This window comes from Esox lucius, chromosome 7 (assembly GCF_011004845.1).
Source record: "Esox lucius isolate fEsoLuc1 chromosome 7, fEsoLuc1.pri, whole genome shotgun sequence".
Lineage (NCBI taxonomy): Eukaryota > Metazoa > Chordata > Actinopteri > Esociformes > Esocidae > Esox > Esox lucius.
Window position 1 is genome coordinate 13071928 of NC_047575.1, and position 141692 is coordinate 13213619.

General features: G+C 41.1%; 11 protein-coding genes across 36 annotated transcripts; 5 read left to right on the plus strand and 6 right to left on the minus strand.

Moving 5' to 3' along the window:
* Positions 1-5586: 5586 nt before the first annotated feature.
* On the plus strand, positions 5587-8948 carry LOC105010961 (potassium channel subfamily K member 4). The gene is made up of 6 exons (XM_034293428.1): positions 5587-5775; positions 5974-6091; positions 6183-6343; positions 6452-6638; positions 7990-8132; positions 8325-8948. The coding sequence occupies exons 1-6, from the start codon at positions 5587-5589 to the stop codon at positions 8946-8948; spliced, it is 1422 nt and encodes a 473-aa protein (XP_034149319.1).
* A 9597-nt stretch (positions 8949-18545) lies between these two features.
* esrra (estrogen-related receptor alpha) lies at positions 18546-30034 on the plus strand. Of its 7 annotated transcripts, none has more exons than XM_010870637.5 (8): positions 18546-19019; positions 21386-21493; positions 24324-24728; positions 24865-24981; positions 25088-25201; positions 25375-25542; positions 25767-26036; positions 26442-30034. In XM_010870637.5, the coding sequence occupies exons 3-8, from the start codon at positions 24350-24352 to the stop codon at positions 26693-26695; spliced, it is 1302 nt and encodes a 433-aa protein (XP_010868939.1). In that variant the 5' UTR covers positions 18546-19019; positions 21386-21493; positions 24324-24349; the 3' UTR covers positions 26696-30034. The 7 variants fall into 7 exon arrangements, with proteins under 7 accessions (XP_010868939.1, XP_034149180.1, XP_010868938.1 ...); XM_034293289.1 differs by having other exon boundaries at positions 21386-21455; positions 24345-24728; XM_010870636.5 differs by having other exon boundaries at positions 18548-19019; positions 24345-24728.
* A 2293-nt stretch (positions 30035-32327) lies between these two features.
* Positions 32328-35866, plus strand: prdx5 (peroxiredoxin 5). The gene is made up of 6 exons (XM_010870643.5): positions 32328-32620; positions 33664-33798; positions 33909-34040; positions 34413-34451; positions 34549-34613; positions 35139-35866. Exons 1-6 carry the CDS (start codon positions 32528-32530, stop codon positions 35245-35247), a joined length of 573 nt encoding a protein of 190 aa, XP_010868945.1. The 5' UTR covers positions 32328-32527; the 3' UTR covers positions 35248-35866.
* A 61-nt stretch (positions 35867-35927) lies between these two features.
* Positions 35928-49853, minus strand: nxf1 (nuclear RNA export factor 1). Its single transcript, XM_010870644.5, has 21 exons — positions 49655-49853; positions 48757-48979; positions 48535-48661; positions 48357-48440; positions 48141-48245; positions 47247-47327; positions 42996-43065; positions 42022-42110; positions 41368-41475; positions 41058-41167; positions 38173-38209; positions 37934-38005; positions 37797-37852; positions 37495-37602; positions 37325-37383; positions 37046-37161; positions 36903-36945; positions 36712-36784; positions 36417-36599; positions 36228-36288; positions 35928-36095 (listed from the first exon to the last, which is right to left on the minus strand). Exons 1-21 carry the CDS (start codon positions 49686-49688, stop codon positions 36057-36059), a joined length of 1878 nt encoding a protein of 625 aa, XP_010868946.2. The 5' UTR covers positions 49689-49853; the 3' UTR covers positions 35928-36056.
* Positions 49854-54196: 4343 nt separating this feature from the next.
* On the minus strand, positions 54197-60306 carry bscl2 (BSCL2 lipid droplet biogenesis associated, seipin). 2 transcript variants are annotated; one of them, XM_010870645.3, is made up of 11 exons: positions 60148-60306; positions 59049-59632; positions 58822-58903; positions 58539-58682; positions 58168-58302; positions 57704-57801; positions 57343-57484; positions 57148-57220; positions 56989-57069; positions 56643-56711; positions 54197-55481 (listed from the first exon to the last, which is right to left on the minus strand). In XM_010870645.3, the coding sequence occupies exons 2-11, from the start codon at positions 59255-59257 to the stop codon at positions 55291-55293; spliced, it is 1224 nt and encodes a 407-aa protein (XP_010868947.1). In that variant the 5' UTR covers positions 59258-59632; positions 60148-60306; the 3' UTR covers positions 54197-55290. The 2 variants fall into 2 exon arrangements, with proteins under 2 accessions (XP_010868947.1, XP_010868948.1); XM_010870646.3 differs by lacking the exon at positions 56989-57069.
* An 835-nt stretch (positions 60307-61141) lies between these two features.
* On the plus strand, positions 61142-63442 carry gng3 (guanine nucleotide binding protein (G protein), gamma 3). Its single transcript, XM_010870647.4, has 3 exons — positions 61142-61367; positions 62556-62655; positions 62755-63442. Exons 2-3 carry the CDS (start codon positions 62557-62559, stop codon positions 62881-62883), a joined length of 228 nt encoding a protein of 75 aa, XP_010868949.1. The 5' UTR covers positions 61142-61367; position 62556; the 3' UTR covers positions 62884-63442.
* Positions 63443-64151: 709 nt separating this feature from the next.
* Positions 64152-66414, minus strand: banf1 (BAF nuclear assembly factor 1). 2 transcript variants are annotated; one of them, XM_010870649.4, is made up of 3 exons: positions 66214-66300; positions 65449-65604; positions 64152-65315 (listed from the first exon to the last, which is right to left on the minus strand). In XM_010870649.4, the coding sequence occupies exons 2-3, from the start codon at positions 65572-65574 to the stop codon at positions 65169-65171; spliced, it is 273 nt and encodes a 90-aa protein (XP_010868951.2). In that variant the 5' UTR covers positions 65575-65604; positions 66214-66300; the 3' UTR covers positions 64152-65168.
* A 3341-nt stretch (positions 66415-69755) lies between these two features.
* On the minus strand, positions 69756-82746 carry sart1 (spliceosome associated factor 1, recruiter of U4/U6.U5 tri-snRNP). The gene is given in 20 exon segments (XM_010870650.4): positions 69756-70039; positions 70248-70369; positions 70650-70739; positions 70880-71015; positions 71141-71231; positions 71339-71426; positions 71541-71651; positions 72061-72225; positions 76177-76301; positions 76394-76530; positions 76616-76725; positions 76901-77107; positions 77214-77356; positions 77472-77571; positions 77752-77829; positions 81366-81468; positions 81562-81688; positions 81805-81860; positions 81953-82007; positions 82143-82746. Coding segments are annotated over 20 exon segments (2346 nt in total). The 5' UTR covers positions 82426-82746; the 3' UTR covers positions 69756-70020.
* A 5582-nt stretch (positions 82747-88328) lies between these two features.
* On the minus strand, positions 88329-89474 carry LOC105010962 (N-acetyllactosaminide beta-1,3-N-acetylglucosaminyltransferase 2). The gene is given in 3 exon segments (XM_034293474.1): positions 88329-88813; positions 88815-89041; positions 89043-89474. Coding segments are annotated over 3 exon segments (924 nt in total). The 5' UTR covers positions 89436-89474; the 3' UTR covers positions 88329-88509.
* A 2996-nt stretch (positions 89475-92470) lies between these two features.
* On the minus strand, positions 92471-106101 carry si:dkey-175m17.7. Of its 4 annotated transcripts, XM_010870653.4 has the most exons (6): positions 105812-106101; positions 104891-104933; positions 104127-104183; positions 100571-102753; positions 97888-98193; positions 92471-97587 (listed from the first exon to the last, which is right to left on the minus strand). In XM_010870653.4, the coding sequence occupies exons 4-6, from the start codon at positions 102735-102737 to the stop codon at positions 97322-97324; spliced, it is 2739 nt and encodes a 912-aa protein (XP_010868955.1). In that variant the 5' UTR covers positions 102738-102753; positions 104127-104183; positions 104891-104933; positions 105812-106101; the 3' UTR covers positions 92471-97321. The 4 variants fall into 4 exon arrangements, with proteins under 4 accessions (XP_010868955.1, XP_019903276.1, XP_010868954.1 ...); XM_020047717.3 differs by lacking the exon at positions 104127-104183; XM_010870652.4 differs by lacking the exons at positions 104127-104183; positions 104891-104933.
* A 2896-nt stretch (positions 106102-108997) lies between these two features.
* mark2a (MAP/microtubule affinity-regulating kinase 2a) lies at positions 108998-140106 on the plus strand. Of its 15 annotated transcripts, none has more exons than XM_020048356.3 (19): positions 108998-109172; positions 123162-123335; positions 127658-127711; positions 128194-128242; positions 129958-130023; positions 130228-130298; positions 130409-130465; positions 130553-130789; positions 131678-131797; positions 131900-132038; positions 132647-132759; positions 132845-132980; positions 133149-133300; positions 133385-133473; positions 134730-134867; positions 135842-136102; positions 136835-136861; positions 138210-138248; positions 138617-140106. In XM_020048356.3, the coding sequence occupies exons 2-19, from the start codon at positions 123198-123200 to the stop codon at positions 139050-139052; spliced, it is 2322 nt and encodes a 773-aa protein (XP_019903915.2). In that variant the 5' UTR covers positions 108998-109172; positions 123162-123197; the 3' UTR covers positions 139053-140106. The 15 variants fall into 15 exon arrangements, with proteins under 15 accessions (XP_019903915.2, XP_019903905.2, XP_019903907.2 ...); XM_020048346.2 differs by lacking the exon at positions 108998-109172 and adding an exon at positions 109179-110492; XM_020048348.2 differs by lacking the exon at positions 108998-109172 and adding an exon at positions 109179-110492 and having other exon boundaries at positions 138213-138248.
* The last annotated feature ends 1586 nt before the right edge of the window (positions 140107-141692 follow it).

Genomic DNA, 141692 nt, shown 5'->3' on the forward strand with positions numbered 1-141692 from the left:
ATATTTAAATATGCTTAAAATAATCCCACATGTTACCACAACAAAACCATTTAATGTATTCAATGTCAACTGTAAACAAATATGTTATTATTAAATACATTTAAAATGAACAGTACAAAAAAGTGCAAAGTAGGTAGCTGCAAAGAAGTGTCTCAAGATAGATCGGTTAAATATAGTTAATGTACCTTTATGCATATTTAACACTAATATAGCAGATATTAAATACAATGCATAATTAAAACAGGCTTCTTTGTGTAATATTTTAATATTATAATTGTCGTGTAATAGTGGTAAACGCAGTGAGAAGAAAAAACCTTCCACTCTGGTACTGAAACCCGGTCATGAACATGTTTACTTGGCATATCCACACAAGCCGCCGTTACAAGTCTACTGCCTCCTCCTGCTGCCCCCCCTCCTCCTCCTCCTCCTCCTCCTCCTCCTCCTCTGTTCATGTTGCCTGGAAGAAACGGGGCAGTGAGAAAAAACGGAAATAAAAGAGCAACAAGCTCATTCTAGCTCAGAGTATCTGCATTGACCCCTCCCTACATCGTTCTCACTCTCTCGCTCATTCCCCCTCTCTACATCTCCCTCATCCTGGAGTCATTTTGATGGAGTGTCTATTCATTTCTTGGACACTCAGCAACAGCCTCTCCTACACACACATGCACCTCGTGCACATTTACTCTCTCAGTGTCTGGTGTGAGTGCACGAAAGAAACCCTGCCTATGGCTGCTGATAGCCTGGATGTTTTTTAATCGTTCATTGTGAGGTAAGTGGTCACCACAGACTTCATCCATTTGTGTTAGAGACCACAGAAGCCTGTATTATTTGGAGGAGATAATGAATATTTTATTGTTTGACTGATGTTATTGGCCGAGGGGGACTTGCTGTGTATGGATATTAAATATTATAATTACTATCAGCTTTTGCAATTGTTTAATTGAACATAGCCCATTTTAACTTCAGTCTGTGTGATTTTAAGCATGTTTTCTCTGGCATTTCCACTGTGTCATGTGCTAAGTCTCTCTACATTATAATGGCCGTGGGTTGATTGACCACAATGAGCAGAAAAGTTACTTCAAATTTGCAAGGCATTTATGAACAGGATTAGTAACATATCATAGAGTTGCACACAAAACTTTTTTGCAGTTCGTAACATAGACGTGACATTGTGCAGAACTTGATGACAAAGTACACAACAAATAGGGACCCATTTTGCCTCGTGTGCACCACTTTTACAGCTAGTGGCATCTTTAACTTGACTTCAGCATGTCATATTTGACACTATATCACCCGATATGTCCATGGCTAACTAGAGTAGTACATTTGTGCAAAGAGATTAATATAAAGAATAGTAATATTTAATAGTAAAGTTTATTTTAAAAAAGTAAGAATACATCTGGTGGCACTAAAAGGGCCTTTCAAACATATTTATATGTTAATCATATGAACTGATGTTCACTAAAAGGGCCTTTCAAACACATTTATATGTTAATCATATGAACTGATGTTCACTGTCATGATTGAGATTACAGATCATGTGGTGCAGCAATAAAGTATTTGCAGTTGAATTGTGTTACTAAATCCTAATTGCGGTATTCTGACAGTGACTGAAGGTCCCGCAGTGGAAAATATAATTGGGCTCAGCACTGTCCAGGTAAGTAGGCGGAATGACTGGGTTGCCTTGTTGTGTCACACCCTAGCAACTACTTGTGGTGGGCCAGGTGCCTGCAAGCTTAGGTGTTAAGAAAGAAACCTTAAGAAACCACATCCTCCGGGTGTTTAGATTCTAGAGGCCTGGTTTTGGGAGCTGTGCAAAAAGAGCACAATGACTTGGACAAAGAGGACACTTCTCAATCCTCAACTGTTCTGTGCCCCACTGGGTGTAGTTGCAATGGAACAAGGCCTTAATCACAAATTTGGGGCAGGGAAAAAACAGGGTTAAAAATAAATTTTAAGATTTTGGTTAATGCACATGGAGAACAATTATTTTGACCAGTGAACACGGCAAACAGGGCTGCCCCGCCAACACTCCTCTCTGAGAATTATGACTATTACGTTTTCAGGGAGTGGAGCCATCAGAGATACTCCATGGTCAATTTGAAATTGCTGTTGGGCATGAAGTGTTGTTTTTCTTGGTCTCTCAATCACTGACAGTCACCCAATTAGTAATGTCAGCTAAGCCAGCTATCTAAACATGTGGTAATCTTGACCACGTATATACATTGCCACGTATATACATGCTCAGGGCCTCTGACCTCGAAGGGGGCCCTCATTGATTTTATAAGACAGTTCATTCATTCTCACTCAGATGCTTAACATGATATGCTGAAGCAGAATGTGCTGAGTGTCAGAAAATGCACTCTAAATCTGCAACATTTGTCTTTACACCATTATGTACATCATATGAATATATCATATTTTGACCTTTTTTTTCTCCGCCCCAGTTATAACGGTTTCTCCGCCCAATTTTCTTCTCCAACCCAATGACATTTTTTTTTATGTTACATTCTCACAGCCTTCAAAGAAGGGACCACTAAAATGCTTTTAGGGGGTCTGGCAAATAGATCGCACCTACGACATCCTAAAAGTGCTAGGGCTGGAGCGTTGTTCACGTTTGGCCGTGGGCTTGTCTGTCTACAAGGGGCTATGGTTCCTGAACGGCTGCTGAGCTTTGGCTGGGCTGGGAAGTGAACATTAAACAGTGTGATTGACAGGTTATTGGTCTCCAGGCTGAATCAATGTCTGAGAAGCTGCTGACTGCAACAGCAATGTTATATCTAGATGAGAGAGCACATATATTGTAACATATTACACTCACACAATACTGAACACAGAACCGACTGTATGTCCCACAGCACAAAAACTGAGAATCCGACAGAAGAGAATGTGCGCGTAATCCAATGAAACCAACATCTAGCCGCACAGTGTCCCTGGGGTCGTTAAGCTGGACTGACTAGAAATCCATATCAATTCACCAGTCACCCTGAGAGGTGTCTTGGGAGTGACTCCCTGAATGTGATTCAGCTCTGTCACGTCAAAGTCCCGAGGTCTTTCAGGCATCAGCTCTTCACACAGACTCCTCACAGGAGTATGTGTTTTGTCAGGCTGACGACACACATACAGACACCGACCTTCTTCATGCTCTGCTTCATTCTGCTGAGGCACACCTCTGTCGGCCTGGGTGTTGACTGGGTTCTGTGGTTGTGTCTTCCTACACCCACCTCCATGTCAGCTCGTTGGTCCTTTCTCTCCCCGTTGTGATCCGTTAGAGATGGAGCATACGACAGATGCCTATATTTTACACAGGGTTTTGGTTGATGGGACAGACATCAGCATCTTGTCGGCAACACTAAAATATAACAGTTTCAAAATAAAAGTATCTGTATTTATTCATGATTTGATTTTGTTTAAATTGCGAAGACATTAATAATGATTCATATTTGTATATTTTGAAGGAAAACATCCATGATCCATGGTAAAAGAAATTCTCCTCCAGTGCTCCAATACAGTGCACTCATGAAACAGATATTGATACTGTAGAGAACCACGTTAACACACTGTCTCAGCTAGAGTGGGGTTGGGAGTATTCAGTAGGATCTCCACAAACAAAATATGCTTGCATTATAAGGGGGATTGTGTTATACAGAGTGATGCTGGCTTCTAATCTGCCTCATTCATCAATAAAATACACTGCAGTCCCATAAATTAAATATTGTAGTAAATGAGAAAATGTGTGGTTGTGATTACTGAGTAGGTTCATAAAATCTATTTGCGGTCTTATTTTATGCATAACTGAATAACACAGGGTGGGGCTGGGTTTTGCTCCACCCATACTACTGCCCTGCATCTTTTGCAATCAGCAATTACGGCCTTATTTGGGAGAGCATTATACCAAATGTTCTAAAAAGTAGGTTTGTTTTGCTTGTTCTCTAAAGCCGTCTTATTAGAGAGCAGTAGGCTTTTTCAAAGTTATGTACAACACCATGTTTTACAGAACTTACTGGTGAGGAGATTACTTAGTTGAAAGAAGATTTGGTTTTAAGCTTGAAGAATACATCATCAAATCTGATAAAATTAAGTAATATTTTAACCATGTAATGATATTTCATTAGAAATATGAAATTAATAAATATAGAAGATATAAATGATGGATATAAATGTTTCTTTATTTAGAATTTTATGAATTTTCTAGGTTAGTTAGTAACTAAATTCGACAAACATACTGATAATTTCAAACCCTACTAGCTTATAAACATTTTCCTATATAATCAAATATCTTTCTCATACGAAATGTTTTAAATTGAGGATGTTGAAAGGTGTGGATGAATAGCTAGAAACAGTCTGTATGACACATTCCTGCTTACAATGTAAATATATATTTTGTTAGTTTTTGTAGATAGGACAATAGTTTTATGGACACACATTCAACATTTTCCTAAACATTACAGATCAAAATTGCATAATTGAAAAGTAAATTAAGAAACAATTATAAAATGTAAATAATAATGTATTGTTTCTCAATATTTTCACCAGCATAATATTATGTTTGCAACACTTAAGCTACAACTATTTCTCTACGTGCTCCTCATAATATTCTCACATAATGTAGCATTTATCTTTAGTTGTTGTTTTCCTCAAATGTTTTTATCCTCTTTTTACATACATCCATACATTTAACACAATTCATTATGCTAAGCTGCAAAATACCTTCATACCTTGTAACCGCTGACTCTTATTTTGAAGGCAAGATCTTAGACCCTTAATTCTTAGGATGCTACCATGATGCTAATAGAAAGCATCATGGTAGCATCAATGTGGGTGTCTTGTTGGAGCTTATTGTGTGTCGTTGGTGATGTTACGCTCAGAATCAAGAGCACAATGTGTCAGTGGAACTCCATGTTTTCATTGGCAGTGATGTAGGCAATCTCTCATCACAGAGCACACAATGAATAATTCTGAACAACAGCAAGTTGTTGTATATGGGCTTTACAGTGTTGTCATAAATGAATTAATAACCTCTTTAGTGGCTGTTGATCCAGTTATTTTGAAACATATTTTGTTGAACGTCACCAACACCATCACCAATGCCACCGTCGAACACCAACCTCTTGGTAATCTCCATTACCAGTGTCCCCCCCATCAGACTGTGAGGACGGCCACACCTTCAGCTACGGGTCTAAACACTCCATCCTCAGCCACAGAGGGAAGAGCAGCTGGAAGAAGAGGAAGAGGGAGGAAGAGAAACAGAGAGAAAGGTAACCAGGTGGTGGGTGGGTTGAAAGGCAGGGGACATGCCTTATCTCCGGTGAAGTTCACATCCATTCCTGGCTTGAATTTATACTGCATTCATGATGTTCTTAATGGAACAACAACACTCAAGCATCACTGCCCCAGTGAGAAGTGAATCCTTTATCTGGGATAACCTCACATCAAGCAGGGAAAAAGATCAGTTAAACTAATGTGGTCAGTGTGACAGCTGTCTGCATGGCGTTATGGTCTCTTCTGTTCTGCAGCTGGGCCCCATCCAGCCCTGGCAGTGGGGCGAAGAGGCGTGCTTCGTTGGGGCTGAACGAAGGAGCGAGCATGCGCTGCTCCACCCTCCTGTGTATCCTGACGGGGGTTCTGCTGTACCTGGTGCTGGGGGCCGTGGTATTCCAGGCCCTGGAGGCTCCCCGCGAGGAGGGCCAGCATCTACGGCTACAGGACAGCCGCCGAGCCTTCTTGGAGAACTACACCTGCGTGAGCCCAGACAACCTACAGGCCCTCATAAAGGTAGACCACACACAGCTACCAAACACCAGATATCAGGTTAACATGACGGGATCCTTGTTGCCAAAAATGTGTAATGTTCATACACCAGTACTTTTGTGAAACAGGGACAAATAAACAGACTATATTATTTATTTGGATTTGAGGTAGTCGTTCCACCTCACTTTAACTCACATCCTGACTTGACTGTCACCATCCCAGGAGGTAGCAGATGCTGTGGGCGCCGGCGTTGATCCAAACAGCAACACGTCCACCTTCAACAGCCAGTGGGACCTGGCCAGTGCCTTCTTCTTCTCTGGGACCATCGTCACCACCATTGGTATGTCAGCAGTCTTTCCTCCATTGTGACAAACTGACTCTACCCTCACAGTCTACTAACAGTGCTATCACTGTACAACATATCACCTCAGGTTTTGGGAACATCTCCCCAAAGACTGAAGGGGGGCAGCTGTTCTGTATCTTCTATGCCCTGGTGGGGATCCCTCTGTTTGGTATCCTGCTGGCTGGAGTTGGAGACCACTTGGGAACCGGTCTGAGGAAAGCCATCCTCAAAATAGAGTTCCTCTTATCGGTAAGACACTCAGCAACAATTGTTGGGCTACACGTGTTCTTTCTGTCTTTCTGTCAGTATTTCAATCCCTCAATTTATTTTCTTTTTTTATGTGTTCCTCACCCTCAGAAATGGAAGGTGAGTCCTACTATCGTTCGAGTCATCTCAGCCGTCCTCTCCATCCTGTTGGGGGTAGCACTCTTTGTTGCCGTGCCAACTCTGGTGTTTCAGGAGGTGGAGAAGTGGAGTCTCCTGGAGGCATCCTACTTCGTCGTCATCACCCTCACCACCGTGGGTTTTGGGGACTATGTTGCAGGTATTTTCACCATCGTGGGTTTTGGGGACTATGTTGCAGGTATTTTCACCACTGTGGGTTTTAGGGACTATGTTTCAGGTACTTTCACCATCGTGGGTTTTGGGGACTATGTTGCAGGTACTTTCACCACTGTGGGTTTTGGGGACTATGTTGCAGGTACTTTCACCACTGTGGGTTTTGGGGACTATGTTTCAGGTACGTTCACCACCATGGGTTTTGGGGACTATGTTGCAGGTACTTTCACCACTGTGGGTTTTGGGGACTATGTTACAAGTACTTTCACCACTGTGGGTTTTGGGGACTATGTTTCAGGTACTTTTTTATGAAAGAATCTCCGAAGGTCAAAATGATCGTCTCATTGTCAGGATCAATGATATACATGAACCTTGGATCAGGGATTCACAAAATGTTTCCCTATGGCCCTTTCTTTTACATTTGAATGACCAGTACACAGTATCAGCAATCCAGGGTTTACATACACCATTGGTTGAGACTCATTAAAGATGCACACAAGGTTTTTGTTTATCATGGTATGATACATTAAGATCTACAAAAAAGGTAATGCGATTTGTATGATTGCGAATTCCAAATCGTATGTTACACATGATTAGGAGCTTAAGATCCTGTTGGATCTCTACGCTTGCTACTCTAAATGGTTTCCCCCACAGTTTAAGAAGAAATCCCTCATCACACTGAACAATTACTTTACTTGCTAAATTATTCACAATCTAACTTGGTATTATTAATTGTCTTATCTATGGGGTTTCATTGCTTGGGTTTTCTGGCAGCAGAGTCAGTAATGTTAATTTCTGTCATATTAGCATGGCATCTTTAACGTGTAGCTTGTAGAGCAGGGTTTACCCACTCGGGTAAATACCTCAGACACAACACAAATATCTCAGATTTTGAGAGTCCCAATTTCCATCTGTAGATGTTCTATAGTAATACTATCAACACATGTTCAGTCTGTTGAATAGCAACTGCTTGCTAAGGTTAAGGTTAGGTTTGGAAGGTTTATGGTGAGTGTTAAGATTAGGGTTAGGATAAAGGTTAAGGTTAGTGTAAGTGTTAGGGTTAGTAGACAGTTATTTAAAATGTTACTGACAGTCAGTAGATAATTAGTAGAGCATCTACGCTTTTGGGACTGCTACCCATAATTCATGTACATGGATAAAGCATTTTGTCAACAAATGAATAATTAAGCACTCAGTGAGTGAAATTGCCCATGGCTAGAACCAAAATGTGATGTTAAGGGTAGTTGGATTGGAAACAGCTGTAGACCCAACAGCTGCTCCATTGTCTAAACCTGCAAACCACTTTATATCCCCGCCCTCTTGCATCTGTCCGTCAGGTGATAGTGGAGATGGTGGCAAAGACCACTGGTACAAGCCATTGGTGTGGTTCTGGATCCTGTTAGGCCTGGCATACTTTGCTTCCATCTTGTCCATGATCGCAAACTGGCTTCGGGTCCTGTCCAAAAAGACCAGGGCTGAGGTGGGTGCTAGAAATGTTCATGTCCAGAATAGGAGAAAACCACCTTAAAGCATACAGACACTAAACAGTCCACTGAGTAAATACTAAACAGTCCATTCACTTCCTCTCCTCTCAACTGTAAAGTGGGTTGTGACTTTGTTAAAGGCACTTTAAATGATTGCTGATTTTGATCTCTTCCTTCACTCATTCAAGATGGAGGAGCTCAGAGCCCGCACCACTGACTGGGGTCAAAACATTCAGAACATGTCTGTGGACTTCCGCATACCAGACGACCCTTTCAAACGGCGCCGGCGGAAGCATCGCCATGGCCCACGCAGCCATGGGGCGAGCCGGGCGTCTGGGACCAGGGCTCCAGGAGAGGTGGGCCGGGGGACGGAGAATGGCCAGAGAAACAGCCAGTCCGAGACCGGGTCCTCCTCGTACTCTTACTCTTCTAACGAGTCCGGGTCCGGGTCTGAGACGGAGTCAGAGGTCACGCAGTCCGAGCAGGTAGCGGAGGGGAAAGAGAGAGATGTGGATAAGGAGAAGGCCTTTCCAGGCGGCCCGTATTCCCAGCCTCTGGACTACTTTGGGGAGAACCTGGCATATATCGATGAGTCTTCAGATGCAGTGAGTGGAAAATTACATCTGGATCCGCTGCTGGATCCCACACAGCCCATCTCTGGAGGCTCACGGAGGCCCAAGAGGAGGCGTCCCAGGAGACAACCCCCAGAGAAGAGCAACAAAATCAGCCCTACCAAGCCCCAGAAAAAGGAGCCCAACGGAGACATCCAGCCCCCTGAAAATCCCCCGCCCCCTCCTCCGACAGATGGATGAAGCGAATGATCCAGTGTCAATTTGTAGGTCAACGATAAGAACAGAATACTGGCAGCAGCACAATTCTCCCCTTAGGAGAGCTAAAAGATCTGACTAACCAGTTGATTTTGTTTTTTCGCGCATGTTAATAATGTGTAAACATTGTGAAAAGTATAAGTCTCTCAAACTAGACACTGACTGTTCATTTTACGGGTGACACAAAATTTAAGCGAGAAGAACTTAATCGGATTTTAGCTAGCGTAAGCTAAAGTTCATAATGGCTGACAATTCATCCATGGATTAGAGTTACTCTTGACACAGACTACTTTCAGGTGACGAACCATCTAATATCATGTGGTTAAAAAGCGAAGTTTTAATTTAATAAGAAAGGGACTTTGTAAATCAAACTAAACCATATCCACACATTAACCTGAGGTTGCCTTAGGAGGGTTTTAATGGGACCCTCTCATCTATGTTTGTTTAAGGAGTGAGCGCTCCTTGCTGGGCAGTCTTGGAATTGCACAGCCTTGTTTTCTGTCCATAGACTCAGCTGGGAATCACACCAACATGAAGGACTTCTTACACTGAATCAATCTCTTGTTCACATACATCAATAATTATGAATTTTCCCAATTTTCTGGAGCCCACACTTTAGAAAGCAAAGCGTTGGCAAGCAGTAAGAAAGTTCTGATTCAAGGCACAAGTGAACCCTTCTGTCTGTCAATAACATGACCCAGCGTAGGTATTATGATGGTGACTTCCTCACTGTGAGCACTCTGTACAGCATATGCTATTATACACATTGTTTTGAGTATTATTCATTAAATGCATTGCACAGAACTGTCAAGGTATAATAAACATTTGTTTTTAATGAAATCAGAATTCTATTTTGTATGTGTACTCTCCAAGCGAGATTTACCAGCATTTACATTTTTTCAGAGGAATGAAAAGATGGAAAAACCACCATCATGGTTATTTGTTTTAATAGATTTAATTAATTGAAATATAATTAATACCATTATACTGCAATGTTTTGTCTTTCCTCTGTTCTTTAAATTTAGTTAAGCAATTCACGTAATATGTAGAAAAAAATACATATTACGTGAATTACATATAAAATACGATCCTCTATAAAACTCAGCAGTGTTGAGGACGGCAGGTCTTACCAGGGGAGAAGGGACGTGGGTGACGCTCAGCAGCAGCACAGTCAAGATGGCCTAGATGACGTTTAGGTCCATATTCCTTTAGAGGGTAAGAGAAGGTGGAAATAGTTGTATGAGATAAAGGATATATTTCACATAGACCCACAGGGAGGGACGAGGAACACTGGGATTAGGATTACTGTCAACGTCTTGCACCTAACTCAATCCTTTTGGATATTACTGCTGCAACCTCACCTATCCATCCAATCAGTCATTCAGGATAGCCTATTTTAGGATGCATAGTCCCAAACGGAAAGGTTGTGACAGTTGAAAGATATTACATGAAATGAAACCAATGACAACAGTGTATAGGAATATAACAGATATTTAAAACTCAAATATCATGGCAAGTCTATGATGATGATGTATATACAGTGGGGAGAACAAGTATTTGATACACTGCCGATTTTGCAGGTTTTCCCACTTACAAAGCATGTAGAGGTCTGTAATTTTTATCATAGGTACACTTCAACTGTGAGTGATGGAATCTAAAACAAAAATCCAGAAAATCACATTGTATGATTCTTACGTAATGAATTTGCATTTTATTGCATGACATAAGTATTTGATACATCAGAAAAGAAGAACTTCATATTTGGAACAGAAACCTTTGTTTGCAATTACAGATATCATATGTTTCCTGTAGTTCTTGACCAGGTTTGCACACACTGCAGCAGGGATTTTGGCCCACTCCTCCATACAGACCTTCTCCAGAGTTTCGGGGCTGTCGCTGGGCAATACAGACTTTCAGCTCCCTCCAAAGACTTTCTATTGGGTTCAGGTCTGGCTGTGTGTTTTGGGTCGTTATCATGCTGGAAGACCCAGCCATGACCCCTCTTCAATGCTCTTAATGAGGGAAGGAGGTTGTTGGCCAAGATCTCGCGATACATGGCCCCATCCATCCTCCCCTCAATACAGTGCAGTTGTCCTGTCCCTTTTGCAGAAAAGCATCCCCAAAGAATGATGTTTCCACCTCCCTGCTTCACAGTTGGGATGGTGATCGAGGGAGATTGACCATCATCTTGAACTTCTTCCATTTTCTAACAATTGCGCCAACAGTTGTTGCCTTCTCACCAAGCTACTTGCCTATTGTCCTGTAGCCCATCCCAGCCAGGTGCAGGTCTACAATTTTATCCCTGATGTCCTTACACAGCTCTCTGGTCTTGGCCATTGTGGAGCGGTTGGAGTCTGTTTGAGTGTGTGGACAGGTGTCTTTTATACAGGTAACGAGTTCAAACAGGTGCAGTTAATACAGGTAATGAGTGGAGAACAGAAGGGCTTCTTAAAGAAAAACGAACAGGTCTGTGAGAGCCGGAATTCTTACTGGTTGGTAGGTGATCAAATACTTATGTCATGCAATAAAATGCAAATAAATTATTTAAAAATCATACAATGTGATTTTCTGGATTTCTTTTGTAGATTCCATCTTTCACAGTTGAAATGTACCTATGATAACAGATATAGACCTCTACATGCTTTGTAAGTAGGAAAACCTGCAAAATCGGCAGTGTATCAAATACTTGTTCTCCCCACTGTATGTATACACTCACCTAAAGGATTATTAGGAACACCATACTAATACTCTGTTTGACCCCCTTTCGCCTTCACAACTGCCTTAATTCTACGTGGCATTGATTCAACAAGGTGCTGAAAGCATTCTTTAGAAATGTTGGCCCATATTGATAGGATAGCATCTTGCAGTTGATGGAGATTTGTGGGATGCACATCCAGGGCACGAAGCTCCCGTTCCACCACATCCCAAAGATGCTCTATTGGGTTGAGATCTGGTGACTGTGGGGGCCATTTCAGTACAGTGAACTCATTGTCATGTTCAAGAAACCAATTTCAAATGATTCGAGCTTTGTGACATGGTGCATTATCCTGCTGGAAGTAGCCATCAGAGGATGGGTACATGGTGGTCAAAAAGGGATGGACATGGTCAGAAACAATGCTCAGGTAGGCCGTGGCATTTAAACGATGCCCAATTGGCACTAAGGGGCCTAAAGTGTGCCAAGAAAACATTCCCCACACCATTACACCACCACCACCACCAGCCTGCACAGTGGTAACAAGGCATGATGGATCCATGTTCTCATTCTGTTTACGCCAAATTCTGACTCTACCATCTGAATGTCTCAACAGAAATCAAGACTCCAGTCTTCAACTGTCCAATTTTGGTGAGCTCGTGTAAATTGTAGCCTCTTTTTCCTATTTGTAGTGGAGATGAGTGGTACCCGGTGGGGTCTTCTGCTGTTGTAGCCCATCCGCCTCAAGGTTGTGCGTGTTGTGGCTTCACAAATGCTTTGCTGCATACCTCGGTTGTAACAAGTGGTTATTTCAGTCAAAGTTGCTCTTCTATCAGCTTGAATCAGTCGGCCCATTCTCCTCTGACCTCTAGCATCAACAAGGCATTTTCACCCACAGGATTGCTGCATACTGGATGTTTTTCCCTTTTCACACCATTCTTTGTAAACCCTAGAAATGGTTGTGCGTGAAAATCCCAGTAACTGAGCAGATTGTGAAATACTCAGACCGGCCTGTCTGGCACCAACAACCATGCCATGCTCAAAATTGCTTAAATCACCTTTCTTTCCCATTCTGACATTCAGTTTGGAGTTCAGGAGATTGTCTTGACCAGGACCACACCCATAAATGCATTGAAGCAACTGCCATGTGATTGGTTGATTAGATAATTGCATTAATGAGAAATTGAACAGGTGTTCCTCATAATCCTTTAGGTGAGTGTATATATATATATATATATATATATATATATATATATATATATATATATATATATATATATATATATATATATATATATGCTGCATAAAATAGAAATAAAATAGAAATAAAAAGAGAATGCAATAATGTGCAAATAATTTCATCCCTATATTTAATTGAAAATAGTACAAAGACAACATATCAAAAGTAGATTTTAATTGTTTTTTGAAAAATAAATGCCCATTTTGAATTTGATTCCAACAACATGTTTCAAAAAAGTTGAGACGTGGCATGTTTACCATCATGTTGCATCATCTCTTCTTTTAACAATACTCAGTAAGTATTGTTAAAAGAAGACCAATTGCTCTAGCTTTGAAAGTGAAATGTTTTCCCATTTTTGCTTGATATAGGATTTCAGCTGCTCAACAGTTCAGGGTCTCCTTTGTTGTACTTTTCGTTTCATAATGTGCCAAATGTTTTCAATGGGTGATAGGTCTGGACTGCAGGCACCCGGACTCTTTTACTACGGAGGCATGCTGTTGTTAAAAAAATAGATCTAGGTTATAAAAAGGCATATGTCGCTCCAAAACCTGTATATATTGTTCAGCATTAATGGTATCATCACAGATGTGCAAGTCACCCATGCCATGTGTCCTAATGCACCCCCATACCATCATGGATGCTGGCTTTTGAACAGTACACTGATAAGAAGCCGGATGGTCCCTCTGCTCTTTAGCCCAGAGGATGCAGCATCCATGATCCCAAAAAGATTTTCCCCCAAAAAATTGGCAGACCACAGGACAGTTTTCCACTTTGCCTCAGTCCATCTTAAATTAGCTCGGCCCCAGAGAAGTGCCCTATTTGCCCACGCAGACTTTAATGGAGTAGTGAACCCCTCTTTACTTCTGAAAGACTCATCCTCTCTGGGATGCTCTTTTTAAACCAAATCATGTTACTGACATATTGCCAATCAACCTAATTAGCTGTGAGATGTTCCACCAGGTTTTTTTTTTATTTGTTGCCCCTGTCCCAGCTTTTTTAAAGAAGTTCTGGCATCAAATTCAAAGTGGGCATTTATTTTTCAAGAATCAATAATATTTCTCAGGTGAGAAATCAAAATCAGTCAATAGGAAATATTATTATACTCCAAAGTAAAGTTTTTATTTTTAGATATCAGAGGAAAAGTTACAAATAAATAGGTTTAAAGAATTTTAAGGCAAATGGAGAGATACAAAAGGAAATTATACATTAAAACTATATGGACAAAGTTTTATTAGCCTGTGTAAAGCAGAGAGCTGGAGGTAGGTTTGGTTTCTTATAGAGGAAGTTGTACGTACACTACCATTGAAAAGTTTTGGGTTACTTAGAAATGTCCTTGTCTTAGAAAGAAAAACTAACTTTTTGTCCATAAAAATAACAGAACAATGTATTAAAAATACAGCATAGACACTGTTAATGTTGGAAATAACTATTGTAGCTAGAAATTGATAATTTTTTATGTAATATCTACATAGGAGTACAGAGGCCCATTATCAGCAACCAGCAGTTCTGTGTTCCAATGGCTCGTTGTGTTTGCTAATCCAAGTTTATAATTTTTTTATTATTTTACAATTATGTTAGCACTGAATACTGAATACTGTTGCTGATTAAAGAAGCAATAAAAATGGCTTTTTTTTTACTAGTTCTGTATCTTCAGCATCAGTGTTTGTGGGTTTAATTACAGGCTCAAAACGGCCAGAAACAAATAAATGTCTTCTGAAACTCATCAGTCTATTCTTGTTCTGAGAAATTAAGGCTATTCTATGTGAGAAATTGCCAAGAAACAGAAGATCTTGTACAGCTCTGTTTACTACTCCCTTCACAGAACAGTGAAAACTGGCTCTAGCCAGAATAGAAATTGATTATTTGACGAAAGGTTTGAAGGACACAATTATTATTTCAATAAAAAATCCTTATTTCTAACCTTGTCTATTACTATATTTCCTATTCATCTTGCTATATTTCCTATTCAAATTAATTCAATGTACTGTATGTTTTCATGGAAAACAAGGACATTTCTGAGTGAACCCACATTTACATATTAACATTCTGAAGAAATGACACTTAAATTATTATTATTGAGTAAATTGTTTTCCTTATTCGTTTTTTTTTTATCAAGACTTGCATGTGTATAGGCACTGGATTTAGGACCAGGGACAGCACTGGTGTGTTAGAAAGTACTGATAGATAATCTGTACTGCCGCATGAAAGGATGATAAGGATTCTACACAATCTACTTATTATTTCTCGAATGCCATGTCTCACTTCACAGTAAAAAAAATTATTGAAAGCAATATAGTTAACAAACTGGTCTGTATTTTGTATGTTTTAATATTGTTCTTAAAAACAATCATATCATTTCATTTTATTTTAATCATATCTTTTTTTCCAATTGACTACTCATTGCATTTGTTTTTATACACCATAAAAAATGTATTTGGCTACAAGCACTATTTTTATAAATGGATTATACCCATGTTATGATTAACAATTGGTCTTTTATTTTGAAATCACTGTTAGTGCAGCCAGCATAACATCCTGCTGCTTGTAGAACACTAATCTTAAAGGTGCCAGCGAGTGAACGCGATTTGAAGTTCTTCTAGTCCTGCGTCGTCATGTATACCCATTAAATCACCTGCTTAAAAAGTCAACAGACATGAAAGGGTAAAAAGTCAAAATAGCTCCTGTCTTTCCAGCGTTGGGAAGTCATATTATATTATTTGAGTAAATCTTGTAATTTGAGAGATACAATAAAAAATACAAAAAACGTCATTAGGCCTAGGCTTATATTATTTTGCAGTTATGGAGCCTGGCTTTGAGTGAACTTTAAAATATATTTAACTCGGGTTCTGATTAAGATATCTCAGTGATTCAAATAGATTTGTATTCGGGATAATGTGGTTTCCAAAAAATATAAACCATACCAAAATAAAATATTTCATCATGTGAAGACTTTCCCCTGGCCATACCACAAATACGTAACAATATCATAGTTCGTGTATCTGGGGTTGGATTAACCTTTTAATAATATTAAAATGTTTTTGTGTAGAAAAGCCTCTGTTCATCATATTAAAAGTGCCATTAGAATTGCTAACCGAACCTTATTTTATGGGCTATACTGAACAGCAACTTTGCACTGCTTTGCACTGTCAGACGCTAGAAAGAAATTAGATGCTATTACAATCTATTAGGTATTTAGGTCTAAAGGTTGCACTCATTTAGAATATTAGGCTACAGCGACTGATGAACTCTGACATCATGATATCTCTGATTAACCTTCGAGTCTGCATGCGCAATAGGAGTGAGTATGACATTGCGCTCCAGGACAAGAACGCAGACGTCACTTTAGACAGGCTGGCACAAATAAATTGTAGCTATATTGAAAATAATCGAGATACCACTAGAGCGCGCTACAATACTACAGCTAATAAAATGCGACAATACAGACATCCATGATATATATATATATATATATATATAAAAAAAAGAAAATGTATATTGACTAAATAATGTCGCTCTTCTTTTTAAATTACCTATGTTAATCACTGGTATTCAAAATCAATGCTGAAGTTGTAAGATAATGACAGCTGGCAGTAGGTTTCCCACTTCACAATGAGCCAATAAAACATGGAATGTGACATGACAGAGCAGTTATGCGTCTACTGGAAGTGTAAGATTAAGATGACGCTTTCTTCATTAATTCATTCAGACAGGACATTAGACAACCTCTTGCATCTTCAGGTACACAATGAATGGCAAGGAAGAATGAGTGTCCTAGGAATGTAATGCTCTGTCAAACATTCACTCACACAAGGTCTATTTTTAAAACAATTTTATCACTTTGAAGGTCAATTTCTTTCACCCCTTCCCCCATCTAAACCATGCCCCCTCTTTCCCCATTTGTTCAGTTCACTCTTGGCCATTTAACCTTTAGATGGACAAGAACAGGCTGAGGACACCCTGCCATTTAAAACTGAAACTAAGGAAACCGTGTGTATCTATCCCTATATCTACATTGGCCTAAAACCATTTGGCAGCTGAATCCCAACACTGTCCCATAAACATCTCATCTCTCTTGACTTCAGAATTCAAAGCATTCTGTATTGCTTGAGTGCATATGTCTGTTGTTCACACCTGTCTCGGGTCGTGGCCTGTCCCAATGCGTCCACCGCAGGCCGTGGTTTCCTTTGTTCTTCCATATATATTCTGAAGACGTCCAAGCCACCACATGAAACCAATCGTATATAGGATAGGCAAGACAACGTCAGAATAACATATATATTAAAGAGAATAAACACGTTCACCTCAATCTTTTACAAATATAAAAATACTAAGATGTCGCCTAATCTATGTGAAAAAAAACATTTTGCAGTATGAGGATATGCGTGTGGAGAATGCAACATCAAGCAGCCCATTGGCTGCCTATGCGGAGTCGGTGTATGACCTTCAATTCAAGGTCGGTGGTTTTTCAATGACATCAGCAACACTGCTGCCGTTATCCTATATGCCTATATTTCGACGAATTTAAACAAAAAAAAATCTAAATCCTAAGTATAGGCTTGTATGGTGTTTCTAAGACCCGCAAATTATTATGTTATGATTGATGTATTTGATTGAAGTACAGGCTATTTAATAGCAAATATTAGCATATATGGTATATGTTGTGATAATCTATTTAAAAAGTACACTATTTAGAAAAAAATATTAAATAACTGTTCTAGGTCTTAAAAGGCATTTTCCTGTACATGGGATGTGGGTTGTCCGCTCTTTTCCGTGACAGCATTGCACGAGGACAGGGAGACTGCGCACCGTCTCCCTTCCTCTCAACGCCAGCTGTTATGGTCAAGTTACCGAACGTATTCCAGACTTCGTTCTTCCTCCTCTCATCTAGTTGCAGCCATCCATTGACCCCCACTTCCTTGGCCCCGAGCCAAAAACTGCGTACCAGCTGACGAGTGTGGCCTGTAGCAGAATGAGTCGGGTCAGTGTCACAAGACCGAGTTGACTGAGCGCAGCTGCAAACATTTTCCATGCCATCTAAAGCGATGTGTGATTTACTATGACGAATTGTGATCTATAGGGAAACATTCTTTTCAATGCATTACAGAAAAGTACATATATAATGTATTTTGTATGACAACAAGTTTGCATATTCGTAGGAACCTACGCAGGCCTATGAACGTAGACCAATAGTAACAGTGCAAAATATGGGCTACTGCAGGTGTCTCAGCGTAATGGAAATCTAGAAAGCAGCCTTTACGTTATGAATATAAATTATTAAATCTATCTGTCATAAACTCTAGGGTCCATCTGTAAAAATGTGTCAATATTATTTGTACGTCCATGTCAATATATTTTTCAAATGTAGCCTACTACTAGCTAAAAAAACGTATGTTTACAGTAGTGTACGTTATTTAAATCCGTATAAACCTGTCAAACCAATTATAAATTGGCACGTTTGCAACGCTTTACGTTGCCATTACAAGTGAAAGGACAATTTAACAAAATACGCTACAGTTACGTATCTCATCTCGATCTGTCTTCGTATCGTAGCGAACTCGTTCTCTTTCAGTTTTCTCTGAGAAGCTTTAACTAGCCCACTGGGTCATTTTTTTCATTGTTGCAACGCGGATGACGCTCATGGAAGGAGGTTGGATTGCAGACGCAAGTAGAGGGAGGAGAATAGACAAGGGATATACGTAACAAGAACCTCAGTTGTAGCACCAAGGATAATCTACAAACCCCTGTAGGCTACAGTAACATCAATATGATGGGCCAGGCTGTTTAAACGAAGAATAGCATATGGATTAAATACCAACATCAGTCTTTCGACGGTGTGTCCCTTGATACATTGTTTTTATTTTTTAAAGAATCATATTGGAAACATTTAGCGCCACGACGGCTGATCGCATCTCAGATCCTGCATTTTTTATGTTCATAAATGTTATAGGCTATCGTTTTTTGGTCACGAGCTTCATCCACTCATGTGGCAATGTCGAAAAACCGGCGATCTTAACCGTGGCTAAACTGGTCGACAGACATTGTAGGGGGAGTTAAACTGTGGCTACCGTAGCTACGGTACTGCCTGGTTTGAGACCTCCTTCCGGCGATGTTCTCAAAAATACAAGTAAGTGTTTAATAGTGGTCAATATTGTACGTCTGTCCGAGTATAGCCTATCGTGGACAATTATTTCGGAATTATTTGCACGAACCGTTCCACTATTCCGCAGCTGATTAACTTTGCGTGAGCACGTTTAGCAAAGGGGAAAGCGCAAACGACATTGTAACGGTGCGTTGCTGTAAGCTACCAAATGATCTGGCATGTGTGTTGTGTCTCTGAGACATCGTGACTGTCCCAACGAGTAAGGTCCACCCCCTCAATAACCTACTGTAAGATATAGTCTACATTTATTGTCAATCTTAAACACAGTTTGGTCACCAGCAGATTCCTGTGTAGGCCCGTATTTATCAATCCAAACAGATTGATTTGAAATGGAAAAACAGTTAGGCTATAGCCTTACTTTGGTAGATAGGGCATTGGATCTGCAATAGCCTAGTTTAGGTTTCTGGACTTTGCCTATTACAACAAAGTCATCTCTAGGTAAAGGTTAGTCCTGACCTATAGCCTTTAAGTGACAACAGTGATTTGAAGTCTTTGATGCTTTACTGACTAACTTTAAACACACACACACAATCCAGTTTCTTAACTGCTGTTCAATTAGTAGCCTACATTTAATCTTTGTGTTCGGAATGCAAGTGAAAAGGGAATGACCTGTGCAAAGTATGATCCTTCAGGACCAGGATTGAGATTCCTGATCTTAAGAAGACATAATCCAGTTTTTCAATTAACCTTTCACCAGACTGAGATCAGTGGGCAAGGTCACCTCTGCTGCTCGCACAGTCCACAATGTGGCGCATGCCAAGGTTTCAGATGAACTTTGGAAAACTCATTCTCAGACTTTCGAGTCTAGAAAGTCTCTTGAAGTTGTTGGGCACATTGTATTGATATTGAAGGGGATTTGATTTTACTAGTTGGTTCTCTTCCTTATCTTTCCCACAAAGAACACCCACAGGCACAGACCCACACATCCTATGAATGCCACCCTGTTCCATTACAACTGTTGGATTTGAAATTCCAAACAGCATGGGCAACCCACCAGAAAACCCCAAATATAAATCCACCCAATTTCTGAGTTAATATTGCTTGAAGTCTCCTGTCCAGACCAGTGAGTCACAGCACTTCCTTGCTCTGTACAATGTGGGTCACATCAGCCAGGCTAGTTAGAATGAGTTGTGTGTGACAGGATCAAAACCATGATGTATCATGGCTAAATGTGATTGACTGATCTACACAGAATAATGAGTAGATCTTTCTGATGTAAGTTTTGTTATATGTGTCCATCAGCAGTCTCTGCAATGTGGAACAAGCTTACTATGGTTGAAGTGTTAAGTTTACTTTGCTCAGGGTACACAATGGTCACTTTTTTACCTTTTCATTTTGTGCTAGATGTAGACGATTGTTCCTTTCATCTTGTAGAACTTGAGTTGGTAAAATGAAAGACAACTATTTGAAGTTTTTTAGTAGTTGTCTTTCAGGGAAACTGTTTTAAGTTTTAGTTTAGATGAACAATTATGATGCATGTGATAGTTATGGCAATGTGTCATTTCCTAAACACAAGTATCAATACCTAAAATATTAGTTGTATACATAGACTTGTAATCAGAGGGAATTTCTTACACCCATATTTTTACCAGGTAATAAAAATGTTAATCTTATTTCCCTAACATTTCTTCCAATATATTTTTTCTCTCACAACTTTGTAAATGATCTTTCAAAGTAAACCTTCTGTATGTGCATGTGAGAGAGGTAGAATTGCAGTTACTCTATCTGTCCTTCAAGCTTTCCAGTGACTTTGACCTTTGGAATGTGTCATAGGGAGAACGTAGGGGGGAGGGGTGGTTGTGTGTAGTGTGCAGAAACATGCATGTATGCTTGTATGGGAATGAGAATAGTGACTGCAATGAGCTAAATTGTACCAGTGAGAAAGGTAAATAGTTTTCCCCTCTGTCAGCAACTTATACCAAATTGTGTTGATGAAGACAACAGGACGCAGTGAATGAACAGTCCGTTACACGATTCCATTTGATTAAGAGATCTGGCGTAGCTTACTAGTTTTACAAAGCTTTGACAATGGTCTGACTTTCACTTTCAAACACACTCTTGGCTATATGCCTTCCCAAGCCTGAAACACCTAGACAGAGTGGTTGAGGCCTCTGACAGGGTTGAATAGCATCTCCAGGCATATATTTGATACAGCAACCTTTATAGCGTACATTACTGTGTGTTTATATTAAGATTTGTTAAGAAACTCTCAGTGGACCAACATGTAATGTTATTATGTACTGTTATATAATTTTTAGAACATGTTTTTTTTAACATGCACACAAGAAGATATGGCTTAAAATAAGTAAATGTTTTGTCATTTCTCATAGGTTTCCTGATAATTGGACTGTTCTACCCAGACTATACCCACAAACAAATAAACTGTGGGGTTACCAAAAGGCAAGTAAAATAAGGCTTTCCTGCAGCACATCACACAGGTAAATGCTATGGTTTTTCTATGCCTTTTTATGAAATAATCTATATGGATGTTGAATTATCTTATTTAATGAATTTGTTGATGAAACTGAAGATATGATGAAACTGAAGATGGGCATACTCAGTGATTTTTAAATATAAGTAAAAAGTGTAGGGTCTTAGCTCGTACAGTAAGATTGATTAAAGTTGAATGACTTATTTCACAGAAGGTTGTACAGTTTGTCAAAGTTATTCATGAATGATCCATTTGCTTCCACGTTGACTTTTGTCCTATGCAGTCAACCCTAAGTATACATAGTAGCCATAGTAGCCAGTAGTACATTGGCTGGGTAGTAGGTCAATCTTGCCTGTCAGTGAAAGATTATTATAGTACAGTTAGCTACTTCCTATCGTGCACCAGACCTTTTGATGCCTGGAAACCGACGGACACGTCAGATGACACGTTGTAGAAGAACGTTATTTCGCGTTAGCTTACCCAAAGGCATAAACAACACAACCAGCGCGGTAATATCGCAAACGGCAGACATATACTTTGGGAAATCAAGCTATCTGACGTGAGCTAGCTAGATGGTTCTTTTTGCTAACCGGCTACAGGTGAGTTAATGTCAACAGATAAGGAAAACCAACCCACATGGACTATTTTAGCCATAAGCTCAGTCTGCTAGTTAGCTAGCTAGAGTACTGTGTTGGCTATATGAGGACTCAATTAGATACACATACCGCCGATGTCAGGTAAGCAAATTAGGTTTTAAATAAATGTAGTTTCCTTGCAACTACATAACGGAACATCCACACATTGATAGTACTCGCTCGATAGTTAGCTTGTAGTTGTGCAAATGCTACACAGAACGTCAGTAATAATAGCAGTAATGTAACTAACTAGCTAAAGAATTGCTACATTCCTTATAACATATACAGGCTTTAATATTAACGAAGATGTTGAATTTTCCTATTGAACTGTAATTCTTTCATTGCTTGCCCAAAGTGCCCTTTACATATGCTCAAGAAATGGCTTTGCTCGCAACATTAAAACTGCCACCAAATTCTAGCTACCTACATTAGCTTCCTACCTATTCGTTAGCCTAAATCGCATTGCACACTTGTTGAATTTTGCGTAGTTTTCTTCCGGTCTCAAGTGTGTGTGTGTGGTTGGGAAGAATGATTATGTGTTGGCGTCAATACATATAACCCTTCTCCCTACCGGAGACCGGGGTTTATTTACCCGCTCCAGCCCTTGAATCTCTCAAGCACCCACCTGTATACTCCCTGACTTACCTATTTCATAACAGTTAATACTTATACACTGTATTTGTATACCACAAAAATAGAACATAAAACAAACGAATTGCTTAAAAAACAAATAATAGATATGTCCAAAAAATTTTCGCTAAAACAGTGTATACATTTTTTGCATTAATGTGGTATTTTAACACAGCAGGGGTAAAGATACAGAGATAGTAGAGGAAGTGAGACAACTAGGTTTATTTATTTATGAACTGTACCACTGTCTACTTTGTACTCCCTTCCTGCAGAGGGGATGCCCCAGAGAGAGACATCCCACAGGCAATTTGTTTTTAGTTTCAGAGCTGGTGGGGCGAGCAGGAGCACTCCTTTGGCAGAGCAGGGGCAATGAGCAGACCTGGCCAGATAAAAAAAGAATTGGGGAATGTATTTGAGTCGGATGTCTCTTTTCCGCAATGTCTCTGTGAACACCTAAGTGCCATTTCCACATTTGGTTTTCAGAAGAAAAATGTATTGGGTTCTAGATACTTTACAGCTGAAAACATTTGCTAAATTGTACCTTTTACATGTGTCTGTCTCTTACTCTTTGCAGCTGAGCTGTTGTATTTTTGCTATTAGTGGGGGAATGACAAAGCTGACTTGTTATGTAAAGGCATAATGATTACAGGCCAGAGGGTACACCATTTGAGAAGCTCACTGGCCCACATTGCAACACCTCCTGCTGAACTGTTGAAAGGAGGGAGAGACAGGGTAGAACCAGTGGCTTCCAGGCTAGAGTTCAGACAGAGGTTCTCTGTTTTACACAATCCTTGTCTGTGTTGTCGTAAACCCCAAATCTCTGTTTGAAGAAAAATTGTTACATTGCATATGTTCTCTTCAGTTGTTCAGAGTGATTTGAACAATTGCAAAAGTGTCAGGACTCAGTCGAACACAGAACTGTGCGTAAGGCTGTCTGAAGGTTCTGGTGGGTAACACTAGAGTGTTATCCAGCTCCTAACTGGGATTCCTTATCGGGTTTAGTTAAGGGATTGCTGCTCTTCTGCTCTGGATTATTGACCCTAATCTGGAGAGGGCAGAGTAGGGTTGAGCTGGGATTATGGTCTCTCGCAGCCCTTAGCAGAAAAACACAATCGCTCCCCCTTTGTATTCATCTCAGTTTCACTCCACCTATGGCCTAACGTTACCTCTCTCGCTCTGAAAATCAGATGCATAAATGTACTTTCTCTGTGTTCAGTACCTGGCTGTATTCACCAGGTGAGGGAAGTTCCTAATTAAAACCTAAATGACCTCCCTGAATCCTGTAAATCAGGTCTTAATTAGGGACTTCCTTCACTTAGTGAACACAGACATGTACTTTTACTTTGTGCTTTTACCCCTCTGCTGATAATTTAAAATATCCCATTATTGGTACCGTCATGTCAGAATAATGTTTGCTGGAATGCAGCAGCCATTAGCTTTATTGGCTTCTGGTTTTTGCTGTTCAATTTAGTTGTTAGGCAACAAGCACTCAGCTTTGAATATATTAATGTATTGACAGTTGTATTGATACTAAAATTTAATGGAAGTCTGACAGAAGTGGATGTGTGACAGTCTGTCCCCCCCCATCCGCAGTGATCATGTCTTCCAGGGAGCGTCGGTCGGACCTGTACATCAAGGCAGAGCCCAGCAGCCCAGAGGGAGGGGGTGGCGGCCGGGCCAGTCCAGGCGGCGCCTCCTCAGACTCCTCCCAGAGTGGCGGAGGTGGTGCGAGGGGAGATGGGGTTGGGCGCTACTCACCCCCCCTGTACACGCCAGCCCTGCGCTGCCACTTCAAGGAGGAGGGGGGCGACGGGGCGGAGGAGGGATCCACTGGCAGCGGAGGAGGACGGTGCAAGTATGCCCTGAGCACGCTACCCAAGAGACTGTGTCTGGTGTGTGGCGATGTGGCGTCTGGCTACCACTACGGTGTGGCCTCATGTGAGGCCTGCAAGGCCTTCTTCAAAAGGACCATCCAGGGTGAGGACGCGGGCGGTGACGCTGTGTGTGAATGACATCCGCTAGAATCGAATTGCTTATTGCTTTGACAAAAAAAGCCTCATACTTCTACTGTTTGTTTTCTCCTCCTCCTTTCCACCTGCTTGCCTCTCCTAAGGTAACATTGAGTATAGCTGTCCGGCCTCAAATGAATGCGAGATCACCAAGCGCCGCAGAAAGGCCTGCCAGGCGTGCCGCTTCACCAAGTGCCTCAAAGTGGGCATGCTGAAAGAGGGTGAGTGTTTGATCCGGGCCCGTTACATGACGGGCTGCTCCGGTCTGGAGGCATCTGGTTACAGGTCGTCACATACTCCTCACGGTCGTGGTGTTGTGTGATGCAGGAGTCCGTCTGGACCGAGTCAGAGGAGGGAGACAGAAGTATAAAAGACGCCCGGAGGTGGAGAACGCGACCTACCAGAGCGCCCCCCTGGCGCTTAGGAAGGAAGGTGAGAAAGGTGAGTCTGCGTTTTTGGTGTTCTGCAGGCGTTTTTGTTTTTCCAGAGAGCCTGTTTTCTCAACATAAGCGTTATGTAACTTCACGGAACGATTTCCACACCAGGACCAGTTGGATTCTCCCGTGGCTGTCGTGCCATGACCTTTGATATGTGTGTTTGTGCGCGCCTCCCAGGCTCCTCCAACATCATCGTTTCCCACCTCCTGGTGGCAGAGCCTGAGAAACTGTTTGCCATGCCCGACCCACTGCAGCCTGACACGGCTCAGCGGACCCTCACCACCCTCTGTGACCTCGCCGACCGGGAGCTGGTCGTCATCATCGGCTGGGCCAAGCACATACCTGGTAAGCGGGGCATTGGGCAGGGAGGGGGGCGTGGTAGGAGAACGCAGGGCAGCGAGGACGTAGTACTGAGGTGAAACAAGTTTAGCGATAGCTAGCTGTGCGCCCCCGTCCGTTGTCCTGCGGTGATACACTGTGACTCTATCGGGGACTAGAATGCTGTGTTCTAGTACCAGCCGTCCGCCCAGCGGCTGACCGGTCAGTCTGCCCGAACTCCATCTCCGCAGGCTTCCTGTCACTGTCCCTGGCAGACCAGATGTCCGTGCTGCAGTCGGTGTGGCTGGAGGTGCTGGTGCTGGGTGTGGCCTTCCGTTCCCTGAACTGTGAGGACGAGGTGGTGTTCGCCGAGGACTTTGTCCTTGACGAGGAGATGTCCCGCGTGGCCGGGCTGACAGAGCTCAACGCGGCCATCAGCCAGCTGGCCCGACGCTTTCGCTCCTTGCAGCTCGACCGAGAGGAGTTTGTCATGCTCAAAGCCATCGCTCTCACCAACTCAGGTGAACTAGCTCTGCCCGTCAGACATCCCGTCATTGTTCTGTGCATTGTTCTGCTTTCGGTTTCATTTAGCAGATCAGTCCAAATTGTTTATTTAAATTAAGATGTGTCATAGTCTATAGTGATCTTTGAGGAGATGGTTATTCAAGGCTGGAGAAATGTACTAAAACAGACAGACGATTACTGTAAACAACAGATTTGTCCTCACGGTCTGCTTAACCCACAAAAGCAATATTTGTAATGCAAATACAACCATGTTCATTTATCTGGACCAGTGAGTCCTATTCCATAATCATGTTTGCTGGCCGATACAATTTACAAGACTCTCTGTCCAAAAGAGTGTTTAGAAAATACACGCCCCCCCACTGATATACAGGCTGACCATGCTGTCCATCTCCCCTGCCCAGACTCTGTGTACATTGAGGACATGGAGGCGGTGCAGAAGCTGAGGGACCTCCTTCACCAAACCCTGTTGGAGTTGGAGTGCCAGCGGCGCCCAGATGACCCCCAGCGGGCGGGGCGCCTCCTCCTCACCCTGCCCCTCCTCCGACAGACTGCTGGTCGCGCCCTCACCACTTTCTACAGCATCAAGACCCGAGGCGGTGTGCCCATGCACAAACTCTTCCTGGAGATGTTGGAAGCCATGATGGACTCGCCCTAAAGAGAATGGAGGGATGAGAGGAACGCAAGGAAAGAGGATTCAAGGGCACAACGAATGAAAGTGAATGGCTGGCAGGTGTGAATGGAGTGGTTTTATTCAGTTTTCCTAATGAAGATTGTGGAGATTATCTCAGATTTTATTTTATTTTTTAAATCAAAGCCTCTTCAGAGAATCAACACGTGGTTAAATCAGAACCTTTTGCATGTAATAGATGGCCTCTGAGGAAGTTGGTGGAATTTCCTTCCTTAATACATGACTGCCAAATTTCATTGATAGACTCCAAGGCTCAGTCAGTTGAAATATGGGACGGAACTCAGTGAGTTGTATCCAAACAATCTGAATGTCTGAATCATATTTGATTTCCACTGTCCCATGGTATTTCATTGTAGCACACATCTTCAAATGATGAACTACAGTGACATGTATCTAAGAACAGACTGTAACCTTGTGGATTAGACCTAATTGTGAACAATGCAGTATCAGCCTCTCCACACAAAAGCCATACTAAAATACCAGGCAAACGAATGGCCATTGACAAACACTAAAGCATAGGGTCAGATAGCCCTGCACCCATAGGAGTATTTGTAGGTTAGTCTTAGTGCTTGACTTGGTCAGGAGTTTACTAGAGTAGCGGCACCTCACATTTTGTAATTGAGTTTCTGCAACTCTATATAGAGTATTGCACCTTAAATGAAAAGCAGTATTGGCACTCAAAATTAGTCAAGTCAAGCACTGGTTAGTCTACATACAGACATGGGCTTTCAATTCATTCATAGGAATTACTTGCAATATGTTTTCAAGCAATACTTTACATACAGTTAATTGCAAGAAAAAATAACTGTAACTAGTAATGGCAATGACTGGCTGTATGTATTGGCCTGGGTGGCCTAGACGGGTCGGCAGAACGGCGAAATAAAGGACTACGGTTTGACTATTAGTCCAATAAAAGGGAATACCGGTATTACGATTGTCAACAAGATGTTCGTGTCTCTGTACTTTTAAGATATTAGATTTTATTTATACTGTTAGTTGACCCAATGGGTACACAGGCTTAATTCTGTATGAAAGAGAAAGGTGTACTGTAATTTTGCTGTGCTGGCACTACACGAGGAATGAAGATGCAGCTAGATCATGGGAAAAAGTGACTGTTCTTTTTTGGCCACTATAGAGTGATTTAAGAAGAGGCGAACTTCAATAGCTCCTGAGAATGTTTTTGATTGGATACATGACTCCGAGCCAGATCTTTTCGCTTGTCACCTCCAACCACTCTGATTTTGGATGGAATGTTCAGTTTTAAAACCATTCGACTGAATTTGCCGTTTATTCACGATCAAATCAATTTGAGGCTGAAATTAGGAATTGGAATGCATATTTGACATGTCGTGCCAGCGGAACATTTTGCTGCTCTTCTTGCAGCCGTTGAAAGACTGAAGAAAGGGACCTCTGTTTTGACGTGGAGGTCCTTATACTGTGTATGACCTTTTGAACTGCAAGCCTACTGGTGCCGAATTGGGGCTTATAGCAACAATTAAATGCAAAACATTCAGCCTCGTGGGAATATACAGCCCAGTCTGACTGGGAACACTTTTAATAATTTTTGTCTGTTTACTTGTTTCTCTGTTCAATAGGCTTGATTGGTGATTTACATTGATCTGATGATATGCAATCATTTCAATTTTAGTCTTTCATATAGCGTAAGTTCCTCTGTTGTTTTCAAACATACGGTATATTGCAAAATGTAAAGGGTCTATACTTTCTGTCCTTTGGCCATTTGCTGATGAATAATTAATTAGTAAAACAATCAGAGCTGTTAAATGCTTATTGTCTACCTAAGCGGTTGTTCATCTTCAGTCCTGTAGGGCTGAATCTTCTGATTTTCATCCTCTCCTAATCAGGGACTAACTGAGACCTGGGACACCAGGTGAGTGCAATTAACTACCAGGCTGAAACAACAAACAGAAGTATTTCAGCCATCTTGGAGCAGAGTTAAATAGCTGTAGTCTACACCATTCATGTTGTGTTCTGTATTACATAATGAGCAGTTGAAAATGGTTATGATTGTGTTATCTTCACTGTTTCACCGAAATTCAGAACATGGCAAACATGCCAATAAGAGCTGAAGCCAGTAAATGATTAGATTGGAATCTGTTTGCCACTGTTAATTCCTTCTCGAGTATCTTTTACACAGTACTTTTTTATTTCTTGGTTAAGGCTATCTTCAGCTAGATTGTTACACTTGGCCTCAGGTTTGGTACTGAAATAAAGCAATCCATTGAGAATGTTGTGAGTTATGTTTTTCAAATAGGTTTTTTAAGTGGATTTATGTAGGGATTTTTTTTTTATAATGAGTTGAATCTGCAAAGAAAACAGTGTTCTTTATGACTTGTTACACTGTTACTGAATTACCATACCCTCCTCTCAAGGACCTTCACCTAGCTCCCACACTTATGTTCTAGTTTTATAATGTACTCCTACAGTAATGTTCTTTGCAGATGTGGATGTTTGTGTTTCATTATCATTTGTGGCTCTGTCAATTTAATTATTTTTTCATTGAAAAATAACACTAGGTGACAAATGGTTAAACCCTGGCCTATATGTTGCTCTATGATTTGTTTGGTTCATTAATCATTTAAAAAAAAAAAAAATCCTCAAAGATGACTTGGAATCTTTGAAAATGTGGACACATACAGGATGCCTGGGTCCAGTTTAGAAAGTTGTAAAAATGTTAATGTTTGTGTCAATAATAACTCTAATATAATAATACAAAAGTAGTGTTTTCATATGGATACACATTGTCGTTTTGTCTGTCATGTTGGTACGGTTTGGGGAGGGGTGTTCCATTTAGAGTATCACAATGTAAAAGGATGTAAAATCATTGGTAGTTAGTATGTGTAAATTGATGTAAATTAGCAATACAAGAAATCACCAAAACTCTTTCACATTTCCTTGTATAGTCAGTGTAAATTAAACATCAACCGTAATAATAATGATACTTAATAGTAGTACTAAAGCTTATAACATGGAAAAGTTCAAATCAATATTTGTATTTTAAAAATACTGTATTTAAAAGATTAAATTCTATTTTTTACTCAATTTGCTGATGTTTGTTGATACTCGTTTTATTTTTGTGTGGGTTCAAGTCTAATGGCTGTTCATGTCTGTGTACTGTTTTTCAGTAAGCTACAATGGTTATTTGGATGTTACTGTCTAAACAAAATGTTTATAATTAAATCACTGTGAAGAAAATACAAATGCTACACTGCAGGAAACAAGGGGTACATTAAAATATTGTAGGTGCTTTGTGTTTTGTAATAAATTAACACACACCGTCACATATTATCGGTCTTGTACGTCTTCTGTCATTTGTATGTTAAAGCATGTTTGTTTTCTGCTGTCCTGTTTGCCAGTCATGATAAACATTGTTTTCTGTCCTGCTCACCAAATCTCATGTATTATGACAAATGTTCTTAACATAGTTATAATACTGTTAGTACTTACATGGATTTAACACCATAATACAAATTGTTGGCCCACATTTACACCTAAGATTATACCAGAGTTCTGGAAGAACCTGAATTTAAAAGACTTCACTCAATACAACACCAAAAGACCATCTCTGAAACCAGTTATAAAGACCCAGGCATGCATCCTACATATAATTGCATAAAATACAGTGGCTTTGGAAAGTATTCAGTCCACTTTACATTTTGTGTTATAATTTTTTTTTATAATTGATCAATTTTTTTTTTTTTACAGTTCCTCATATGCTGGTAAACTGTGATCTTCAGGTCTCCCTACAGGTCTATGCTACTCTAGGACGTTCACAGCCTTGTCCCGAAGCCACTCTAGCATTGTCTATGTTTCAGGTCATAGTAATACTGAATAATAAATCTTTGCCCCAGTCTGAGGTACTGTATGCTCTGGATCCAGTTTTCTTCAAGGACCTCTTTGCATTTTGCTCTGTTGATCCATCCCTCAGTCTGGATCAGTTTCCTAGTATGTGCTGCTGAGGAGCATCCCCATTTAATGATGTTCCTTCACCATAGACCTGGTGTTGGCAGGGTGGTGAGTGGTACCTTTTTTGTCAGTCACAGCACTTAGCATTCAGGCCTAAAAGTTGGATTTTGGTCTCATCAGACCCAAAAAAAATTCCTCAAGCTTTTGAAGTCTTTTACTTGGCGTTTGGTTACTCGAGATGGCTTGTCATATACCTAAGAATGCCAAGTGTGCTAATTGTAGCCACTCAAAATAATTTCAAATATAAATGTAATTTGATTTGTTTAACACTTTTTTGGTTACTACACAATTCAATATGTGTTATTTCATAGTTTTAATGTCTTCACCATTATTCCACAATGTGAAAATAAAAATTGGGCAACTTGGACGTTGAAGACCACGGTCAGCCTTCACTTACTGTTGAGCTGTAGAGCAGTCGTACATTTCAAAATATAGTAGCGCATTTAGTTGTAGCCGTCCTTAAAGCTACAGACGATAGGAGGCGTTGTTTTTCTGTTTACGGGCGCCGAGTGAGGAATTCTGTGTGTTTAGGACACCAATCTCCTCTCGATCTCTCGGTTTTGATTGATTGGATAAAATAAGTATTTTTAGTGTCCTCTCAATGGTCACAGGAAAATGTGCAACAGATAATTCTTCCCCTTTGCGATGCTTAAAAACGTAACTCTGAATTTAATTACTTTTGATGTCTTCACCATTATTCTACAATATGAAAAGAAATATAGTAAAATAAAAGAAATACCCTTGAATGAGTAGGTGTGTCCAAACGTTTGACTGGTACTGTATGTATTGTTAATTGGGAATCATCCTAACATGACCTCTGCAGCTGTGTTAGTAATTGAGATTTTGTTACTTCAGTGTAAGTCCTTGTACATTTGATGTTTCCGTACGTGTATCCTGTATCCACCGCCAGTAAAATAACACTTGATAATTTAGACTCCCCATGTTTTTAATAATTCATAGACAACCTACATATTAGTTGTCAAATTCCAATTTTTATTTAGCTGAACGGTGAAACGGACAGTGGTTAAAAGCTCAAAATCGTAAACTTGATATTGCTGGGTACAATTCTTGTTCACATTTTGCGTCCGGGATGGTCAACTGGGACGTTTTTTTAATAACCTTAATTATTATTGAAGAACTTACTGGTGAGCGGTAGAGAAGTCGAACACTTCAAAATAGAGTTGCGCATTTAGTTAGACATCAGCCGCCCTTAAAGTTAGTCTAGGAGGCGCTGTTTTCGGGCGCCTAGTGAGGAAATCAGAGGGTGTTCTGTTCACCACCCTCCCACGCTCTCGATCTCTCCGTTTTGATTGGTTGAATAAAATAAGTATTTGCTTGGAAGATGTGCAACAGCTAATTCTTCCCCTTTGCGATGCTTAAAGACGTAGCTCCGAATTATAAAAACAAATTCATTTTAATGTATAATTTTAAGAATCATGTAACTCATACGTCCTTAATGTGTTACAAAATGTATTGTGGTGCTGACAATTTCCACAATCATATATTTATTTTAAAAATGATTTTGCATGAACCCAAACTAGCTTAATGTGTTAAATTAGTTCACACACCTTGTGGGCTGGTAAGGTAGTGGTAGAAGGTGCCAGATGTAAGCAGAGACGGAAGAACAAGCAAGACATCCCTCACCTCAATGTCCTAAACAGATCTGTTGATCAAACCGGAACTGACAATCTATTTCGATAGTTAAAGGCCTAAGTGAAGTATCTTCATTTACCCACCATCTTTGGTAACAGCTTCGCGTCGGTTGACTGCTTCTATTCGAAGGGCGTTTTTAGGGTGTTGACTCAAACCAGACTGATGATTTCCAGCTCAGCGATTGTAAAAGGGACCCGTTCCGTCAAGTGCATCAGAACATTACACACTACGCTCAGTGTCAACATGCCTATCAAGGTAAGAAATGCGTCAGCAAAACAGTTAAAGATCTGAAAATGTCGTTCCTTTTTGACCTTGACTGTACTTTTATAATTGTATTTGTTAAACCATGATACTGTTATTATTCTCGAGTTGTTATCCATGAGTCAAGGCACAAAGCCGCCATGTTCAACAAAAATTATCTACTAAATGGCAGCCTTGGTAATCTTGATAATAGTTATTAACATTAAATTTGCATTAAATCAGTGTATCGACTTTATTGGCACAAAACTACAGTACTAGAATACCTGGATTGGGCACATTTTGGGCATCAGTTTTGATGCATATAGGAATGTCATAAAACTACCTTCGACTGCAACTGAAGTAGCTAGTGTTAGCTCATCTTTAGTTGGAGAATACGTAGGATTACAGAAAGGTTAATTACATCGATAAATTCATTATGGCTTGGTAAAAACAAGAGAGAGACAAGTTTAAGAGATGATACGATTTTTATTTGTTTCCAGTGTTGTGTATCTAAGAACTAAGTCGTCAATTTTCTTAGTTTAGTGCAGTAAGAAACTTGACGGCCAAAAAAACTGAACGAGTCGTTTTTCTTAGTTTCATTACCTGTGTAAAAAAGACTGATGGCGAGGTAGACATTCAACCCACCATATGGTAAGTAGAGTATCTAGAGATTATACAGATGCTTTAATTGACGATAAACGTGTGTTTGTTACACTATCACCAAAACTGAGCAGGTTTAGGAATCATGAAACACACGTTTTTCAATTCGATGTCAAAATAAGTGTTCACTTCAATAACTATATAGAAAATGTACAACAACAACATTCATTATATTTTTTCAACGATAAAACCAACGTTCTTGTGGGCCCTACTGATTGGCTCCCATGGGTGCCGTGCTCCCATCGCACTCATTAAAGCTTCACCTCTGTTGTCGCTGAAACAGAATGTTGCCAAGTGTTGAAGTCGCATGGGTTTTGTGTCCCACACGGGGTGGTCGGACAGTGGAGGAGAAACTGTGCAGCAGCAGCACGTTTACGCCGGTTTCTCCCCACACACAGGTTGGAGAAAAGCTTCCGGCTGTTGAGGTTCAGGAGAATGAACCTGGCTGTAAGGTGTCTATGGACCAGCTGTTCAAGGGAAAGAAAGGAGTTCTTTTTGCTGTGCCAGGGGCCTTTACTCCTGGGTGTTCCAAGGTAACATCCTTTTAATTTGTATTTCTCTTTTCTTTTTTTAAACTGAGTGTTTACCATTCATGTTCTTTATGCACTGTCTAAAATTACTGTTCTTCTGTTGAATCTCTTAGACCCACCTTCCCGGGTTTGTGGAGCAGGCAGCGCAGCTGAAGAGCAAGGGTGTGCAGGAGGTGGCCTGCATCTCTGTGAATGACGCATTTGTCATGGCTGCTTGGGGAAAGGAGCATGGAGCAGAGGGCAAGGTGCAGAATTCTGTTTATAAATAACATTTTAATGTTTTGACTTTAAACATTTTGAATAGTTGGTTAATGGTGACTAACATATTATTCAGTCTTCCTCTGAAAACCTCTTCTGTTATTATTGCTCATATCTTTATCGATACCAAAATAAACCTTTTTTGATTATTTGTAAATAATGTAATGTGTGTGTTAATTTCACCTGTTCAAAAATTTTTTGTGCTAAATGATATGTTTGCCCATAAAGATAAATAGACCTTCTAGAATTGAATTTCAACAACACCTCAAACATTTTCTTAGTTACTGAGATGTCAAAAGAAGTACACAGAATTCATACTTAATGTATTATGTATCAATGTATTATCTTGTCTCTTGCAGGTGCGAATGCTGGCGGATTCTACTGGAGCATTCACCAAGGTCAGGTAGATCTTTGAAGCCTTGATTTTTGGTTTTCTTTAAGTTTACTTTTAATATACATTCTGTGAATGTTAACTCAATTTAATATTATTTTCAGGCAGTGGACTTGATGCTGGATAGCGATCAAATTGTGGCTGCGCTTGGAAACAAGCGCTCTCAGAGGTGAGGACTTTAGTCCTGTCAGCATTCAGGTCACTCTGCTGGTTTTTGGGTTACATTGGGTCCCACTGAAAATTTGTCATCTCAACATTTATTTTAAACTTTGCAGATTGTGTTATAAACCCATTAAAGGGGAAATTCGCCTATCTTTCATTGCTACCTTTTTTATTTGGTAGTTGATCCACCAAACAGTTGTATGTTTTGTTACATTAGTCAATTTGTTTGAGTCATCACTAACCATTGAGAATGCATTATAAAAAGTATAAGCTTGTTGTACTATGCTCCAGACCAACCCACGTTAACCCCATTCGGTATATCTCTGCACTGGTTTATTTTAATCTATTTGCATATTGTTGATGTAGTAAACCACATCATTCAGACAAGGATTTATGGCACACCATGCAGGATGTCATCACCATTGCAGAGGCCATGCTACTCTGACAACCAAGCACCAAATCAAATATCGAATAAGTGTTTCTGTAGGATCACTAAAGCTCATGTGATTATGCTGCTTTCCCCATGTCTCAGGTACGCTATGGTGGTGGAGGATGGAGTCGTGAAGAAGCTCAATGTGGAACCCGATGGTACTGGGCTCACCTGCAGCCTGGCCTCCAACATGCTCTCTGAGCTATTGTAGGCCTGTTGGGACAAGGTCCCACCTAGCAGGCTTCAAAATTAAGCTAAAACGCACAACCATACTACTTTACCTGACCTCTCTTTCCACTTGCGTGTGCAGCAGAAGGACGTAGATGTGGCTTAAAGCAGTGGTTCTCAAATCTTTCCTGGGGACTCCAGACCTAGCATTCCCAAATGAACTAATCAAGCCCTTGACTACTTCTGATGAACTAGTTCAGGATGACAAATTCAGTGTGATGTCTCCGGGCCTCAAGAGAAGTGAACCACTGGTTTATGCATAGTTGTTTCCTGCTTCATATGCTGTAGTTCAAAACTGTGATTTAGAAAGTATAGATGTGCCCAACATGTAATGACTGCAAGTAAATATGAGTTCTTGTGTGCTATTTCCAATGGGCTTGGAGACCTTCTGGAAGGTTGTGGGACAGTCCCACATGAAGCCATTTCTGGCTGCTCAGGGAGATTTGTTTTGGCATTTTAAAACCAGGTGTCATGTGTTTTGATTTTGATGTTAGCCCGGTCACTAGAAAAAACTATATGTTAAATGAACGGAATGGCACATGTCCTACCTTTCTATACACTTTCAAGTCTGTTACTTAATAAAGTTTACACTGTCAGCAATATCCTAATGTCTGAAGTATTTTGTTATTTACATAAAACTCATGAAATGACTGCAGACTTCAATACCATAAATCACTTTTAATTACTAGAAGTACACAAATAATGAAATATCCTTGTTAACCTGTAATCCAGGAATTACATAAAAATCAAAAGGAAATAAGTGACAATTAAAACACTCCCCACCATTCCTATTCACTTTATAAAAGCGACATCAGGAATCTTTCCATGAGCCTGAAAAGAAAACAAGTTTTGTTTTTAGTTTTTAAGGCCTAAATAGGTATATTTGATGAAGGAAAAAAAAAACATTACCTCCTTAGTTTACTAGGATAAAGATCTGCATCTAGAACGATTAGAGTAATCTACCTTGAGGTCTGTGAAGACCCGCCCAGCTCGGATGTAATCCCACTCATTGTCCTGAAGGCATCTAAAATTACATTGACAACAAAAGAACCAGTTTGAATTCAACTGCCGTTGTTCCCCCCCACCCATAAAACCCCATGTAAAATATAAATGAATGCAACAATAGGAGTCATCGAACGGCGAGCCACTTACTTCTGGGACCATTCCAGGTTCATGCCGGACTTGAGAGAGAAGTTAGTCAGCATCTCCTGCTGGGGGGCTGACAGGGTGGGGACCGGACTGCTTGATGGGGTGGGGGCCGGCGCCACAAAGGCCCGGCGGATCTCCTCAGTCGTAGCGTTTCGAACAAACAGCTCATCGTTCACTATGCAAAGACTTGAAAAAAAAACCAACGTATTTACTGTTGAGACTAAACACCCATCAGTTTTGTCAATATACAGCGGAGCCAGCTTAGAGCTTTTGGCCAGGTACTAATGTGGTAGCCTACCTTGTCCCGCCTGCTGGCACTGTGATAAACACCCGAGAGAAAGCTCTGACAGAGTCTCGGGATTTACCTTCAACTGTGGCAAAAAAATTCAAATAAATAAAGACTGACTTTTCTTTTTAAACTGATGAACAGAAACATAAGACAACAACAGACTTGAGTTTTGAACTAGGTGTATTTAAATTGAAACGTACCCTCTTTGAACACTCCAGAGACAGTGAACGACAGCAGTGTGTTCTGCCACAGTACAGGGACAGAGGGAGCCAATTAAAGTTGACATTATGGGTGGCAATTCGCTTTTGACGTGAGTAAGTGATCAGAACTGAATTCCACTCACGGTGAAGGTGTTGACGTCCACATTTAGCGATGCAATGTCATGCTGTGTTTTGGGCAGTTCGTTCAGGAAAGCCACCACATTCAGACGAGTGTGCTTCAGTAAGCGGAACCTCGAGGCTGAGAGAACAGAGAACAACACTTTCAACGGGTCTACGTTGTCCATCCTGAGCACGAGTGAACAGACCACAAGGGACTTTCGCCACCGATGGGTTCTACTGTTCTACCGCATGGCAACCATCACTTCTCCAGACTCAACTAGAAAACTAGGAGAGAGACTCACTTGGATCTTTGATCTTTTTCAAGTTGCGAGTGTCTTTATGGTAATCTCCCAGACTACACCTGGAGGAGAAGAGGAGACAATGACTGACCATGCTAGAAAACAGGTCACCAGTAGGGATTTTAAGTGACTGCTTCTAGCATGCAGCTGGAGAATGACTGGCCGAGGGGTACCTGGACGGGTTGTGCATGGTGAAGGGTACGCTCAGGGAGAAGGCTGCTCCATCGTGGTAGGCATCTAACAGAGGCTGTCTGTCCCCAGAGTCATACACACTGTAGTATCTAACAACAACAATTCCATCATACAATCAGTACAGACCCATGACATTCTAACTGTAGTAGACCAATGCATCTGAAAAGACATTTCTCATTTGTTAAGTATGTGTATTGGAGTCTGTGTGTGTGTCTGAATGTGACAGTTTTGTTGATTGAATGGTCATTCCCTATTACACTTAAAGAGCTCAGTGTGAACTCACTGTTGTAGGAATCCAAGGATGGCACTCTTGATCTCTTCAGAGCAGAAGTAGCTGGGCTGTAAAACAGTTAAAAATGAGAAAATGGTCCAGTTTTGACCGATGAAGACCTGCCTATACTATAGGGTGTCTGCATTTACCTTGCAGGGGGGGAGGGCAGCAGGGGTATCCTCCACGTCAAACACTATGGGTGGGGGGAGGTCCTGACCATCCTAGTGGGACACATTAAGGAGATTGCTCTTTTCTTTTTTTTGTACTTCCGTTGTTTTAAAGGACCAATTAAAGAGAGGTACCGTATATGATTCATAAATGCAATCAAATCCAAATAATGCAAAATAAACCGTTTTGTGGAAAAGTAGCAAGAACCTAGAGTGTTTACCAGTTTCAGAAGCCTGGGGAACCTCTCCCTCACAGCACTGTCCCAGATTTACAAAAAAACAACAACACAGAAGATACAAAAGAAACAAGTTAGTGCTGCGACTAAATACAGTCTATCTGCGAGCCATCCCCTTAAACACTATTCACACACACACGCACGCACACACACACACACACACACACACACACGCACACACATGTATAATGATCTAAAGAAGCTGCCCACATGTTGAAATAATCCCCTGTCTAGGTAGTTAATTGAGGAACTTGGCCCAAAACCAACATGGCCCTGGTTTCGTCATAACAACCACATACATTGTGGTTCCAACTGTAAACTGACTGTCCAGGATAAACCCCAGCCCCGAGAAATCATGAACATGACAAGGTCAACATACCAGGGGGGGGGGACTTAACACTACACATCCTCATGGACTAACATGAACAGCACAATACAGGTAAATCGATGGCGAATCGACAACGACAGGCCAGATTTCGCCCCCCTCCCCGGACCCTTTTCCTGTGGCAGTGTACTCACCCCGTGGTCATACTCACCGTCCCCCCTACACGCCGAAACACACTGACACACGCTGTCTTGGAAGGGGTGGTGGGGGTGGGAACGTTGGTTGTGAGCGCTCACACCAACAAGAGACAAATCAGTGCTTTCACACGCATAAGGGGGTGGACTGGTGGGTCATACGTGTGTTGGTGTGCATGTGTGTGTGTGTGTGTGTGTGTGTGTGTGTGTGTGTGTCCGTGTGCCCGTGTTAGGGAACTCGGTTGACAATATGGTAAGACCAGGTGAGGCATGTTTGAGCTGGCTGATACACACTTGAGGACCAAGACACAGTGAAATGGAATCTAAAAAGACAGTGCAGAGATGACACATGGAGAGAGTGTGGAGACTGTTGAAACAATGATCTACATGAAGCATGGGTAAACAGCTGGTTAGTAATCCATCACTTCAACACTGGTTAGGTTACCCTGTGGTGATTCACCAAGACCAACCACCATCCACGCCGAGTCCACATATTTGAGCAAAGCCATATGCTGTGAAAAACCCAGAGGGTCGGAGGGAAACGCTGGACAGAACAGACACACCGTGTCACAGCAAAAGAGCTGAAGGGAGTTGACGCAAAGTATCAATAGACAATGCAAACCAACTAGGAGCAGAAATGTGTTAGTTGAGGAGACCCTGAGTGGCATCCCCTTCAGTTGATGAAATGACAGGAAAAGAAAGGAAAGAGAGAGAGAATGGAAGTTGGACCCTGAGCCCCACTACAGAAACCTCTGTTGCTGTACAGTGACTTATGAATGGAAACAATACAGCACTACAGTATGGACCCCGCCAACTTTAACATTCTGGGGGTGGTTAAATAACTCATTGAAGTATAGGGCTTTTTTCAAAGAAACCCACTGGGAAGAATGCCTATCTGAGGACTGGACCATTCTGAGGTGACTTCATGAATTAACTTGAATTGTTGCATTCTTAAAAGGAAGTTAAGTTCATATGGAAAACCCCACTGACTGACGTCCTGTCGATACACCCATCTGTAATTCCCTCATAGTCAAAGCCCCTCCTCTCCAGCCGTTACATTCTGACAATGCGCCCAGCAACTTGGGACACAAACAAGCCATAACAAGTACAGGCATGTCAGATTAATAGGGATTATCCCAGAGCTTGTATATGGACACTCTGCTTGGCATTTTGGAAACCTCAAACCCTCTCCAACCCCGGGCCTTGTTGAGCAAGTCTTTGACTTCTTTGTGTTCTTCTTCATTTCGATGTCATCCTCGTTCAGCATGTACTGTTGGTACGTGTGCACGTACAATGTGGCCAGATGCACGGCTGTGCCTGTCTTAGGTTGTCCCGGTATCAAAGTTGGGATCTTACCCGTCATTGGCTAACCAGCCCTCTTCACTGGCCACATTTTAAGACCCATTCAGGGGAGGAGGGGAGGAGGTACCTTTAGCCCAATCAGCATGTCGCTCAAGCAGATAGTAAAGTGTTTCCATTAAGGATCTTTATGGATTCCTTTTCCACAACGCCATGTTAATATGACAAGCTCTTATGAAAGTAAGGTTCTCTGGGACTACAAATCACAAAGTTGTGGTCAGTCTTGTCCTTTATATGTGTATGTATGCTTAATTAAACCTAGCTGGGCATTTACATTGTACGGATTTCCTTTCATTTAATGGAATCAGTGTGTGCATGGAGGTGTCTGTAGGGCGGCCACAGTGCCTTACTGCCGAGAACAGACGGAGGGGAGAGAAGCGGCAGAGCGACACGGAGGTAGATCATTTGAAAGAAGAAGAGCGCTGCGACAGACTGTTAGTTAGCTGAACGTGCATCTAGAAGGGGGCAGCGGTGGACTTTACACACAAGTAAAATATAGTCAATACTCTTAACAGAGCCATGTGCCTCCTGGTTGACGTTCAACTACATGGCGTGAAGAGGTTCATGGGTTGATCATATCATCTGGCACCTTTAACGGCCTTACGCTTTCATTTTTGGTACCGACCCACCTTTCACAGACTTTGTGAAATTCAACATGAAACGATCCATTCTTGTTGTGGAACAGGTAAACTGAGGTCCCATCAACAACTTGCCATGTTGTTCAAGTAAAGTAGTAGTAGCGATCATTAACCACTCTGGTTCCTTATACCTGGAGTTGTGTTACTATTCAGTAGACCCACACCAAACATTCCTGAATTAAAATCAATAAGCAAATCCATAAATAACACATGGTTTCTTGCAGGACAGGGTCTTTCGGAATACCAGAAATACGGGGAACAGAACGCTGCACTTCCCTCTACCTCCGCCCTCCCCTCAACACACTGACATCATACTATTTCTTACCCTACTACCCATTGGGAGCACACACTGACCTGATGTATACAGTCTGGTCCTTGAAATAATCACACAGTGGGTTCCTCTCCAGCCACAGCTCCACCAGCTTAAGACCTTTAATCTTATCCAGCTCCCGCTCTGTCTTTAACTGAAATGGTGGAGACAAGAACAGAAAACCCCCAGGTAAAAAGATTGTTCCTGAAGAACTGACAGAAAACTCCCAGACCTCAAGGATATCCCGTCAATTTAGTAAAGCATGTTAATTGGTGAGAAGTAACAAAATGAATTGTTCAGTCGCAGTGAAGATCAGTGTTGAAGTAATAACACAACTGGACTCTGTGTTTTCACCTCATTATGAGAAAGGTTGAGTATCTTCAGGTTTGGAACCTTGCTGACCAGCTCTGACAGGTATTCCAACCTAAACAACTTGTTGTTGCTGAGATTCAGACAAACGAGCTGTGGAAAAAAAAAGAGACCCATTACAAGGAAGACATTCATACCCAGCTACAGGAAAATACCCCATCCAAATATATCATTACCCAGCTACAGGAAAATACCCCATCCAAATATATCATTACCCAGCTACAGGGGGAAAGAAAACATCCAAATATATCATTACTCAGCTACAGAAAAATACCCCATACAAATATAACATTACCCAGCTACAGGAAAATACCCCATCCAAACATATGATTACCCAGCTACAGGAAAATACCCCACCCATATACATCATGAAAAGGAACATTTTGAGTGAGGAACAGGAGGGTTAAAATTAAGAGACCACTGCAAATTGAACGCTTCTGTTCCTCACTCAAAACTTTCCTTTTCAACTTTTATGGAAAGGAAAGAAAAAGGTGCAATGGTCCAAAAAATTCCAGAACTATATATAATTTCCCAGCTACAGGAAAACACCCCATCCATAAATATAATTTCCCAGCTACAGAAATATACTCTGTCTATATTGTATCATTACTCAGCTACAGGAAAATACCCCATCCATACCTCTGGAATGTTCTCCTCAATGATCTTGGTAACAGCACGCATGGAGTTCTTTGTGTTCAATGTCACGTCAATATTGTGGGACACCAGGTCTATCAAATTCAAAGAAGCATATGAGGCATTTAGACAGTCCTACAAAAACATGAGAGCCACTGTCAATTACCCTGGCAAAGGCTGGATATGCTGTTAGGGGCTAATAGCGACAGGTACATTATATACTGAAGAGCTGAAAACAGTCATAGCAACTACAGTGCATGATGCTGAAACAGCGAGCTGTGTGAGGACAACGGGATCCTTGCCTGGTATAACAATAAAGAGGGGGGAAAACTAAAAATATAATCAATAACTATGATGAACCACATGTGTAAAATACATCGCAATTCCACTGTTTCTTTTTTAAGTTGCCATGTCACAATATGGATGGTGGTTAGATATGAAAAGCAGGCGATGGGCATTGATGAGGCATTCATTTAAAGTTCAACTGAACATTAGAATGACCTAAGCACATATTTCACAAACCAAGGTCCTCAGAATGCCACCGGTCCATTGAGGAAGGCCTGTTGTTCTGTGGCCGTTCCCTAATGAGGAAGTTTGATTTTCCACAGATTTTCTTCCTTCAAATAACCTGTTATACAAGGAACTAACCAATTCCTCTATTCAACAGTTCACACTTGCTTTAAATTCCACTCTCAGGAATTTGACTCTAGCGTTCAACTGGTTTAAACTACTAGCTATTATCACCCCTTAAATGTATGACCCTCAGAAATATGTGTGGGTTTTCTGTTTCAGTCAATGAAGCGGCAAAGCTATCTAGGACATGTTAAAAATGACTTTGTTTGATCCATTTCAACATATTTAGGCTTCGACCTGGTAGTACATGGGTGTATCTAATTAGCTGGCTACTAGGTAGATGTTCTAATGCAAATGTAATATTCTAAAACATTTTATGTGATGCACTGCTCTTTCCTTGTACTTACCTGGGTCAATCCGGATGTTGTTCAAGTCCAGAGCTTGTTGTGAGCCATCAAAACGTTTAGCCATGCATTGCTGAAGGGGGAAAGAGAGTAAATACACATTAAGGTTATATACAGGTTAATTTTTTTCAGCCAGGGTACCTTACCCAGGGTTTGTTTGACTGATCTGATAACATAATGAAATATTTAAAAATCAGACAGAAGCAAATACTTTCTCACAATATTGTTTACTACACAAAACCATTCTGTACATTATTTTAAATGTTAATGAGACATCTGGATTTTTTCATTATTTAAATTTCCAACAAAACTAATTGTCAGGCCGACAGTACCTGGACGTTATATTCAAATTTTTGCAATTGATTTGGAGAAAACATTTGTGAAAGCTACCTCCTCCTTCCATGACTTTTCCTACATAGGGGGATGTTACATTGTTCCGTTTGGAATTCTAAACTCACAAACTGACCACTATTTGCAGACAATTGACTTTACATCGCATTCCTACTTAACATGCCAAAAAATCATTGGTGCCTCCACATGAGTTTTCGGAAAAACAATGTTTTCACCAAGTGAATAGGCTACAAGAATGGCACGTCTTTGGGGGTCTGCCCCAGGAGTCCTTGCATTAAAATGGGTTCATTTCAGTGCCAGTCCATAGGACCAGACTCGTAATTTAAGCAATTGTATTTTACCAAAACTCCTCTCAGTTTGGACCTATGCACTGGCACTGAAATCAACTCGTTATCCCAATCAAAACCCCCGTAATGTCAAACAGCAGCAGCCTACCAAGTTTACTAACCATTTTCGAGGTCGGCAATGTAAGATAAATGTTACGGTTTACGCGCGCTTCTTCCCTACGACCCGGTACACTGCCTTGTGTACAGTACTCGAGTCAGCCCGCGTGGAAATTATAGCCAGCAGTTAATAATGCAATTATTTATACCTTTTAGTCGGGATAGAGGAGTTATATAGGCTGTTTTAAATGTGTTGGTGTTGAGTTGTTAAGTGTATAAACTTAAATCTTACAAAACACTGCACAGTTATGTAATCTTTTATACTGCAGGGCGATAATTCTATTCTTATAGTTTTTCAAACAGGTATGTGACCATGTTATCCAGATTGTTTACTTTTGATCCGCCACTTTTTTTTTTTGATTTTTCTATTTACTGCAGAGTTTACATTAGCCGGGCAAATGCAGGCTTTTCGAGCAGATGAAAAGATCAACGACCAAAATGTCCGGTGGGAAATATGCCAAATGAATAAATAAGTAGATTAATAGCATATTAAAGTCTAATATTGTGTGACCTATATGATCTGTTGCCAAGAAAACAGCAAGCCTCTGCTCGCTCTTACAGTAAGACTTTACTGAGTGTTTGGTCATGTGACTAAGCGTGGCGCCAGATTCAAATCCGTACTCTCGCAGTTGCTCCAGCATACGACTCTAAAACGTTGAAGGGGGAGGAGACATCCCCGGGCTGAATACAGCCGAGTTATTTGAAATAGTCTTCCTTACAAAACAAAAAATTTAACAACATTTCCATTCAATTTAATCTGTATGATATAATTAGGAAATATGGTTGGAAATTACAAGATTCGACTATTAGTCAAAATACAGCTTTTTTTTTACCACTGCACCTTTTTCTTTCCTTTCCAAAAAAGTAAAAAAGGAAGGTTTTGAGTGAGGAAATGAAGGGTTAAAATTAAGAGACCACTGCAAATTGAACGCATCTGTTCCTCACTCAAAACATTATTTTTTGGAAAGGAAAGAAAAAGTTGCAGTGGAGCTGTATATGTTACACACGCTTGACTGTTGTTTCCTTTGGTCAATCAGATGTGACAAATAAGTGACTGAAATGCGTTGGTCCATGAAATAATTTAGTAAATTTAGGCAAATTTTGGTGCATTGCAAAACAATACTAAACTAGATTTAAACACACTGAAATTTAATGAACAGAAGGGGTCAGAGAATTGATCCCTGGGGAACACCACATGTCATAGCCACCCTATCAGATACATGATTGCCAATGGTTACAAAGTAACTCCGGCCACCTAAATAAGATCTGAACCAAACTGTCCCGGAGAGCCCTACCCAATTTTCCAGCCTTTCCAGAGGTTTTCTATGTTATTCAGTGTCAAATGTGAGACGGATATCTAATAGAACCAGAACTGTTATTTTATATGAATCAGTATTCAGCTGTATTTCATTTAAAAAACTTATATCAGAGCCATGTCAGTACTGTGGTGAGGTCGGAAGCCTGACTGAAATTTGTCTATGAGACCGCTTGAGTTCACAAAATTGCTGAGTTGATTGAAAAGAATCTTCTCAAAGATCTTGGATATAAAACGGAGAGTTGGGATTCACATTCAACTGCAGGTCATAACAGAATGGGACAATCATAAAACAAAACATGGCAACAAAGGAAAAAAATGAACAGACCCCTGTTCAAAAGTCTGCATACCCTTGGTTCTTAATTATGTGTATTGCCCCCTTTAGCAATGAGGACCCGAATTCTTGCCCATTCATCTTGGCAAAATGCCTCCAGGTCATGCAAAGTCTTTGGTCGTCTTGCATGAACCGCACTTTTGAGATCTCCCCAGAGTTAATGATATTAAGGTTAGAAGACTGTGATGGCCACTCCAGAACCTTTTACTGCTGTAACCAATGGAGGGTCAACGTGTGGTCATTGTCGTACTGGAAAGACCAAGAGTGTCCCATGCACAGCTTTCGTGCAGAAGAATGCAAATTGTCTGCCAGTATTTTCTGATAACATGCTGCATTCATCTTGCCATCAATTTTCACAACATTCCCCATGCCCTTAGAGCTCACACCCCCCCAAAACATCAGTGAGCCAACACCATGCTTCACAGGGGGGATGGTATTCTGTTCACTATAGGCCTTCTTGACCCCTCTCCAAACATGGCACTTATGGTTGTGTATATAAAGCTCTATTTTGGCCCTGTCACTCCAAATTAGTGTTCCAGAAGGTGTGAGGCGTGTCAAGGTGTTGTCGGGCATATTGTAACCAAACTTTTTTGTGGCATTGGTGAAGTAAAGGCTTCTTTCTGGCAACTTGACCATGCAGCAAATTTTTCTTTATGTTCATCTCATTGTGCTCCTAGAAACAACCACACCATCTTTTTCCAGAGCAGCATGTATTTCTCCTGAGGTTCCCTGTGGGTTTTGCTTTGTATCCCAAACAATTCTTCTGGCAGTTTTGGCTGAAATCTTTCTTGGTCTACCTGACCCTGGCTTGGCTTGGTATCAAGAGATCCCCGAAATGTCCACTTCTTAATATGTGATTGAACAGTACTGACTGGCATTTGCAAGGCTTTGGATATCTTTTTATATCATTTTAAATCTCTTTATATCATTTTACATCTTCAAGTTCCATTACTTTGTTACGCAGGTTTTTTGATAGTTCTTTTCTGCTCCCCATGGCTCAGTATCTAGCCTGCTCAATGCATCCATGTGAGAGCTAACAAACTCACTGACTATTTATACACAGACACTAATTGTAATTTAAAAAGTCACAGGTGAGGGAAATTCACCTTTAACTGCCATTTTCACCTGTGTGTGTCACCTTGTGTGTCTGTAACAAGGCCAAACATTCAAGGCTATGTGAACTTTTGATCAGGGTCATTTGGGTGATTTCTGTTATCATTACGATATAAAAAGGAAAAAAAAAAACTGTGTGATAATAAATATGAAATACATATGATCAATATCCTTAAATAATATTTTCAAAATCAATGTCAAAATGTCAATTTCGGCCAGGATATGCAAACTTATGAGCACAACTGTATATGAAACCGGTTATGTTATGAGCTGTAACGTTAGGAACATTGAAAACATTGTGTGCTACTATTGTTTAGAAAACGATATGAGAACAAATAGCATTTTCAGCATTCTGGCTCCCCCAGGTGTTTGGAATAGTGCAATCACATCTCTACGCAGTCTACTGCATGTTGACGCAACCTCTGATCTTACACCTGACGTCCACGAGATACATCAACATTTAGAGTACGTCTTTTTTCATACTTGACGCACACAACTCAAAATTATATCTGAAAATTGGGCCAAATTGCCAGAAGAAAGGTGCTGCAATTTAATATTTGGCTACAAGGATTTTGTCATTTGTCTATATATTATATATTGAAATTAAGATAAAAAGATAGTCGTTTCTGAAATGTTGAAGAACAACTACATGGTTCCCACAACACCAAAATGTTTTTTTTCATTCACAGTTGGCCTACCTTCAGATGCTCCAGATCAGCTGGTTTTAGTTCTGACTGAAGAAATGAGGGTGGAGGGCAGGGATTCATCAGTACGGTCACCTGGAAAAGATGTCAGAGGAGTTTTTCTAATAAATATCCCCTGGTGGAAATGGTTATATCCTTGAAGTTTTAATCATTAACCACATGCTAATTAATTTACCCCTAGTCAACCATTTACACTGGCCCAGCTGTGACGAGGTACACTTCTAAGCTTCCCACAACTGGTAACACATTTCCAGAATATGTACTGAATGCTCTCAAAAACTATAAACACACGTATCAAAATTCACATAACTGATTAAAACTCAGGCTTCTCACACAAAGACAAAGATGATACTCAAAACAATATAATCTCTCATTTGTCAACAGGCCTCCAATTATCTACATGACCTACCAGTTAATTTTAAAAGACCAAAGTGCTTGGCTACCATGTAAATAATGATCTCTTTGCTGTTATCCATTGTTCCAAAACACAGATGAGCTTCCTTGTGGCCTTTTTTTATTCATGCTAACATCCTTGTTGCTTGTTGTCTAATTACACTTGTTAGTGGTTATACCATGACAGCTGTGTTGAGTGTTATAATGGCAATGATTTGAGTTTAGTATATTAAATGCCAGTGTCTTCTACATGACAACATGGCGACAACTGTGCTTTACAAAGATAATTTTGCAAAAGTAAGGTTTGGCAAAAAAGGTTGAATAAAAAGGTTTGTGAAAACAAGGTGAAGATAAATGGGTCTTATTTCTGGAATCTAGCAAAACGGTTTTCGGTATATTGTTCAAAGAACCAGTTTTAGGATGTTAGTGACTGCGAAACATTTTCACGACTTGATAAAACCACCAGAGGACAAAATAAACCAGTGTTTAAAGTACCTTGTAACCGTCTTTGTCTGTGATCTTCCGTGATACTCTACTTAAGGCACTGGCTGTGGTGGAATCGTCAACATAGAACTGGGCTCGGTTGCCCTCTGTGTGAAACTGAAAAACAGAGTCATTCAAATAAATCGATAAATAAAGTTCTGGTTAAACTGAAGATAAAATATTTTGAGCTTAACTATCCTAAAGAGACATTAGGCAATGGTCACTTACATGCACGGGGGTAAAAGGAACAGAGCAGATATTCTGCAGTCCTGTTATCAGCCAGTCTTTGTCATATTTCTTTCCGTGGGGAATCTGTATAAAATGTTGCACTGGTTCATTAAAATCCAATCAGTGACAGTTTAGCAGATCAGTAACGACGCTTAACATATTAACAATATGGACTCACAGACATCTTGAACCAGGTGTTGTGGTCCCCTCCATCCCCTCTGCTATTACCACGACCTCTGTTGCCACCTCTGCGACCCCGCTCAAAGCGGTCGTCCCCACGGCGATTCTGTCGTCCATACGGGTTGCTGGTAGCACAAAAACCATGAGAGGGTTAACTGATCATTTCTAAGATGAAAGCTATAATAAATATTCTGTTGAATAGTATGCATGACAAACGCACAATCTGTGTTGAGAGGACCCATCTTGGGAGCTGCTGTCTGTCATTGCCACATCTCCATCCTCATCATCAAACCTAGCTCTGGGCCCTGGGCCTCCGCTGCCTCTTTGGCCACCACGAAGTCTTGGTCTTGGCCCTCCTGGTCCCTGGTCACTATACATAGGGGCCCTGAAAGGCCCTCTGCCTTTACGGCGAAACTTCTGTCCTCCAACTCTGTCATCATGATCTAATAGAGAAGGAAACGGTGAGTTTCCACAGGACACTCGCTTGAACAAAGTTGCAAGAATTAATACTGGGCCCTGGCCCGATTTCCATAAGCATCTTATAACTAAGTTAACCATTAGAACAACATAGGATCCTACGGTTTTACCTATAAACTTTGTTTTAAGATGCTTTTTGGAAACTCGGTCCTGATCTTTTCCGTCATGTTATATTTGCCAGCATGCCTGTTTGTCAGAAGGGCTAGCTAATGCTTTCTCTGTAGTATTACGCTAACACGTGACATTTACAGACCTTCGGTTCAGCCACGTTATGATCACTAAGTAACTGTTGACTAGCAACCTAACGTCATTTAATTGGTTTAAGCACAATATTTGAGTTAAGTAGCCAGATTAATATGATGTTATCGCAATATCAGTACGCGCGCTTGCGTTTCGGAGTAAAATAAATAGCTAGATAATGATAGCTAGCGAACTTCGCAGCTAAACTACAAACTAGTTATCTAATTCTAGTTTGCTTGTTTATATAGCTAGCTAGCTGGCTTCAGTAACGTAAATAATATAAAATAGTTACGTTAAATACCATCAAGCTAATTAGGAACCAATTTCTTACTAAAATAAATTAACCCAGCAAAAAGAACATTGTTGTTTACAGGTTTGTTAGCTAGGTAAGCTCAACGCACCGTTGTAGTAACGAGAATCTTCAGCTGTTGACATAATCAGGATCCGAACACACACTTAACACGAATTTGTATCTCCAATATTAGTGTATATTGATAGTTCTATATTTTGAAAGCAAATTCGAGTTTATCTTCCGTAGCTAGCAAGATCATTCGCTTTGTTCGTAGCATGCACAAATCTATGTGGAACTAGCCACAATAATACATTGCTTCGCTTTCAAAGTAAAAGTGTGTCTGATGAATGGTGGAATAATACATTTGAAATACATTTTAACTTGATAATGGAAAAACAATAGTGCAGTGTTGTTATAAAACCTGAACAAAATACAATCATTACATTTAAGAATTGAATGTGGGCATGTTTTACAGAGAAATCACCTATCATGCATGTTGTACTGTGTGTTGACATTCATATTGCTCTGCCCTGGCTTACCTATGGATCACTGATTCGTGAAATGGGGTATCATTGTTCATTATTCCAAATAGTATTTTATCCTCATATTTTGCTGGCTTTGGACTAAGACAGGACGTGTAAGAAAAAAAGTATGAATCACTTATATTTACATACAAATGAGGAAATAGACATAAATCAATTCAAAACCCATGTCCAAGAGGCAAAGACTTTGATTGATTGCAATAAAGGTGGGCTTAAGAAAATTGGTAGACAATGCATATTTGGGGTGATATAAAACAATGGCAACAGTATTATATAAGGATACATCTTCAATAATATTTTATATTTCTGGTGCATTTCTTTGAAAATGTATTTTTACCTTTAACAGGATCTCATAACCAACAACATTAAAGTGAAAATCAAATGTTGATCTAAAAAAATTCATACCACCACTAATATGTTGTGAGAGCACACCTGGAGTCTTCTTTGCAGAAGAGTTGAAGTGAAATTGGGTGTATTTGTGAGGGGATTTTCTGTGCATAGCCCTGTTTAGTTCAGTCTACTGATTTTCTTATAGAATTGAGGTCCATGCTCTGACTGTTGTGTCATCGCTAAAGGAAAGTACCTCCATAGTATGCTGCCACCACCTTGCTTGACAGTAGGTACTGTGCAATTTGGGTGATGAGTTGTGTTGGCTTGGCACCAAGTATAACTTTTGGAATCAAGATTGAATGTATCTTCTTGCTAAATTGATACAGGCTTGGTTGTTTATCTTGGTGAGAAATGGTTTCCATCTTGCCACTCTATCGCACCACTCAGATATTTGGAGAAAACACACAATGGTTGTAATATACAGTGTCCAGTTTCTGCCTGAAATTTCTGCAGCTTATTTAAGGTTGCCTTGGGCCTCTTGGTGACCTGTATGATGAGCTTTCTCCTTGCCCTGTCATCAGGTTTGGGCAGGGGGTGTTCTGATTTTTGCAATGTCTTGGTCGTGCCATCTTTCCTACATTTATTAATGATGGTCTTCAGTGTTCTATAATGCATGTACTGCCTTTTTAATTGTTTGATATCCTTTCCAGATCTGTACTTTTCTACAGCAAGATCCACTAGATCATGTGGACCATGGCTATCTCTAGTATGCCAACAAGAAACATTCTAGCAAGTCCTACAGGAACAGCTGATTTTATTTAGGACATCCTTAAATTAATCTAGGTAGTCAATAGATATGCCAGTCCAACAGAGCATTCAAAACAGTTGGCTTTTCAAATAATCACATTCTAATAATTGTATTTGGAACATGCATTAGGGCAGGGTAAGATTGCATAAAAGTATACTATGGAATAGGTTTTATTTCAAACTAGAAGCAAGTACTTTCTTTCAAGAGTGACAATGAGTTATCATTTTTCAGGGAAAGCAGATATTTAAGACATCATTACAGTGAAAATGTTATATATTTGTCTTTTTGTTGTTGTTGAGAATCCAGTTCTTAGTACACTCCTAACCACTAAGCTGCTATTATTATTTGTGATGTAGAGGTCCCAAAAGGATAATTGATTGAATCCCTGACCAGGCAAGGTGACCAATTTCTCATTCTGTCTCTGAGCAGGGCAGTTAAACAGGGAACCAATAGTAATATATAAAGGAGGTGAATTGTCATTGCGGCCAGGTGTTCAAATCCTGGTTGCGTCATACTGGCAATACCCTGGGGTCCAACACAGGGCAGGGCAAAATTGGATTAGAGCAGCCAGGGGTGGATGGTGAATGTTGGACAGTTCTGCCTTGTTTCATTGCACTCTACCTAGTCAATGTTGTAGTATCGGGATGAAAATTTGCTGCTTTTTAATCTTAGACTCTCCCATATCTGCTGTGGAGTCTTTGTGACAAGGTAAGCAATAATTGTGAACTGGACATTACAGAATTATGTAAAATTAAATAATAAAAAGAAGTAGAATATTTTGCCAAACTTTTTTACCAATTTACATATCCAAAGGGGTCTGAAAATTAGCCTAAAGCTAGTGACAAAGCTTCCTAATTGGCAGCACTGAATGTAGTGTACGCCGAGTACCGCAGAACACACAGTAAACCAGTGACATCAAACAAATGGCAATAGCTGGGAGAATATATGCATGGTGCAAGCTGCTTTTCTTTTGTCACCAAAAAATGTCTGCCACAGAAATGGAATGTAACCATCTAGACCCCAAAGTATTTGATCCACTCCCAAAATTAATATTTATGAACAATTCATCCCGCATACAACTTTTAACTTGAAGTCCATAACATCCCATTTCAAGAGAGGTTTTTTGTATTTTTGGTCAACAAATTGTAATTCTGTAGAATTCATAACTATATAACAAAATGTTTAAGCATTATTTTTGTCCAAACGTCATAATTCTACCATATTTTTATTTTGCTAAACATTCAATTGGTGACATTTAATTTGAAATGTAACCGCAAGTCCTCTTTTGTGTCTAATCCTTACTGTGGACACATTTCCGTGAATTCGTGTAAATTGTTCCAATGCCAATGGCGTAATTGCATACGAGAATGCGTTTCCAGGCGCAGTAATGCTCCGAAAGACATCAATCAATCAATTTTATTTTATAAGAAACTATTTACATAAAACATTTTCACGAAGTGCTTTTATAGATACCCAGCCTGAAACAGATACCTTGCCTGAAACCCCAAAGAGCAAACAACAGCAGAGTTGAAGCACAGTGGCAAGGAAAAACTCCCTATATATAGGGTCAAAAGTTAGGAAAAAACCTAGAGAGGAATTAAAATTATGGGTGGCCAGTCCTCTTTGGATATGTAACATTAACACAGATTGGGTCAACAAGAAGCATATTATTACAAACATTTTCCGAGATCTGGGATATATAAAAATGTTCTTTGTTATTAAGTATGATTCATTTCTCCTAAATTGACAAAGCTAAATGTAAAGAAAGATTTATGACGCAGTATAACATTCTGAACGCGATTGGTTGACCTTCTGCTGGGCGGGGGTGTTATGATCCTCGATCGATGAGATTCGCCATCTTTTCATTGTAATTTGTCTGATGTCACTGGTTTACTACAGGCTCGGTTGTACTCGGGCGTAAACAGAGGGTTTACGCAAGTATGGGATTATCATTAAAAAAAAAATGTCGATTTGCAAATCAGTCAGTCATCAGTAGTTTAGACTACATTTTTTTGACCCTCTCTAATATAGTCCCAGATAATAATAAAAAAAAGAAGTCACCGCCTTCGTCAGCGAAATTACAGCGCTGGATTGCCTGCTCAAAATTCAGTTGCAAAGGGTGGAGCGCTGTTTCTCACTTTTCACATTTTAATGAACATTGGAAGTTTGTCAACCTGACTTTGAAAATGTAATGTCAAATGGCTTTTCATTAACATATTAATATTGACAGTGAACGTGCATACCAGTACATAACAATTAAAATCCAAATCACATGATCAAATTGACTGAAATAATGCAGGCAAAAGTGGAAATGCAGTGTAGATTAACATTTTAATTAGGTTTAACTATACGCTTCCATACCTGAGATCCCCGTTTTTCAACATTCAAAATCCTACAATAGCCGTAGAAATATGTACTGAATCTTCTACATTAAGCACACTTTGTTAATAAAATTAAAGATGCAGTCTTTTGCAATTAACATGTAATTTTACATGTCTCCGATTTTGGGCTGGATGTCTATTTGGTTAATGTAGAATATCCATAGTAGTAGGTGATGCGCTGTTGACTAATTCTATATAATATATTGTTTTTCCAGAATGTGAAGTAGACTAGGTAATTAACTGGTACTTTACAAGAAAATAACCTTAAATATGTTTTCCATTGGTAACATATAAAGTTACACATCATCATAATTTTAACTGAAAGATTGAATGTATTAACATTTTGTTCACAGCATTTATTAACTTCAGGGTTTTAAAGCTTGACTAACATATAGCAGTCATTGATTGACAGTCAATGTATGTATACAACATTTTGCAGTAAAGAAAAACATTATGTACATTCACTGTAATGAGAAAAAAAATTGAAATGTACACGCTGTAAATTTTTTGTCAAATATGTTCTTTGGCAATGCGTTTGTATAATTTGACAGAAATAATTACTGACCAGTTATGTACTGATGAAATTCACATTATGTTTCAAATAACTTTTATTCACATGGTATTTCTACTCAGTTCAAAACACATTCCATATATTGTATTATTGCCTATTTGAATGAACATCCCCAATACATTTTGACAATATCACAGACCAAATCTTATTTATTACATATTTTCCTCCTTCATTGTTCCTTGAAACATTTAGCTATGAACAGAAGAAAAAACACATTTAAAAATGGTGTAACATTGAGAACCACTTTGGTTAAATACTAAGTGTTTTAATAAATACTTTTAAGTGCTGTCCTATGGGAATACAATGTAAAACCTCTTGTAAATGTTTTGAACCAAATAACTTACATTCAATTGATTTCAATATGTGGTGGTCCCTGTAACAGATCTAAAAGGTCTACAAAGTTGAAGTAAAATCATAAAACATACTGCATCTATTGCAAAGGAGTAAACATGATGCATGTTCTTTGTGTTTAAAATTAACAACCATAAAAAAAAATGAAAAAAAGAAAAGAAATTAAACTTTACAAGTGTACCAGTGTAATCTGCAGGGTCAATATTCTGCATCTCAGGGTGCTCTGCTTCCTACAGTAAGCATAGGCCTCAATCCCAGGCACTAAAGATCAGCTATGCTGGTATACTTGCTCAATAATATTTATAAAAAGGATTAACAACTGTCTTTGCTCAAATGGTGCAAGCTAGCGAATTACTAGGAAGTACTTAAAGACTGCATAGCTTATTTTTATTACTCTGAAAGACATGCAAGAGTTGGGATTTAGCAAATCCAAGTCTAATAGCATAGCCTTCTTTCCACATTCCTGTCCTTAAAGACTGACGGAACAAAACCCTGTAGTTACACGCTGTAATGAAAAGTGAGGTAAAGCTGAGGTAAAGATAGGTGAAGTACACTTGACAAAATTAATAAAAACCCATTTTTAAAGTAAAATGATAGGATATTTTAACATGTGTCTGTGTACGAGTGTGCGTTTCTGTAATACAGTCTGTCAATCATCCAGCTTTAGTCTATAAATCTTTGTCAATCTCTCTCTTTGCCTGTCAATGAAAGGCACATTGAGGGACCATTCTGCATGTAAATGTACCAGCTATCATCCATGGTTCAGAGACTCATCCAGGGTCCCTGTCTCTGACGCAATGTAGATTCCCCTGGCTGAGGCACCTGGGATCCCTCCAACAGGGCCGCTCCTGGACCTCTATCCTGCAGATCAGCAGGCTCCTCACTCACATTGGTCACGCTCATTTGAAGACCCTCCAAGAGCACTGGCGGCTCATCGGACAACAGCTGAAGGGCTTATGCAAGGAGGCAGAAGGAGAGGCAGGTTAAGATACATTAGGCTAAATGAAGTGAGGCTTCATAATCTACTTTTTAGTCCATAAATAACTGTCACAGGGTACTGAATAAATTATATATAAAAAGGATGATCCACTGTTGTCTCTATTTTGTATTTGTCCATAAATAGACAGTCAGACTGTACATGCTAAGTATTGGTCAATTGTCTATTTCTATGGATCTCTGCAGATTTTTCATTTGGTCAGATCTTTTTGTGGTTTGTAGTAACATAGGGAGTCTGAGAGAGAAATTGACACCAACATTAGGTCCACATTTGTATGGTGTGCTATGTTTTTGAAAATGCAATCATAACATGTGAAAACGTGATCTCCCCAGTAAATTCAACCCAATGAACGGGATTGGGGTCAGTTGTTAGAATACCTTAGTGAACAATTAGGCCTGATTTGGGCCAACCATGCCCAATATAAATCTGACTAACTTTCCCCTTTGCCATCAGATTAAAGTAGTCAGAACAGTTTCCAAAGCATTTGCAAACGATCAAAATAAATTCTAGAACCCCTCTGGAAAATGCAGCATTAGTGTCTAGAAAAGCCGTTTCTAAGGCTCTATAAATCTTCCAGGAAGTCAGAAAGAACCCTATAACATCCAGGGATCTGCAGTCATTTCTTGCCTGAGCTAAGGTCAGTGTCAATGACTCTACTATCAAAAAGACACAGGGCTAAAATGGGATTCATGGCAGAGAAGAAAGAGGAAACTGTGGTTTAGGCAAACCAATGCTCGTCTTGGGTTTCGCATCTTTTTGCCCAATACACACATCTTTCCCACACTGCAGCAGAAAGGCAGAGAAAGTTTGTGGTTTGGAGGATGAATGACACATTACAAATTATCACAGAGAGTCTATGTACATTTAAACAAATTCTATCACCTGGGTTTTTAAAATGAAACAACACGTTCTCCAGCACAAAATGGATTAGTCCACTGAGAAGTGGGAATTAGACAGGTGCTGCATAAACATTTTTCTTTATTTTTGACAGCCTAACAAAACCTCTGCCTTAGAAGATAGCATATTAACCAAACTGACTAAATGGGGGCAGCCATGGTTAGAAAAAAATATAAAAAATGTAATTTGTCAGCAATCTCTGTCTGAAAGAGTCTCTTACCTGTTTCAGGTTCTGGTAAACAAGGGGCCTCTTTCAGAGAACCAATAACATCTGGGGTTTCCAGCTCTCCTACAACAATAACCCAACAGCAGTTACAGCACTAGTACAACAATACAATGCAAACAGCAACTATACGTAACATAAAACAGAAAGTTAACCTATATAGCATGAATATCAATAAGGTTTCTCAAAAAAATACAAAACTACCCTGCCAAGTTCAAACCCACAACACTCAACCTAGGAATCAAACCTATTGTAAGACGAGTTAATAAATCAAAATCAGTTAATTTAACATACTGTTGCGTGTGTCTTGTATATTCTAATTTACACATTCTATTACCCTCACCTTTCTTTATTACAGATTCTTCTTGTCTAGGTTCTTCCAACTGCTCAACCAGACCGTCATTGTCTTTCTGAGGCATTTTAGCTAAAACACATTCAGATACACCATGTTATGTTTGTTTCACACAGGGCGTGTAAATGCCTATTGTAGAGTAGAACTCACTCTGCGTGAAGGACATGCGCTTTCGAGCCTCGTCTCTTCTCCTTTGCAGGCGGGTCGTGTCTCCCATCATAACCTAATCAAATTAGTAGAATTGAGGCTCAGCAGTTTTAATGTAATATGTCTATAATATGTCTAGATGTACTGTATGGGTGGAGAACATCCTAATACAGAGGAGAAGATGAGACAACATCCTACCTTCACTCTGAACTGCTCAGGAGGCCAAAGGCCCCCCCATATGAACTGTAGGTATCCAAAGAGGACGATGACACTGAGGAAGGCAAAGTTGCTGGCCACACCAATCACAGCAGACGTCACTGGAAAGTTGTATAGGACATATCTATAAAAATAAAGGTTTGGAAATAGAGGAGGAGAGACGATGAATAGGAGGAAGCAGACGATAGATGACAAACAGGAAAAAGAGGAGGGACGATATATATGGTGATATATGGTAAAAAGAAGATACAATAGTACAACAATAGATTTATTTTATTGGTCTCATGCAAATAATCTGAATTTGACACAGAAAGAACTGATGGGATTTCAAAAATGTCTATACCTGATGCCAGTGAAGAAAGCATGGATCCTGAGCTGAGCGGAGTAGATCTGCACCCGCCGAGACTGGATCTCAATAACAGCACCAACAGTGGGTTGATACTATAGTCAGAGAGAAATTTACAATAAGAGGTAGAGATCAAGAATAAAACAAATAAATTGCCCTTTATTGCCTAATATTTTTAGTTTTAAAGCACTGAGGAAATTTATTTTATTTAGATTTGAACTGTTTAATTGAAAGCACATGAACATCAAACATTGTTTAAAGGGAAGTATGCTAGATCAGAGTAAATCGTTTTAAGTCAAAAAAGAAATGATGGTGATAATTGCAAATGAAAATCACAAGATCATGATGATGTAATTCAGTAAAAAGCCACAACGCAGAGAGCATGACAAGAAACAATGTGCAAGCACTGTGGGAGGGGATAATGAATCTGATAAGTACAAGCAACCACAAACAAGACTTACAGAATTGGCCTTGTAGTCTGAGAAGAGCTCAACCTCAACGAGCTGCTTCTGCTCTGTCATCCCGGTCAGCAGGAGAGGAGAGAACAGTAGAGTATTCAGGGTCTGCAGAAGACCAGAGCGGTAGTGCAGCATAGCCTGGTGGAGAAATCAGTCCCTGTCAGAGGGCCACGCAGTAACCAAATAACTCCCATCTCCCACTTCCATTCTAACATTAAGTGTAAGAGCAAACTTCACATTGGAGAACAGGGATGGACAAGTCATGTGAAACCAAGAACTAGCTGAAATTGAAACCAGTTGGAATGGCTCCAAAGAGACAATGGCGGGGTGTGGCAGTAGAACAAACAAAAACAACAAAGCACTTTAGCACTCACAGAGCGTGCCACCGTTGCAACTGTCTGGCCGCCCTTGGTGTAGCAAGTCATCTTAATCATGAACATTCCAAGCTGTTCATTGACTGGCGACTCAGGCATTTCCAGCTCTAAAGAGATTCGGTATGGCTGACCATAGATCATAACCTATAAAAGACAATGACGAACACTGTAGGACAGACATTGAGCGTACCGAACTACAGCAATATTTTCATTGCATGCAGTAACTATATGATTTAACAAGTGCTATCTGAGAAAAAGGCTGGTTCGAATCAGAAACGAGTACCTGGTCTTTGCCATTCTTCAGCAGTGAGATGTTAGCCACAGGGAAAGAGCAGAGTACTGACTCTGACACGTCACAGTCGGAACTAGAGCAGTGGTCAGAAACAGCATAGCACAAGAAATCAGGTGAAACAGCATAGACAATAGGATTATTTCATAGGACTATGTTGTCACTAAATACTTATACGAAGGTTTCAGAAGGCCCAAACGTCCAATGATGCTTTTCAGTACCTGTAGTGATAGTGTACCGGTGTAGAGAAGCTGACGGTGGGCATGTAGGAGTAGTAGAAGCTGCCATAAAGGAAGATGGCCACCCACACCAGCAGCACTAGAACGCAGAAGAGGATTGCAGCCTGCAGCAGAGTCCGACGGGCTCTAAGGAGAGTTACCCCTAACACATCCTGCAGCCACAGGAGAACTGGTCCTGATACACCACCCATGGTGACCGACCCAGTGCGGACTCCTCTTGACTCCTCTGGTCCGATGTTCACATAGACCTCACTGCCTTTTATTCTCCTGTCTTCTGCCAAGTCCCTTGCTCCCTTTCCCCTCCTGTGGCTCTCTCTCTTTCTGTGTGCTTACTTGGAAAAATGTGGTTTTCTTTTCAGGGCAATGTTTCCCGGTTAATTGGAGGACGCCCACTTAACATTTCCAACTTTGGCCAACAAATACTTAAGGGAACCCCTCTACAGAATAATATCTTGTGTTTTTGTCACATTACTATGACATTCATTACTTAGCTAATTAACTTCCTGTCTACTGTGACTTTTTATCTGATAATGAGCTGTTGATTCATTTGACATTTCTGTAGTGAGCTGTGAAACAGAAGAGAATGGTAGTGAGACTTTAATGCAGATGGATATAGGATACAAAGGAATCATTGAAATCTACATCCCTCACAAGATCTAAACCATTCTGCCTGCAAGGGAGATTTCTAGTGCTTCCAACAACAGCTTTCACTTTACTGCCAATAGACGTGAGAGAACAATTAGACATACACACACAGGACAGAGATGAAACTGTAAAAGCGTCAAGGTCCATGGATTCATTCTATGAATCCAACCAACATGTTTTTTGTGGCCAAAACCAATATGACTCATCTGATGCTGGAACACTATAGTGAGGATAACACATTTCAGAATGAGAACCCATGTATTTAGATAGAATGTAACTTTGAAATGATCTACGATTCAGTTGACATACTTCAACCTTTATAGCAAAACACCTGTAAAGGCAGCAACATAACGTTGGCTAGCCTACATGCTAACAACCGGCTACCGAACCATAACATTGCAAGTGTTTGGTAAGAATGCAACACCCTTATACTCACATTTTCGTCTTTAGTAAAGCCCTATACATCAAAAACCTAACTGTCACCACTAAAAGTTAAATATCTAACAATATACATGGATACAAATGTATATGCGTGCTAGCTAGCAAGCTACTGTATTTACTGACATGCAAAATCTACAACTACAACAACCACACGGACAAGAGGACAAACTTCAACGGCAAACCGACGCGTTCATTAGCAAATAGTCCGCAGAAGTTGACGTTGAGATCATGTCATACCTTCTGTAATTTAACCCAAGTGATAGTTTTGTGTTGTGATCATTGGTGTACACGTTGTATTAGTTAGATAGCATATATTATACCAGGGAAAATAATGTGTAATGTATAATAAAGCAATACAAAACACAATTTCAGTGCTGTAAATATGGGTAATAAATTACTATTAATCTGTTCATTACAAAAAAAATATTTGACGGAATTCTACATTTTCATAGATGATCCCATTATTATTATGTAACTGTCTCTTTTTACGGCTTCTATTCTTCTAGTAAATGAAGATGTCTGGGGAGGGAGAAAATGGCTTGGATTGTAATATGAGAGACTGTGATGGGGGAGGGGGAAAATGGCGGAGACAAGAAGGGGCAAGTGATGGGCAGCATTGGTAAGGGGGGACTACAAAGATTCTCGCCAAGGTGGGAGAGACCATTGAGGGCAGGATGATGACAGAATGTTAAAGCCAGAGAGCCCAAGACTGCAGCAGTTCCCATGGCAACAGAGGAGAGAATGAGGGAGGTAACTGTTACAAAATACAATCACAATATAGTGTACAAGTGTGTATCAATGGAGGTGGCTATTGTATTTGGCCAGTGCACAAGACAGAAAACAGCATGTTCATCTTTTCTTATTTCAGTTTCTTCTGAGATACCATATCTGCCTCATTTCCCTCTATTTTCCTAAAGAGATGGTATGATCCAGCTCACAGAATAAAATCGGTACCAATGGAGACCTCCCTCCTCCCTTGCTTAGGAAGGACCCATTCACTGCAGAGGGGGTTCTTATCCATGTACCAGGAGTCAGATGTTCATTGTAGCAGAATTGCAGTGCACTGGACTGTATAGAACTGTGTAGCACACACTGTCTTTGAGGGGTGGGGTTCAGCTACACTAAAATCACTAACACAGGCAGATAGAGGGTGAGAGAGCGAGGGAGAGAGCCAAGAGGAGGGAGAGGAAGCACCTGAAGAGGAAGACAACAAGGGTAAGGAGAGGATGAGATGAAGGAAAGAAGAGGAGGGAGAGGCCCAGAACGGTAGAAACAGACTAATACTGTAGATGGACTGGTCTTTATGCCGCTCTCTCTCCCCCTCTTTTTCGCTAGTTATGCATTTCTCCTCACACTTCTGGTCTATTGATTATTCATTTTCTGTTGATCCTTCTCTGCTACTGTCACTTTAGTTTGATATTTAATAATCAGGCAGTGGTTTGCTCATACCCATTGCATATTTAATGTTATTTGATGATTTTCACACACATATTATCTGTGTGCTATAGCATGTCTGTCCATTTTGCCCTTTCCTTTTTTTTTTTCAGCTTGAGCAATTTGAATGGTGTGCTGCCTTCAAACCCGTTCCCATAAATATCTGTCCATACCTAAATATACTGTCATCATCCTATCAACCTGGCATACAACCATGTTTTCAGCTAGAATGGTTTTTACCATAATTTCAACATGCTCTAGGGATGTAGTAGAGGTGTTGTAGATCGGAATGCTTGAACGAGTAATTACAGACATGCTCATTTAATAATTTAAATACAACCTATTTTATGCTGCTGTGAGATTATAGCCAGAGTGGTAATGTTGAAGAAAATCCATGGCTTCTCGAAATTATGAATGTGGTACTTACTGTGGTCTACTAACCTAAACCTGTGAAGTCACTCAAGCTATCTTTAAGAAAGCCATTGTATACTAACAAAACTGCATACAAAAAACGAATAATAATCAATGTTTACACTATGAATTGTCCTAGAGCTTATGAAGATGTCAAAAATCATAAAATGATTTTTTTATAGTGAAGTATTTGAGGTATTGCATTTCTTGGGCAGAAGGCTTTTAGCAGGGAAGTAGTAAATGACACACCATTGGTCCTTGGAGATAGAGGGAGACAGAGGGAGGGAAGAAGGGCAGAGGAACATTGAAGTGAATGAGCGAGAGAAAAAGTGTGTCAAATTTAGGACACAGTGGAATTGCATGCAGTCAGTGATTCATAAAAATGTACATCATGTAAGCCATCTACAATTAATTCAGTGCTACAATTTTGGTGTTATGGAATGCACCACACAGTACATCTGTCTTTTCAGCAGTCAGTGTTACGTCTCTTTTTCTGAAAGAAATATTGGTGTGTGTTGGTGTGAATTGCGTGGCATGTGTATCCATGGCTCTCGACAGGATGAAAGGAGACACCCCAGTGAACAGCACCATGAGTGTCGGCCAAGCCAGGAAACTGGTAGAGCAATTGAAGATTGAAGCCAGTTTTTGCAGGATCAAGGTAAATCTTGCCAGAGGCGTTGTGCCACTGAAACTGACAGTGCCTTGACGCCTTTGGTGGTTGTACACACCCTTATACCCAGTCTCTCTTGGCACTCAGGTATCAAAGGCGGCAGCAGACCTGATGGCATACTGTGATGCCCACGCCATTGAGGATCCCCTCATCACCCCTGTTCCCACCTCAGAGAACCCATTCAGAGAGAAGAAATTCTTCTGTGCCCTCCTTTGAGACAGACCACAGGATAGTTGTGAAAACCAGTGTCCAGATAGAACATAATGTATGTACATTTATCACCACATATACACATACAGAACCATGCTAAATATAACATTTCAATGGAGCCTCATATATCTTTCTCTTATAAAAGGCTGCAGATGTACATATTCTCCTAAGTAGAATATCAAGGCCAATTGGCATCCTTTTTGGAAAAATTGGATATCTTAATTTTTGACCAAAATTTACATTTAGTTTACATAAAAAAAGATGTAAACACCACATAATCGTTAACTTATATATGCAGTCATGATAGTATTTGGAGGTATTTAAAACAAATACATATCTAAACACACCAACAAAGCTAAAAGAATAATGAATTGTAGCAAAAAATGTGGATAAAAATACAACATGTGAACTGCTCATAGTCATAAATAATTTATAATATGAACTTAACAGGCAAATGGGTGTTGGAGAGGGGTGGCGACTACACAAACATTGTAATTAAAAAAGTGACATAAAGTTGCCATACATTGTAATTAACTTTTAATACACACTTTATGCTAAATATGAATTGCCTAATCTGCCTTTGTTAAAAGAAATGTGCGCGTGTGATATCTTGACACTCCTGTATGTCACTTTTTTAAGCTTTGTTGCAGAAATGTGTGTGAAGTGTTGCTGCCACTGTGGATCAGAGGGCAGTAGGGGATAAGGCAATACACACTGACCGAAATTATTCTACTGGTATGTACAAGAGGTGGTCAGCCACCTTAACACAAGACCAGTGGAGTGAAAAGAACACGGGTCACCAAAACCATGTTAGTAGAATTGCTGTTTGGATAAATGATAAAAGCAGTTAAATTTGTCAAGTGATTGCCTTATAATAAGACATGGATATACAATAAAGCTATTAACAGAAAGGAGTAGCGCAGTGCTTGACTTGGAAAAGATGCCAGTCCTTATAGTGGGTGCCAGTACTGCTTATAGCAAGGTGCAGAACAAGTAGTAGAAAATGTGGGGCGGCAGTACTCCGCTCCAGAGAGGTCATGCTCAGGTCAAGCACTGGAGGAACTGGAATAAATACAAATTGATGTTATGGTTTTTCATTTCAAGTACAGACTTTGATGTCACCAATCTGATCAATTTCAGGAAAATGTCATTATTTTGAGACCAGTATTATAATGTAGACCTTCACTGTTCATATTTCTTACCAAAAACAAAGAGCTTTGAATAAAATGGTAATTTGGGAATCAAATATTAAAATAAACACCCTTCACCAAAAATAAGTTTACATATAATTCCCGACTTTATTTCTGAAAAATGCAAACACAAAGTGAACTGTCCAGATGGTGTAGTTGCTTTTGTTCAAGTCAAAAAAATTAAAAATACACATGCTTTCACAGTCAAATACAAAACCAATGTTTGAATATAACAATTCTTTAGTGACTAAATGCTAGAAGCAACACAAGTATGCTCAGAAATATATTCTGGAATAACTGCTGTAAGTTGTTTTTAGGTTACTTTAAGCTTTAATAGTTTGTGTGAGGACTGAAAACGGGGTGATGTGGTAGCTAACGTCTTAATCTGCATGCACTGCTCCACAACAAAGTACATTGTAGAGACATTTTGTTTTAGTACAATGTTAAGGCATTTCATCAACTTTGACTGACAGCAGAAAATACATACATGACAACACTGGGAAATTACAAATTTTAAAATTGTTTCCTGTGAACTCTGTTGTAAAAACAGTGCAACATTCTGACTTTTAAACCAGACATTAAATCTATAGCGTTTAAAATGGCTTAAAATGCTATTCAGTGTTAATTTAAATAAAAGCTAGGGGGCAAAAGTGTTTGAGATAAGTACAAACATCAGTTACATCTTTTTTGTGAAAGGACCATGTTGATAAAGCTTATTAAATAAGAAATAAGCTTATTTCTTTGACAGACAAAGTGAAACAGCACAGTGCAGAAAAACAATATTAAACTTATTCCCAAGGCTCCTGTGCCGCCAAAAATATTAATCACAGAAAAGGTCAGCATTACTGAGCTAAACAATCGGGGGAAACAACACTATGGTCGACTGCAGCAAAGTATGTTTTACAGATTTAAGCATTCAAAAGTCTCTGAATTGTGACTATAGTTCCAAATAACCAGGTGTTGTGTCCATTTTTATCTGCCTCATGTGCCGTGAGTCCATATGAGGTGTAAGTTGATGCGAGACCATAATAGGTAAATAAATGATTGGGATTAAGGAAAAACTGAGGGGGAAAAAAAGAAAAAAAGGAGAAAGTGGATTCTCTACAGGAAAGAGTCACACCATTCACGCAGGCAGCCATAGCAATCACCCTGCTGTTTAACATTAGCCCCACATGTGTCTTTCAGCCAGTCCCGGAATAGCTCCTCATCCTTCTTCAGTACCAGGAACTGACCGAGGACTACGTAAGCCTGGGGATGTATGCAAGTGTGAATGGAGGAGAACAAATCATAGAGAATGTGATTTACAACACAACCTTTATGTAAAATGTGAACAACCATGCATTAAAAAGGTTCCAACAAAGTGAAGTAAACTCAGTATCACCTTGTCAAAGCCCTTCTCCTCCAGTCGCTTGCCAAGTACCTCGCCAATGCCAGCAAGTGCATTGACAGACTTCTCCCCCATAGGTTCCGCCACAAACTCTTTATGTTTCTGGGATGTTGACGACATGTCTGCTTTGTCTGTGATCACCTAATGTACCTGTACATAAGGAATACAATGTAAAGTGAAGTAATTCCCGTACAAAGCACATTTGAAGTAGTCAATTTAGTTACACTAATTATTGTGTTCCTTTCTGTAGCTAACAGGTAATTAAGTTTCATGTGGCATTTCATAATGAAACTTTTTGGGAGTGATCTTTCACCCAAGCCTTCAAAAACAGAAACCAAAAGCTTTATCTTCTTTATAGTTAATTACTCAAACATACTTGAATGCTTTTTCTAACTTGATCACAAACAGAACTTCTAATTACACTGCTAAAGAGCTAACTAAATTGTCTGACTGTTTTTTGATAACTCTTCGTACTGTAGTCCTTAGTAGGAGTTCTAAAACTGCGCGCCGTATAACTTCACGTGAGCTAGCTAGGTACTGTAGCAAACGTTAACTACTAGCAAGTCCAAGACCGTAACAAATATGAATAAAATAAGCTCGCTAGCATACTAAATTGAAAATAATGATATTATAGTCTACACATGCACGTTTGAATCAGGCAATTGAACTGAAACACATGGCAATCCAATGTTTGTTCATATGTTGAGCGCTAACTACCTAGCTAAACTACTAGCCAGGGCTAGCAAATTGCTAGTTTACCTGTTATCCTACCCTGCACTGCGGTCTGCTTCTTCTCTGATTGACGCTGGCTACTAGGCTAACCTCCGCTGCTCCAATGGCACCAATTCTAAGATACAAAACCACGTTTGTTGTATTACCTTATTTCTGGTCGTAAAAGACTTCGTGACCCTTTTCCAACAACTGAGACAGATGCTTTGCAATCTAGCTCGCCGCGTCCGCGATCAATGGAAAGCTACCAGAGATACATTGCGCGAGATGTGTAACTCCGGCGAAGTCGTATCAACACCCTTTAGTTACGTTACCAGTGTGTTGTCAATCGGCTGCGCGACTTATTCTAGTCATCTTGGAGAATAGGAGTAAATAATACACAAACTCAAATACCTGATATTATCAAGAATTGGGTGAACAATATTTTAGACTGTATTTTTTTTCCCCTCCATGATATCTTGTGGTTTCAAATTCGTTCAGTTAGAAATTTTCTCTGGGAATATGTAACTATGCAGGCAATATTTTAACGATTAGCTCAGCAACCAATGTGACGTAGCTTGAAAACGTGAATGACATTGGCCAAGACTGTGTTGGGTGGGTCGTTGTGAATTAGTCCTTCCACTGTATATGGACACCAATCTCAGAATTTAATTTGTATCTCTGGCGGTACTGGGTTTTGACAATTTAAGAAATGCTCATGCGTTTTCATAAATTCCAATCTCATTTCCTTATCCCGCCTTTATGCTTTTTTCCGGTTCCTTTACTTCATTGTATTTTATTTAAAAAAAACAATAGAAAACGTTTAACCTGCAACTTTTCAACGTTGTTTATATTTATTTAAAATGCACTCCAATTACAAAGACAATCTAAAAAGCAGAAAAAAACGATTTCAACAGAATTGTTTTGTGTATTGTTCGCGTTGACAGGTATTTAGACTTCGTGGTGATCTTTCAGTGCTGTTCGTGTTGACAGTAATAACGTGCTAATTTCCACAAATTTATAAACAGAACTTAGATGTTACGTTTCAAAAGAAAATTACGATAATTTCACCAAATAACAAAAATAAGTTTATTAGTCTGAACCGAATTATATCAATGTATATAAATAACATTACATATTCGTAACTACATCCTGGAGGTTAGACACAATATGCAGTCACTTTGATCAAGGGTCATATTTATCTATGGTTACCTGCTCCCGAAAAGTATTTTATATAGGATTTTATCAGCGTAACTGCTGACATTTTTTATGTATTTGTTAGTTTTGGTTATTATTTTCCAGTTTCCGCCCTGGAAAATTCGAATTCCCGTAAAGAAAGGTACATCTTCGCAGAATTCTAAATTACAATGGTTTACACCTTCCAGTGTCAACTGGCCACATGGTTGCGCTATAACAAGGGATTTGTTGGGACCTTTTCAAAAGCTCACGCTCCTCAACCCGTGTGACGTAGAGTAAGAACATTTGGTACATAGGCCAGCTTCCACATAAGGAACAAATTTGACTCTTGCCAGGATCCATGAAGTCAACCATGATGGATTTTTCGGCCATTTTGAATGTCTCTAAAAACACCTAGAAGTCCCTAATCTGGGTTAAAAACACAGATAGGCAAATCTTCTGACAAGGTTATAAAAATGATGTATTTACCAGACATTTTAAAAAACGACCAAAATGACCAACTCATTTTTTAAAGTGGGCGGTGCCCAAATTCCAGATGTATCTGTAAAGAAATCTGCTAAATTATTCCATGTGTCAAAGGCAACACTCTCAAGTCAGGACATATGTCAAACATGGACAAATTGCATCAGCAAAGAAGAAAAGTGCTTGCAAGTTGAAGCTGAATGACAGGAATAGAGGGACACAAAATAAAATTGCCTGATGACCCAAAAGTATGGCCTCAAAATGTCCACAGAATTGAATCATCACCTCCATAACCCACTCTCAACAAAACATGCACATTGTGAGCTTCAAATTGATGTCAGGGCTGCCATTCAGAAACTGCTCATATCCATATCCAAAGCCAACATACAAAGATACATAACTTGGGGTAAGGAGCACAAAAACTGGACCTCTTTGCTATTGGAAAAATAGGTTCTGAGGAGTCATCATTGACCTAATTCCCTGCATCCGGACAGGTTTATATTTGGAGATGTTTAATGTCTACAATACTGCCAACTGATAAACATGGTTGGGCATCCATAATGGTATGGGCATCCCCTCTCGTGGGGTCATTGGGTCTGATGAGTGCTGTGTGTTCATGTAACAGCCAAGGATTACACACCCATTTCTGAGCACCAGGATAGAATTAGATTCTCTACTCTTTTGTTTCCTAACTTCATGTTAATTTCATGTTGAAAAGTTGCTCATCCCCCTAATCTGTACATTGGGCAGCTGAGTCAGCCTCCAGAGGGAGGAAAAGATCATGGTTGAATGTCAATAAGAACAACTTTCATGGCACTACTCTATACATGTGAGACATGTTCCAATCTTTAAAAATAAAATGAAGTAACCAACTGTTATCCATGTTTAAAGAAATGTAGTGATGGCCAAATGAGGATTCATAAGCGTTATTTTAGCAGCAGGTTTATTATGGTGGCAGCACTCAGATTTTCTTTATCACAATAAAAGCCATCATTGAAATGTACAAGGCCACATAGTTTGTAAAAAAGAACAGACAAGAACCACATTGGAACAGAAACATAAAATGACAGACTAGATTTTTAACTATATTGCCTTATATATTTCAATGATGGCTATTATTTTGAAAAAGAAAATCTTATTTCTTATTAATCTTATTCTTATCATATTTGGAATTGAATACTCCTTTTGACCCATAACAATACTAACATATTGTTAGTAGTTTCCATTATTTAGTCCACCCCTGTAAGTCAAGCAAAAAGGTTTTGTTTGGCCCAGAGGTGGCACTGTTGTACATAGAGATGTTGAAACTCAATGTTTCATAGCAGCCATATTGGACATATTGAAGCCAGACCACTGAAACATTTAGTGTATGAAGTAGACACATGGATGCTACATATATTTTATAGGGATCAGACCACGGTTCTGAAAGAGCGGCATTTAAAAAAAGAACAGAACATAATTGAAAACCTATTGAATTCTCTTTTAGTTATTTATTGTGATGTTTTAGAAAGTGGGCTATGTTGTAGAGAAGGCGCTAATTATAGAGACATTGCTAATTTGCCTTGGTGATACAATGGGAACCTAGAAACATTGCGTGCAGCTTAAATAGTACTCCTCCATGATTGTATCCTGTGTTAGATAAGGTAGTAGCAGTGTAACTAAATTCAACAATCTGGATGATGTGAATTCAAGTCACTACGTTTTAAAATGCTACCATAATAATAAAAAAATTATTTGGGTTGGTGCCTGATGTACAATAGTCAATCAATTCTAATGGTAAATCTGTTTTGCAAGTGTGTGGACACAAAAGAAATCGTGACAATGCAAACATAAAATAGCCACAACACAGAGCCTGACTTCAGCACCCTTCAAATTCAATGGCCTAACATACCCTTCCCCAACCTAAACACATTCATACAAATAAACCAGGAAAATAATCATGTTAAATCTTTACTGTATGCAAAAAACATTGGTAATTGTTTACATACATCAAGTGTCAAAAGAAAATGACTTTTACACAACAGTAAAATGCAATTTGGATTTATATAATAAGGAAAATAAATTTAAAATGTATCATCACCCGTGTGTGTGTGTGTGTGTGTGTGTGTGTGTGTGTGTGTGTGTGTGTGTATGTGTGTGTCTGTCTGTCTGTCTGTCTGTCTAACAGTGCACAGCACACATCCTCACTGGTCCAGTCCCTCACTTGGTGATGGTGTTTCTGGGGAAAGAAGATTAGAGAAAACATATTGACAGGGAAATAGGAGGAATAATCAGGTACACACTACCACAAAACGCAATATTTAAAAGGAGATGTTCAGTGCTGTTCCCTGACACTGTCTAATAAAAAGGCTCACTTTAATTATAGACTACAAATACATCTAAAGCATCTAAGAATCAAAGAGCTGAAGGGTTGGTAATATACTCACACATTCATGCTCTTTCCACTTCCACTCAGAACGATGTAGGGCGTCTTCTGCGACTTCTGCTTCTCCTGAAGCAAAGCGACAGTTCCTAGAGGGGTATCACTGCTGCTCATCTTCTTCAGCAGCTGAGAAATGAGATGAGGAGGTATTTCATTATACTGCCAAATCACTCAATAGACAGCAGGCTTGCAAGGTCATATCTGCCTGGAGTGAAATTGGGCAGGCCCTGTAACCTGAATTTTCAAGTAACGCCTGGATTATTATTTTTTTAAATGCCCTCATGCCACTTTGTATATAAACTAACAGATTAAATGAAAAATACTTTGTTTTGATCTCAGTGCTATCAGTAAGGATTGCCACTTGGAAAAGTGACAAAATAATTTGAGCTAAAAAGGCTAGACATACAGCTTCTTCTTCCAGCTTTTTCATTCTTCTTTCAGTCTTCATCTTGCCAGAACCCTTCCCATGGAATCGATGTGAGAGCTGCCGGAAAGCCTATAAAACAAATAGGATGTGTGCATTGTTTTCCTCAAAACAGCACAGACGCATTTTACGCATTTTAAAAACAGCACGGACGCATTTTACAGAAGTAACATTCTGTACGTCAACATGGTGACAATCCAATAATAACGTACCTCTTTGGGAGTGAGCTTGCGGCCCGATTCATCCACATACTCAATCTTGACATCAGGCTTGTAGGCGTCCTTCTCTTTGAAGTCCTGGGTGAAGCCTCTATACTCCTCCCTGCGACTGTACTTGTCATCTATAGTCCTACAGATTTGGACAAACAGGCACTCGATTGCTAAACGTGCCTAAAAGGTTTCCATGCATTTCACTTCACACAAAGCAACCATCACATAGCCAGTATATAAACACACAAAGCACAGGGAGCTCACATTTTGTCCTCAATGCTGTAGTTATCGTTGGGCAGGGCTCCGGTAGGGGCGCGGACACGGGCTATCTTCTGCATCTGCGTATCCAACAGACCTAGGGCACGTTTGACAGCAGGGACCAAATGAGTGACAAGTGTGACAGACACCAACATTACATGGCACAGCAATGTCAGCGTGGGGCCGTCATCTCCCAACTCCTACCCTTGTTCTTGCACAGCGCCAAGGCAGCAGCCAAACCGGAGTTGACGATGGGTTCTTCATCCAAGATGGTGGTTGAGGCCGTGGAGAACTAGGACACCGAAGCAAGAGGTGAGTCAAGCACATCAGGCTGACCCAGTACATTACGCACCAGGGTCTCCAAGCACCACAACTGGGAAACTCTAGGGAATATGATGACACTCACGTCGGGCTGCTTCTGCTCCTCGTCCACATTGACAATGCTCCACCCGACATTCTCGTCCCCTTCAGAGTCTGATCCTCCGCCTCCGTCCCTCTCCGCCTCCTGCTCGAAATCCTATTACAAAAGGCAGCGTGTGAAGACGGTGTCTGAATGCCAACAACTGCAATTGCTTTCTTGTTCATGCGTGGCAATAGTCTTTTTCCTGTTACCCCAGGGTTTAGGAATGCAAATGTAAATCCTTAGCCTAGATTAAGGCTTAACCCATGGTTAACAAACTCTTGTGTTAACGCAGTCTAACATAGCCCTTGGCCATTCTTAGTATGGGGCTAAGAAGAATGCGGTGTGAAAAGGCTGTAAGTGAGGCACTGTGTCAGACAATTATTTATTTTTTTAAACTAATTTAAAGTGTAAACGGTTTCTTGAGAAACCACCATTGGTGTGCTGCAAACAGCTGGCACCCTCCACTATCTACCACACAATTCTCTGATTGTCCTGACTGGTATCTTCGCCCTAATTTACCCACCATAATATCCTCCTGGTCCTCTCGGTTTCCTGACAAGCCGTAGGTAGGGATGTCCCCCAGGGTTCTGCAGAACTCAGAGGTGGCATTGAACACAATGTTCAGGTTCTTCTTATCTTCAGTGTCACTGTCGTCCCCTCTTGCAAGCCCTCGGACCTGCTCTGCCACCTGAAGAGAAAGAGTGAGAACCATGTTAAACAGCTGTTGTGGATTTGATATCGCCACAGGATTAGATACTGTTCATTACCATTTGACAAGTGGCTATTAGTTACACCGTAATCATGGTAACAATGAGGAATGATTTCATAGCAAGCAAACCCCTCTGAGGTAGATTCGGTGAATGTGTAACAAAGCTAGCTTTTGCGTCAATTTATTTCATATAGAGCAGAATGTATAAACTGAGTGGTGGCGGACAAATAGCTAGCAGGCTCTTTAGCACTTCATGAATTCACAGCCCTTTAATGCCTTTGCCAGCAGCGCTTATTGCAATGCTTATATTGAGCTGCGCCATTTCCGACCTCAAGCCTACACCCGAAATTAGGCTGGCTATTTATACCAAATTGAACATTTAATTATTAATTTTAGACAAATTATTTCATTTACGGATAATATTAACAAGTTACATTAAAAGTGCTAATTGTTCATTCAGTATTGCTATATTTAAAAAATATATAACAGCATAACAGTGTTGAAAAATCTATCAGTCCATTGATAGCATTCAATGATCCAAGCATTGGATTCATTCTTGCACAATTCAATCTACTATCAGGCCTAAAGGTGTATTTTTCTTGTCAGAAGCTGCCACAGACCGTTCTGGTCGGAGCACACCTCCAGCACCATTTAGCCAGAGGAGCATGTTGTAATCAAGCAGTTAAATTAGCTCTGGCCACAGGTCAAACGAACAACTCAGACGAAAGAGTCACTCTAGAAATATTAGTCATGACTGTCAGTAAACAGTTGTTCAAAAAGGATTTGTTGGCAAACCAGAGTTACAGTTCTGTGGGTAGGAGTCTGGGAATGAGCATGTGTTCTATTCCTGCAAATGAGCATGTGGAGTGTTCTATTTAGATGTTGGGATTAGTTAGGAGTGGGTATGAGCGTGTAACCTACTTTGTTCTTGTGATTTCTTTGAGAATAAGATGAAAATAACATGATTGATTATGTTCATGTCACAGAGTTCCACCATTTCAATACATCTTTACTAAAAATAGTTACAAATGCTGCACGTTACACGGTTTTCCAGTCAGCGTCACAATGACGTCAGTAAGCGATGACACGCATCTTGGGAACAAAGGAACACAGGAATCATTTGCAACCAGCCTGTAAATAATGACCAGAAATAAAGATACAGTGCTGTGAAAAAGCATGATCACCCCTTCCTGATTTCTTCTCTTACTGCATATTAGTCACACTGAATGTGTCAGATCTTCATACACAATGTGACATGAGACGAAGAGAACCTACTATTTCACAGATATTTCTTTACAGGAGTGGAGTTTAATGGGAGTTCACTGTAGTGGAAGTCGCGATCTTGCGCTGGCTATGAACGGTAACATCCCAAGAAAATGTTCCCTCACTAGCTCAGATCAGATTCAATGATACTAGCTATAGCAGTATTTATAAAATGTCAATTAACATGTTAGCATGATGCGCACACATTGCCCTCTTAGCTTGTACCACAGTAAAAGATCATGGCTGCCCTCTCAAGATTCTAACCTAGGTCTCCCATGTGAAAGGCTGTGTCTTTAACCACAACACCACAGAGCTGACCATTTGCTGGGTGTCAGTATAGCATATTGACATTATATAATGTTGTCATGCATTAACATCACGCCAAGTTTGAATATTTCGTTAGACACCATTAACCATTGTGTTAAACTGAGTAACATTTCTAATGAAGTTTACCTCCACCACAAAGTATCAATTAACTGTATGACTTTTGCCACTGGCCGTTTTAACAGCTTACATGCCATTTACGAATAACACAGATACAATAACTACTGTATCAATATGTGACGATAACTTACTTTAAGTCAAGTGAAAAGACGAAAGAATCGTGTATCCAGTGAAGTGTTTGACTATCCTGAAGAAATGCTAAGACATAATTTGAAAAGCCACCAGAAATAGTCGCAATAGAACAGTAAACTAGTGACCAGGATATTATAGCAGCAGGATATTATGCTAGCAACGCTAGCTCATTCTTTTTAAAAATAAAAGTCATCATTGAATTATATAAGGCGATATAGTTAATCTGTCAATCTAGTCTGCCATTTTATGTTTAATGTCCATTCCAATGTTGTTCTTTTTTGTTCTTTTCTTTTTTTACATACTAGATTGTTAACTATATGGCCTTCTAAATTTCAATGATGGTTTTTATTGTGATAATGAAAATCTGAGTGCTGCCAGCTTAATATCCTGCTGCTAAAATAATGCTAATGAACCCTCGTTTGGCCATCACTACAGTAAACAGTTTCATTTTAGGCTTCCCGTAGCTACAGAAGGTGGTAGCCAGCGAAGTTTGTCTATTCCAAATCAATCCTCTATTACCACTGGCCGTTTTAACAGCTAATTGGCCATTCGTGAATGACACGGAGTATCTATCAATATAGGTGAGGATATATTTAACAGATTTTTGTCAAGTGAAAAGAGAGAATCGTGTAGGGAGCGAAGTGTTTGTCTTCTCTGAACAAATCCTAATATCCACCAGAACTGTTTTATTTTAGGCTTCCTATCACATAGCTACATAAAGTTATAGCCAGCAAAGTTTTTGTCTGTCCAGAAACTCAGGCATCATTTGTGTTGACTGCTACAGGAGTCGAACACAGGACCTGTTGTTCCGCAGGCCGTGTCTATAACCACAACGCTATTTAACAAGTAATCAGTCAGTCAGTCAGGGACGGACTCCGTAAGAGACATGCAGTGGCAGTTCTAGAGATTTTGGTGGCCCTAGGCAGACTGGTTGAGGCACCAACATCAGAGATTTAATTACCTTACTGTCCTTATTCAAGCCAATACCGGCAACATTTTGAACATACCTTCTTTCTGTATTGTTGAATAAAACTGCCACTTCCAAAGACACTTGCATTGCTGCCCCTTTCAGCGAATCAATTAGTTTAAAAATAATTATCTGAAGGGTACATGCTGCCTTATAAGCTATAACTACATGGAAGCACAAAGCACTTAGCTACTGTAGGTCACACAAAATGTGTCTCTTCAATATGCTATTAATCTATTTATTTGGCATATTTCCCACTAAACATTTTGGCCATTTATATTTTCATCTGCCGGAACAACTACTCAGTACTGGCTAATGTAAACTCTGATGTATTTTTTCTTCTATTTTCCACCCATGAATTCAGTTATTCCAGTTGAGAAACCTGATATTATAATGGAGGAAACAGCATGCCTGCATTCTCTCCAGAAAGGCGGCTCCTCATTTATACGTCGGTAACAGAACATCCGGAAGTGTGATTTGGTGGATTACATCGTTCAACAATGGGCGATGCTGTTCTGCGATTTATCACTGGCCAGGAAGGAATACTTCTGTTGCGCAACCACTTACATTGTAATGCCACTCTTACAAACCATTCATGTTTGCACATATTCCCGGGGTAAGGAATATGCCTTTCATCCCCATTAGCTATATTCAATATATCCACACTTGCATCAAGGGCACATTTCAGAATGGTGTTCTACTGATGCACCGCCATCTGCCCAATGAACACACTGCAGCTCTTGTAATGTGAATTAGTTATGCATAGTTAATTAACTTTAAGCTAAATATGATGATTTCATCGGCCTTGTGTTTAAACAAGTTAGTATGGAACCACTGATGAATGCTTGTGTAAACCAATGAGATTAAGAGGCAGGACTGGTTGGGCTTCGAGGATCTCAAAATGGAACCAAGTTCTACTTATATTTCAGTATTTCAACAAACACTTAAACCAGAGTGACTAGTTATAGTTGGGGCTTACACCTCAATCCTACTTCATGTTATTTGAGCACCTGGCAATAGAGGTGCTTATTAATACATACAAGCAGCTGACAATGATCCAAGAACACATGGTATTTGCTATTATACCATAAAACTGCGAGTGGTTATTAACAGAAATATCACACCTTTTCCCCAGAGTCTTTTAGCATCTGCTTCTGTTTGAGCTTCCTCTGTTTCTCCAGCTGCTTCTGCAGCTCCTGTTCTGCCTCGTCCTCCTCCAGGACCGCCGGCTCAGGGGGGGTGAAGTCCTCTGAAGGAACAGCCATGTGTGTTTTCATGACACTGAACCAAACAAGGCATGAGTGAATCATACACTAAACTACTAATGAAGAGGTTCCTCACCATCGTCACTGATGTCCATGTCTGCCATCCTGACGTCGTCAGACTGTTGAGGAACGTCCAGTCCTGGTATGGGGACACCCTCATTATCCAACTCCGGGACCTCCTCATTTGGCTGCTTGCGACCCCGACCACGAGCCCTGACGGAGGTAAACAGCAACAGTCAGACAAACGAAGAAAGCTTCTGATGTACTCCGGCTGAAGCTGACCTGAAGGGAACCGAACCTGGAGCCAAAGTCAGTGTTGCGTGTGTCGTCTAGTTTGAGTGCACTAGGCGATGTCTTCTCCTTCTTCCTGATCTTACGAACGCGCTGCTTGGTCTTCTTGAAGCCAACCTGCAATAACAAAGTTTCTGTGAATGGAATGACAAACATTGATGGGAACCCAAATGGTCTGCACAATCCTTGAAAACACTGGGAAAAAACCTGTACAAACACAGAATCTAAGCCAAGAAGACTACACAGCTCCTCCAGTGCCTCCTGTTTCTTCACCCACTGCCCGGGTGCTTACCATCTCCTGGGGTGTGTAGTACTCAGAGGCTATAGCGAGAGCAGGCATCTCCAGGGACTGGGCCTGGTTCCTCAGGGTTTCCCGAATGGCCTGAAGCTCCCGTTCCCGTTCCCCCTCGGCACAGCCGCCTTTGCTCAGTCGGAAGCTCTTCTTCTTTTCCCCGTCAATCTCCTCATCGTATTTGCCCAGCACAGTGCGCGGCTTGAACTGCAAAGAAGTGCAGAGGTGGATACTGGTCAGTGAGATGGAATGAAGTGGTGAGACTTTGAATGACATTGAACTAAGGCTCGTCATGCTGGGACTCCTCTCTTACTGTAACCATGTCATCCACACTCTCGTCGTCCTCGTAAGCTTTGTAATCTGGCTTTTTCTTCTTCAACTCCACATTCTTCTCAGCCTTTTCTTTATCTACTAGACCCACATTTACGAGGACATCGTCCTCCTCTTCAAGCACGCCTGAAAGACATGAAGGAAGGGACAGCTTGTGTGTGGGAAAGTATCCACATGCGTTTCATTATGGTCTGTTGTAAGAACAGTATTCAGGGATATTAACATTTCAACCTCCACTCACCTTTGTCTTGTAGTGTGAGGATGACCGTCTCCCCTTCATTAAATGACTCCATCTTATGCTGTACAGTGAGCCCCTTAAGGTCCCTAGAACTGTAAGCAGCCTGAGAAAACATGGCGAGAAACACCAGAAAATAAGAATCCTGACATAGAACACACCTCAGGGAAGGCATGTAGTTTCAGCTGGGTTCCAATGTGTGCCTACTCACACACACCAGAAGACACTGTTGTCACAATAACATGCTGAGCAGCTGAAACATATAACACACAAGAGCAGATGGTACCTGCTTAGCCTGTCCAAACTCCTCTTTCCACCAGAGTGCTCACACAAACTCTTCATCCATCTCCTGCAGAAGTTTAGCCTGATAGGGAAAATAAGAAAATAGTGATAAGGAAATTGTTATATTAATATTCTCTGTGCAGCAGTGTGATTTTAGGACTTCTAGGCACTTTTTTATATTTTCTCATAGCCATCGTCCCTCTGCAGCAGACATGAATTGCAATAAAACCACCTAAAAATATGCCAATACATGTCTAAGGATCTAAGTGTTCTGACAATGCCAATACATGTCTAAGGATCTAAGTGTCCTGACAATGCCAATACATGTCTAAGGATCTAAGTGTCCTGACCAATGCCAATACATGTCTAAGGCAACCAAAACCATTACAGATACAACCCCATTTTCAAAAAGTTGGGAAGCTGTGTAAAATGTAAAAAAAAACAGAATGAAATGATGTGCAAAGCATTTAAATACTATACTCATTAGAAAATTGTACAAAGACAACATATCAAATGTTGAAACAGAAATGTTATTGTTGCCTGAAAAAATATGCCCACTTTGATGCCAGCAACACAAAAAAAAGTGGGACAAGCAACAAGACTGGAAAAGTTGTGTAAGTTATATATAAACTGAAAGGGAACCAGGCAAGCCTAGTTCAGCCAACCCATGATTAGAAGGGATGAATGTTGTTCATCCCTGACTGGTTTCGAGCCATGGTTTTCTATGTGGCAGACTGTGTCTTCAACCATTAAACCATAAACAGCAGGAATGCAACTTTTATCCCATTAACTTTTTGCTGAAATAACATGGGCAACAGAACATTTATTAAAAGAACTAAAGTGTACTCTTGTACAAATATTACAGTAGATGTCTAGCTAATAGCTATACAGCCTACCTACAACAAAAACAATGACTCCAATCACTCCATGGCTGGTTTGTTTCTTTAGAAAACAACAACAGTATAAAAGGATCATGAAAATGTAATTATCTTGAATAGGAGATTCATGGTATTACAGAGTGGATATACACCAATCAGCCATAACGTTATAACCACCTTTTGCCACCAAAACAGCCCTGACCCGTCAAGGCATGCACTCCACTTTTGGCAGTGGACAGGGGTTAGCATGGGCACACTGACTGTTTTGCGGCTATGCAACCAAATACGCAACAAACTGCAATGTACTGTGTGTTCTGACACCTTTTGATCAGTACCAGCATTAACGTTTACAGCAATCTGAGCTACAGTAGCTGGTCTGTTGGATTGGACCACACAGGATCACTTTTGATAGGTACTGACCACTGCAGAACAGGAACACCCCACAAGGCTGTAGTTTAGGAGATGCTCTCATCCAGTCGTCTAGACATCACAATTTGGCCCTTGTGATGTCAATCTGAGCGACCCAAAGTCGCTCAGATTGTAACGCTTGCCCATTTTTCCTGTTCTAACACCTCAACTTTGAGGACAGAATCTTCACGTGCTGCCCACCCACTGACAGCTGCCATGATAACAGGTATATCAGTGTCAAGGGCAGAAAAGAACAGAGTGAATAAAGATTTCTGAGAGAAAAAAATTGGTCTGTCTGAAGTGAATCGAACCGGGGTGAAAACATTGAAGGTCCAGGGATAATGCCAGAAGACCACAAGGGCTTGCCTGGTTGTCAGTGCACCTCCATATAGTCTCCAAATACACCTTTTATCCCAGTCATTACATTTTTGCTCAAACCGCATACTACAAGTACATACAGAGAGGAAAAAAATATTTGATTCCCCTGCTGATTTTGTACATTTGCCCACTGACAAAGAAATGATCAGTCTTAATGTGCTTCTTCTTGAGCCACTCCTGTGTTGCCGTGGCCGTGTGTTTTGAGTCGGTGTCATGCTGGATTACCAATCCACGACCCATTTTCAATAACCTGGCTGAGGGAAGGAGGTTCTCACCCAAGATTTGAAAGTACATGGCCCCATAGGTTCAATTGGGCTTCTTTAGGTAAAACACAACAATAAACATATATGGCAGGATGGATAAGGTAGGTGGACAGCCCGCCCTTTGGGTTAAAACCTATGTGACACAAGACAGATGGGTAGCATCTACCACTATAAGTACTGATCATTGTCATATATTAAGTTAGAGACTTCATCAGATGATTATTCTGTAAGCGTTGAAGAGTCTCTCTATTTGCAAATAAACTTTTAATTGTGTCAAGAAAATGGTTGCCCCTGTACTTACGCCCTTAGAAAGTTTCTGACCAATGGAATTGCCACCACAGTGGCGATAACTTTTTTCGTCAGGTGAAAAGGCAAGTTAATAATGAAAACCCAAGTTTAATAATGAAAACCCATCCTCTTTTACTACGTAAGGGGCTGCAATCTAAATCACCCCAAAGAGCATGCTGATGCATGACTGATGCTAACTTTCGAAATTCCACCAGAAATAGTCGCAATATATTTTAGGCTTACTATATAATGTAGCTACTAGAGCTTGAAGCCAGTGAGGTTTTGGTCTTTCCTGAACAAATCCTAATGCATGGCGTGGATAGAACACCGGTCGTCCGCATGAAAGGCGTCTCCGCTCACAGGGTGCAGCAAAAAAATAAAAAATACTTGTGGAACATCAACTAATTATTTTAATTGGCAACAGGCCGGGTAATATGGACTGGGTCTAAAAGAGCATCCCAGAGAGGATGAGTCTTTCAGAAGAAAAGATGGGGAGGGGTTCCCCACACTGAAAGACTGCGTGGGTAAAGAGAACAATATTTAAGAATAACGTTTTTCAGTGTAAAACTGCAAAGAGTTTGGGGATCTCATCATTGATGGTACATAATATCATTAAAAGACTCAGAATCCAGAGAAATCTCTGTATGCAAGGGACAAGGCCAAAAACCAATACTGGACGGCCGTGATCATTGGGCCCTCAGGCGGCACTGCATTAAAAACAGACACGATTCTGTAGAGGAAATCACTGCATGGGCTCAGGAAAACTTCAGAAAACCATTGGCTGTGAACACAGTGCGTCGCTCCATCCACAAGTGCAAGTTAAATCTCTACCACGCAAAGAAGAAACCAGATATAAACAAGATCCAGAAATGCTGCTGCCTTCTCTGGGACCCAGCTCATTTAAGATGGACTGAGGTGAAGTGGAAAACGGTCCTGTGGTCTGACAAATCCAAATGTGCACAAAGGCACCATTAACGCTATATATACACATTATATATTAAACACAGTCTGTCAAATAGGAAACCGTAGATACAATCCAGCCAGGGGTATCAACATTCATCCCTTCTAATCGCAAGCTGGCATAACAAGGCTTGCTTGGTTCCTTTTCTTGTTTTCAAACGTGTTGCTGGCACCAAATTCAAAATGGGTATATATTTTTCCAAAAACAATAAAATGACCAGTTACAACACTTGCACAACACTGCATTCTGTTTTGATTTGCATTTTACGCAGCGTCCCAACTTTGACGGAAGCAGGGTTGTAAAAACCACTAAGTGGCCGAGGGAGGTCCAGAGGTCGAAGCCACTTTCCTGTTCAATAAAAGTATAAAACAACTACAAAAAAAGAAATTTAAAATTAAACGTCCCATCACCCCTTCTTCCCCATGGTTCCCTCCTTACTCACCCTCTTCTCCGCCAGTTCTTTCTCTTTGGCCATCTTCCGACTTCTCTCCACCCAGGCAACAGTATCATCCAGCCAGTCGTCTTCTGCTAAGGTTTTCACTTTACTAATCACCAAAGGAAGAATTAATTACGTCACTATTCAATATAGTTCAAGTTGACGTATGCATGGTCAATGCCTTTGTACTGTTAGGCCGTACCCCAGTTTTTGATTGAGGAGCCTCTTTTCCTTCATAGCTGCCAGTTTCTCCCTCATATCTTTCTGCTGCTTTATGTGCACAGGGTTGATCGTTTCTGCAACCATTGGCTGTTCCTTTGTGCCGAGTTCTGGGGCCAGCAGACAGAGGGAAGTCTGTCAATTCACCATCAGCCACATACTCTTTATGATCTCACTACTAAAGGCAAGGTTAATGCCAGAGTCACCAAAACACTGTTTTCCTTACCTTTACTGGTGTCGGTCATCTCCAGGGGCTTCAAACCAAGCTTTGCCCTCAGCTTGCTGTCAAGAGAGAATGAAAAACCATGAAAGATGTTTAGAATGTTATTTACACTACCACAGCACCATCCCTTATGAACATGCCTGTCACTTACTTAGTTTCTTCGATACTAAGCGAGGCATCTCCGCTTGCAGACTGCGGTCCAGTTCCTAGAGGAAAATAACAATTGAAGCGAAAAACACAGGAGAAAACATGACACTTTTCATGTCATGTCTGCACACTAACTGGATCTATTAACGTACGTATTCACTTGCGTTTACACATGATCTGTCCGGAATATTTACCTGCATTCGGTGTGCTCTCTTCATGTCCAGGCTCTACTTTTTCTCTTTTTACACGTGGCTCCCCAGTACTTCTCTCGCCTTTACTGCGACCTTCTCTTTCGGAACCCCGTCCAGTCCTTTCCTTTGATCTAGACCTTTTCCTTTTCTCCCTCTCTCGGTTGCCATCTCGTTCCTTGTCCCTCTCCCGGTCCTTGTGACGGTGTTTTTTGTGCTCACGGTGACGCTCCTCAGCATTCTTATCCTTATCACGTCCTTTCTCCTTGTGTTTCTTCGACGAACCCATAATTTCTAATCTAATGTACAGGTAAACGTACTTACTCGATAGTTTTAAAAAGACCTATCTACTTAACGTTTCCTATCGCCGTGTTGCACCTAGCTAGCTAGCTAACGTGCCGCAATTGCTAGCTTGAGACTTCGATTAACATGTATCGTTGTTGTTAGATGGATATAGGAAACATTTCCTAGTCAACCCCCATTGTGGGGCAAGTTGAAATAAAACGTGTAAGCAAGTTTTTTAACTTATCTAGCTGCCTACGCAGGAATACAATAACAATCGCACTGAAAACGACAATTAAGCAAATGCGTTGACCGGATATGACCTTTATGTGTTTATTTCCGGGGTTAAATATAAGGTTATATCCGGTCACACCATTACAATTTACAGTGTTGAATTAGTTTTACGTTAAACCATAGCATATGATAGGTCTCTACTATTAAGTTGGTCTAGCTAAGTGTCTGCTAAATTACTAAACAAAATAAAAATAAAACTGGATTTGTAACTTCGTTTTGGGGGAGTTCTGTTAAACCAGAACATGAATTGAGTCATTTATCTGGACAACTTGCACAACTCGTGCATGTCCAATGTAAACAAACGCAGTTTCGTTTTGAATTAAAAAACATATTGCTTCGCGATTTCGTCCAAGTTATTTAGTATGCTGCTGCCGCAAAATACACTGGAATACTGGCAGAAAATAACTGACAGTAGTGACGGCCATTCGAGGCTTCATTACCGTTCTTCTAGCAGCAGAATATTATGCTAGCAGCGCTAACTTAGATTTTCCTTTTTCTAAATAAAAGCCATCATTTAAATATATAAGGCAATATAATTAACAATCTAGTCTGTCATATTATGTTTAATATCCGTTCCAATGTTGTTCTTGTCTGTTCTTTTTTACAGATTAGATAGTAAACTACATGGCCTTATACATTTCAATTATGGCTTTTATTTGTGATAAAGAAAATCTGAGCGCTGCCAGCATAATATCTGGCTGCTAAAATAACGCTAAAGAAGCCTCGTTTGGCCATCGCTAACTGACAGAATAAATCCATAAGTAACATGGCATGATTTAATTATCAAATAGACCTGTGTGGTTTGCCTGACCTCGAATTGTTTTGGAAGTGCGCATTGAGGCCGGAAGTGGTGGTAGATTTTCAAAACAACACGCGGCGCAGACGAGTTAGTTTGTCGAGGTGACGGGGGTTCGGCACGGCTGTGTTGTGACTGGGTCAGCGATGGGCGATAGTGAAGGGGAGAGTGGAGCTGCCATGGAGCGTAGTGGTACAGGTAAGGGCAAGGCAAGTAAGCCTAAGGACTGGGGATATGGGAGGTATGAAAGGGAGTTGGAAAAGGCCAGACAGGGGCAATGGAGGGAGAGGGGAACAAGAGACAGAAATTTGACAGTATGGGTAATGTTATTGGCGATACGGGAGGAAGAGCCGGGAGTAGATGAGATAGGTATAGGGAACAAGGTAGTGCTGACGTTTGTGGAGGGTGGGGGTGTAGGGGGGATGAGTCCAATGAAACTGACAGCTGCAATCCACAAGGAGGTGGATGAGGTGGTGGGGGGTAAAGCGGTGAAGGGTGGGGATTTGGTCATAGAGTGTAAGGATAAGGAGCAGAGAAATAGGGCCTTGGGGGTGAAGCAGGTAGGAGGTCATAAGGTAGGGTAGAGCCGGGTGGAGACTCAGACAGGTAAGCAATGGGTCAAAGGGGTGATAACGGGGGTGGCTTTTAGTGTTGATAGTAGAGAAAAGGGTAATTTGAGGGGAGGCCGGCTTATGAAAGTACAAAGAATGCAAACAGCAAGGGATGGTGTTAGGGTGGACAGTTCATCTATACTGTTGTGTTTTGAGGATAGTGTGCTGCCAAGTAAGGTTACCATTGGATATATGAGTTATTTTGTGAGGCCGTATGTGGCCAAGCCTTTGAGGTGTTACAACTGCCAGAGATTTGGGCATGTGGCTGCTGGTTGTAGGGAGGGGAAGAGGTGTGCCAGGTGTGGGGGAGAGCATGATTATGGGATGTTGGGTCTGTTCAGCAGGGTGTGGGTAGAGGGGAAGCTACCGGTGGCATGGAAGGAGTCGGTGGTGGTGCCTATTAGGAAGCCTGGCAAGGATCCGACAAGACCGTCTAACTATAGACCGATAGCACTGACATCACATCTCTGTAAAGTTATGGAACGGATGATTGTGGGGAGATTGGTGTTTTTCATGGAGAGCAGGGGGTTGGTGGCTCTGTATCAGAGCGGATTTAGGAAAGGAAGGGGTACTATGGACCCTGTTCTGTGTTTAGAGGCGGAGGTCAGGAAGGCACAGGTGAATGGGGAGGCAGTGGTGGCTGTCTTCTTTGATGTGGAGAAAGCGTATGACATGTTGTGGAAGGAGGGGCTGCTGATTAAGCTAGGAATCATGGGGGTGGGAGGCAGGACGTACAATTGGATTAGAGACTTCCTGTTCGGTAGGTCAATTCAGTTGAGGGTGGGGACGGCGATGTCCAGGAAATTTGCTGTGGAGAATGGAACCCCTCAGGGGAGCGTGATCAGTCAAGTGCTGTTTTTGATAATGATTAATGATGTGTACTGTCGGGTTCAGCAGGGTGTAGGTAGATCGCTGTATGCTGATGATGGGGCATTATGGAAGAGGGGTAGAAATGTGACGTTTGTTGTCAGGAAGGTTCAGGAAGCGGTAGATGGGGTAGAAAGATGGGCAAGACAGTGGGGTTTTAGGTTTTCAGTGGAAAAGACAAAGGTGGTAATTTTCCCAAGGAGGAAGGTGGGTGATGAGGTTAAAGTTAAATTGTATGGGAAGGCTGTGGAGAAGGTTGAGGTTTTCAGGTATCTGGGTGTCGTCTTTGATGCCAGAATGATGTGGGGAGAGCATATTGAGAGGGTGGTGGTGAGGTGTAAGAAGGTTTTGAATGTGATGCGCTGCCTGACGGGGAAAAGTTGGGGGGCTGGTAGAGCTGCGTTGTGGACCATGTATGTGTCATTAATTAGATTGGTGGTGGACTATGTGTGTATAGCTTATGGGTCAGCAGCAGTGAGCAATCTGGAAAGGTTGGATAGAGTGCAGGCACAGGGGCTTCGAGTATGTAGTGGGGCATTTCAGATATCACCGGTATCAGCGCTGCAGGTGGAGGTGGGGGAGATGCCTTTACACTTGAGGAGAAGGCAATTGTTGATTAATTACTGGGTTAATTTGCAGGGACATGGGGTTTTGCACCCAACAAAAGAGGTGCTGTTGGGGTGCTGGGAACACGATGGAAGGGAGATCATGAGCTTTGGGTGGGTGGGGGATGCCCTGGCCAGAGGTAGGTTTCGGAGGGAGGAAATTTAGTCCGACAGTGGATTTGACATTGAGACTCCTTGGGTGCTTTTGCCTCCAGTGGTGGATCTGGGAATTTTGGAGATGGTGCGAGAGGATCGGTTGGGCCTCTGCTTTGCCGAGGTGGTTAAGAGGCGCCTGGTGGGTGGGTACCCGGAGTGTGTAGTGGTGTTCACGGATGGTTCAAAGGACCCAGTGACGGGTCGGACGTGGGCAGGTTTTGTAGTTAGGGGAACGGGCGTGAGTGTCACTAAAAGGGTTACGGATCACTTGGCGGTTTACACGGCTGAACTTTTGGCGGTGCAGTTTGCATTGAGGTGGGTGGAGGACAGGAAGCCGGCTAGGGTGGTTATTTGCTCTGATTCATGTGAGGTGTTGGTTAGGTTGCAGTCTTTCAAGTCCTCTAGGAGACAGGACATTTTAAACAGGGTGGTGGAAGCACAGGATAGAGTAAGAAGAGATGGGATGCAGGTCTCATTCATGTGGGTTCCGGTGCATGCTGGGGTGGCGGGAAATGAAGCAGCCGATAAAATAGCGAAACAGGCCCTGGTGAGGGGGGTGGTGGACGTGGTGGTGCCCTTGAGCAGGGCAGAGACTAAGGTGGTGGTGTGGAATGAGGTGAGGAAGATGTGGCAGGACCAGTGGAATGTGGACACCAAAGGAAGACACTTGTTCCAGATACAGGGTGAGATTGGGGATGGAAGGAGGGCAGTTTGGAATAGGACGGAGGAAAGGATTTTGACAAGATTGAGGGTGGGGCACTGTGGATTGTACGGCACGCTACACATGATAGGGAAGCATCTGACTGGGTTGTGTGACTACTGTGGGGGAGTGGAGACGGTGGATCACGTCCTGAGGCAGTGCAGACTCTATGAGAGGGAAAGGGAGAGGTTGCAACAGGGTCTGAGGGCAGAGGGGGTGAACATGTTGAGTATAGGATCTGTGTTATGGAGGGGGTGTTTGGGTGCTGTGGTTAGGTGTCTGTTTGTGTTCCTGAGAGAAACTGGGTTGGCAGGGAGAATTTAGGTCCTCCCTGGAGCTGACCCACACTCCTTCACAGTAGATGGCGGTAATGCACCAATAACGTAGGATGCCAACCGCCGTTAAACCCCACAGAAGAAGAAGTGTGGTTTGCCTAATATTAATTATATTGTTTTTAATTTAGGAATTTTTTTTGCGACGTTAATTATATTTGTCAAGCCAATAACCTCAATTATAGTCTGTATGTACACAATTTAAATGGTACTGTAGTCCATTGCTAGTCCAGTACTGTATTTTATTCAATCCATAAAGTGCTTTCTGAAGTTGTGACTCCATAAGCAAAAATATCCTAGCGGCATGATAAAAAAAAATACAACATCATACAAACGGATTTGGAATAAACATCTACACGATCGTTGTAGGCGGTAATAATAATTAATTGTTCCAAACTACGAAAATATTATCTATCTTTTTAACTTTTTGTTGATGAACATGTTTGCATATCGCTTTTTTCTGTCCTCATTTAAAAAACATTTAAATGTTGCGTGCAAGCGCGAGTGCCGGATCAACAAATCTGCTCTAACTTCAGAATTGTTTCCCAATCTTGGTCCCCGGAGACCCCTTAAACTTCAATGTTCTTGCCCAGTGCTCAAACACCTGATTCAAGTGTTGCCCTACCACTTACACAATTGATTGACAACCCTATCATCAAATCTTTAAAATGAATCAGGTGTGAGTGCTAGGGCAAAAGCAAAAAACATGCACCCACTTGGGGTTTCAAGGACCAGGATTGGGAAATTACTACCCTAATGATTTAATATAGAACCAGCCAATCTGGATCCAAAAATACAGTGACTTCCTTATCAGGTTACAGAGAAGCCAGATTATGTTTAGGGAAATGAAAATGTGTTGATCAATTGCTCTGGAAAACCATCTGACTGCAGTGTTTTCAACTGGCAGCTCAATTGTCATTATAATTTTTTTTACTAATCAGCTCAACTCTGAAAAAGACTTAATGTGAAAACATCTGACGTGATTTGTGAAGAGACTGATTATTTTGAAAAAGGATCATGTGTATACTCCGCCAAAGCAAACTACAGTTTACAAGGCAATTGTTTCAGTCATTTTATATAAGACTGTCATAGTTTAATAGAACAGAGGATAAGGCAAAACAATCACGATGCTTTAATAAGATTTTTTCCAGATGAAATCCATTGCATATTTCAAGATATATGAAACTGTAATAAAATCTATGATTATGTTTAAAGGTTGTTTGAAACATGCCACTTGAGAACAGCCAGCACAAATACCATCTGGTTAAACTGTAAATAAAATAACTCAACAAAACTACCTCTCACACAAATAAATGTTTTAACTTCATTATTTCACATTAAAGCTATTTAAACTGACAATTGAATCAACATTGGAATTGTAATTTAACAGACTTAAATACAGTGGCGTTGAGATCAAGCTCTTTCTGAGACTTGCGCTGTCCAACATCCTCCACAGTCTCCATCAACTCCCTCTGACCACCTCACTCAACTCCAATTATTTGACTTCATTCATTTTTGAAAGATGCAGCATTGAAAGACTTTGCCTCAGTTGGCTGACCGGTTGAGATGCATTGCTTGTTTTCTTCTCTTTAAGCAATTTTATGAAAAGCGCTGTAGTAGTTCAATAAATAATTATGAAATTGTTTTAATTCTGACAAGTAAGAAAACAAACTCAAAGAGGATTAAAGCTGTGCCTTAACGGCCAGAGTCTGGTGACGGTTCTGACGGCTTTAGCAAGGTGAGGGTGGAGTCTGCAGTCGCCTCCAGAGCAGAAGCATCTCTTTAGGGCTTCTCTTATGAACCAGCAGCACAGAGCTGTAAGCACAAGACTTCTCCCTCTCTTTTTCTGGGAGATCAAAGGTATAAAACCCAGGGTGATGGATGGGGGCTATACCAAGTCGGTGGAGACACATGCCCAGAAACACATCATCGATAGGAAACAGACGCACCCTCTCCGATACCCGTCTCAGACGCATTGCAATGTGCCCAGAGTACACCACGCCTCCTCCACCAGCATAGGGTGGGTAAGCACTTATAAAAGCTCTCTGGGATATAGTATTTTGTGTCTGGCTGCCGGTTTGGCATTGCGTTTAGAATGACATCCCCCACAATGAAGTCCTCCATCTGCTCTGTTTTGTTGCTATCTGTCCTCCACATGGCGGCCTCCTCCTCCTGCTTGTGGAGGTAGTCCAGTAGGGCGCCTGTCCGAACAAAAACATCATCATCACCTTTGAAGACAAACTGTGTCCCTGGACAGTGGTTCTGAAGCCCACTGCCAAAAACCAGCAGATCTTTTCAGAGTCAGGTTAAAGAAAGTGTCTTTGAAGTTCCACTGCAGGATGTCTCCATATTTTTGGCTCTCCAGCATCAGAAGGCCCCCAAGGTCAGGGTGAGGGCCCGTTATTGGGTCTTGTCTACCTAGCAGAAAGACTGTGCGAACAAGCCCAACTACTCCTCCTGCTCTCCTCTCACCCAGCCACTTCTCCCCCATGTTTCGCGGATGGCCTGCTGTTTTCAAGTTACCCACCTGGGATTTGATGGCCATGAGGAGCATTGGAGCCTCCGGCCCAGTGTTAACTTTGCCGGCACACACTCTTGGTGGGTTAATAAGGAAGGGGTACTCCCTGCAATGCATTGCCTTGATGAAAGCCTTCATTTGCTCTGGAAGGGTGTTGAAGTTAGGGAGGAGAGATAGCCAGCACTGGTCTGTGCCACAGTCTGAGGAGTCATCCCTCTCTAGCCTTGTGGTCACACCTGCAGTCGAGTTACCTCTCAAAATGGGGTTATGGTGCCGGTCCCAGATATGCTGTAGATGGTTCCACAAACCACTCTCCTCCAGACGAAGGTTCCAGAAGGACCCAGAGGGATGGGAGGCCAGTGCCCCCAAGCTGGCAGAGGCTCCGGGAGCAACAAAGTGGACAGGTAGTTGGGGCGGGGAATAGGATATGGTTACAAATATGGACACCATTATATAAACCAGGAGGTGTCCCATCATAACGCAGGGCAGGAGGCAGAGGCACAAGATCGTTCCATTGCATCGACATCGAGCCATTGGATACTGTATGTAGTAGGACATAAACAGGATGGAAAAAGAGAGGACAGCCACATTAGCACAAGCTGGTGAAATATAAAATAAACTAAACTGTTTAAATTTAGAACCTCAGTATTTCTTGAAATTAGGTATTTTATTTTATTACAATGAGACCAACAAGGAGATGCAGCCTGTCAGAACTAGAGGCAACTGCATCTCTCTGAGGGCTGGTCTCCTTGGTGATGTTCCAGAGAGTCTTGTTATCTGAGCCTGACCAAGGACTCAGAGCAGCCCAATGTACAGTATTTACTCATGTACAATACATTTCAACACAACATCAATATGGAAAGCTGAAAGAACCACTTCTCTTAACATTGGTAAAAGTATATCAACAAACAACCTATTACCAGAGATATAGTCTTTTGCATTACATACTTATTTAAACCCACATAAACCCACATACTTTCAAAATATGTGGTGACATTTGTCCATTGCGAGTCCATCATGGACCCAAACATTATTATTCCCCCAAAAAGAGAGCTTATAATAAATACATTTGGACAATGACAATAAAATTACATACAAAACCTATAAACTTAAAAAATGACAACCAATTACATTACTACTCTATTTTCAATTTACAACAAGATTAAGGGGTAACTTACAAAAGTAATGTAGGCTCAAGTTGAGGCTTAGTCCACAGAATGATCCGAGGGAAAAAGTTGAATATCCAGTGACATTCTGACCATTTGAAAATGCTCCTGCAGTGTTTGCTGTAGGCTACATTAGACGTTTTCTAACTAGTCGAATACATAATTGTACATAGCTTAATATAAAATATTTTATGAGAAAATAAAATGCCCAAACAGACTAAAATAATTAAACAAATCACGCTTTGCTCAGTCAACATCCCAAGATTCAAGATTATAGCGCGTATTCATTTATAAGATAATAGCCAAGCATAACATAGAGCACAATTGCCCATATTATATCGTAGCGTTAAAACAAATATATATATATATATATATATATATATATATATATATACATACATATATATCTATATCTTAGTTATTAACTCAAGTTAAGTTGGTTTGTTCAATAAAAGTATGTAGTATATTTTTCATAGAAACTGAAGAAACAGTATTTGCCTACAGACGGGGATCGGCTGGAGTTCTCTACAGGTGCCCATTTGCATGTTATGAATCCATGGCAGCTAGAAGGAAACCACACCCATGATCCTGTAATATTTAAATACACCCAAGTGAAATCTGTCATGATGATGTTTCGTTTGAAAACGACTAATTTTCATAATATGTTTTGTAGTGCTTAAAATCACCTAACACTTGCTGTTGCACGCACATAAAACACACTTTGCAAAACGCTAAGGATTAGCCATCTGACTTTTCAGCAAATGTCAAAAAGGTTGGTCCAATTTTTAAACTATGTCCATGCGTACGTGTTTGGTCGGCAAAATTGCTATTATTATGGCGCATTAAAATGGGCCACTGTGACGGGCAGAAAGGCGGGTACAAAAAAACGTACACAAAATTTGCCATTGTGGAAATGGTCTAGTTCGTAATAAACGCCAGAGCTGATTTCTGGTCCAGGTCCACCCCTGTCTGAGCTCAAATCTGAATATAAAGACTCCCTATTAAGGCTAGTTAACTTGAGAATTAATGACTTCTTTACCACAACACCCCGTCCTTGGTTGCATGACGAACAGCCATTTGGATTTAATGATGGACCAGATTCATCAAGGCAAAGCAACATAATATTTAACAGTTTCCCTATGCCTGTACCTGTGTAGTAATGCTGAGTTCGTTGTCACACCACAAGTCAAAGAACTATACAAATCTGTATTATTTTGGATGCACTTAGTTGTCCTTTTTTTCTATTTAAAGTACAATTTAAATAGTAATAATAATAATTAAGTGTGCTAAAAGGGACTCACTAATTTCATACTTTAATGTATGCAAAATATATGACTGGAAATAGCATTTTACGATTACTTTACGATTTCAAACATATTGATGATAATGTAAAACAATATTTGAAGTGTGATTTTAATTTATATAGTACTTAAATGGTACTTAAATACTAGTATAAAACTAGTATACCAAAACACAACTTGAGTGGCTCCAAAATAATAGACCTAAGTATACTTGTGTTTTTTGGGCTTGGTACAAGACCGCATTCCATGAATGGAAGTCCCTGAGCGAGGCTGCGGATTGATCTCCCCCCAGGGTTCCTAATCAACCGCCCTTCCTCCCAGCCAGCACTTACGTAATGGTGAACAGGGTGTCTGGTTGGCTGGGAATCTGAATCGTCAATGGCAATCTGACAGTCCCATTGACTGTATAATGTAACTGCTCAATAATTTCCAAACTGGCAATCCTGGCGTCGGTGTCCAGCAGTCGATGGTGACGGAGCAGCGGCCTCTGTTTCCAAGTATCACTCAGTGATGTGCCGGTGTAATGATGTAATGGTTTGTGTGTTCGTGGCACCTTCCAGGACATACATACTGTGTCTCAGTCCTGTTTTTAGTCAACAGAATTCCCACTGGATATATTGATATACGTCTTGGTATAAGTCTTGAGTTTCCACGGGATAAATTTACATTGTCTTGTAGCAACATAATAAACTGAATCCTCACATGGTTTGATGTAAAAAATTTATTCCAATAAACAGTTCTGGTTTCTCATATTGACCAGTTAGATTACACAGTGGATGACGGATGTCGTATTCCAGCCACCTGTTTTAGTCCTGCACGTCTTTGTGTGTGATCACAGGAACAGAATTTGTATCCTTTCCCTTTCACTCAGCCAGTCCTTTATGTACAATGGGTTGAACATACTCATAACATACAATATTGTAATCAACTATTATTTAATATCGTTGGTATTAATATCACTGATTATTAGTGTTGCTGAACAGCAATATCACAGTTTCTTTATCACAGTAAGGAGTAGGACAGAAGTGGTTATAATATTTAGAATGTAATCAAACATAAATATCCTTCCCCTGTATCATCAAAGATGAACTCAATGAAAACCAAATAGTTTGTATTCCTTTGCACACGGTCATGGTGATATAGATGAACACATCCAGCCTAAAACACCGTGGCAGACAGCATGTACACTGTCATTTGGATTTATCAGAGAAAAAAACAAAAGCAGTTCCGAACATGCATGTCCAGTTCGGATCTGTTGTCCTTGCATCAGCTGTATGTGACGCTCTGATCATGCCTGTCTAGCGTAGCAGCATCATAATAAACATAGTGCAGTCCATACAAAGAATCACTGATAAAAGTTACGGACAGATAACACTGTGCATACCAGGAAGGGGACCCAATAACTACAGTATGAAGATAATATTTTCTTTCTTATTCAACCAATTAATCAATTGTTCAGTGGGTTGAAAAAGTGACTGGGTTACAGCACTGAGCCATCAGAGGCTAGTGGAACAGACCTTTTGATCTCCCAGCTAGCAGAGCAACAGGACAAGAACACTACAACATTTCTGATGATAGTTTTGCTTACGGACAGTTCCAAACTAGGATGTCTCTAAGTTGTAATGTGTCCATTTTCAGACCATTATCAGAATAATTCTTGATTTTAATATTTGGCACAGGAAATTAGAGTACAATAGAAAACAAGCCATAAATACATACATGAATAGATTTCAATTTACACAAATAATAAATTCACCGATTTACAACAAATTCCAAATAAATCATAAAAAAACATTTTGCTTAAATTGTTATTGTTTCTTTTCGTGTGCAAACTACAAATGGAAGATTATTTACTCATCACATGAGAAGTTCTGTAATCACACTGATCCCTTCTACAGGAAATGTTCAAGAAGAAATCAAAGATTAAATTGTCTATACAGTTTGCTTATCTTTTCTAAATATAATGTATGATCTAAATATTGTTCCTCAGGGAGGCTTCTGAGGTCAAAAGACCTTTGTAGATACAACCTGGTAATTTTTAAGTTGAATTAAATGTAACTTTTTACATCTGTTTTGCAATAGCCCTGAAATATTTTAACAAGGCTTATTCCCAATAGATCCCATTAGAAATATTCAATTCAGATCACACTGAAAAGAACAGCAGGAAGATGACCTAATAGTGGAGGTAATTGTGGAGTATGGCGCATTTACACAGCCCACTTTTAGTGAGGTCTGATCTGACGAACAGTTGAACAATACAAAGCAAGAATGAACACTGGACGTCATCGTTTCAGAAATACCCGGTAGAGATGATTGGAAGAAGCACTGATGAAACATTTATTCACACAAAACTGAGATCCAAATTAAAATATGTGTTCACCATAAACAAACATAAATGTAGAAAAATATAGATCAATGCATAATTACATAGTAGGCAGGAGAAGAAAAAAATCCCAGAATCAAGTAAGTACCAAGAGATCTAACTAGACCAACTGCAAATTTAATATGAATAGATGCTAAATTACTTCGGAAGACCAAACTATACACAGTTTAACCAAAGGCATTCTTGGTTTTCAGATTTCTTGCATTTTATACCAAATGTGTTTATAAATCTGGAAAAATAGCTACTGGCAGTTTTCAACCAAAATTAGTTGGGGGAAATATGCCTTTACAGCAAAACACTTAGGCTATGGCATAGGATGATTAAAAGTGAGCTTCTTAATTCTGTGAACACTTATAGGAAATCCATATTAGTAAAAAAGTTCAAGTTTTCAATACACATATTGTTGTTCTGTTATTTGTTTACAGCAGCAACACCCACCCATGGGTTAGGCTTTGTCTAGCCAATCCCAGAACTCCTCCATCAAACTGAACTCTGTGGTATGAGATTCGGAATAAATAAGGCTTCACTGCACTTGAATCAAATTAAAATCACCTTCTATTGGGGGTAATGATCAAATAAAGCACCTATCGGGTGAGATTATTAAATGACAGCAACTTCTATTGGGTCAAATGATTAAATTAGAGCATATTTTATAGGGTCAAATCATCGACACTCAGAAAATGTTTTGTGTGCATTTAGCACTCATTAATCTACATCCACAGAGGCATAAAAGGACTGTAAGAGATCATATTTTGTTGGGCATCACCAAATCAGTTGTGTCATGAAAATGTTAAACCAGTGAAAAGGAACAAAGGCACAGTCTGATAGACAGGAGCTCAGGGCGACTGACGACCCTCAGTGTTAAATACAGTTGAATGGGTCTAACCTTTAGGACCAAGGCTGAGAACTAAACAATATGCAGGAAGAGTGAGATTCACAGTGAACTCAATGATAAAGCTTTGTTATCGTTTCCACGGTTCTAATCAATATTTATAAAAGAATAATGCATAGTATTGTAGTAAAAGATATTAAAAGTCTATAGAGACAGACATACAAAAAGCAGACACTCGAGAGCAAAAGAAGGGATAAGAGGGTGACTTCAAAAGATAAGAGTTGGATTATTTAAAGTATACAAATGACTGCCCCTTTCTATTACCTGAGCATGGCATGACATGGAACAGAGTACCATGGTACAGCTTGAAGGAATTTACCGACCAGGAAGAACAAATTAAAGATGCAGTCTGGGACCTGTGCGATAAACAAAAAACATTTTAACCACCCGTTTTGGGCAGCATGTGTAATATGTTGTTTATATGTGCATAATTAATAAGCAGAATCCCAATCAACTCAGTTAGCCATGAAATACCAAGTTTGGAAGCGAGTTATGATGACATGGGGCACGAATTGGCACATGCATTACGTAGGACACACTTTTAGGGGACACCTTTTGGCTCAACAGCGCCACTTTTATAACCAGTGGACATACATTGTGGACTGCACCTTTAAGTGAACACCAGGATTGATGGGTGGATGAAAACACAAGAGCAGATAAACAGGAATACTGACAAGGCAGATAATGTAGATATAGGACTGGGCTAAGTTATTGTTACATTACATTTTCATATACAACCAAATGGTTTGGCTAGTGACTTGGTAGTCCCTGGTTCGGCAGTTACTGGATTTAATAAAATAAACAATATAAATAATTGAACTAGTCTAAAAAATGAAACCGTTTTGTTATTTTTGCAATACTTATCTAGAGATGAAATGAGACAAGTTGAGAATGATTGTCTCTCTGCAGCCTTTCTTAAGTATGTCACAATTACAAGAAACAATCAAAGTTTTTTCTATATTTCCTATTTTTCCTAGATGCCTTTCTCGGGAATCATGTTACATTTGACCACACACGTGTAGAATGGATGTTATTTAAGTTGAAGGGGAATTGGTGACATCAACAATGCAAAACAAATTACAAAACACAACTAAATTAAAATACTATGCACTTGTTTCTACGCAATAGTAAACATGTACAGAAGAAATATCCCACAAACAAGTAGGGCACTCAAAGAAAAACATATTGGTGCTGTTTTGTGTCTTCTTTAAGTAAAAAAAACTTTTTTATATTTTCAAACCATTATCAGTTGAGAATTCAACGAGGATGGTTGAGTCCTGTTCAGTAACAGTCTGCTGAATCATTTCAGTGTTGTCAGTTTATTGTTGCTCCTTACCATCCCTTTATTGACACAAGCTCTGGTATCATCCACAGTCTCGTATGTTTCTGATTTAACCCATTTTTCTAAGAATTGGCACAATTAAACTCAGCCACCAGCCATACACTTCCCTATTACAGAGCTCCCAAACAGAGCTAAAAAAAGATTACATTTGCAATTCAGGATCTTTTTTAAAATCCAACAATATGGCATGATCAGCTATCCTCTGGGACTCATGTCACTGCAGTTGAGAGGCAATCGTTGAAATGACAAAACATATTGATAAATGGGTAAAGTGCATTGATCTATAGAGCTATGTATAGTGGCGTTGCCCTAGCTGAATGGTGGGGTGCCACTATAGTTGTTTTTCCTGGTCCAGCATGCCTTATTGATTTTGTAAATGACAGCCTTGTGTCAAACCTGGACTCAGCGGATTTCCTTAACTTATGCAATTTAACATAATTATATAGTTCCGGGAACTTTCAATATATTCCCTGATTCTCCAGTGATCCTGGTCGGATATATATTTCTAGTTTATTTCCTTCAGATTCCGGGAAACCTTCAACCACATTTTGTGAGAAAACCAGGGAGTTCTTGGAAAGTTCTAGGAAGTTTATAACTATACAAGCATCAAATTAGATATTTGACTGCTGTGAATCAAGGAAATTATGACATCCAGTTGTTTAATAAAACCTGGCATGTAATTACATATGGTATTGGATGCCAGATATTGGACAATATATATATATATATATATATATATATATATATAAATGAACCAATCAAATTACTTCTTCAATAAACTAAAGAAAGAGCACTATTAAAAAAAAATAATCTTCATGCCAATAAGGTCTCTCTGTCAATCAGCATTCCCCTCATGATCTACCTTTCTTTTCTTCATCACAAAACTATGGCTGTACCAATGCTGGTTTGCCTCTTTTCCCGATACCCCCGTCTCCAGTTCTCAGACCTGGGTCTCTAAGCCGCTGAGTTTCGGGGTCAGAATGCGAGGAGTGACCCCAGAGTTGAGGTCCCTCTCAAACTCCAGCAGCTGACCCATGAAGTTGAGGTTGGGAGACACCACCGGACGACGGCCCCGCACGTACTTATAGGCATCCGTCATGGTCATGAGGGTGTGCTTCATCAGGTAGGCGATGACGATGGTTGCAGAGCGGGATACGCCCGCTTGACAGTGAACCAACACTCCTCGCCCACTCTGGTGAGCTTCCTCTATGGATGAAAAGAGGTGTCTATCAGATTACCGCCAAGACTGTTCACTGTATCTGACTCCCCAAAGTTCTTCAGTCTTTCCCCTTAGATCAATTTATAGCTCCCTAACTGTCTCTCCACTCAAAACTCTTAAATAGGAGAGCGAGATCAGAGGAAAATCTTCACACAGAAAATCCATTCCTTATCTCATTGCTGAAATACTTTAGAAAGTTTAAAAGTTTTGCAGCACAAAGTGAACAAGAAAAAAAGGCAGGAACAGGGACAGTGACTGCGATGGAAAATTAGATACTATTAACTTACCAATGAACTCAAACACCTCCTCAAAGTACTGTCGTAGGTTCTGCTTGCTGTTGTCAGTAGCCGGCAGACGTTTGTAGCGCACCAGGCCAGAGCCAAGGTGATAGAGGGGCAAGTGTGTGGTGACGTTGACCACATAGCCGATGTTGAGGCGCAGCAGAAGGTCCAAGTCTTGGGCATCCCTCTCATTGCCCAGGAAGAGGAAGGGCAGGATGGGGCTGATCACTGCATTCTCCACATCAGGGGTCATCCCACTCTCATCTGACAGGGAAGCCGGGAGCGAGGAGGAGAGTGGCAGAGAGAGGTGCACTAGCAGAGAGAACAACACAAAACTGTAAGAATTTGATACGGGCATTCACAGACAGGCATTCGCCCTGAAGCAAAGAGATGTGTGAATAAAGGAGCGACAATGAAATATACACACTTTATCACAACTCATTTAAAATTCAATTTACTGCAAATTCCACAGAAATAAAAACAAATACATTTTTGTTTAAATTGTTATTGTTTCTTTTAATGTGCAAACTACAAATGGAAGATTATTCACTCATCACACAAGAATATCTGTAGCGACACTCAACTATAAGAAGAATGTTTAAGAAGTAATGAAAGATTAGAAAACTGCTTATAATTCCCTAACAGGAAGTGGTAAGGAAGGTATAGACATGAAAAGTTGTCAGCACCTTGTTTTTAAGATCAACTATCGTTATTCCACACTGTATGGCCTTAACACATTTTACCACCTAATGGAGTGGGAGGAGGCTGCAGTTATGTAACTATTAATAATAGACAATAGAGTATAGCTTATTGAGGCTTTGTCATTTAAATGAGAATGGATTAATATCCCAGTGACAGGGTCCATTGTCAGCGATCCCAGTTCCTTAAAAAAAATATTATAATAATTCAGCTATTCTGTTATTTGTCAAAGCTTTCTGATCACCCTCCCTCCAGCTCTTCCTGCTGGAGCCTAGGCTATAATTAACAAACATTATCTGTGGGTTCCTTCAAATAACAAACATCTTAACAAGAGAGAAAGACAAGGCAAGGAATTTAAAATAAAGGCAGAGGAAGCAGGGAAATTGAAGAAGAAAGAAACTGTAATAAAAATAGGAGGATTTGCTCAAACAAATGGTAATTGCTGCAATCCAACATGAAAGCTGGTCTATCCATTGGGTGACACATTCCATCAAAAACCTACAATGACCCAAAAACAGCAGCAGTAAACACTAAAACAACAACCATAAGTCTACACTAAAACAATAACCAGAAGTACAGTGGATATAAAAAGGTGCATAAGTGTGCACATCCTTAAACAAATACTTTATTGAAGCACCTTTTGATTTTATTACAGCACTTAGTCTTTTTGGGTAGGAGTCTATTAGCATGGCACATCTTGACGTGGTAATATTTGTTCACTTTTCTTTGCAAAAGCACTCAAAATCTGTCAGATTGTGAGAACATCTCATGTGCACAGCCCTCTTCAGATCACCCCAACGATGTTCAATTGGATTTAGGTCTGGGCTCTGTCTGGGCCATTCCATAACGTTAATCTTCTTCTGGTGAATCCATGCTTTTGTGGATTTGGATGTGTCATTTGGGTCATTGTCGTGCTGAAAGGTGAACTTCATCTTCAGCATTCTAAAGGACGCCTGAAGGTTTTGCGCCCAAAATTGCCTGGTATTTGGAATTGTTCATTTTTCCTCCACCCTGACTAAGGCCCCAGTTCCAGCTGAAGAAAAACAGCCTTAAAGCATGACGCTGCCACCAACATGCTTCACTGTGGGTATGGTGTTCTTTGGGTGATGTGCAGTGTTTTTTTTGTGCCAAACATACCTTTTGGAATTATGGCCAAAAAGGTCAACCTTGGTTTCATCAGAAGTAAGAAAAGGCTTCCGTCTTGCCACCATACCCCATAGAATACGGGAAATTGTTGTCACATGTAGCACACAGCCAGTCCTTGCCAGAAATTCCTGCAGTTCCTTTAATGTTGCTGTAGGCCTTTTGGAAGAGGTAGGCCCCCTGACCAGTTTTCTTTAGGTCTTTTCATAAATTTTGGAGGGACGTCTAGTTCTTGGTAATGTCTCTGTTGTGCCATATTTTCTCCACTTGATGACGAATGTCTTCACTGTGTTCCATGGTATATCTAATGCTTTGGAGATTCTTTTGTACCCTTCTCCTGACTGATATCTTTCAACAATGAGATCCCTCTGATGCTTTGGAAGCTCTCTGCGGACCACAGCTTTTGCTCAGAGATCCAGCTAAGAAAATGTCAGGAGAATCTTACTAGAACAGCTGAACTTTATTTGTGATTAATCAGAGTCACTTTAAATGATGGCAGGTATGTAATGACTTCTAATTAACATGATTTTGAATGTGATTGGTTCTGAAGACCGCCACATCCCCAGTTATAAGAGGGTGTACACACTTATGCAACCAGGTTATTGTAAGGTTTTTTATTTTTCCCCCTCGAAGATTTCAGTTTGTTTTTCAATTGAATTGTTCACATTATTGGTCTCATTAAAAGTGGAAAATGTTCTGACATGATTTATCTTTGTCTCATTCTTTTACATCTCAAAAACCTGGCATTTTAACAGGGGTCTGCAGACTTTTTATATCCACTGTATACACTAAAAAAACAATCAAAGCATACACCGAAAAAACGAACCTAACAGTGTGACTTCCTTACCTCTGCTGTTGTCCTCGTCCTGATCTCTGTTCAGTGAGTTTAGGACCAGGTGGAGAGACTGGGCGGATGGGAGGGAATGGCGTCCCTCTGAATCTCTCTGTCTGGGCTTGGGTTTGAGGAGAGTGCTCGGAGCTGACGGTGGCGGTGAGAAGGATGAAGGTGTTTGGGGGGAGGGGGTGCGGGGGGACGGTGTGTGAGGGTATGTCATATCATCTTCTTGACCCAGGCCATCCACCATCCCTGTCTCCCCACTTTTGTTCCAGAGCCTCTTTAGAGAGTCCCGACCCGGATCTCGCCCAGGCCCAGACCCAATAAAATCTAGGACGGCCATCTTGCCCTGCTGAAGCCGGCGTCGGCCGGCATGGTCAGTAATCTGATTCCTGGTGAACTCCAAAAGGTTCCTACAGTCGAGAGTGACCGGACTGGTGCCATTGCTGCTGTTCTGGTTCTGACCTGCACATGTCTTCCCCACTCCCATTCCCATCCCGGCACAGCTCTGGTGGTTCTGTTGTGTTTTAGACCTGGTCATCTTTTTCGCCAGCTCCTCGGGCCAGATTGTGCGCACACTGTAATCATCGTCATCGGCAGGAAATGCCCCCATGGTGTGCCCTGCCCCAATGCCCCTGCCTATCCCAGGGGGCTTGCCACCCCGGCGGGGGTTGAAGGTCACCACGATGGGGTCACTGCTACAATAGCTGCAGGTAGAACTCCCAGCCTGACTGGCTTTAGGGTTGCAGCCACTCACACAACTCTGTAATGCTCGCAGCGGGGCCGAGGAGGATATTGGCGTGCATGGCAGGCATCCCCCCACCAGCTTTTTGCGGAATTCGGCCGGACTCTCAAAAGCGCCAGCCTCCCCAGAGCAGGAGGCACAACGCAGCGGTCTGAGCAAGCCCGTCCGGCAGTCCGACACAGTGCTGTTTGAGGATGACGTGTTGGTGGTGGAGGCTGCGGACAAACATCCCCCAAGAGTTCTCAATCCCATTGCTGCGCCCCCCCTGTGGTTCACCTCTCCGACCCTGTGGCCGTGAGCGCAGGAGAACGACGAAGACGGACTTCCGCCACCCGCCTGGCAGCCAGCAGGACGGCCCCCGCTCCCCCTGCAGCGGACCAGCTTCCAGCAGCCACAGCTGAAGGGATGGGAGAAGTCAATGGTACAGGTGTGGTCTGGGCTGGGGAAACCTCCACGGGAGGAACAGGGGGAGAGGGGTAGGCCGTGGAGGAGCTGAGGACGATGGTCCCTGCCGCGGGGAGGATGGGGCTGGTTGTGGGGCTGCTGGAACGAGGTAGGAGCGCAGGGGTGTTGGGATGGAGGGGAAGGAGGGCAGTGGGAGTTTAGGACAGAGGCATGGGGCACAGGGACAGAGTTGTGGTGGCGGGACAGGCTGTGGGGATTGGGGTTTTGATGGACAGGTCCCAGTTTGGAGTTCTCTTTGTTGCCCACGCAGCGCACTTGCCGAGAACCTCTGGGGGAAAAGCTACCAGGGTAGAACTCCAAGGGCAAGTCCTGCTTCTTGTCTCTTTTGAATTGCTGTCTCTGGGCCGGGACAAATTCTAGGACTCCTCCCGGAGACACAGCCAGATGATTCTGATGGTGACTGCTGTGCAAGTACTCACTCTGGTTCTGTGGGTGGTTCTGGAGTTGCTGCACTGCTCCACCCAGCTTCCCCGATGTTCCCCCAGCTCGTCTGTCCCCGTACCCTGGATCCAAGCGCAAGGAGACCCTTTTTTTGCTCCCCTTTACACTCCCACTGCGACCTAAAGAGTTGCTGTGCCCTCCTCCTTTTGTTCCTTTGTTCACCGATAAATGGATGTCGATTGTGTGTGTGTGTTGGTGCGGTCTAGGGCCTAGAGTCACTGTCCCGTTGCTGTGACAGTGGCTAGGGGTGTGTCTGACACCCTCTGAGACGATGGCCTTGTCGCCCTTGGTTTTCTGAAGACGGGTTGATGATCTGCGCTTGCATTCCAAAGACAGTGAGTTGGACCAGGGAGGACTGGGTGGGGGCTGTGGGGGGCAGGGGTGAGAAGGGTGGGAGAGGGGTTTGTGGCGTGCAGGTGTTATATGGGAGTTGGGCTGTGGGGAGGTCTGTGGGGAGGACCCACGTACAGCCACGTTTTTATGGTGCTGAATAACCACTATTCGCTCGTCAAGGGGGAGTGGAGGCATCTGGGTCCACGCAAAGCTGTGTGTGTGTTGGTGTGAGACAGGGAAGAGAAAGAAACAAAGAAATATTGTATTTAGATCAAATAAATTAGTCAAATAATATATGTTTTATTATCATTTGCGACATTGTCACAATTGTAGAATTCAAAACCACGATTATATCACATTGGTTCCAAAGGTCAACATGACTGGTGGAGTCATTGTAACTAACTTGCAACAGACTAGGTATGTATGGAGAACGGTGTTATGAACACTCCCCCTTTTCAATAGACTTTGTATGGAGAACGGTGTTATGAACACTCCCCCTTTTCAATAGACTTTGTATGGAGAATGGTGTTATGAACATTCTCCCTTTTGATCTTGCTTTTTGGTATTATGTTACAAAAACAGCACTTTGGGTAACACTTCAAAACCGTCTGCATACATACATAGTACACAAGGTATTTAAATGTGCTATTCACTTACAGATAACACATAAATCCTTTAAACGTAAAGTGTTGCAGAGTTCAAATTCAAAAATAACAGATACATGTATCTATTACATAACTACAACCAACCAACAAGATGAACAATAGGGAGAATATGTGAAGCATATTTCTGATAGTCATCCATTAGATTCAGAAAGAAAATACACCACAGTACAAAGGAAAGAAATCCAAACCAAAAGACCAAAATACAGCCTTTATGATTTTGCCAAAACATGGCTCACGCCAATGTTGAAAACATTTTTGTCATATCAAAGTTATCCTAAGAGAATGGTGGGAGAAATGGAGAACTACATGTCCGACTAGCTTACTAGACAAACATGTCTCCCTGTTAGAGAAGGCCCTTTGCCATAACACAGTTGACCAAATAGCCAGAGGTGCTGGTGGACCATAACCTATAAATAAGCCCTGTGTCTGGAAATACTTGAATAAAGACTAGAGACAGAATTCTGGGCAAGGCTTTGTATATTGTTTTATTATTATACATGTATTCTGTAAAAAAGCATAGTGTATTTCAATTAAGTAGTTGTAAAAGTGGTGATCATGAGCTAAATCGTCTCTCTGTTTAAAATTTTTGGTATGCTTAAGAATCCACAGAGCATAAACACATTGATATCTAATTCCCAGATATTTTTGCACTACTAAGATGACAAAACCCCATGAATTTGTCAAAAGATCCTCTGGGACTGAGTAGTAGAGGGAGAACGGCATATGTTTGGAGGGTAGAGAGATGGAGGACAGTGATATAGATAAAATGAATATGACAAGAAAGGGTAGACCACAGACAACTGGGAAGAAGCAACATGTGAAAAGACACAAAGAATGTATTCACTACCACCCAACACACATACCAACCCACAGACAAAGCACACCATGCTTGCATTGACACATGCATACATCCACGCACAGAGATTGGTGATGGTATCCTCATCTTTTTTTCCTTTTTCAGCCTTGCCTTTGTAGCCTGTGGGGGGGGGGGGGGGGGGGTACATTGACCCAGTTTTGTCATGGCGGAAGTCAACATCACTCTGATCACTTTTCACTCACACTGTAAACACCTCATCAGCAAATACATGAACATGCTGTAGCCGTGTATCAGTCTTTTACTCACATAGCTTATCCAGGTTTTCAGACCACAATAACAGCGCAGACCACAAAAACATACCTCATCAAAAACCTGCAGCAACACCTCTTGAGATCATTAGCCCCATTCTAACAATAATTTTCACTGTACCATTTCTACAACTGAAGCCAGTAAGCCTACATACATTGTCGAAAATATTTTTGATTAGGCAAAGTTTTGATTAGGCTTGAAACAGTGTACACTACAGAGAAAAAACAGGCACTTACTCTTCCAATACACAGGCTACAAAGACTGATCTGCCGAACATGTCCATCTACTATACAATTATGCAAATATTGTTTCAACATAGAAAAAGTGGTTGGAAAATTAAGGAAACCAGGTTGGATGTTATGCCCCTACCTCTAATGTGAATGAAGTGACCAGATGTTTGAAGTAGCATTCATAAGTTACAGTCGGTCTCTTTTGGGTCTTTCAGCAATCTTGACATGACACACTAATCTATACCCGTCTATACTGCTAAAATGATATATATGTGAGGCCTTCAATGACCTCTGCTCACGTTTCAACACATTCACAAACCAACCTACCTGCAATCCCGGTTCGCTATGAACAAATAAAGGCCTGCTGCGCCTGGAAGGTAAGGAAAATAATAACAGGCACTGCTGAATGAACACCAGGCCTAATATATTTAAGTGACCGCTAATGACAATGAAAGCCGATAAGTTAAGGTGGAATCATACGAGAGCGAAATTATTTCGCGCATCGCCGCACATCATTACGCTCAGAGCCCCTTCTCTGCGTGTAACTGGCAAGGAATAAGAAGCAGTCTCTTCTCATTTCCGTGAGTGACGTTTTTCTGTTGCCCTTTGTTCGCATATATAGGATATGAAGTGATTAGGCCTAGGCTAAATAAAAATAGCACAGATAAAAATGCACTAAAATTTAACTCTGAAAAGCAATTATGTAAATTACATGCAACAATAATAATAAATATTCTTATTATGTGCAGGAAATATGGCTATGGAATCATAGCCTGCATGTTCCACAACTTCTGCATATAGACCGGTTTGTTCCAATTTAGGCCATGGAAAAGGAATCGTCATCGTCTAGTATCACTTTCCCACCTGATAAATAATAGAAAGTATTTTGGCAAAGACTGCAGAGAATGATAGTTGATGCCACCATCCTCTCTCGGGCGGTTAATAAGTAATGAAGGTGAATTTAATCCAATTGATTTGTAGTATCGCGTCAAATGGGTATAGTGTCTGAAGTCTCAGGAAAGTAAATCTAGTTTCACGACACCACTGTTCTTAGTTAGGAAGGCGTTTTAACGCATTGGCGTTTTTTTACATGCCTATGTGTAACAAGGAGCCATAGTGCTGGATCATCATGTGGCAACAATAGCCTATAATAATCAGAGTAATTGAATAGGCCTATCAGACATGACTCTCGTTCGTCCGGATATAAGGAAATATGCTGGATAAAGGATTTAAAAAATATTCACTTACGTTAAGAGTGATAATTCCGTTTTATCTCCATGCTCTCCTTATAGTAAATGTCATTACATTTCATTTGTGTTTTTCAGACATTTGTTTACTTAGCGGTATCCTCTTCACTGCAGGACATATCATATTTTGCGGATCCGTTTGCCTTGCAAGAATAAGTTTAAATATAAAAATATAGGTCGTACAACACTAACCATTTTGATAAGAATACAAAAACATATATAAAAAGCGATAATACCATACCAGTGACAAGTGCATATGCGTGTGTCAGTGTGCGATCGGATGTATGCGTGTGTGAGAGGACGACAGGGGGTGCTGGAGGAGGAGGTGGGGGTGATGTACGAAGGTGGGGACTGTGTTCTGTACAGTGTATGACATCATTCCAGACCAATGGCAAGCAGTATGTGATAAGGCTGCCAGCAAATTAAGCTTCGTTTGGAGCACGTGTTTAGTATAAAATGGTAGGTTTCAATGTCATTCGATGGGGAGGGAAGCGGTGAAAAAGTGTAGGTATGTATGTCAATGTGGTGCTGGATGTAAAATTATGTAAGCGAGAACTCTTGAATGAAAATCGATTGTGCCACTGTAGTTATAAAACTACAAAATGTAGTTTCAGACATGTTTAACATATTGACCTATCCTAACCTATACAAAGCGGACTGTGTAAGACAAACACAGCAACAACATTCCTACGTGCAGTGCCGGCTCTAGCCTTTTGGGGGCCTTAAGCGAAATTTCATTTGGGGCCACCACTCCACAGTCGGTCGGGGGCTCCCTAGCAGTCGGAGGCGCCCTAGCGGTCTGGGGGCCCTAAGCGACTGCTTATTTTCAATATACCACAAATTCCTGACATTCCTTATTTCAATTATAAACTGATTAACAACAAATTAGAGGGGTAAAAAGTGCTGTGATGTCATACACGTGGTATACAGTCTTAAATACCTAGGCTAGCAGCCAATCAGCATTCAGGATTTATAATAGGCCATATACCTCAGGTATGACATGACTATTTAAACAACACAGTTACATTTCAGCCATTTAGCAGAGGCTCATATTTTGAATAATAGTATGGGCATTGACAGCTAGTTTTCATATAAATATCCTGCAATTCCACCGATTCTGCCACAGGAACAAGAAAAAATCCTGAATGTTATAACAAATGTCATGAAAATCAACTAAATGTAGAATAGCACTGACAATTTTATTAAACATTTTCAGGAATTCTACACACTGTACACTTATACAAAAAATGCACTCCCAATAAAAAAGAAATCAATAGAAACCTTTGAGTTGTTCACATCTTTATATCTGCCTCATGGCAGAAAAAAATTAAATAGCAAGACATTAATATGGTTGTCTGGCTTTGCCCCTCATCAGGTGCTCTGAATGCCCAGTTGAATAAGGCAATGATCATTATACTATTTAGCCAATTTCTGTCTATGTCCTGATTTGGATGGTCATTCCCTGCTGTGTGAGGGTTAGATGTTTCAGAGTATGAACCAGCAGGAGTGAGTCACTGCTTTGATGTTTCAAGACCACCTTCTCCATAGTCCTACCAATGTAAATAGAGTGGGTAGGCCTACCATGAAAGAAAGAGCAGCTCGGTCAAGATGGAGGGGTTGGGCCAACAGCCCAGCTGAGATGTCTGCCAGGCACACAGAGATGCATGTCACCACCTAGTTGTCAAAAGTGGGGAAGGAGAAAACTAGGTCAGCGTCACCTTCATAGCAATGGTGGAAGCGAACATGTGGATACGATGGAGCCAAGTCACTTTGTGTATAGAGAGAAGAGGAGGGAGCCTAGAACTGAGCCCTGGGGGACACCAGCAGTGACAGAAAGTGATGCAGACACAGATCCTTTCAATGTCACCTGTTAAGAGCAATCTGCTGGGTAGGATGCCGTTAGTCCAGGAGTGTGCAAACCTTGAGACTCCTTGCCTGGAGTTGGAATTTTTGGCTCACACCTCACAGTGTTGAAAACTGCTTGTTTAGATGAGAGCAAAGTCAGCTTTGGTAAACTGTATAGTCATTGAAACAGAGGTACAGAGGATAGCAATGTCAGTTAAGTGAGCCAGGGATGAGCAGTAATAATGATTCATGTTATAAAACTGGCAACCAGTAAGTAAGAATTGTAATAACATCATTTTGAATAAATGTTGTTATTCTTTCCCAGCTTTATGAAGTGCAATTTGCTCTTATAGCCTATCCTCATCACAGCAACCCCCCAGCGGCTTTAGGAAGGAGCAACGTCTTTGCTTTAGTGGACTGGGGAAGCACAATTGCTCTTCCCTGGGTGACATCAGATTTGTGCAGTTGGTTGTAACAATCAACCTCACCATATGAGGAGGTGTAGCACCATCTTGTGGACAGGGGACGTTTGATTGCTTTTCCACCATCTACCAATCTCAACTACCTTTATGTGAGGATGGAGCCCATTTTATTTAACATACATTTAGATTGTGCAATTTAGCAGACACTCTAATCCAGAGCAACTTGCAAGAGTGATTGCATATAATTTCATAAATTATTGTACTACTCCCCGAAAGACAAGATGTTAAAGAGAACTACAGATGATCTCAGTAGCTCTTTCTTGCTTAGATGACTATTGTTTGTGACCAATAACCGCTTGGCCAAGGCCCTTGGCTGTAACAACAGTGTTTGGGGAGGATGACTGGAACACCAGACCACTATTGCAACATAACTCGTGCATGGATTTTATTCACTCAAGCCCAATTTCTTGAGACTCTAGCTCTACCGATGGCCTTCCAGATACATCACTGTCTCTCTCCAGAACATATGTCAAGTTCAACCACAACTGTCATAGCCACTTACCCAGAGTCAAATGAATTTGTGCACTTACATAGGTGCGTCCAGTATTAACTTAATCGTATTGCGAGCCAAGGTTGATTAGAATTAGAGCCGTGACTGGAAGCCATGACCATTAACTTCTGGTCATGTGCTAACGCTTTTCAGCATCTTCTAGCTGCTTGCAGAGATATACAAATGGTATACACAAGTGAATCTAACTGAGTAGACTATGGAATGGAAAGTTAGCACAAATAATTAATTTGGTACCCAGTTTAATCAGAATTAGACTTGTTTTAGCATCTTAATGTTCTTTATTCACATTGATGTAAAATCAATTGTGGATAATTGTTAAGCCAATGCACGCAATTTGCGAAGGTCACTGGCAGAAACGAGGAAAGGATTCCAATTTGTACGGCTGAAATGTTCTCCGACCTCTAGGCTACAAACTAGCTAGTTAAGAAAATGAAGTCAACCTAGCCAGGCATCTTCCACCCACTCAAACCTTCGTAGATCTGAAAGAAACGGATTATTGTAAAACAACTCCCTCTAGCCACCTGGTAGGTTCTACCACCAAACTGCTTACACCCATCTGATATTGCGGAAATGTGTAGCTAGCTATGGCTAGAGTTTCATTTGACACTGCTGTGCTGGGTTGTTTCTGCCAGCTGGAAAAGGATCAGCACAGAAACCCAGGCGACGCTTCAATTCTAGACCGCCCTACATTCGGAAATCCAGCAAACATTGGCATAACGGCGCGAGGGACAAACTCGGAATCAAACTTGACTAGCTAATCTGCACATGCCTCTGACTGTAGTTAGTTTTTTTTCTTCAAATCTCGTGTAAATAGATGGCTATATACCCTATTTTTTTTATTAAGACCAAATGCGGACGGACGGAGGACCTAGCTTGCTAACTAGTACGTAGCATAGCAAGCTAACGCAAGTTGTTAACGCTAGCTAGTAAGGAAGAATTATAGCAACGCTGCAGTTGTTTTTCTCGTACTATTTAGCCAACCGTCTAGTCGTAGTGACCGCGGTATAAAAAAAACCTCACTTGTCGGTGATGTGTGGGAAAACGAACGTTTTCTACTAGTACTACAGAAGCTAGTTAACATTAGCAAGCTGTTTCGGTAATTGTCGAAGTTTCCGTTCTCTCATAAATTAACAAATAGTGTATGTTTGATGTTTATATAGTACATATAGACATTGAGCCTTTGCTATATTACTGTAGTTTGGTCAAGTCCCCGGTCTAAAGTTTACCGTCTACCCGTGGGAACAAACCACGGTTTGGGCAGACCTTTGCTTTAGTTTAGTGAGCGGAGTCCTCTATCTTGACAGCTCTCCCTGGCACTGCAGAGTTCAGTTCATTGTGATTGGCAGAACACTTTTCTTGATCCAGAGTGGACGAGGCTCACCAATGTAGCTTGTTTGTGAATACAGGGTTACTGTACCTTCACATGAATAACGTTAACTAATATTAAAATACTCGATCATCCGGAACTCTGCTTTAAATTGTAGCTAACTTAAATATCATTGAGAGGTCCATCTAGGTATGATTGTTCATTGACTTCAGTGACTTCAGCTAGCTAGCTAGTTAGCTAGCTAGAACTGTAGCTCGCTAGCTAGCTAGTTTACTCCGTCGACACGTAACTTAGCAAGCTAGCCGCTAGGTAAGGCTACTTATGAGTAACTTTTTGATAAGTTAGCTAGCTAACGTTTAGCTATTGAAACAAGAAAGTCCGCAGTTCAGCAATAACAGACACAGAAGACAGATGCACATCGAGTTTTGAGGGATTCGGTGAAGTTATTACCCCCGGAAAATTCGTTAAGATGTCAAACCGGCCGCCATTATTAACAATTGATCATTCGTCAAACCAGGTAAGCAAACTGCAGAATCTATCTGGTAATGCTAATGCCTTGGCGTTAGTGCTAGTCAAGTCCAGTTCCTGAAAACTGTAGTTAGCTATACTATCAAAATAGCTATGCAAAGTTCGAAACACTAAAGAACTTAAAACAGAATTTTGCATATCCCTTGGTTTTGGTATCTATCTAGCTACGTTTAGAAAGGCTTATAACTAGCTCTTTGATATCTCGTTAACGCACTAGTCTAATTAGCCACTCAGTCATTGTTTGTGTGGGAGGTCATAATTGACGAAGTATAATTTTCTGTGGTCTAGTTTACTAACTGACAATAGCCCATTTTACATTACTAGTAGCACTAATGCACTTTATCTAGCTAGTAGGAAACATTTCAACCACGTTTAGCTGGCTAGTTGCTGTGCGTTTCATGTTTTGGATGAGGTCACATTTCCTCTTCAAATTTTGTCAACTGAGAAGCCAATCTTTGACATTCATATCGGACCCGTTGTCTACACAGAATACTTTTATTTTGGACAACTTTATGGAGCATCTCATTTTCTTGCTCTGTGCACCCACATTGTTTGACTGTTGTTTTCGCATCAAAGCATACACGGTCTGTAACTCAAGTTGTATATACAATTAGCTGCTGCCATTGCCAGTTTTTAGATCGTGATCTGCGTCCTCTGGAGGTCCCTAATACTTCGACCAGTAGCTGAACTGGAATGGGGCATTCCATCTAAGTGCCTGACGACATTCACAATTGCATTTGAGTAGGAATAATTAACTCCTCATATGTAGAGGATGCCATCATTTAAATCTGTGGATTTCAGGATCTACTCAGTCATGGCCACATCTGCTTACAGTAAAATTATCTGTTAGTACTGAGGTCTGTGTTTTACTCAATGACATTCTTACAACTTTCTGTTCAAATAACTAATTGCTAGAACTGAGTCATAGGTAACAGAGGTGTTGATGTAGCTCAAGCCATTTTCACCTCAATGCCCGCTAACTTCCACATGCTACTACTTCTAAGTGTTTGTTAGCCACAGAATTAAGCTGAAGCAAGGAGTGGTGAGGTTTAGCTTGCCCTGCCCAGCTTGTTTGACTAGACTGCTGTTGATCTGGGCACAGCCAGGGACTTAGTTTGTTCTTTCTACCCCAGTTTCTCAGTTTGAAAACCAGCATTTCCAGTCGAGCTGGGTGTAGGAGTTCTCAGGAAGCCGAGGGGAAGGTTCCTTTTCTCCATTTCGCCTGGTTAAACATTATATGTATGCACATACAGCTGCTCATTTTCCTGTGTGTGTGTGTGTTTCTTCTGCATATTTTGGAATGCAAGTAATTATTGTATTTTGGTGTTGGATCACAAAGATGAGAAGAACATTAATCCATCTCATTTCTGTGACAGTGTCTTGTCTTCAAAAGCCATTCCATAGTCATCTTGGTCTTTCTGTGATCTTCCTGTCATGACCTAAACCTGCTCTCATATACGTGTGGGTATTAATAGGCTAGCTCCCATAGGGGGGTGGGGAGGAACGGCAGGATGGTCTTGGATGGTGGGCTTATTTTAAATCTTGTCAACACTTCTTGTTCCAGCTTTGTTTGAAATGTAGATTTATTTTCTTGTCTGAAAGAATGTACCAGTATTCAATATTTTCTTTTATTTCTGAGCTTTGTAGTTTTGTATTATTTTCTCTAAGAAAAATGTTGACAGATTTGTGTTTTGTAAGGTATTTTTACATTTCTACTTACTAGTTAATTTTCTCATATAACATAGACAACCTGTCTTTATCTACAACTGACAAACTCAGCGCCCCAGTGGTGTTTTTGTTCGCCCAGTCCAGGGTAGACCTAGATCTTTGTGATTGTGCCAGCCTCTGGTTGTGGTTCTTTTCATTTCAGTAGCTTGAGTTGTACTCAATTATAATTAAAGACAAAGAAGCGGGTAGAACATTCTAATTTCTCTCCCCCGTAGTTCCACTGTATCATGTGTTTTGAAGTTAGGATGTTCTACTGTCATGTTATTGAGTTAAATGACTCCTGTCAGAAGTCCACACCAGTAGGATATGGAGAGGGAGCGCTTGGTTGGTGTTTGTCTATTTGTGGTTCTTGCTGCCTCCACCCTGACTGGAAATAGCCATGGTGTGATATTAATACCCAGATAAATGACAAGCTGGCTGATACATCTCATTTATTTACCAGTTTTTCTCCCTGCCAATCTGTTACTTTCTTTACCTTTTGTTCCTCAACTTAATGAATCGGGTGAAAAAAGTTTTAACATTTACAAAACAATTTAGAATTGAACCCAGTGGGTCATAAACATCCACCAGCACTGTGTCGACAGCACTTGTAAAAAAAAATTAAATAATGTTTTTTCATGAAAGATGTTATATGTTTTAGCCTATGCTATTGTTTTGTAGAAACGTTTGTATCCTTAATGTGTTTGACTGCGGAATTCCTTAGTCGGAATCAGTCTGAATTTAATGTGTTGCACTGATTATTTGAGGAGTTTGAGTGGACAGGTTTAAGCCACGGGTCCCCATGGCAACATTACCACAGCGCAACTACCATTTCTGAGAAGCGCCATTCCATCTGATCTTAGCAACGTTAAAGAATTTCATCGTCCTCTCATTGCAGGATAAAACATTTCTCCAACTAGCCTAATCTAGTTATTGTTCTCAGTATTTGCCAGTAATCAAGTGTAAAAGAACATAATTGCAAATGTGGCAACTGGTGATGTGTGCTCTTAGTTGACAGCCATTTTTAGAGAGCACAGTACAGTTAAAACCTATGTATAGCAATGGTAAGGTTCATGCAGTACAAAGATCTGTAATGGTGGGTTAAACTGCGTTTAGGAGATGAGGATGAGATTGGAGACGGGTTGCCAAGGGAGATGGGCAGAGCTTTCATCATCAGCCTATGATTTTATGTATGTGGCGGTTGTGTCTATTATCCTCTTTCAGGATAAGCTTTCTGGTTGGTGTTGCTAGATGACTTGTTTCTGAGCACATTTATCTCCTCTGTCTGGCAGTAAGAGAGAGAAGGAAGTGCAGTAGGTGATTTGAGACCAGGTACATTTGTGAAACGGGGCAGGGTTTTAAAAAGGGTGTGGTACAGAGATACCCACACTACATTTGCCCTTCTGATCTGCTCGTCTGTTGCCCAGTTAAAACAACTACTTCAGCTACCATCACTCCTTCAAACACGTCACTAGGTCTGACTTCCTGGTGTGTTTGTCTTTAGTGACGGAGAGTCCTTGACCTTTTTTATTTTCCTCCCTTTCATATCCTCCCCTCTGTCTTCTGATTGTTTGTGTGGCACAGCTGTCTGAGCGTGTCAGCTCTTGTCCCCTGGGCTCCCTCCTTCCCGGGCCTTGTCTCCCCAGGGCTGCTGCTCCCTCAGTCAGACACACCCAGACACGTCTCGCCGGAACTCCCGGCCTGACCCTCTCATTGTGTCCGCCATTTCCTTCTCTTTATTTCCTTTACTGTATTTCCTTATTTGTATTTTTTCAGGGTTGGTTGTTGTGGTGGGGGTGTAGTAGTGGTAATTACAGTGCTTCCTCAAAGTAGCCAAACTTCCTGTTGAGCTTTTGGGCTGGCGGGACGGTCTGGTCCTGGGAGCGTCTCTGTGTGTGCTGTTGTAGCCTGAGACCTCATGGTCCTCAGCTTGGTCATCCAACCGACCGATTAACATCCATGTTATGCTTGAAAACCTGTGACAAGTGGGGCACTTCAAATCTCAACTCGTAGTCCATGTCTTTGTCACAAAGCACAGAGGATATCTGTCTTGTCATAGAGGAAGTGACACGGTTCCTGAAGCGTGAATGGTGGCTGGCTGGTCAGTGCTCGTTCTAGGGTTACCAATGGCTGAAGTCTAACTGTAAGCAACAAAATAACAAGCCATCACATTTTGTGCGTGTCGCTGAAGGAATCATTGGGGTCTGTTAGACCGAATGTTAGCCGGCTGAGGTGAGGTTTTACCCTGATGCTTCATTCTCTGTTACAGGCGTTCATTTGAATTTCCAATATGTCACCTTGGGGTGTTTTTTAGTTTGCTGTGCCTCCGCCTGAGGCGGATAGTGAGCTGACTGGTGAGATATAGGGCTGTATGTGAGGAGACCCTCCAGTGCCACAGGCTGCCCCTGGTGGAACTCTAGCCCGTCTCTCTGTCTGCTGCTGTCAGTCTGTCCGTTGCCCCTGGATTTCAGCTTCTAGGTTTTTGACGGTCTGGATCGCTGTGTTTCGTCTCATCCGGGTGATTACACTCTTATGTTGAGTATTTAGGAACATTTTATTTCTGCGTGTTTGTTTGATCTTTGTCAATGTGTCTGTCTTCAACTGGGTGCCAGTTTGTGCCAGCCTCTGTCAGTGTGTTTAAGTGTTTGTGTTGCGTTCGCGCAGGAGGGGTAGAAGTGCCGACTGCTGGTGCTGAAGGTCAAAGCTGTGTTTGTGAGGACTGCAAGACTGCATTGCTGACGCTCTCTGTTACTGCAGAGCTCCCCGTGTACAGTCTGTCCCTGTCCCTCACGCACAACAGCTCCACTGTGGAGGCTTGACCGAACCACGGCCGCCGCTGCCAGCACAGAAATAACAAGCACAACAAAAACAAGGTCGGCACATTGACGGTTGTTGTGTCTGGCTTATCCTGTTCCGCTCTGTATGTAGTCTGTAACCCTCAACGGGATCCGGCGTGTGTTTGTGTGTGTGTGTGTGTGTGTGTGTGTGTGTGTGCGCGTATGTATGTGTGTGCGTGCGCGCGCGTGCGGTTGTGTGGGTGGATTCAGGTGACAGCTGCCTTCTGGCTCGTAGCGCTCCTGCTGGTTCTACCGGCAGACTTTCAACATGCTTCTGATGTGTCCCTCTGGTGGGGAGGGACTGAGCCCAGACAGCACGAGTGTTACGTAATACAGCCAGCACAGGGCAGGCCTTCTGTATATCAGCTATTGGTCAATTGTTCGTCTGTTTATATGCACTGCTGTTGGGAAATGTGACACTGTTTGGAATAAGAGAGGAGCAGAACAATGCCATTCATGTTAACTGTCAATTATTAATCCTTTGTCAAATAGTCCTAGCCTTTTCATGATGAATGCTATTAACTTTGCCCTTAACAAGAATCTATAACGTGTTGTAACATGGTAGTCGTTTTGAACATTGAAACTAAGGTCCATGTGGCATAACCCACACACGGAAGTTTTCAGTCATACCGTATGCTTGCGCGGTAGCGTCTCCTCAAGTTGAAAACACACAACTCGCGTAGTCTTGCACACACAATATATGTGAGTGAATAAGAAGTCAGCTCAATTGAGTTGATACAGTAACAGTGCAGTTTGTGTTTTTATTTGAATATAGGGTTGGCATGTTGGTCTCGAAGATTTTAGTGGGTCTATGTAGGAAACATTTTTACATCAAAAATATAAACATCACAAGAAAGTGTTACCAGAGTCTGTTTTAATGAAAACAATTGTTTTATGAAAGCTTAGCAACATTTAAAAACAGACATTGGCACTCTTGGTAAATCCTTAGGCCTACTCACCAGAATGTCTAATATAATATAAATAATAGGCCTAATTAATTAGTCATTATTATTTAGCTTGTCTCACACTGTGGACAGTGTACTGATTATTCTGAATTATAATACAATAAAAACAGTAGGTTTTATACATCTGAAGAAGTTTGTGTATTCTGTTAGTGATAGAAGCCATATTAAGCGTTACATCAGAAGAAGAATCCATTGAATTGTGTTTTGTACAGTGCAGTTTCATCTTCTACTGAAAACAATAAGCCTGAATCACGGTGCCTAATGTCAAGACTGTCTGGTCGTATTCAGAGGGAGTCTTCTGATGGTTTGAGATGATTTGTGAGAAGTTTTTTAGAGTTGTCGTTAGGGCTGAAAATGTTATCTGGGTCCGTCCCAAATCCTATTGCCTGAATCACCGGTGACTCCAAAACAAAGAGAGGATATAAGGAACTTTGCATAAACCATGTTGCTGTTTCTTTAACTTGGCAAATACTGCATTGAGCAAGGTATGAAGAAGGAATCTTGCCTTGTATAAGTGAATGATTTGGCTCTTATTGAATGATTTAGCTGACAGATATTTCAGTCGGAACCATGTAAGAAACTAGTTTGTAACTGTCATAACTCAAGCCCCACAACTGCCTCTGTCATTTCAGCTGACAGGGAAGAGAGTAAGAGAGAGCCTGCCAGACAAAAGTTTTGTGAAGAGCAGAGTGGGTACATGAAATGTTTTTGTAGTCTCAATATGATAATACAGCCTTAGTAATACTATTTAGACCAAATCATCAGCTCCCACTGAAGAAGCATTGAGTCGAATTTTCAGATGGACCTCATCCCCCAAACGTGGTATCGTTTACACCCAAGTTTAAAACTCCAGCTGTTAACAGACTGGTTAACAAGTCAAGCTGTCTTGATATGATCTGAATTTATCCTGACTGGTACCTTACTAACATATGTGCTTTGTTTGACAGATAGTTGTAGGCATGCTAGTTGGTTGTAGGTAGAGATGCACGGATACCTGTATTGGGTATCGGGCCCGATACTGGGCTCATGTACTCGTACTCACAGAAATATGCCGATACCATGCGCATATACCACGTCATGGAAACTCGATGGTTGTGTCGCATCTGGACGCGTAAGTATAGAATATAACTCAGATTGGTAGAGCGGGAAGACGGAGATGTCAGCAATGACACAAGTAGAGTACAAGCTGTGCTCTGCTAAATTGTGGTGTAGGTAAAGAAAAACACAAATTTAACTGAAGCAATTTGATGAAATACACAATACAGCGCAGAGTTCAAGGAGTATGACAACGCTAGCAGTGCAGAACCACAACAACAGCTAACTCCAACACTGGCGAAGCTAACTAAAATGTCCAGAGACAGCCCACGGTCAGAAATAAATGAAAGAGCAGAGTATGAAAAGACTCAACGACTCGCACAGTTTACTATCACACGAGCATCAGAGCAGAGCAACAATTTCCAGTCTTGCACATTCAGAGTATCAAACTAGCTTGTGAGGTCAGAGAAAAGTAACTGGCTGTGTCTGTGCATGCACACATTTGTGTTGAACGGTCAGTAAGTGGCTGTCACACTGATATAAAGAACATTGTGTATTGTATTGTTTATATTTTCAAAGACAAAGCTATTTTGGGTAAAATATAAATTAAACAAATTACTATTTAAATAATACATTATATAAGGTAAAGAATATTATAAGGTGGAGCACATTGAGAAATGGTTAGAGCTTAAATAAGTTAATGTAGAGAACTGCAAAAAAAAAACTGTTTTTTACTGAATAAAATCCTACCTAGTACTGCTTTGACTACTTGATATCTGTACTCTGTATCGACAAGTACCCTAACGAAAGTGGTGTTGGTGCAACCCTAGTTGTAGGTAAAAAAGACCAGTGTGTGCGGTGTAGTTGCATGATGTGAATTGACACGTTCAAAATTACCTGCGCAATCTTGACTGTTAACGCTTGCCTTCCATCTGTTTTTGGCTTCACACAGTGATCAGAGTGAAGGGAGAAGACTTGGGTAGAGGGTGGGGGGTGGGGGACTGGAGGAGAAGGAGGGGGGGTACAATGCAGTGTTTTGTGAATACAGAAGAACTTGGCAGAGACATGCAAAATGACCTGCACCCTTTTCTGGTCTGTGTGTCCCAGGCTCCCACCATCCTAACTAACGGTCTTGCCCTTTTGCCCATACATGTTTGGCACCCTTTACCTTTCTGCTCTCTGTCACTTCATTGGTCTGCTCCCAACCCCTTCTGTTTGTTCCGTCTGTTTTTTTTAATCTTATTGTTATGAGTCACTCCTCAGTTGCCTCTCTCGTCTTTGGAAAGCTTGCAGTTGATCATATGAAATAGGCCTAAAATGAGTTTCACAATGTGGTGAATGTGTCCTGCGATGTGCTTGATGTTTCTTTCCAGAGTCTTGTATTTATTTTGGTGATGTGATTTATTGATGCTTAGCTGTCATTAAGGGTCGACTGATTAATCGTTGCCGATAGGAAATTTTTACCAACTATTGGTACCGGCAGAACTTGGCTCCAATATTGGCCGATGGATGCGCAGCCTCTACTGGTCACTTGCCACTTACATCAGCTTGCGATGAGCCAGAGGCTCCATACATTAAGTCAAGGTAATATCACTGTGTACTGTACCTGACATCATTTATATTTAAATTAAAGTTAACTTTGAGACAGCGTTATTCATTTTCATGAGCATAAGGTTATTGGTTAGATACTGACATTATTAATGTATCAGACTGAAGATAACGGCTGCTCTGCCGAAAGCGTGCGCTCTCCGTTTTTTCTAGCAAGCATGGTTGTTAGAATTTGGCTCGCTGTGCAAGTGCAAGCCAAGCACAACTATGGGCCAATGGCCATGTCCGATCATTTGGGGGCCACTTTTGCTGAAAATATGAGTGTGATTAACTCCTGATGGTAAACAACTGTTGAAGACCCCATAGAATGGCACTCTTCCTTGATTTTATGAGACCTCAGTGCTGGCACTCCTTGCGCTGGAGAGGGGTTACCATAAATGCATGATGGATTTTAAATTACGTTTTTCAATGTAGACTAAATCAGAGATTTCTCTCAGCAAGCAATTCTCTTCTCCATGAAAACCTTCAATGCATTATCCTGGCGATAGGGTGATAAAACGTGGGCTAAACCTTGTGGTCCCGGGGGTTAACATTGGAACAGCTGTGATTGTACAGCAGGGCTGACAAGTGGCATTCAAGTAGTATCGGTTTTCAGTTTTTCTCCCCACAAAAGTTATCTTTCGACAACATAATGTAACACTGTCAGCTCCTTGTTAGTGATACAAGACAGGGAGGAAAAGAAACCATTCAAATTTTACATTACTTACCAATGTGGTGTTTTCTCTTCCAAATATTCCAGCCATATAACTATCCATTTATGAAATTAAAATGCACACTTTATGGTCCTAATTACCCTGGGAATATGCGCAAAAATGAATGGTTTGTAAGAGTGGCATTACAATGTAAGTGGTTGCGCAACAGAAGTAATCCTTCCTGGCCAGTGATAAATCACAGAACAGCATTGCCCATTGTGGAACATAAAACTTTCCAACGATGTAATCCACCAAATCACACTTCAGGATGTTCTGTTACCGACGTATAAATGAGGAGCCGCCTTTCTGGAGAGAATGCAGGCATGCTGTTTCCTCCATTATAATATCAGGCTTCTCAACTGGAATAACTGACTTCATGGGGGGAAAATATTTAAAAATAAATACATCAGAGTTTACGTTAGCCAGCAAATGCTGGTGTATTCCAAATAAGGTTGGAAATGACAAAATGTGACTATTAGTAAAAATATTTTACACACACTTGATTTGTTTTTGTTTTGTAAATCAGAGTTTGTCAATCAGAGTTGATGCAACAAATAAGCGAATGAAATGCTTCTCTATTAAATAATAATGTTGTGAAATTAGGCTACATTATGGTGCATTACAAAACAATTCTAAACTAGATTCAAAACTTTATTTTGAAGCAAACGAGTTTCAGTAAATGATCTGCGCCTATAACTTTACGCATAGCTGTCAAACACTCCTGCACCCATGGCCTAGACATCCTCTGGTACAGCCCTGGTTGTAGCCTATATGCTAATAATTCATTCTGCTGATTTAATTTAAATAAAAAACATTTGTTGGATCATTGCATTTGTTTTATTGCTTTTTAAATATAGGCTATTACAGTGGGGAGAACAAGTATTTGATTCACTGCCGATATTGCAGGTTTTCCTACTTACAAAGCATGTAGAGGTCTAATTTTTATCATAGGTACACTTCAACTGTGAGAGAAGGAATCTAAAACAAAAATCCAGAAAATCACATTGTATGATTTTTTATTAATTAGCATTTTATTGCATGACATAAGTATTTGATCACCTACCAACCAGCTCTCACAGACCTGTTAGTTTTTCTTTAAAAAGCCCTCCTGTTCTCTACTCATTACCTGTATTAATTGCACCTGTTTGAACTCGTTACCTCTATAAAAGACACCTGTCCACACACTCAATCAGACTCCAACCTCTCCACAATGGCCAAGACCAGAGAGCTGTGTAAAGACATCAGGGATAAAATTGTAGACCTGCACAAGGCTGGGATGGGCTACAGGACAATAGGCAAGTAGCTTGGTGAGAAGGCAACAACTGTTGGCGCAATTGTTAGAAAATGGAAAAAGTTCAAGATGACGGTCAATCTCCCTCGGTCTGGGGCTCCATGCAAGATCTCACCCCGTGGGGCATCAATGATCATGAGGAAGGTGAGGGATCGGTCCAGAACTACACAGTAGGACCATGTCAATGACCTGAAGAGAGCTGGGACCACAGTCTCAAAGAAAACCATTAGTAACACAATATGCCGTCATGGATTAAAATCCTGAAGCGCACGCAAGGTCCCCCTGCTCAAGCCAGCGCATGTCCAGGCCCGTCTGAAGTTTGCCAATGACCATCTGGATGATCCAGAGGAGGAATGGGAGAAGGTCATGTGGTCTGATGAGACCACAGTCCCAACCGTGAAGTATGGAGGTGGAAACATAATTCTTTGGGGATGCTTTTGTGCACAGGGGACAGAACGACTGCACCGTATTGAGGGGAGGATGGATGGGGCCATGTATCACGAGATCTTGGCCAACAATCTCCTTCCCTAAGTAAGAGCATTGAAGATTGGTTGTGGCTGGGTCTTCCAGCCACAACTACACGGCAGGACCTGGTCAGTGACCTGAAGAGAGCTAGGACCACAGTCTTTGGATTAAAATCCCCATGCTCAAGCCAGCGCATGTCCAGGCCCGTCTGAAATTTGCCAATGACCATCTGGATGATCCAGAGGAGCAATGGGAGAAGGTCATGTGGTCTGATGAGACAAAAATAGAGCTTTTTGGTATAAACTCCACTCGTCGTGTTTGGAGGAAGATGGATGAAAACACCATCCCAACCGTGAAGCATGGAGGTGGAAAAATCATTCTTTGGGGATGCTTTTGTGCAAAGGAGATCGCGAGATCTTGGCCAACAACCTCCTTCCCTCAGTAAGAGCATTAAAGATGGGTTGTGGTTGGGTCTTCCGGCATGACAACGACCCGAAACACACAGCCAGGGCAACTAAGGAGTGGCTCCGTAAGAAGCATCTCAAGGTCCTGGAGTGGCCTAGCCAGTCTCCAGACCTGAACCCAATAAAAATCTTCGGAGGGAGCTGAAAGTCCGCATTGCCCTGCTGCAGTGTGTGCAAAACCTGGTCAAGAACTACAGGAAACGTATGATCGCTGTAATTGCCAACAAAGGTTTCTGTACCAAATATGAAGTTCTGCTTTTCTGATGTATCAAATACTTATGCCATGCAATAAAATGCAAATGAATTACTTACAAATCATACAACGTGATTTTCTGGATTTTTGTTTTAGATTCCATCACTCACAGTTGAAGAGTACTTATGATAAAAATTACAGACTTCTACATGCTTTGCAAGTGGGAAAACCTGCCGATTTAGCAGGTTATCAAATACTTGTTCTCCCCACTGTATATGGGAACAATAGTGTTTTTGTCCCCATGGGAACAACTGTATATGGCTATTTAAAACATATGTCAGGTAGCTGTTCTATATGGCTGAATTTCTTGAATTTTAACGGCCATATTGGCCGATTAATCGGCTATCTAACTATTGTTATTATATCTGCACATACAGTTTTTCTAAGTTGTTGGGAAAAGCACAGTAGCTAAGAATGCAAAAGTTTGTGAGAATGATCAGGAGTCATGTGCTTCTTTGTTAATCGAGGAGTTGCTCTTTGATAATGGGAGTATATTCTGTGAATCACATACAGTTGAAGGTGGTGAGCATTACGATGCCTGAAAAGCCATTTTGCAACCCATCTTCCATAAGTAATCAAAGCACTTTGATTTAGTGGAAAAAAGTGTCTCCATTATTTACATGTACAACTTTAGTCCATTTTAGTTAGTAAATGTACCTTTTCATGTACATTGTCATTGCACAACTTTTTAACTGTCTAACCAGTTTGGTAGATATTCAATACTAGTGGGAAAATGCATGTTATTATTCAGAATCTATGAATATTCAAGTTGTTAGTTTTTTTTTTTTACACTCTTTGGTTTTACAGTTCCGGACATGCAGTTTGATGACCAATTCTCCTGTGTTCTTCTAAAACAAGAATATCATTATTGCTGAGTTGTGTTTTTGGAATTTAGTTCTTACTTGTCTACCTTTTATTTTGATGATTGTTCATTTTCAAAGGTCATTTAACTTTTCTTAATAGCCTATTCCATATCTGATTTTAGTTTTAAGGCTATGCTTTTTCCTCAAAATACTTTTATGCATGATCAAATACCTTTCAGTGTAAACAACTAAAACCAGATATAAGGTTTGTAGAGAAGATTATGGACCTCTCTGTATGCTTCCTTTTTTGGAAGTTTACAACCTTTTCTCATCTTTTTATGTAGAGACGATATAGATTGGACAGGTCAACATTATTAGCCAGTATCAAATTGTGCTGCTTGTTCTCCTTGGGGCTGATGCCCTTTTGGGATCATTTGGGGACCTGAAATGCATAGTTTCTGATTGTGTTGCGGAAGTGTTTTGTATAAGCAGTGATTTCCCAACACATGTCTAACAGGTTTGTGTTCTCCTGTTTCAGTCTCATTCAGAGTCCAAGTCAGGGGGGCGCCCCAATATGCCACGATGCCGGATTTCTGTCGCCACGACAGCAGACGAGCAGCCACATATTGGCAACTACAGGCTGCTGAAAACCATTGGCAAGGGCAACTTTGCCAAGGTCAAACTGGCCCGGCATGTCCTCACAGGGAAAGAGGTGAGGATACCCTATTGTATATGTTCTGTGAGCAAGGTTTAGTGATTTAGTGGAGCATATCAGTGTGTTTTGAGACAATTTGATGCATTTGTATGTGTTGCATAAATACATTTTCCATTCTTAATTTAAGTGCTGATGGAGCTCTGCAGCTGGGCCGCGTGTGTGTGTGTGTGTGTGTGTGTGTTCCTTAGCTGAGCCACAGGGCACACTGAGTTATAGGTCTGCCCTGTGGTATCTGTCCACAGGAGTTCTTAATGTCTTAAAGGGTATTTAAGTATTATCTGAATGAAAGGCTTACATTTTCAAAGGTATGTTTTATTTTATTTTGCCGTACCACGTAAGTGGAGTCGGCCTCGAAGAGTGAATGTCTCTTACGGAGTCCAACCGTCCCTGACTGACTGACTACCCCTTGTTAAATAGCGTAGTGGTTACAGACGTGGACTACAAAACAACAGGTCCCGTGTTCGACTCCTGTAGCAGTCAACACACATGATGCCTGAGGTTCAGGACAGACAAAAAAGTTCAACCTTCAAACTTCAGCCAGGCCTGGATGTTTTTCTTTAAGAAAAGGCTTCCGTCTTGCCACCCTACCCCATAGCCCATTCATATGAAGAATACGGGAGATTGTTGTCACGTGTAGCACACAGCCAGTACTTGCCACACAGCCAGTACCTGCAGTTCCTGTAATGTTGCTGCAGTCCTCTTGGAAGCCTCCCTGACCAGTTTTCTTCTCATCTTTTTATCAATTTTGGAGGGATGTCTAGTTCTTGGTAATGTCTCTGTTGTGCCATATTTACTCCACTTGATGATGTCTTCACTGTGTTCCATGGTATATCTAATGCTTTGGAAATTTTGTACCCTTCTCTGACTGATATCTTTCAACAATGAGATCCCTCTGATGCTTTGTAAGCTCTCTGTGGACCATGGCTTTTGCTCTTAGATGCAACTAAGTAAATGTCAGGAAAATCCCGACAGAACAGCTGAACTTTATTTGTGATTAATCAGAGTCACTTTAAATGATGGCAGGTGTGTAATGACTTCTATTTAACATGAGTTTGAATGTGATTGGTTCATTCTAAACACAGCCACATCCCCCGTTATAAGAGGCTGTGCACACTTATGCAACCAGGTTATTGTACGGTTTTTATTATTCATATATCCCCCTTGAAGATTTAATTTTTGTTTTCAATTGAATTGTTCATATTATAAGTCACATTAAAAGTGGATGAATTTCTGACATGATTTATCTTTGTCTCATTCTTTTACATCACAAAAACCTGGCATTTTAACAGGGGTGTGTAGACTTTATATATCCACTGTATATTGATACAGTAGTTATTGTATCAGGGTCATTCATGAATGGAAGATAAGCTGTTAAAACTGCCAGTGGCAAAAGTCATACAGCTCATAGATACTTTTTGTGGTGGAGGCAAACTTCACAAGAAACGTTACTCAGTTTAACACAATGGTTAATGGTGTCTAACAACAAAATATTCAAACTTGATGTGATGTTAATACATGACAACATTATATAATGTCAATATGCTATACTGACACCCGGCAAATGGTCAGCTCTGTGGTGTTGTGGTTAAAGACACAGCCTTTCACGTGGGAGACCTAGGTTAGAATCTTGAGAGGGCAGCCACGATCAACACTTTCTATTGCGGGCCGGCTGAACCAGGCTTTCCTGGTTTCTTTTTTAAATATCTCTTTAAATGTTACCTTAATTTGTACCCTTACAGTTTATGTCCAATTTGGGATTCTGGTCATACCCAGCAGATGTTCCTGAGCTGCACTTATAAGAGGCTAGAAAGATTTGTGCAACTATTTGTGTTCAGTCTACTGCTCAGGAGAGTGGTAGTGCAAAATCTGAGCCAATCTGAAAGAAATGATTGTAGTTTGGGTATATGGGGAACTATTTAGTAATGAAGCATTTTTCTAAGTACATTGTCCTTACTCCAGTAATTGAAATGTCTGCCTTGCACACATGCCTGTTTGGCTCCCGTCTGCTGCTGTGATTGTGAATAAAAACACCCACTGTCTATGCAGCCTCGAAAAAGAAAAATCAAATTTTGTGGGAAAAACAAAGCTATCCTGCATAATACTGTGACTGTTGAAGGTTTTTCTGTTTTATGCAGGTATATTTCAATGTATTATTTATATTGAGCGTGCAAATAATGATAATGGCTTAGGCTGACAGACTTAAATATTTTTATCAATTATAACATGACTTGTTTCTTCCTCGTCTTCCCTTGAGAACATTAGTGTTTTTTTCATATAAGCAATTTTTACAGGATGTGTTCCTTTACACATGTTTTTGTTTACAATCGTCAATCAGATCCGTTGTGGTGTGACGGCCCAGTCAGTATATGCTTAGTCGACTGTTAGCAAGTGGATGAAAGTGAATTCAAGGGAAGAATGAATCCCTACCTATGAAAATGATTTGGCTACAAAGCGCTGAATAAAGTTGGAATCTAAAGGCTGTTGGGTGTGTAGAAAATGGTGGGTTAAGCGCTGTGCAGTAGCGCCCATGTTGTATCGGTAGTTAAAAAGAAATTAAGTATTTCGGGTGACTGAATTCTATTAGAATAAGAAATACTATTCAGATTAAGTCCTGTCCAATGCACATCCCTAATGTTAATGCAAACTGATTGACGGACTGGCGAGAAATGTCAGCCGCACTGATTTAATTCTGTAGAAAAATATTATTTGAAAGATCAACTTATCTAACTGGAGATGTCAACTGGTAATTTTTAGTGAGAAATCTTACATATTTACCCTTAAAAAAATTTATGATTACCTGCAATCAATATACCTGGAGTGTTCTAGCAAATGTGAACATTTTCACTGTGGCGTTATGATATTGGGTATCATGTTAAAAGCAGGTAGTGCAATTAGTCAAAATTCTGCTGTTTAGTTGATGTTGAGCATTCTCTTTTAAACTTGCATACATTTGTTATTAGACCTGGGCATGCTTGGGTGTTTTTCTATTCGTTTAGGACGTATTCGTATATCTTTGAAAGTAGCCATGACAGGCTGGTCAACAGTGCTGCTGCATTCGGCAGCCATCCTAAAGGCGCAGGTTGCTTAGTGGTTGGATTACGACCGGTGACAGAATGTTGGTAGTATAACTGTTGTTCTGTCTCTGTGAAAGGCAGTTAACCCTGATTGCTTTTGTGAGTAAGTGTTACAAAAACACCCATCTTCATCAAACACATTTCTCCACACATCAGCCAGCTGGTAGAGGAACTGTGTGCTCTCACTCAGGTAGTTATCCTTTTCCAGTAAAACTGCCATCTGTGCGCATGATAAGTAAAATAACCTCTTCAGAAATACATAGTTTGCATAGAAATACATACTCTTCATAATTTATTGAGACACAATTTCGGCAATTCATGGGAGTTAGCCTAGAGGCCTTTTTATTTGGATAAAACTTATTTGGATAAGAATATGCGTTTTTTCTTTTAGTTATAGCCTGTGTGAAAAATTGACATGATGTCATTTATCCAAAACTGTTCTTGTTGGAACGTTTTTCCCATTTAACTAGTCCATTTAGAATTTGTGATTGAACTCTTGGTTTTTGGGTCCCGTCAGTTGGGTGCTTCGTATGCCTCTTGGCGTGCGTCCGTGTGCGTGCGTGCGTGCGTGCGTGCGTCTGTGTGCGTGCGTCCGTGTGTGTGTGTGTGGAGGTAGAGGTTGGAACAAAAATGTAACAAGTCAGAATCAAAGGGAATTTGGGGAGAATTGTGTGGCTTCATTGCTTTTTTTGTGTGTCTATAATGTGCAGGTACAAATAAAAATAATGTTGTATTCAGGACAGCCGCCAAGGTACATTCCACCTGCCTAACTCTTGAGTTTACGTGCTGTGGGCGATTGGTGTTAACCGCTGGCTGCTGAAAGAGGATGCATCAATGCAGTTGTTGTCAGAGGGGAAGAAACCATACTAAATGAACAATAGTGTCCTGTCATTTCTTAATGTTTTTTGGGCTCCTATGGACCAACACCTCGTATCGTACATTTTTGAGCCGGGCACCAATTAATGAGTGAATTGTTGCATTTCTAGTTATCACTGTGTAATGTTGGCAGTTCAACTTTGACACATCACCAAGTATTCAAATGTTTAGTGAGGACCATTTTGGATCTGCGTGTTATGTACACGTGACTGGGTTGATAACCCATGTGCCATTGTGTATGGACGTGGGACAGCACATCAAGACTCTGCTGAGGAGGAAAAGCATCATCCAACTCTGTCCACTGGTACATGGTTCAGCCCAGGTCTGTGGTGCTGCTCATATCTAACTCTGTTTTCCTCCTTCAAAAAGGTGGCTGTGAAAATCATAGACAAAACACAGCTGAACTCTTCCAGTCTCCAGAAGGTAAGGACCAAGGGATGCATGGTGTTAAATGTCATGTGTTGTCAATGTCTTTGGATAATGGAAAGGATAAAGCTCAAATCACAGAGACTGACAGAGCACTGCTAAATCATGTCCATCCCCTTAAAGCATCTACATGTCCCTCAGCCCTAATCTTCTGAAGCGGTTAGTTCCCTCCGTAGGGCTTAGGGGCAGGATATGGGGGTAATTACTGGAAATTAGACCCAAGTACTTCCTGTGGTGATGGTTTGGGTGGGGTGCCTGTCTAGTCATCATGCATACACAAATTGTTTTGCACACAGTTGCTGGTAAATGCAGCGTGATGTGAATCAAAATTGTCTAAAACATTCATAAACTTTGTTGCATATAGCCTGTTATTGTCTTGTTTAACGGTATCTCCTTGTGAACTGATTGTCTGTTATTTTCTTGTTTCTGTATTTCCTTATGAACTGATTGTCTGTTGTCTTTCCTCTCTGTATTTCCAGCTTTTTCGTGAAGTGAGAATCATGAAGCTGCTGAACCATCCAAATATCGGTGAGCTTCTTGCTGCCCTATTGAACTCTATCACATGGGTTCCCAAACATTGTTTTCTTTGTTGTTTTCCACAACTCAATGTAAAATAAAGCTTGTGTTATGTTTTATTTTTTAAGTTTGTGAGTTTCTAGTTTTTGGATTTGTAATAATCTTTCATTCTTAATGAAAAATGGTTTGAAATGCATCAGAAAGGTTTGGGATATTCTAGAAAACATCAGGGAAGATCATCTGCCAGTGTTGTGTATGATCTTTTGTGCAAAAGGTTTGGTAACCATCCAGTTGTCTACAGATTCTATGCTAGTATCTACAAATATGCAGGATGAAAATGGACCAAATAGAGATTTTGCATATGAAAAGTGCTCATTTACTTCTTATTGTCTTTAATAACTTGAAATGCTTTTTATGTATAATAAAATCCCTTCTAAATTTAATTCAGTTCTTCAATATGATTGTTGATAACTACAATGTTTCTGCTCTATTAGGCAGCTGATTTATTGTTGCTGCTGTGGCAAAATTATTGTGCATTGTGCATCAAATAATAAAGAGGCTCAGATTTTTAATCCTCCTACTGAGGCTCAGATTTTTAATCCTCCTACTGAGGCTCAGATTTTTAATCCTCCTACTGAGGCTCAGATTTTTAATCCTCCTACTGAGGCTCAGATTTTTAATCCTCCTACTAGGGCTCAGATTTTTAATCCTCCTACTAGGGCTCAGATTTTTAATCCTCCTACTAGGGCTCAGATTTTTAATCCTCCTACTAGGGCTCAGATTTTTAATCCTCCTACTAGGGCTCAGATTTTTAATCCTCCTACTAGGGCTCAGATTTTTAATCCTCCTACTGGGGCTCAGATTTTTAATCCTCCACCTGGGGCTCATTTTTAATCCTCCACCTGAGGCTCAGATTTTTAATCCTCCTACTGGGGCTCAGATTTTTAATCCTCCTACTCGGGCTCAGATTTTTAATCCTCCTACTGGGGCTCAGATTTTTAATCCTCCTACTGGGACTCAGATTTTTAATCCTATGAGTAGCTGACTCTCATCACATTCCAGACAAAATGTTGGAAATGTAGCACAGCAATGTCCCCTTCACTGCCTTGGGGGATTGGGATGTGCTCTTTGGACCAGAGGGAAGAGTATGTCCTACTGGTTCGTCTAGCAGCGTCTTTTCCCATCCAGGGACCAACCAGGACCGATCCAGTTTAGCTTCAGAGGCAAGCCAGCACTAGAATGCCGGATGTAGCTAGTTAATGACTCAAAAATGATGGGGTGATGAACAAATTGTCTGTCCACATAAATATTTTACTGACATATCCTGTTTCCTTTGTAGTGTGAAAAACAGTGGATAAAAACCTAGTTTGTGAACCCTAGTTTTTCTCTAGTCTGATTTCCTGCCTGATCCTGTCAACTCTGTTCTAAGGGGGTCTGTTCAAAGAAATGGACTCATACTTGTTCCTGGGAGTCCAATATATGGAGTCATGATAGTAGCTTAAACTGTTAATATGTTCCATTACCCTGGTTCGGTAAACCAGGCATAAAACAGGACTTCTATTTTGGGACACACTGGATTATCATCCCTACCAAATTCACCAACATGTTTCTGCATCTCTCCTGCCTGCCTGCCTGCTTATTGCTTCAGGCTTTCTGTGTAGATGTCTTTGTTGTCCCTTGATCGAATGGAACTGAATTCTCTCTTTCTGCACATCCTTTCTCTCTAGTTAAGTTATTTGAAGTTATTGAGACTGAGAAGACGCTGTACTTGATCATGGAGTATGCCAGTGGCGGTGAGTAGAGGCGCACTCAATTCACACAACCTGATATTCGGCTCCTCCTCTGTAATAATGTACAGTACATGCTGAGTCACCGTTCTCCCTTTATTCACATGCTATGTGTTCCTCACTCAACCTTTCATTGTCTCCGGTGTTTCCAAGCTTTCTGGTTTCTTTGACACTCATCCAATCTGTCTCTCTACCATCTGTCCCTCTCAGGTGAGGTGTTTGATTACCTGGTTGCTCACGGCAGAATGAAAGAGAAAGAGGCCAGGGCAAAATTTAGACAGGTGAGACACTTTCTGCTGTTCTACCCCTGTTGTGATCCTGTTGATAATTGTCGTCGACCATACAGCTGACCATTGTAACTGTAGGTATTGCTTCCTGTCTTTTTTTTCAGATAGTGTCGGCGGTACAGTACTGCCATCAGAAGTGCATCGTACACAGAGACCTAAAAGTGAGGACACGTGTGTTTATATGTGTAATTTTTTTTTTTCTTTTACAGATCTTGTAGCATTATTAAATGCTGTTTTTCTTTCGTCAGGCTGAGAACCTCCTCCTAGATGCTGACATGAACATCAAGATAGCAGACTTTGGCTTCAGTAATGAATTCACCATGGGGAACAAGCTGGACACGTTCTGTGGCTCTCCTCCCTACGCCGCCCCGGAGCTGTTCCAGGGGAAGAAATATGACGGGCCAGAGGTGGACGTCTGGAGCCTGGGGGTCATCCTCTACACACTGGTCAGCGGATCACTGCCCTTTGACGGACAGAACCTCAAGGTGGGCAGGGACCTGTGGAAACAATCTCCCTAATGTTGGTCTGTTAGGAATATTACCACACTTCACTATTGTTGGTCTGTTAGGAATATTACCACACTTCACTATTGTTGGTCTGTTAGGAATATTACCACACTTCACTATTGTTGGTCTGTTAGGAATATTACCACACTTCACTATTGTTGGTCTGTTAGGAATATTACCACACCTCACTAAGGTTGGTCTGTTAGGAATATTACCACACTTCACTATTGTTGGTCTGTTAGGAATATTACCACACCTCACGATTGTTGGTCTGTTAGGAATATTACCACACCTCACTAAGGTTGGTATGTTAGGAATATTACCACACCTCACTAAGGTTGGTCTAGAATATTACCACACCTCACTAAGGTTGGTCTGTTAGGAATATTACCACACCTCACTAAGGTTGGTCTGTTAGGAATATTACCACACCTCACTAAGGTTGGTCTGTTAGGAATATTACCACACCTCACTAAGGTTGGTCTGTTAGGAATATTACCACACCTCACTAAGGTTGGTATGTTAGGAATATTACCACACCTCACTAAGGTTGGTCTGTTAGGAATATTACCACACCTCACTAAGGTTGGTATGTTAGGAATATTACCACACCTCACTAAGGTTGGTCTGTTAGGAATATTACCACACCTCACTAAGGTTGGTATGTTAGGAATATTACCACACCTCACTAAGGTTGGTATGTTAGGAATATTACCACACCTCACTAAGGTTGGTCTGTTAGGAATATTACCACACCTCACTAAGGTTGGTATGTTAGGAATATTACCACACCTCACTAAGGTTGGTCTGTTAGGAATATTATCACACCTCACTAAGGTTGGTCTGTTGTGCTTGTCTTCACTTTAGGAGCTGCGTGAACGGGTTTTGCGGGGGAAGTATAGGATTCCCTTCTATATGTCCACGGACTGCGAGAACCTACTCAAGAAATTCCTCATTCTCAACCCAACCAAGAGGGGCAGCCTAGAGGTTAAAAGTGCCTCACCTCCTAACTGCTGTTTTCCTAACTCAATACAGAGACTCCAATATCCTTGTTCTCCATTAACACCTCTGTCCTCTGCCTCTGTCCAGCAGCAGATCATGAAGGACCGCTGGATGAACGTAGGCCATGAGGATGAGGAGCTGAAGCCCTTCATTGAGCCCCAGCCAGACTACAAGGACCCCAAAAGGACAGGTCAGCACCCCGACCGAGCGGGGGGGTGGAAGAGAGGTGGGGCAGGCGTCTGGTGGAAGAGCTGGTGGCAGCAGAGGGGTTACGGGGGGTGGGTAGAGGGCACACTAATTGGGATATGATGTACAACCCTTTCAGTGTTATTCATCTCATCTTTGTACACCCTTTAATGTGTAACATTACACACATACCCTTTGCATTTTTAGCATGTGACTAAATGTGTGGTCAAACTAAATGTATAGTCAGAATAAATGATGGGCAGACAACTAACAAAAAGTCTGTCTGCTACAGTACGATAAATTGTCTTGTCGAATCCATGTGTCCTGTGTCTGTTTGGTTAGCAGTTAAAAATCTAATTGTATTCATACAGCATAATTCTTAGAATATATTGTATCACTATGATAAATATAATTGTTTTTATTTGTCACATATTGTACAATATATTTAGAAAAATAATCAAATACGAATTACGGTATTAATTCAAATGTATAACAATATCAGAAATAGATGCTGATCTGATCTGTTGCTCTTTCTACTATGTAGCAGTTGGGTTGAGTAGTCTGATATGTCCATTTGTCTGCTATGTTTATGTAATGTGCTGTATATCGTGGGCTTGTGAGGTTGACTTTTCTTCTTGTCCTGTTCAGACATCATGTTGCAGATGGGCTTCTCTGCAGAGGGGATCCATGACTCACTCGTCAACCAAAAATACAATGAAGTCATGGCCACATACCTATTACTGGATTACAGGAACTCTGAGGTATCAAGTCTTTACCGTCTCACCTATATGTGCAAACTGTGTCTAACTCCTGCTGTGTGAATATTAATAACCTTCTCTCTCTCAGATGGATGAATGTATCAGCCTATCAATGAAACCCCGCCCAGGAAGTGACCTCACAAACAGCAATGCCCTATCCCCTTCTCACAAGGTACAGCGGAGCACGTCATCCAATCCAAAGGCTCGGCGAGCAACAGATGCAGGTAGGAAGTTGTTTGTTTTGGCGAGATTATGGCAAATGTCCTGTTTTTGACAAATTATCTTATTTGGGACTCTCTCAACTATTTATACAGATGTGTTGATCTCATTCTGTCTGCGTCTCTCTTTCTCTACTCTGCTTATCTTCTGTCCTTGTCTTCTATTCTTCCCAGGTTCTGCTGCCTCGAAGCGTCCCCAGGGCGACAACAAGCACACGGCAGATGATTTTGGGAGGAAAGGTTCTGGCACTGGCAGCTCCATAAAAGTCCCTTCCAGTCCTTTAGCTCCAGGGGACCGTAAGAGGAGCACCCCCACCCCATCCACTGTGAGTAGCCTTGTCCTACGTGCCTGTTGGTCCGGGCCGGTGCGCCTCCATACTGAACCTCATCTCCTCTTCCCGGCCCTGCAGAACAGCATCTTGTCCACCGGTACGAGTCGCAGTCGAAACTCTCCTCTCCCTGAGAGAGCAACTCTTGGGGTCCAAAATGGAAAAGACAGGTACACCCGTGGACACTCTCGCACACACAAACACACAGGTGGTGGAGCTGTGTTTTTAGGGCCAGTGGCGTGTCTGGATGGCTGTATTTAAAAACCGTGGACAGCTGCCAGGTGATTTAACACGGGTCACCTGGCCGTGAACCCAGCAGCATGGGAGATATGGGCTTCCAGTGGAACTAGGTTGACACTTACATTCACACTGGAGCAGAGATCTGCAATGTTTGACAACAGATTAGAAACATCTGCTGAAATGTACTCCGGACTGAAAGTGTACTCAAGACCATCTCACTCACACACTGCCTCGGTCATCAGCTCAAAACAATTAGCTTTTTTTTTTTTTGGAACTCTGTTGCTCACACACAACACTTGGCAAGATAGGTTTGCAAACACTGACCAGTCTTATGTTTTACCTCACTGTGAAATACATTGCAGAATGGAGCAGAGTAGTGGCGTGAGTTTAGCTGTATTTAGATTATTAAGCAGATTCAGCCTGATCGTCAGATCCTTAATCTGGGATCTGTGACACTGCCAGCCATGGCGTACCGGTTCCTGTCAGGCACGAATAGCCAAAGATACAGATGGCAAGTGTTTTAAAGAAGACATAGTGTGTGGGAGAGAGGGGGAGCAGCATTCCAACAGCATGTGATTCAGACATGTTTGCTTGAGGAGATGATGAGAGGGCGTGCTGTGTGGTCAGCTCTAGTGCTACCACACGACTACAGCTAGAACGCATTCTCCTCACTGACACTACAGATGTCTCACACGATGCTCAGTGAAATATACAGTAGCTCTTCATTTAGTGGGGACTTGTACATCTTCACATTTTCTCGATTGTAATGGATTTGTATAATTTCTTTCCTTTTCCCAAACTTGCTATGTCCTGACAGTTTCTCCATTTCCATATTTTCCTTTGCTGCAAGATTGTTTTTTGGGTGCATCGCTTCCCAGAAATAATGCAGTCTTTCATTAAGCACCCCTGAGGACAGCTTCGACGTTATGTAATAGAACACAGAGCCAATAGAATGCTGCATTATTTCAGATGCTGTGTTGTCTGGGATGTTCATGTGTTGTCTGGGATGTTCATGTGTTGTCTGGGATGTTCATGTGTTGTCTGGGATGTTGACCCTCCCTCCTCCGTGTCCCTGCACTCTCCCCGTTCTAACCTTGTTACCCTGCGGCCCTGACCCTCTTCCTCCCCCTCTCGGGGCTGGTGGAGGGGCGGTTGGGCACTGGGTTCATTCATTTCTCTCACCTAGCCTGACCACACCGGGGTCCCGCGCCTCCACAGCCTCGGCAGGCGCCGTGCTCTCGTCCTCCTCCCGCCCCCGACACCACAAGTCCCTGTCCACCTCCGCCCACCCCAGCCCCCCAGACATCCACGCACACCGACCCAGGCAAGTGACCCCAGAAGAACTGCTCCAACAGGTTGGAGAGTAGGGCACATATGGAAAGGTTTTGGGTTAGATTGTCCTGGTCACACTTCGCAGCACTAGGTATCTAACATGATAAGGCAGGCAGAGAAGGATCAGGCAGGCTACATAGCGTTTGAAAACAGAACCCCTTGCACAAATGACTCTTCATGAACTCCTTCCCCCTGAAACACTTGCTCAACAAGCAGCCTGTTTTTTGGGGTGATGTGGACCTTATCCACCCAGTCCTTCAACTGGTCCTGCACTAGTGGGGTCCACGCGTGGTTCCTGTGTAACTCAAGCCCTCAGATCCACGTCGAGCAGCAGCCCAGTCTGGATGTGGCCGGGCCGGTGCCAACATGTTTGCCTACGGCGCTCAGGCTCCGCGGTGTCGTTCACGTCGTGCGGCACCGTCCTGTCCCTGGAACCAAATGTGACATTTAATGGACCGCACACATAGTAACCACATTAACCTGGAGAAGCTACAGCGCCGGGATGTCATTCAGTCTTCCATTAGTTTTACTTACTAAACCTTTTTCTAATCTCGTCCATGATGTAATGAACATTATCACACCCCACCTTGTCCTATTTGTAGCTATGAATGTCATGTTCCTTGTTGTCCTGTTAGCTCAACCTAATGTGCTGTGTTGATAATGCGATTTTGCTGCGTGAATGACGCATTTTGGGTGTTTGTGGTTGAGTCATTAATGTGGTTCATGTTTTTACACATTAATTCAGCGCACTGCTTATGCAGGCTTACTTACATATGTGGAAGGGTGTACAAATAATGTGCCTTTCGTTTGGCAAAGTTTTGTTTTGCTATTTGATGCTTAGTTCTGTTTATCATTGGTTCTTTGTGGGGAAATGGCAGTATTTTGGGAAATCGTTGATGTGCATGGCTATAATGAAATCTATAAATGTCTGTCCTCTACCTACCCATTCCGCTATCAACACATCAGTGGCACTCAACGAGTCCCAGTGGCGTCTCCCTCCGCCCACAACATCAGCAGTTCCACAGCCACGGACCGATCCAATTTCCCCAGGAATGTGGCCACCCGGAGCACTTTCAGTGCCGGCCAGCAGAGGGCTGTGCGGGACCAGCATGCCTCCACCTACAACGGCCCACCCGCCTCGCCCTCCCTCTCCTACGGGAACAGCCAGGCCCGAAGAGCTGGGGGCACGGGCATCTTCAGCAAGTTCACCTCCAAGTTTGTGCGCAGGTGAGAGAACAGGGATCTGAGGTGATGTAGGAGGAGAACGGCGGTCTTAGTTTGACGTCATGGTGATCACATCGTGGTGTTGAACGTAGTTAACGAATGCGAGAGTACCAGGGAGGTGCTTGGGCAGTGTGACCTGACAGTTTGTCCTTAGCTTTCGTGTGTCTTTTGTCTGTCTCTGCTAGATTATAATGTTTTTTTTTTACAGTTCTCCACACAATTTGCTTGACTACAGGTACTCCCCTCTTTCAGGTTGAGTTGGTTTGGAGCAATGGGAATTTATATGGCTGTTGTCAGTTACCACATATATGTAGTTGGAGCCAATCTTTAAGTTAGTCTGTTTGGAAATACCATGACACACAATACTGAGTACATATTGCTATAGTTCCATTGTCCAATGATAAATTGTACAACACTAGGCATGAAAACATTATAACATCGTAATTGGCATGCATATCTCCCATCCAGCCCTAATGTTAAGTCCCACGTTCATGCAATGGCTCTGCCTTTAACATTCTAAATACTCTTAATAACCTCAGGCTACATTAACAGCCGTTGACACCCTGTTTGGCTAAATCAGTTGACCTCCTGACGGGCATTAGGGGAGTATTAACATCTCATTCAGTTGACTGACATGCACATGACATGTATGAAACAGATTTGCTGTGGTTTGTTTGGCGCACGTTTGTGTACATACGGTTTTCTTTCTTCTTCCCCCCTCCCCTTTTTTTGTAGAAATCTCTCATTCAGATTCCCCAGAAGGTAGGCAAAAAATAACCACACCCTTGAGTCCGACTCAGAACGATTACCGTGCGTGTCCTATCTATCCTTTGTGAGGCTATCATTTTGTTTCATGACCCTTTTGTTAAGTACATATTTGTTTTTGTAACCGTTTGCCATTTACAGTATACTAACATTGCCTGCTCTCTCCATTGCCTGATTTCACACTCGTCTGCTGCTCTCTTCAACCCTCAGTGGATGATATTCATCCCTTCCTGCTTTCTCTCATCCCCATAGTCTTCTGTCTCTGTTCATATTATTTAGTGTTGCCCTGGGTCCTTGGCTTAGTGAATAGGAAACCTTCTGTTCAGCCTAGTCTGGTCCTGCCATGTTGCGCCGGGCAGTGGTTCTGCAGTCTAGGAGAGGTGTACCGCCTTACTACTGACATGGTATACATTAAGGCTAATACAGCCTGCTATTACTGCGGGAACCTTTCAGCCTTGCTCCCTCAGGGTTTATTTAGTGAAAATGCTTCCCCCTTAAATCTTTCTCTGCTCTGAAACCAGACCACTGTCCTGGCTGCGTACAGTTTTTCTACTAAGCGGTCTAATATTTAGCAGTGTCCTGCAGTTTCTTTTATTTTATTATTATCTTGGCTTCTATGCTAATAATTTGTCTTTGGTTATTTTTTGTTTTGTTTTGAGTAAGTAGTCTTTAGGGACATCTATATCTTTGCTCTAATATAATATTCTCAGCAACACCGTTCCTTTCAACCAGAAAGTATGTGATGAATAATGAAATGTTGGACATTGATGTACATTTGGTCAAACGGTGTGTGTATTTGAAGGTGTCTAGTAGTTGCGGGCACTGACTTAAGGATATGAGGCACTTTGAGAACAGATCTGCAGAATGGCTGCATGCCTGATGGACGCGGTTTATTCCCTTTATTTATATGGATGCCTTGCTGTGGGAGTTGAGGAAAGGCTTATTTATTGGATGTGGTGATGGGACTTATTAACATAAAGATGTGATCTCTGACCCTTCATTCCAGTTGGAAGGTAAACCAACAATACAACCGGGCCTATTGGTTGTGTGATTTCCACTTTGAGGGGTAGGGGGTTTTCTGATCAAACATTTTGAAAATAAAAACCTGTTTGAATTGGAGGTACCCAGTTATTACCCCCCCCCCCCACCCCGAAATGTAGTGGAGCTCACATGAAGGATGTCTGGGTACATAGAGTATATCTTTTTTCAGGAAACAAATGGTAGAATCTGGAATTGGAAGGTGCAGGGGTTGCTATATGGGAGTTGGCGGTGTGTTTTTCTCTAACCTGGTGATGAAGTCCATTTGGATTGTGGGTAAACTAAACTTGTACCAATTTCCTTTGAGGAGTCCGTATGAGGGAGAGGGTGGAGATGAGGCCAGCAGGTGAGGATTACCATAGTAACAATCTGATCAATCTGTTGATTCAGTGGGGGGGGGAATCATTAGATTAATTGATTTAGCTGGTGTAAAGAAAAGCATGTAATGATCGGTGTAGCTAAATTCAGTCTTGACAATCCAAGCTTATTATGGTCAATATTTCAGTAACAAAGGACCTGAACACTGCTGCTCAGTGAAGCTTCCATGTAAATGCACAACTTAAATGCTTCATGCTCATGCTGTCATTGGCTCCCCCTGTGATTGAATGCGTTGTTAACCCGCCTGTAACATTGATGTTTTGTTGGTCCCATTTTTTATCATCTTTTTGCCATTTATTATATAACTGTCCTTTCCTACAATCTTTCCCAACTCAGACCAATGCTTACCACTGCTGAGAAGTTAGAAAAGGGCACCCTGGGCTCTGCAGGAGATGAGAACAAGGACTCTCTGTCCTCCACCTCCACCGTACCCAGCACCCCGACCCCGGGCCTGACGCCAAAGGACAACAAGCCCCGGTCGCTGCGCTTCACCTGGAGCATGAAGACCACCTCCTCCATGGAGCCCAATGAGATGATGAAGGAGATCCGGAAGGTTCTGGACTCCAACAGCTGTGAATATGAGCTGAGGGAGCGCTACATGCTGCTGTGCATGTCCGGGAATCCCGCCTGCGACGACTTTGTCCAGTGGGAGATGGAGGTATGCAAGCTGCCTCGCCTCTCCCTCAACGGGGTTCGTTTTAAGCGCATTTCTGGTACATCCATCGCATTCAAGAACATCGCCTCCAAGGTTGCCAATGAGCTCAAACTGTGAGCTTGTGGAGAATGAGTAGTGATGATCAGGTGTTGGACAGTGAATGGAGACTGACTGGAGCACAAAGGTAAAGAGGGTGAACATTGAGACAAATGGGGTAAGAGCATTTGTAGCGGCAAAGGTGTATGGACAGACAGTAGTTGTGGTTGGTTGGGTGGGTGGGAGTATCTTGAACAGGTTGGCTAGGTGTGTAGAGACCTTATGAGGGGATGGATCATTTTCTTGGGAGGGGGTGTTCTTTACGGTTTGAATTTTGTCCCTTCTCCATCCCCTCTGACTTTCCTTGTCTCAGTTTCTCTTAAACCTCACAATCGTCTTTTGTTTCCCCAAAAGGAATTCATGGACAGAAAATATGAAAGGACTGTAGTTATAAAGTACTGAACTGATTGTAGGTTTTTGTATATTTTATTTTGAGCCCCAAATGTCCCTGGACAGCTGTAACCCTCAGGCCTTTGTCCCTCCTGCGTCCTGCACCAAGCCCAACCTGGGGTCAAAGCACCATGTTACTGTACTTGAGCATTCTTCATCCCATTTTCAGCTGTCTGTTTCGAACAGATGAAGAGAGCTGCAGTTTGACATTCTGAATGTACAACATGATTAGACAGATGTATCTGAGGTACAACACATTCACTACAGCTGTAAATTGGTTTTTGCATCATGTTCCAATTCTGATCAGCTATTGACTGCTGCACAAGGTTCCTGCTTCCGTGTATCGATTCAGAACGCCTCTGTCATTGCTACATCACAGTGCAGTGTCTTACTTGAGGGTACCATGAAGGTGCGGACTTGAACTCTTTGCGCTCTGATTGCGAACATTTACCTTCCTGCACCCCAAGCCCCTACAATTAGTTTTTTGTTTTTTACAACATGGGGTAATTTATCTGATGAACTAATTAAGGGCCAATTGATCATTATTGGTGGATTGTAATGTAATTAAGAGTTGCTGGTTGGTTTCACTGTGCACTGGAATGTCTGAGTCTGAGTTCCCTTGCCTTTCTCTGGAGAAAATAATTATTAATATTGTTATTATAAAAATAAACAAAGTTGGATGATTTCCTGTGCTCTTCTGTTTTCTTATCTCTTATAGAAGTCATGGAAAAGGTTAGGGTTAACTATCCCTTAGCTGACAAAATGTACCTATATTGTTGACAAATTATTTCATAACCTCTTCATATTACATAATCTACTGCTACTGTATGTAATATTTGTTGACATATCTGCTAGTTGATCATTTTTCGTATGGTCCAGATGGACTTACTAGAGTAAATTGCCTTAAGGGCACAATGGTTTTCCCACCTTGTTGGCTAGGGGATCCAAACCAGTGACTTTCAGTTATTGGCCAAATCTCTAGTATTCTAAAAATATATATATAAATATCCATACAAAGTACAGTGGGGAGAACAAGTATTTGACACACTGCCAATTTTGCAGGTTTTCCTACTTACAAAGCATGTAGAGGTCTGTAATTTTTATCTTAGGTATACTTCAACTGTGAGAGACAGAATCTAAAACAAGATTCCACTCATTACCTGTATTAACTGCACCTGTTTGAACTCGTATAAAAGACACCTGTCCACACACTCAATCAAACAGACTCCAACCTCTCCACAATGGCCAAGACCAGAGAGCTGTGTAAGGACATCAGGGATAAAATTGTAGACCTGCACAAGGCTGGGATGGGCTACAGGACAATAGGCAAGTAGCTTGGTGAGAAGGCAACAACTGTTCAAGATGACGGTCAATCTCCCTCGGTCTGGGGCTCCATGCAAGATCTCACCTCATGGGGCATCAATGATCATGAGGAAGGTGAGGGATCAGTCCAGAACTACACGGTAGGACCTGGTCAATGACCTGAAGAGAGCTGGGACCACAGTCTCAAAGAAAACCATTAGTAACACAATATGCCGTCATGGATTAAAATCCTGAAGCGCACTTAAGGTCCCCCTGCTCAAGCCAGCGCATGGATGATCCAGAGGAGGAATGGGAGAAGGTCATGTGGTCTGATGAGACCACAGTCCCAACCGTGAAGCATGGAGGTGGAAACATCATTCTTTGGGGATGCTTTTCTGCAAAGGGGACAGGACGACTGCACCGTATTGAGGGGAGGATGGATAGGGCCATGTATCGTGAGATCTTGGCCAACAACCTCCTTCCCTAAGTAAGAGCATTGAAGATTGGTTGTGGCTGGGTCTTCCAGCATGACAACGACCCTAAACACACAGCCAGGGCAACAAAGGAGTGGCTCAGTAAGAAGCATCTCAAGGTCCTGGGAGCTGAAAGTCTGTATTGCCCAGCGACAACCCCGAAACCTGAAGGATCTGGAGAAGGTGTTTATGGAGGAGTGGGCCAAAATCCCTGCTGCAGTGTGTGCAAACCTGGTCAAGAACTACACGAAACATATGATTTCTGTAACTGCAAACAAAGTTTTCTGTACCAAATATGAAGTTCTGCTTTTCTGATGTATGAAATACTTATGTCATGCAATAAAATGCAAATGAATTACTTAAACATCATACAACGTGATTTTGTGGATTTTTGTTTTAGATTCTGTCACTCACAGTTGAAGTGTACTTATGATTAAAGTTACAGACTTCTACATGCTTTGTAAGTAGGAAAACCTGCAAAATCGGCAGTGTATCA

Excerpts from the sequence above, each read along its gene's own strand:
- gng3 (XM_010870647.4), top strand. The coding sequence starts at position 62,557 with ATGAAAGGAGACACCCCAGTGAACAGCACCATGAGTGTCGGCCAAGCC. Across the intron at positions 62,656-62,754 it reads CCAGTTTTTGCAGGATCAAG|GTATCAAAGGCGGCAGCAGA; the intron begins GTAAATCTTGCC and ends CTTGGCACTCAG.
- si:dkey-175m17.7 (XM_010870652.4), bottom strand. The coding sequence starts at position 102,737 with ATGCCTCCACTCCCCCTTGACGAGCGAATAGTGGTTATTCAGCACCAT. Across the intron at positions 98,194-100,570 it reads GGACGAGGACAACAGCAGAG|TGCACCTCTCTCTGCCACTC; the intron begins GTAAGGAAGTCA and ends TCTCTCTGCTAG. Across the intron at positions 97,588-97,887 it reads GGAGGTGTTTGAGTTCATTG|AGGAAGCTCACCAGAGTGGG; the intron begins GTAAGTTAATAG and ends TTTCATCCATAG.
- LOC105010961 (XM_034293428.1), top strand. The coding sequence starts at position 5,587 with ATGCGCTGCTCCACCCTCCTGTGTATCCTGACGGGGGTTCTGCTGTAC. Across the intron at positions 6,092-6,182 it reads GACCATCGTCACCACCATTG|GTTTTGGGAACATCTCCCCA; the intron begins GTATGTCAGCAG and ends ATATCACCTCAG. Across the intron at positions 6,639-7,989 it reads TTTTGGGGACTATGTTGCAG|GTGATAGTGGAGATGGTGGC; the intron begins GTATTTTCACCA and ends TCTGTCCGTCAG.
- bscl2 (XM_010870645.3), bottom strand. The coding sequence starts at position 59,257 with ATGGGTGGTGTATCAGGACCAGTTCTCCTGTGGCTGCAGGATGTGTTA. Across the intron at positions 57,221-57,342 it reads CTGAGCAGTTCAGAGTGAAG|GTTATGATGGGAGACACGAC; the intron begins GTAGGATGTTGT and ends TAATTTGATTAG. Across the intron at positions 56,712-56,988 it reads AGAATCTGTAATAAAGAAAG|GAGAGCTGGAAACCCCAGAT; the intron begins GTGAGGGTAATA and ends TTATTGTTGTAG.
- nxf1 (XM_010870644.5), bottom strand. The coding sequence starts at position 49,688 with ATGTCAACAGCTGAAGATTCTCGTTACTACAACG. Across the intron at positions 48,980-49,654 it reads AGATTCTCGTTACTACAACG|ATCATGATGACAGAGTTGGA; the intron begins GTGCGTTGAGCT and ends CTTCTCTATTAG. Across the intron at positions 36,096-36,227 it reads GGGTCTTCACAGACCTCAAG|GCTCATGGAAAGATTCCTGA; the intron begins GTAGATTACTCT and ends TTTTCTTTTCAG.
- esrra (XM_010870635.4), top strand. Across the intron at positions 25,543-25,766 it reads CTGGGCCAAGCACATACCTG|GCTTCCTGTCACTGTCCCTG; the intron begins GTAAGCGGGGCA and ends CCATCTCCGCAG. Across the intron at positions 26,037-26,441 it reads CATCGCTCTCACCAACTCAG|ACTCTGTGTACATTGAGGAC; the intron begins GTGAACTAGCTC and ends TCCCCTGCCCAG.
- prdx5 (XM_010870643.5), top strand. The coding sequence starts at position 32,528 with ATGATTTCCAGCTCAGCGATTGTAAAAGGGACCCGTTCCGTCAAGTGC. Across the intron at positions 33,799-33,908 it reads TTACTCCTGGGTGTTCCAAG|ACCCACCTTCCCGGGTTTGT; the intron begins GTAACATCCTTT and ends TGAATCTCTTAG. Across the intron at positions 34,452-34,548 it reads CTACTGGAGCATTCACCAAG|GCAGTGGACTTGATGCTGGA; the intron begins GTCAGGTAGATC and ends TATTATTTTCAG.
- banf1 (XM_010870649.4), bottom strand. The coding sequence starts at position 65,574 with ATGTCGTCAACATCCCAGAAACATAAAGAGTTTGTGGCGGAACCTATG. Across the intron at positions 65,316-65,448 it reads AGGAGAAGGGCTTTGACAAG|GCTTACGTAGTCCTCGGTCA; the intron begins GTGATACTGAGT and ends ATACATCCCCAG.
- mark2a (XM_020048346.2), top strand. The coding sequence starts at position 110,445 with ATGTCAAACCGGCCGCCATTATTAACAATTGATCATTCGTCAAACCAG. Across the intron at positions 130,299-130,408 it reads CCAGGGCAAAATTTAGACAG|ATAGTGTCGGCGGTACAGTA; the intron begins GTGAGACACTTT and ends CTTTTTTTTCAG. Across the intron at positions 131,798-131,899 it reads CCAAGAGGGGCAGCCTAGAG|CAGCAGATCATGAAGGACCG; the intron begins GTTAAAAGTGCC and ends GCCTCTGTCCAG.